Source organism: Mesoplodon mirus (genome assembly GCF_964341445.2).
Source record: "Mesoplodon mirus genome assembly, chromosome: 15".
NCBI lineage: Eukaryota > Metazoa > Chordata > Mammalia > Artiodactyla > Ziphiidae > Mesoplodon > Mesoplodon mirus.
Window position 1 is genome coordinate 78670641 of NC_138991.1, and position 105940 is coordinate 78776580.

At 39.8% G+C, this 105940-nt stretch overlaps 1 protein-coding gene across 1 annotated transcript; it reads right to left on the reverse strand.

Annotated features, from left to right (window-relative positions):
• Window positions 1–6481: 6481 nt before the first annotated feature.
• SEL1L2 (SEL1L2 adaptor subunit of SYVN1 ubiquitin ligase) lies at window positions 6482–99741 on the reverse strand (the record flags this gene model as incomplete). The annotated part of the gene is made up of 20 exons (XM_082644550.1): window positions 6482–6601; window positions 6742–6870; window positions 14469–14641; window positions 18772–18846; window positions 18964–19129; window positions 20276–20424; window positions 25230–25317; window positions 25882–25944; window positions 29759–29836; window positions 30712–30780; window positions 34016–34072; window positions 34709–34863; window positions 36058–36139; window positions 36225–36284; window positions 36700–36753; window positions 46349–46511; window positions 50971–51073; window positions 76371–76539; window positions 81649–81704; window positions 99684–99741. 20 exons carry the CDS (start codon window positions 99739–99741, stop codon window positions 6482–6484), a joined length of 2067 nt encoding a protein of 688 aa, XP_082500676.1.
• Window positions 99742–105940: the final 6199 nt, after the last annotated feature.

A 105940-nucleotide genomic window follows, 5' to 3' on the forward strand; every position in this document is an offset into this window, starting at 1 on the left:
GGCAAGTCCATAATGAAACCAGGGAACGTGAGAAGGAAGGCTCTGACCTTGAGAGTTCAGTGAGGTAACAGCGGCTGTGGTTTTCTCAGTCAGTCCCTCCTGCCTCAGCTGTTGAGTTGCTGACAGCTTGTTATCAGAATGGACTGTTGATGCTGCGTGCTTGTTACAGGCTCTCAGGTGAGCACAATGCTGTGGAAATGGTTAAGGGTTTTTAAAAGCCAGAGTCGATCCTGTCTTGGTCCTGCAGGCCATGGCCAAAACCAGGCAAAGATAAACTGCCTGCACTTTCAAGTCCGGGTGTAATCCAGCCGGTTCCCAGACTCCTTGTACAAGAGTCGCGTGCGTGTGCTCAGGACAGCCAGTGCTAGTTGTGTCAGAGCCAGCCCTGCAGAAGAACCATCAGGGGCAGCTCCAGGTCCCAGTGGTAGGAGCCTGGGCTGAGACTGGGAGTAGGAGCTGGCGGGGAGGAGAATCCCAAGGGAGGACTTGCCAGCCCTTGCCAAAAACCCAGAAGTAGAGGGACGGGCAGGGACTGGGGGTCGGGGGGTCTGGGTTTAGTCCTGGCCCTACTGGTTCCTGACACGTGGGCCGGCACAATCTCTCTGACCTCAGGATTTTCATCTGTAAAATGGCAGGTTTGGTACTCAATCTCAAAAGAGGCCACAGGCCTGCCTTCCAAGAAAGTTCCTGAGGGGCTTTTTCAAACGAAATGTTTTTCCACCCTCCTCCCATTGGTTGAGAGTCAAGGCCATCTGGAGCCCCTGTCACTGAGGGGAGCGTGAGACATCCCTCCTCCACGTTACGGTGGGAAATGGCTGTGAGCCATCAAGCAGGATGATTTCAGAAGCATTCAGCTCAACCCGAGGATCTGGGTCCCAAGACAGAAGTAACCAGGATTGCCCTCCCATCCTTGCAGTTTCTCAGTCTCCATGTTGACATCTGGGGACTTCTTTTCCCTTCAGTGTTAACTTTAGATTTCATCTGAAGCCCGCTAAGCTTCTCAACGAAAGCAGCTTCACTTACCCTGTACCAAGGTGCCGTGGGTTGGCCAAGCGCTCCTTTTAAAAGTGTGTACTATGCCCCTGCCAGGCAGTGTGCTGATCCTCTGATAAGCATTCTCAAGTCTCATTTCATCCGCACAGCTCCCTGTCAAGTAGATACTAGTTCTACTGTCCCCATCCTTCAGATGAAGAAACAAGTTCACAGAGGTTGTGACTTCTCCGAGGTCACATACATGGCAGAGCCAATATGTGACTTCAGTCTTGTATGCGACAAAGCACTTAATTTTATCACGCTGCCTTCTTTTGGAGGCTAGAGCCTTCTGTGTGAGAGACCACTCTTTTTTCTCCATGTCTCCACTCCCCCCATAAACATACATCCCAACCAGCATATTGGAACCAGGCAGGTGACCCCATCCTCTAACACACGCTCAGCCCTGTGCTGGGACCTGTCCCTGTGGAGCCGCCTGCCCTCCAAACTCTTCCAGGTCCCTCCCACTCTCAGCTCAGTCGGTTATCCAGCTCACCTTAACCTTGCCTTCTTGTCCCAGGCCATCCTGAACTTTTGTGAGTTCCATCTCCGCTAGCACTTTATACGATGTTTTCTGTCCACAAGTTCTGCCTTTCAGCTAAGTGTTCAACCCCTTGAGCAGTGCCACTGCTATAACCAGCGTTCTGTCAGCCACAGAGATGGCCCAGACGGACTCACTGCCAGGCAGACAACGGGGATCCCTGTGAGCACATCAAGCAGCGGGACGCTGGGAAGGCAGGCAGTGGGCACCGGACACATTCAGCTTCAAATTCCAGGGATCAGCCAGCCACTTGGTTGGGATTCCAGGCTAAGCTCTTATCCCAGTGGAATCTGGGTATCATGCACAGCAGGTGGACAGGGATAGCAGGGGGCAGGTGGACTGGAAACAGGGAAGGGCTTCATCCTGGAGAATAAGATTAGAACCGTGATGTGAGGTCACATCAAGGCCTACATCAGAGATGACTGGGCCTTATATTGTGGGATGATAGGTCTCCAATCCAGGCAAGATGTCCAGCTGTCATTAGATACCAGGGTGGCCCAGTAGCATGATCAGCATGACTTCTGAAATCAGACCTGCCTGTTGAATCCCCTTTCTACCACTAACCAGCTTACTTTGTATAAGTCACTCAACTGCTGACATGCGCCATTCCTAGATGCATTAGTACATTGCCCAGCAGAGTGTAAATGCCCTTTCCAAAGGCTTGGAAAGCCAAGCTCATAAGATAACTTACATGTCTGGTGCAGTAGTCCTCAGATTACAGAGTGCTGTTAATAGGAGCTACAGAAGAAGGTAGCGGTTAGAGCAGGGGGAAAGGAAGAGTTTCCGGAGCTAAATATGGTTGGAAAAGCTGGGTCAAACAAAATTAAATGGATATATCCTGTAAGACTTCTCAGAATCTTTAATGTGCTCATGTTGTTGTGACTCTCCCAGAGGAGTCTATATTTTATGGCATCTTCCAGACTTAATGACCCAATAAACCTTTTATCAAGGAGCACCCTGTAAGACTTTGAACATGTTTTGGGAAACATTAGCCTAGCACAATGCCTGGCATTGTGAAGGCTTGTTAAATAATTTGAACGGTTGCAGGAAAACTTAACATTCAGTTATCTTGCAAAAGTTGTTTATGAACTTTTTCAAGGCAATCCAGTGCAGTGGTTAAAAGCACGGACTCTGGACCTGGTCCTCCTGGCTGTGTGGCCTTGGACAAGTTACTTGACCCCAGCTTCCTCTTCTGAAAAAGAGGGAAGGTGATACAGTATCCTCCTGGGAAGGTAGTTGTAAAGCTCTAATGAGTTAATAATACATTCGGTTAGAACAGTGCCTGGCACATTATAAGCATGATATGTTAGCTATTATTTTCCTAGATAGAATGAATTTTAGAGAAGCTTTCAAGAACAAATTATTGACTGCCATTGTGATGCTAGCTTACCATTTGTCCTACGTAAAATCCCTCTTGCTCACACAAGAAGACTGACTAATAAACAGATGCCACTTAAAATCACTATCCCATTTTAAAAAAGAATAAGTCATAGGACCTCAGACAGCTGTTTTGCCTCTATGGCAAAATCCAAATCTCAAATATAAGAGATTTGCTCTAATATTCTATTAGGTGAAGATTGAATATTCTTTTTTTTTTTCCAGAGGCACTTTATCTTTACCTAGAAATTATTTTCTGATTAATAAAACACAAATTAAGATAACTCATTTCATACAAGCACACACCACAAAAAATGTTTCCATATCAAAACACAGGTACCAATGCTGGATGAAATTAATTAGGTGGCAGGATAAAAAGGAACAAAAGCTAAGAACTGAAATAATCTCACAGCCTAAAAAGTAATTCTATTCTTGCCACACATGGAAAGATTTTAAGGCGCTTTTCCGTTATAGATCTTAATGTTATACCTGAGAGGCTGGATTGGAATTATAATACTTTTGAGGTGTAAGACATCAGAGAAATCGTTCTTATTTTGCAGTTGAGGAATCTGAGTCCCACAGAGAGACTGATATGCCTGAGGTCATTAGCTGGTTCTGGAGGACAGGCCTGGAACATAGATGTTCCAGAGTCTTGTCCAGCGCCCTGCAGCAGGCCTGATGTCACTCATGCAACCCCATCAGAGCTAAGGCCCAGCCACTGCACCCACCCTGCAGGAGGTCCATTTGTGAACGTCCCTGGCACAGCTCTCCATCCAAGGGTCTTCGGTACTGAGTCTTTTGCAAAACCCAGAGTCACCCCCTTACACCGAATTTGTTTAGAGCACATTTCAGTGTTGCGGGTTACAGTAGACCTCGACCTGGGCTCTGTTGCCTGGCTCCCACCCCCAGAGATTCTGGTTTAATTTGGCATCGGGAGTTTTAAAAGGTATAGAGCCTGCTCCAGAGCATCAGTTTTTCTGAGGAGAGAAAACTGTGTGAATCACAGATAAACTCCATTTTAACCTCCCTTGCGTTGTAGTCAGGAACTCTGAAGGACCAGCTGCTGTGCTAGTTATAAAAACATGAGTCATTGTGCACTTCGTGACGAGCTTGTGTTGAGAAGAGGGTGGGTTGGACCAGGTTGGGTGTGAGGAAGGTGGGTGTGGGCAAGTTGGTCATCCAGTGCTAATTGAGCACCTACTATATCTGAGGCCCTGGATACCTAGAGATGAGAAGGCCTAGCCACCACTCCAAAAGGGCTCGCAGCTGGGCTGGCTGGAGACCACGGGGAAGCTGACACGGTGTATTTTCTTGCAACCAAAAGTACTCTGATTGAGACACTTAAGTGAAGGCGCTGTGCAAAATAGTGCACGGTGACCAGTGGTCGGTCACCGCAAAGCCGCCCAGGTGCGGGCAGGTGCACAGTCCATGCGCTGCAGTGGTGGGAGCTGCTACTGTGGAGGCTCTGGAGCAGAGGCCCAGAAGCAGACGTTTGGATGATTCAAACACCCTAAACCAACCACTCGCGCTCTCAAAGCCTGTGGCTCACATTTACTTGGAACAACGAGCTGGAACAGGAAATTGATGAGCTCACGCTGCCCTTGCTCCTGTATTTCACGCAGTGTCTACTCTACACAGCAAGCCGCAGAGTCTCTCTTTCCACCCCGCCTGCAGCTATTTTCACAAGCTTTACCTCCTAGGAGCTCATCTTTCACCCAGTCTTGGAACCGGGGCTCACCTTCCATGCTCCCCTCTTTGCACTTATCCCGTCTCTGATGGGCTCACATTCCAGACACATGAGAGAGATAACTGCACGGCCCTCCTGTCCGTTAGGCTCTGAACTGAGGTTTGGATGCCTGCTCCTTCCTTTCACATTTGTGAATGGGGCTTTTATCATTCCTTTGGGACTGGAACTCTCTAGTAAGTTAGGGATTGTGTCAGGAAATTGTAAACACTCAGACCTCAGACAAGCCTGGATAGGCAACAGCCAGGTAAATGACTGTGGCTAGTATGTGTGTGTACAATGTTTACAAAGCACTTGTGAAGTCAGGCTAATTGAAATTGTAAAAATCTCCAGTCAGGTAGGAATTAATCCTATGTTATGGAGGAAAAACAGGTTTGGATAAATTATGCCCAAAGTCGTAGAGCTACTAAGGGACCTCAAACCCAGGCTTGGTTCCAAATCCATTTCCCTCTCCTTTCTGATCATGGTTGACATTTTTTCTTTTTTTTTTTTTTGGCTGTGCTGCGAGGCTTATGGGATTTTAGTTCCCCCGACCAGGGATGGAACCTGGGCCCTCAGCAGTGAGAGCTCAGAGTCCTAACCCCTGGACTGCCAGGGAATTCCCATGATCGACATTATTAATTAACTCTTTTCCTGTCCCTAGTTTGGGTGTCCAAGTAGGCGAGCACAATCTTTTCCTACATAAACACCCAGCGTTTTGGCTGGAGAACTAACTGCAGGGCACTGAAACCACAGTGAGTGTTATCAGCTCAGCTGTCCACACACTCCAACAAACTTGCCATGAGCTTCTAGAGAATATGACAAGTTACCATTTATCGAGTTTATTCCAGATGCCGGACCCTGTGATAATTCCTTTACATACGTTATCCCATTCATTCTCATACCAGCTCTCTAAGATCTTGAAGATCTTCCCACTTTGCAGATCAGGAAACTGAGGCTCAGTGAGGGTGAGATCCAAGACTGGCCCTTCACATAAGTCATGGACCTCCTGCACTCTTCTCTCCCTGCACTGTCCCCAGCACTGGGCCACAGCCCTGCTTCACCTGTCAGAGGAGACAAAGAACCGGGCCCTTTAGCCTCTGTCCTAGGAGACTGGTAACTTCTCCCTTTATGGATACTCCAAAGGGGATTCCACAGGGGTCCAGTGAGGAATGGAAGAGAGGGGTGCAAGCTGGAGAGACCCCAAATGGTGCCGTTCACTGCACAGCTGCTAAGGGAGCTTTGATAGAAGGCCCCCGGCTGAGGAGGCTGAATCAGTCCCCCTGGCACAGCAATGCCATGAGGAATTTTGGCTCATTGGAGATAGAATGTGGTTCACCAGATCATTCCCATAAGACAAAGCATCTGTTTGTAATTTTTGCCTTTATCACATTCTGAGGGATCTGTGTTCTTGCCCTCCCCAAACTCCCCCTCTCCCGACTTCAGTATGTCTGTAGGAGCCAAGAAACCCATTTGTCCTCTCTAAAGGGGACTGGCTGTCACAACCACATGAAAATGGGTGGTCTTTATCCCTAACTCAGGACTAGATCCCCATGATGAGAAGTTTGTAAGGAAATCTTAGGTGATCAGTCTCCAGCAATCCCCTCTTCCCCAAGTGGTCACCTCAACAAAGCAGGAGATCTGAAATGGTTTCTCAGAGGATGAGTCCCAACCTTTGTCCATTTTCCATCACAGGCCTATATGGGAAATCAGCAGCAGACTCCTGAGTCTGACGGGGAAATTTTTTATTTAGTGAAGATGACTTGAAGTGAACTGGTACCCGTGAGCAGGTTTTTTCTGTGGTCCAGATCCTACAGGTAGCGATTTCTAAGCAAGAAGATCAGCACGGCAACAATTAGGCCAATCACAAATAAATCCCAGTGTGGTCCAAGGGTATTGTCCAATTTCATCCATTTCCATCTCATGGTAAACTGCTGGCAAGAGACATTCTGTCAAAAATAAATCCAAGCCTCCCACTTCATTTAGAACCATCATCTGCCTCCATCCCATCTCCCAAGAGTTGCTCACTGGAGTTTTCAGAGATTTTGGGACCTATCTGAGACAAACTTACATTAAAAAACAGGATATCTCGAAACAAATGCACAGTTTCCAGTTTCATGAGGGCAAAGAACACAGGTATGTGAGCGTCCGGACTTGTTTCAGCAGCCATATCATATAATCTCCTGGCCAAGCGGACGTCCTGGAAAGAGAAGAACGGCCCATACTCATTAGGTACAGATTCTTTGGGAGAAATTAAATGGAATCCATATGAAATACAGTAACTTATCTTTGGTAGGCCGAACGCTCTTCCCCCATGGCCCGCACAAGATGCTCATGCCCTAATCCTTGGAACCTGTTAATATGTTATGTTACAATAGCAAAGCGAATTTTGCAAATGTGATTAAGGTTACAGACCTTAAGATAGGAAGATTGTCCTGGATGACCTGGTGGACTCAGTGTAATCACATGAGCCGTTAAACACTGAGTTTTCTCAGAGAGCAGAAGAGAAAGGCAGAGAGAAGTGGCAGAGGAGAAGTCAGAGATTCTAGCCATGGGAAGGACTCAATTTGCCCTTGTGGAGGGGCCACGTGGACAGGAGAAGGAATGTGGACAGCCAGCAAGGAAATGGGGCCCTCAGTCCTACAAGCGCAAGAAACTGAATTTGGCCAACAACCTGAATAAGCTTGGAAGCAGATTTTTCCCCAGAGCCCTCAGTAAGGAACACAGCCTTTATTTCAGCCTGTGAGACCCTACAGAGAGGACCCGGTCAAACTCATCTAGATTTCTCACCTACAGAAACCGTGAGATAAATGTGTGTGGTTTTAAGGCACTGAATTTGTGGTCATTTGTTACAGCAGCCATAGAGAACCAACACAGACCCCAAAAAGCTTTCTTGGATATCTCTGGACCAGACCTTAAGTATAATTCCAATTAAAAGGGCAGGAGAACAGACACCAACAGTACATCTCCCCAAACAAATGGCAACACAGATAGTGGCAAGCATTTAAAATCCCTGCTTTTCTTCCTAGTACTTATCATACCTGAAGTTATGGGATTTGTTTATTCATTGTCTGTCTCCAGGTCCCTGAAGACAAGGGCTTGCACTGCCTGTTCACCCCTGAATTCGCAGTGCTTAATGAAGTGCCAAGCACATGGCAAGTCTTTGATAATACTTATCAAATGAGTGAATAAATGAGGAATGAGCAAATAAACTATTTTGGTTCTCAGGCTGGAAGTTGATTCCATAAATGACGTACTATATTTTTAGGAACTTGTTTTTCCCCATTAAATTATGCCATGGTAGATCAAAAATCTTTCATTTTCACCTACTTATGGCTTGTTTTTGTTTGCTTTACATTTGCTTTGTTTTCCCAAACCGAGAAACGAAAAGGCTAAGTAGAATTGCATTTAAAGGTTGAAGCGCCCTAGGCCAGTGCCAGAATTATACTTTGCTTGGGTGCCTGTGGATTATTTTCAAAAGAAGGGGAAGAAGAGGGATTTTTCACAAATTGTGCTCATCCAGTATCTCTCTGTCTCTCCTCTCCATCTCCCAGACCCCCGTTACACAGGGTTCAAGAGTTGTGAATCCTTGAGGCCTCTGCTAAACCCATTTCTTGGGTGGTGTCCTCTCAGCTATGTTTTGCTTGTCATTTCTTAAATTTTTCCAAAGCTTCGTGGACTGGTAAATTTATTTGTTTGAGAAAGAGGAATAATGCTTGCTTAAAATAATTAAAATTCAGGAGACTGTTCCAAACAAATCTTCCTGGCAACAGAGAAAATGGATGTTATAAAAACTCTAAATTGTGTCTCTAATTCCAACAAATTCAGAGGGTGTTCACTTGAAAGCACCCTACAGATCACAACAGCGGTGTTACCTCCACACGTGACAGGCATGTTAACTTGGAGGGGACGTTCAAGGAGAGGCAACCTTTGTCAATATCTCATTCCTTCCTTCTTATTTGAGGCAGGCAAGAGTTATTAATTTATTTCTTGAGGCACAAACATCACAATTCAGTTGCTTAGCTTATAATAAAAAAGAGCAGAGAAGTACCATTGAAAGTGGGATGAGCTGGCTCCCGGCCAAGGTGGCCTCATGATTCGCAATGGGGGTGGGGTGCGATGGGAAAGTCTTTCTTTAAAATTCGCAGAGAAAGAAAATCCTGAACCGTTCTGCCTAATTAGGGCAACCCATATAAAAGAAATTTTATTACTAGACTCTAGAAAAGACTGCTTGTTCTTTGATCCTATTTAGTAAAAAAAAATCCAAACCATTCACACAAAGAAAATTCCCTGTGATAAATTGTGCTTTGATGATGGCTAGGGTCCATTATTTAAGTCCATTGCACATCCAGTCCACTTACTTTAACTTTTCTGTGGTACGTTTGAGTTTATTTTGCTTTAAATTCAGTGATTTAGGAGATTATATAAACCGATCTACAGACTTCTTAAGTGTTTCTAACTCTAATGTCAGGTGTGCCAAAGTACTGCCCTATGCGCACATGTTCAAAAGCTGCTTATAACTCAAAGATACAGAATTCTCCAGCAATAAAGGATCTGGTTTATGAAAATTGTTCAATTCCGTGACTCAGGAGTTTTCCAGCCCCGAATCTTTTGGTGTCATCAAAAATGTCTTATACTGGGACAGAGGTAGTTTTTTGAATAATTCATTCTTGTTTTCTTATTATAAATATGTTAATTAGAGGAAACTTTGAAAATACAGAGGTGAACAAATAAGGAAAAAACACCCACAATCTCACTGTACGGAGGTAACTACTGATATTTCATACACATCCTTCCAGCATTCCAGTGTTTTTGTATATATTTTTGTATATATTCATATATATATACTTTTTTTTTTTTTTTTTGCGGTACGCGGACCTCTTGTTGTGGCCTCTCCCGTTGAGGAGCACAGGCTCCGGATGCGCAGGCTCAGTAGTTGTGGCTCACGGGCCTAGTTGCTCCGCGGCATGTGGGATCTTCCCAGACCAGGGCTCAAACCCATGTCCCCTGCATTAGCAGGCAGATTCTCAACCACTGCGCCACCAGGGAAGCCCTATACATATACTTTTAATTTAGGAATTTTTCATTCTGTATGATACTTTGTCTTCTGTTTTCTTAAGTTAACAATATATTTCAAAAAATATACCATGTCCTAAGATATTCCTTTAGTCTATAATATTTTTATTTTTAATGGTTGTACAGTATTTCATAATAATGGCTAATACTTATTAACTATTTACTGTGTGACATTCACCACTGTCATTTATTTAAACCCTGTTACAATTCTATAGGGCAGATGATATTATTAACTTCATTTTAAAGATGAAGAAACTGAGGCGCTGAGAGGTTAAGTCACTTATCTAAATTCATATGACTTGTAAGTGGCAGAGCTGAGATTCAAATCCAGAGAGTCTGCTTCTAGCCTGCTCACTTAGTCACTAGGCCATAAAATACATAATGGAGTAGTATACCACCACACAATAGTTTATATAACATGTTCTCTATTTTGGAGTATTTTGGTTGTTTGTAGGGTTTTTTTCTAATAAATAAAGGTATACACACACAAATTTTTTTGCACATTTCTGATTATTTCATTAGATAATAGACATGTATTTCAAGAAAGGTTATGACCATTTCTAAGAGATGTATATTTTGTCCTGTCATATTTCCGAGGGGGCCATTTTAATGTCAAACTTTAGTTTGGCCTTTCCAGAAAATAATTCTATTCTGGTGTTTAAAGCTTCAGCTCTAACACTCCATAGGAGGTCAGACTAGACAAATGAAAAAAATAAAAATGTTTCGTGCCATAATTACTTTTATTTTTGACAGATCTATGTATAATTTATTCAGTAGATGTGGTTTTGTTTTCCCTGCAGGATCCAAAAAATGTGTTATTTAGTAGGTCTACCTATATATACTGAAACTCACTTCCAAGGATAATTTCCTCTCACCTTTTTTCTTAATTTAGATAGATTTTCTAGTCAGTATCTTAAAACATACCTGCTTTCTTCCATTTTAAAAACAAAACAAAGAAAAAAATGAAAAAATAAAAAGAGCATCATGTGTCTTATACTCTATGTTACAAAAACATTTTAGAACAGAATCTGACAGTACTGATTCCTCTGCCTGAATGGTTTCCTCTTTAACAAGTTTATAGTATTTCACTTGTGTGTACATGCATGCACGCCATTTTGGGCTTTCACTTTAGCTATGGACGTGTCTCTTCCACAGTAGACTATGAATGCTTTGAAGGGTGTCTTGTTCTCGTATCCTTCTTGACACAATGCTTCTTGACACAAAACAAGGACTTGATAAATATTTGAGTAAATAAATGAATGAAGAAAAGCAAGGCACGTTACCATGGTAGTTTAGAAGCAGATGTCTTTTAAATCTAGGGCTTCACTGAAGGGTTCATAGAGGTGATGATATTGGAGCTATTATTTGAAAAATGGATTGGTCTTCAATGGGCAAAAATGTGGGAGAAAATCATTCCAGCAAATGGGGTGATGTGACCTAAGGTCAGGAGGGTGCAGTTCAAGGTCTTGCGGGGAAAGGAAAAGCAGCCTAGAAGATATATAGGGAAATAGTGGCATATCAAGCCATTATTGTCAAGGTGGATTAGGTCAGGGAGGGTTTGAATGCCAGGGTAAGAAGTCTGGACTTCATTAAGCAATAGAAAGTCAGTAAGATTCTTTTATTTTTGTGTTTGTTGGCTTGTATTTGTGTGCGTGTGTGTGTGCAACTTTTGGGAGGAGTGTGGTGGAGGGGTAGCAGTACTAGAGTTAGACTTTATCAATAATAACCCAGTGGGGCTTTGTTAGCTGTATTATGTGTTAACTAAAGTAATGCTAACATCTGCAACCAATAAACCCCCAAATTGCAATGGTTTAACACATTCAACAGTCGAGTGTGGATGTTCCTGGTTGGTGGTAAATCTTTGGTGGACAGAGCTTTCTCTGGCCACACAGTTCAAGGAAGAACCCTAGAATGGGAGACTCCTGAGAATCCTTTACAACAAGTAGAAATTCTGGCCTGAACCGGGATAAAGACAGAAGGAATGGGCAGGAGAGGATGGGCAACAGGTTTTTTCATGGTTATTAAATTTTTGAAGGACTTCTGAATCACGTATAAATTGAGAAGGAGTTTCATAACAAATTGTGAGCCGAATGCTTATATTTCTAAATTAGTTCAGGTCATCTCTCAGCTTCTCCCTAGGTATTATTTTGTGTTCCCAAAACAATGGTGCAGTCCGTCCTGGTCCACAGTTAAGTCAAGTGAGCTTAACTCAAGGGCGGAAATTGGGGAATGAGATGTTTCTCAGTGAAGCTATTAGGATAATCCACCTACATCACCCTAGTCCCAAATCCTTTCCTAAAGACGGATGAGAAAAATAATGACCCATATTTTTACACTGATTTACCAAGAGTCTATTTATACCTTACTTCTTTTTTCCAGGGGGCTTACATTCAGAGTTTACCAAAACTTTTTTTGATTCTCAGAGAAATCCTGGTAATGATGTTAGACTCATCTTTCCCACTGGTTTGCATGAGGTTTAACTAATAAAGAGGATTGTGAAGAGCCTTGCTGAAGACATGCATAATTACTCGATGTCTTGGGTGCTATGAAAGCCTGTTCTCCTAACTGCTTTGCTTTCATTAACCATAAGTGGAACAAGCTTTGGACTTTTAATTATCAGCATATTCATTTTAAGAATTAGAAGAGGTGATATCTCCTCATTAATTTGACTACGAGATAGCAAGATTAATAAACTTGGCCCCTGGGTACTTGGCAATTATTTTACTAATTGCTAAACAAAAGAAATTAATAAAGACAAAGAGCAACGGCCCCTCATTAACTAAATCTAAAATTCCCATGTCCAGGTCTGAGGTTAAGCACAGCCTCTTTTTTTTTTCTATATGTAGAGACTTTCTGTAGGAAAAAATTTATCTGTGACGGAGAGACTGATCAAAATGAACTACCCACGATTTAACAAGAACCCTGACCGAAAAGAACAAAAATGTGGCTAGAGAGAAACTTCAAAGGTTTTTCTACATGTATGAAATATATGTCTCGACAACTGCTTTTTGACATTGTGAAGAAAGTGCCTAGGAGAGAGCCAGCAGTGACTCGAAGGAGGAAAACTGAACCCCCAACACAGCGGGCTGTGTAGTTGGCCCTGTGTCCTGAGAGGACAGCTCTCCCCGCCCCAGGGAGTCCCTGCTAAATGGCCTCACTGTGAGGACAATGGGGCTGTTAAGTCCTTCTCAATTCATATGGGGGCAGGAGAGCTAATCTGAATTTAACCCATGGGGTGGGGTCACTTTTATCCTATACAGACAATGCTCCTCTCACCAATATTGTTATGTTTTACATGGGGAATGATGAACAAAAGCTTTAATCCTCTTGAAGCCTTACTTAGCAATCACTCACATTCTCTTCTGATCTAAAAAAGTCATTCCACACACTGTTTCACTACAAAGCCCTTTCACAAAGGCTTATTCATTTTATCCTCAAAGCCTGGGGCAGGGCTTGTATCACTGTTCCGTTTTACAGATGTGGATGACAATTGGAGGGGAAGGGAGTGTGGCTTAATAACATCCAAAGGATCATCCAATCTAGCTATTCGATCCAGTCCTGCCCGCCCCAATGTTATAAAACAGGAAGCTTGCACCTGCTAGAAATGGGGAAAACAGACTGCATTTGGATTTGACATTCTTTCTACTGCTTAGGGTTCTGGGGATGATGAAAAGTGATCAGGCAAGAGGCAGGCACAGGAGAGCACCCGAAGGCAGGGGTCTCTACCGCTGGATTGTCGGCACCTGAATTAGTTCTTGCAGCCGTGTGCACATGAGCAGTTGTCAGCTAGGAAATTCCCTACCAATAATTCCCAGTTACTCTCACAACTGGAAGGAAAAAGAAAGCATAGAAAATTCAGTAGTGCCGGGCCCACTCCTTCCACCAGTAATGTGGGGTCAGCCAGATCTGGGTTCGAATGATGGCTCCACCACCGATGAGCCCTGCAAACTCGGCCCTATGACTTAACCTGCACTGTGATTTCCTGATGCAAACAATGAGGACAATGATAGGATGCGTCTCATTGAGTGGTTATGTGACTTAAAGGACATGGTATACATAACACACCAACACCCGGCTATCGTAATCACCTTTCTCACCCTGTCAGACCCTAATGCCATCTTCTGCCTTAATTACACTGACTATCTGAAGGATCTACCCGTTATCACCTTGTAGTGTTAGCCCTCTTAATGAATACGCCTCATCTCCTCAAGTCAGGTGTAGTCTTTGAAGGATGGAGATCTATTTTCTTGGGCCTCTCTAGAGCACTTGGCATTGTGTCATGTACACAGTGGGTGTTTCAAAAGACGTTTCTGGATTAATGCCACCTCTGTATCCAGCTCTGGTCTCATTCTCACTTTCTCCTTATTACCGAGAGCTTGTGAGTCAATGGAAATTTTAATGGAAAAAGGCCTGTGGGTGGAAGGCAGTGAGGGCAGGGCCTACTAGTGTTGCTGGAAAAAGCGTGAATTTACTATGAATCAAACTGGCCAAGACTATATTTACTCTCCTCGTTAGTTCCATCCTTGGGCGTCATGGAGAAAATAAATTCTACCTCATAGGGTTATATCAGGATACATAATATGTGTTGGCATGTGGGAGGGACTCAGCAAATATTAAGTCTTTTTCTCTACATTGATGACGTCAATGAAGTGTAAAAACATTATAAATGTTCCTTCCTGTACAGCTGCCGTTACTAGGCTGGATTATTACCAGCACAATTACCTTTGCCATACCTAAACCATGTTCATACATATAAGCCAGGTTGAACATGGCTTGTGCGCTGTGGTATTTGTTGGCTGCGATGCTGTAATGCGTGGCTGCTGTTTGATAGTCTTTCTTAGTCCCGTAGCCATAGTAATGGTAATCTCCAATTTTCACTCTAGCGAATGCATTGCCTGATAGAAATATTAGAATGAGAAGGAAAATAATAACTCAAATGATCCATGTGTAGTTCCTAGTAAATCATTAATATCAGCCTAATGATAATCTATATAAAAAAAGAAAAAAACACTCAGAATCCCAGAATCAGAATTAGATATGATTTATGGATATAACACACAATGCTAGCTGTCTTTATTGTAGGATAACTCCCACAGTATAGTACAAATGTTCTTAAAGAGTAAAAAATGATCAGTTTTACCTTTTAGATTCATTTTTTGAAGGTAGGTCAATTCTTGGGAAACTGGCTCCCACCCTTCCTTTTCTTAGCCTTCACTCCTGAAGCTCTGCTCTCCTGCATCACCAGTTTCTGCCCCTGTTCTAGTCCCATGAGTCATCCAAACACACTTTGGTATCTTCTATGAACAAAACCAAACCTTTATCCCATTTCTTTATCCCATGGCATCTCCTTGTAACTACTCCCCATTTCTCTGTTCACGTCACACTCAGCCTTTTCAAAAGGGTGTTCTACGCTCACTGTCTCCAAAGCTTCTCCTCCCACATACTCTTCAACCCACCCCACTCTGGCTTCTGCTCCCTCCTCCAAGAAACTGCTATTTTTCAGGTGGTCGATAACCTCCACGCAGCCAGATCCCCGGTCACTTCCTGTCCTCATCTCACTGGACCACTAATCAGCACTGGAATCACTGGCGTTGTCTGCCCAAGCCCTTTCTTCTCTTGACTTCCCTCCTGCCTCAAAGGCCTGTCCTTTTCAAACTCTTGCCTGACTCCCCCTCTACCCAGCTTCTAAATGTTGGAATATCAAGGGCTCGTTACTGACTCCGTTTTCCCCAACTCCTCTCCCTTCTTTTCTCTCCTCACCTCCCTTACCCTCCTCTCTCCTCCACTCTGCTCTATCTCAACTCTCTTTCCAGGTGATCTCATCTAGTTCCATGGCTCTATGTTTCCTATTTCTGAACTTGTATCTATATTCCATCTCTCTTTAAGCCCCAGATTCTTACAACTGCCTTCTTGACTTCTCTGCCTGGATCTCAGACTTAAAACATCCACTAGAGATTCTTAACTCCCTGCTACCCCGTCCCCCAAAGTCATCAGTTCCTTTCCTCTATCAGTGCCAGCACCACCATTTTTCAGGCCGTAAATCTAGAGGAATTATTCCCAGTTCTTTCCCCTCACTTTCATTATCAAATCCATCAGCAAATCCTGTTGGTTCTGCCTCTAAAACACACCTGTTTCTCTCCAGCTCCTCCACCATCTAGTCTAAGCCTGGAATTCTACAGCAGCCTCCAAAATGTGCTTTTAGCTACACTTTTCGATCTGTTCTCCACACAAGAGCCAAGATGATCTTTTTCAAATGTAAAATCAAATCACATTATTCCCTGTGTTAAAACCCCCAAGAGCTTCACTTTGCACTTGGAATAACATCCACATTCCTTACCTGACCTACAAGTTGTGCCTTATCTGTCTTCTGCCTCCCTGGCTGGGCTTACCACATGTCACTTTCTCGGGATGCTCTAGCCTTCTTAATATTCCTTCAGCACACCGAGCTCATTCTTGCCTCGGCATCCCTGCAGTAAGATTCTTCAAGCCCCTCTGCCTGGCATGTTTGCAGTTCCTCTGACTCATCATTCTGGTCTCACTGCAAACGTCGCTTCCCTTCTAGAGCCTTCTCTGACAACTTGTCAGACTACATCTCAATAGTTATCCATCCCATCTCCATGTTTTATTTCCTCACAGCATGTATCACTCTTATCTTATTTGTTTACTAGTTTATTTTCTCTCTCTCTTTCATGAGAGAGAATTTTGAAGCTCTTGATCACTGATATAGTACCAGGATGGAATGGTACTTGATGAATAATTATGGAATGAATGGATAGACAGGGCAGGAAACTTTTTAGAAAATGCTTTCCCCAGATGTTAAGTATTTTAAAATCTTAGTTTCCAACAAACATGAAAATATTCAGGAGTAGAAAAAAATTCACGTGATTTTTTAAGATATGAGACTTCAGTCTTTTGAAGGTCACTTAGGGATGACCTCTAAGGGAATCTTTGGAGCCCATGTTTCCACTCACTAGGGCTATGTTGATTGAAAAGATGAGGGAATGCTCATGTAGGACATCCACTTCAGCTGTGGCCAACCCCGCTGGCACAGTCTAGGCTTACTTGGAAAAAGGGAAAGTACCCTGTGTGGTATGGTCTGATGTGTATCATTAAGGGCTATAGGACTCCTTCCAAGTTTTTCTTCCCATTTGGCCTAATGCAAAGCCTAAAATTTTTTGGAATTGATTCCTTTGGGTTCTGAAGTTCTTTTAATCTTCTGGAACCCTATACTAAAATGTAATACCATGAGCCGTCTTTAGTTTTCTTGGAGTAGAAGTAACGTTGTAAACTTCTTAAGCTGCCAAAGATATTAGTTGTCAGGGTTTGCTTCTCAGGTGCTTCAAAATGTACAGGTAGCTTGGGGTAAGACCTCATAGAAATGATGTCCAGGAGAGGGGCTCAGAGGGGCCTGGAGAGGCAAGAGACCCCTCGAGCTCTAAAGAGAAACCCACTCCATCTCTAATTTTGCCCAAAGCTATCTTCCTTTGACCCCAAGATTCCTTCTGCACCATAGCCACAAAAGAACAGGACTCTGCATTTTCAAGCTTTGCAAGCAGTAAGCAGGACCCCTGAGGTCTCTAAGAATGAAAGTTTGTGAACAAGCAGATTCTCCAGAGGATTCAGCTCCACCCTAATTAGGGGACTGACGGTGGGGGGGAGTGCATGTGGCAATCCTGACAGGCTCCTAGGGGGTCACCAGACAGTGGGAGGGATTTCCCCTTCAATTTCAGAGTCACAGGCTGGTAGCTGAGTCCTTATGGTTCAGCACCCTCCTCACACTCCTGGAAGAAACATCACCAATGACTGATTGGAAACCTAACTTCCATTACTAGATTTCCTAAGCTCAAGACAGCCATTCAGCAGCCACATCTTTGGAGACAATCATGCCTGACCTCTCTGGTGACACACAATTATTTTTAGTGGTCCGACATTTTTATATTGGTGAATTCTGTTTAATATTAATGTCCTCTCATTTTCAATGTCCCTTTTCCTTGATGCAATTTCCACAGCATTTTCTGGCTTGGAATAAACCTGTATTTGTTACAATTCAGATGATTTGCCATAGCTGAGGGGTTGCTGGTGTTGTTTCCTTACTCCAAACATTTTAGAAAACAGAGACTTTTCTTTTTTTAGGGAATTTCTCACTAAAATCACACAGATGGCTTGCTGCTGCAGTACCGGCTCAGCTGGACCTGAGAAGGCACCACTGTGACTTTTTCTTCTGCCTCATATTAGCATCAGCTGAGAATTGTTTTTATCCCATTCAATTCTTATAGAAAAGGGATGATTCGGCCTTAGCCTGAGATGATTTTAAGAAGCTTAATTGGAAGTAAAATTGCCCTCTTACCATAAGAGAGCACCTCACATATCCAAATGCCAATAGTGACAGCTTTGCAGAATCTCTCTGCTATTAGTAATATATTTTAGGGAAAGAATGAAATGAGACATAGTGATGCAAATGCCACCTGCCACTGCTTTCCCACCAGCGCTCCCTACGGCGGGGGGAGGATCTTGCTAATTAATTCTTCTTTTTTTCCCCTGATGCTACCATCCTAATGGTTATAATAAAGATGTGAAGCTTGTGGTAATCCTCAATGTGATATTCTAAAAGAAAAATCAAACAAGTCTTAGAGCCATAAGTAATTTAACCTATATAAACTCATTGAAACATAGGTCATATCTCTGATAAGTTCAGAAAAACTCAGCAAATGAGTGACTGAAGCCAGAACAAGAAAACTGATTTCTTGAGTAAAACTGCCATGTTTCAAACAACCATTCTGGTGTCATGGAGACAGAGCCATAGAAAAATTCCTATGGTTTGCTAAACTGGAGACCTTGAGAATAACAAAAGAAGTTCCTGGAAATGACCTCTAACCAAAGACTGACCCTAATATCAGTTTGAAATACCAGCTCCTAGATATTCTGCACCTTTCTGCTTATGTGCCCAAGAACTCAGCTGGAGAAAATCAGATGAATAATAGTGGACAGGGGCCAAGTAGTGCTCATTTTTATCTAAGTTCTGTACCTTGAGTGGCAGCTCGATTCCATAGGAGAAGTGCCATTGGATACATCTTCTCTTTTTCAAGGATTTTAGCTTTTTCTAAAAAAAAAAAAAAAAAGGAGACATTCCATTAGGAAGGCTTAAAATACCCCTACAGTAAAGTCCTATATGCATATGTATGATTGGGGAATTGCAGAGAATTTTAACTTATCTTACTAGATTCCAAAATGAATGCTGAATTGCTTTGAGCTACTTCATAGCCCATTTCTGCAAGTAGTGCATATTGAACAAGAGAAGAATCTATATCACCATTCTTATAGGCAAAGTATGCTGTCAGGAGTTTCTCAGCCCAGTGGCCTAGTTCACAGACACCTTTATAAAGCTGTATATACAAAGAGAAATCAAGCAGACTAGTTAGCCAATACACTTCATTCCAGGTAAACGATAAATAACCTCAGTCTTCAGTTCCTGATGGCTGGTCAGGCAAGGATTTTAGGTCTAAAGCCTAGCTTTTGAAAATTATTTAGGGTGAGGTCTTAATACCTTTCATAGGCACAAAGATTACAGGTGTGTGTATTTTTTTGTCTTGAGCTTACACTTCTTGATGCTTGTTTTAAATATGTGTAAATGAGCTTTTCTGACTTCGGGGCTATTTGGCAGGACAACAGAATGTATCGACTTCTGTTTTCTAATAAAAGGGATTTTCTGGACGCTGCTGCCCTGCGAGGGTGCGTTATAAGGCTGCAGCTGATGTGGAGAAGAGAGAATGAAGGGAAGACAGTGCCTGAGGGTGTAGGTGACATAACCGTGAGGGAGGTGTGCAGAGCTCTGTGGGGACAACTGGCAACTTAGTTGAATAGCCCTTATGTAACCAAAAGAGGTTAACCATACATAATTCATTAGGAATTGGCAAAGGAGCAAATCTAAAGATAGATTATTAGCTGGCAGGTTTTGAAACGAATTTCAGAGGGGCCAGGTTGCAACATGAAGGTATTTATATTGGCGCAGGGGAAGTGTTTAATAAATCAATGAAGGACATTAAGGTCCTAAAAGCATTCTTTTGAAAACTGCATCACTATCCCAGGCTGAAAGAATTCACTTTCTCAGTTGTCTTCCAAATCATCAGAAAAACCTAAGGACCTGGCTTTCTGGGAAGAAGTGGGCTACATTTTCTAGGCTAAATCAAGCCTTTCATGTCCCAAGTCACAACTCCCCATCCTACTAGAAGTGCCAAATTGCCCTGGAGATTTGATTGAAAGCTGAAACAGAGCTCCATAACTGAATTCTGAGGCGAGCTCTGAACCTGATGAAAAGCCAGATGCAAGACAGGAGGGATCATTTCTCTTCCTCCCTTTCCCAGTCTGAGTTACATCATTGCTTTTCCTCCCTGGCAAATGTCAGTATTCACATTGTCAGCTGGAAGAAACAAGATAATATATATAAAATCAAAGACACCAACAATCTAAGGACAGTATCACCTCCTCTCTGTGATAAATGAAAAGTGCTTTAGAAATAGCCCATGATTTACCTCCACAGCGGTTCTGCATGATCTTAACACTCCTGTTCCTGTGGCGTACATCTTGGCCAGGTAATAAATGGCAAGGGGCTGCCCACTCTGAGATGCCAAGTAAAAATATTTGAAGGCAAGTTTATAATCCTTCCATACTCCAGAGCCAGCTGAAAATGGAAATTATTTTGAGCCACCCCTTATTTACATTATTTTTTACATTATAATCTATGGATGTAATGCTCATAGTGATTCCTGATATTTTAAATAGGATGAGAAAAGCCAACCAAAAGTCAAGCTACTCTAGATCTACTATTTGGGGGAAAAAAAGTTGAGTTAGATTGTAAGTAAGAATATGGAAATGTATGTTCTTGACCCATTCAGAAAACTGAAGGAGATGGACTGTTTAGTCTCATGAAAACATCTCCTCAATATGGTATAACTGCAATTAATGAAAAGGAGACCAAGTGGTAGTCTCTGAGGACCAGAAGGCCCTCCATGATGTGTGTCACCATCCCGGTCATCCTTCCACACCAGAAGACCAGTATAGCTCCTCCCAGCCATAACTATGGAGTTTGGAGCCAGTAAATCCCAGCTCCAGGAGGCCCAGCTCAGACTCAGCTCATTGCTTGGAGCAAGGAGAGACATTTGGAGCTAGGATGGAGAATCAGCTACTCCCAGCAGCTGGGATTGTTGTCCTGGCTCTCCCATTATTCCTTCTGTGACCTGGGCACCCATAGGCACTTCATTTGCAAAAGGAAGGGCTTTCACTAAGTAGTTCTGAAACTGCCTTCCAGCTCTAACATTTCTTAGCCTTTAGAAGCAGTGCCATGTTGCTGCTAAGAGCAAAGGCTCTGGAGGCAGGTCACTTGGGTTTGAGTCCCAGCTCTACCAAGTGTGTGATCTTGTGTAAGATGTTTGACCTTGATATGGCTCAGTTTGCTCATCTAGAAATGGTGGGCTACCCCCAGATGTGTTGAGAGGACTAAATGAGTAAATACATGTAAAGACTTAAACATTAGCCATAACTATTACTCTTATTCTAGATGCTTGAGGAATCTGATAGACCCTGGGCCTGGGACTTGGAATAAACTAGAGGCTATCTTAGGCAACCTCCCAAGACCATAGAGAACAGGCTATCCACCTGGGCTATTGTGGAAAATGCCAGCTGACCTCTTGGCCAGACCCGTCTTCTTTTTTTTTAGGTACGCGGGCCCCTCACTGTTGTGGCCTGTCCTGTTGCGGAGCACAGGCTCCGGACGCACAGGCTCAGCGGCCATGGCTCACGGGCCCAGCCGCTCCGCGGCATGTAGGATCTTCCCGGACCAGGGCACGAACCCGTGTCCCCTGCATCAGCAGGCGGACTCTCAACCACTGTGCCACCAGGGAAGCCCCAGACCTGTCTTCTTTTTTTTTTTTTTTTTTCCGTACGCGGGCCTCTCACTGTTGTGGCCTCTCCCGTTGTGGAGCACAGGCTCCGGATGCGCAGGCTCAGCGGCCATGGCTCACGGGCCCAGCCGCTCCGCGGCATATGGGATCCTCCCAGACCGGGGCACGAACCCGTATCCCCTGCATCGGCAGGCGGACTCTCAACCACTGCGCCACCAGGGAGGCCCTGGACCTGTCTTCTTGATGAGGCAGTCTGCTGCTGCCCTTGCTCCACCTGACAGGAAGGACTCAGCAGGGTTACTCAGGTGTGCTCAGATCTCCTGACACGTGTCTTGGCCACTCTCTCTCTCTCAGTCCCCACAAAGATTATCACAAACCTTCATGGCTTTCTGAGACCACCTACCCCAACCCCTCTACCTTCGCTCTCAGAAGATGACTTTGTACCTCTGAGCTCATGGAGGGAACCCTCACATTATCTTTCCTCACTTGCCTCTCTCCCCAGATTTACAACTGCACCATCTATTCCACCCTCTCTCCAGTCTTTGAGGGTGAGAAATCCCTCCTCTTCATCAAAGCTAATGAGACCTCCACCTACCTGGACCTGATCAGATACTTTCAGATTTGCCACTGGTCAGATTAGATCAGAACTGCCACCTAAATATTCCCAGAGCCTCTTCATCAGTTATCTCATCCCCCCCATGACACATTAACCACCTCCACTGGCTGGCTCTCTTTTTTCTGCCAAAAATTATACTCAGGTCTCTCACCATCTTAAAAACAACTCCCTCTTGATTCTTGGTCCCCCTCATGCTACTATCGCCCTTCTCTCCTCCATTTAAAGGCACATTACTTCCAAGAATATTTTTACCCATCTACTTCCTCACCTTCCATTTACACCTCAACCCACTGTATCTGGCTTCCATCCCAACCAGTTCAATGACCTCACAAAATCCTCCTTATTGACAAATCCCACAGATACTTGGCCCTTTCTTAGTTTTTTTTCTTTTTTTTTTGAAAAGTGAGAACTAGGCCTTTCACTGAATTTCAAAGGGGTGCTCATTCATTTACTCTTTCTTGAAAGTTCTATCCCTTGTCCTACTTAAGGTCACCTCCTCCTCACCCCATTCCTCTGACCATGCTTTTTTTTTTATTTAAAATTTTATTATAATATTATTCAAACATATAAACCTAAACTTAGAAATAAGTAGTTCACACTTGCAGGCCTTATTCAACAATAAATATTTAAAAATCAAAATGGACACACAAATCAAATAAAAACATAGTATAAGTTAACAGCATTTGTTTAACATGACAGATAATGTTGTTTGTGACAATAAATCACTGATGTTGAATTTAATATTAATATGATGAGGCTTCATGTCAGCCTCCATAATTTTCAGCATTTTGGCTTCACTATTTCCAATGCAAAAAAAGGTTTACTCGCATAAATATGCTGTACAAAATGAAATGTAAAACTCCAAGGATTTGTTTGATAGCTCAGGTTAGTCTCATAATTTATCAAAATTCTTCCAGCAAGAAATTCTTACACGCCAATTTTAATTAATTGCTAAAGATTAGCACTAAGGTTAGTATTTTTAGGGAATTAAAATCTGCATTAAATGGGAATTTAATCCATTTATTTCTGGGAGTGGAAACGATTTCTTTATACTTATGATAATGTTTCCTGCTAAACTGGTATTCTGGAAGAAAAGTTAAATATTATTTTCGAAACTAAGTATTCAATCAACAACAAGCATTTATTGAGCAGATTTCTCAAACCACTATGTGCCCTGTGAACACAGATCTCTCATTACATTTTTATATTTGAACTGCCAGAAACCTCTCTTGCTGTGGGATGCCATGGAATTATTTGGCTTTCACAATGGCAGGCATTAAGGCAAGCTTGAACACTAAAATGGAGTAGCAATACTCAGTGTTAGGACAATCACCAGATGATGAAGAATGTGTTCACGTTGTTTGTTAAAGATCATCATTCAGTGTAAATCCACATGTAAAATTCTGGTTTGAAATTCATGGTTTTTTAGCAATTTTTAGCTCAATGCTTAGAACTGCTCAGCAAATAATAACTATTTTATTATTGTTGTTGCTATTTATTTATTTAAAATATTGGTTGGCAACATAGACCAAAGTAAAGGGACTGGTATCAGAGCAAGCATTCTGAGTCTCTTTTTCAATCTCATGCTGACTAGCCAACTCATCATGGATATCTCTGTATTTGAGGTTCCTATCCATTAATGAGGTTGAAACCTTCTAGAATTGTTGAGAAGATCGCATGAGTTTAAAATGTAATTCAACTGATGTATATTATGCAAAAGCCCCAAGGTAAGTCATATGGCATCATATGCCAGTACTCTGAAAATCAAATAATGCTGTATACACCTTAGATATTCCTTTAATAGACATGAGCCAATTTGGAGAAAATAAATTTCTCAAAAATAAAAGAAAACCCACTAGGAATAGAGCATCGAATCATTGCCCCTGGACAACTTTTTGGTTATTTTAAGACCAAACTATTGTGATTTTTCTCAAAGCTTTCTAAAGCTGAGAAAATATTCAGAGAAGGGATTCTTTACCTGGAATTCATGGATAGGCTTCAGGGAATGTAAGTTTTTGAAATGTATCCAACATTTTTTTGGGTGTGTGTGTGTGTGTACACATGTCCTTACACACATATCTGAAGGGGAAGGTTTATATTTCATCAGATTCACAAAGGTATGTATAAGAAGCAAAATGTATATGAACCACTGTTTTGGAATAAGACTCTTAACCCTTAGTACCACTTGAGAATTAACACTTCACTTTGATCTGAAACTCGGATGTTTTTATGGAATCATATTTCTGGGAATAGTGCTACAGTATTAGTCCTAGCCATAATTGTGATGCAAAGTATTAGTCAATTTAATAAGGATAGTTACATTTTTTTATCTTGATCAAAGATAAATGAGGACTATAGATTAAACAATGGCATATATTGCAACCATTGAGCTGATGCCATTGGACTGTGTTATTTGATTTGGAATTATAGTATTATCTGGCCCAAAATAAGGAGCACCACCTATCTTGGACCAGATAATACTATAATTCCAAATCAAATGGCCATGTTTTTTCAGTCTTCTTGTGACCACTCTTTCTCTGCCCATCTTTTCAACATGGCACCAAGGATCACCAGATTTCTCGCCATGGCCCACTCTCCTTCCCCTCACACTCTGTCTCCTTTCCCTCTGCAACCTCAGTTACTCTTACTAATGCCTGTAGGTTGATGTCTCCCCAAATCTTTCTCTCCAAGTTTTACCTTTCTTGTGAGTTTCATACTTGTTTCTGGGTTGTGCACTGGGTGTCACAAGGCACTTCAAACCTAAAATTTTCAAAGGTGAGGTTTCTGGTTGCACCTCATTGCCTCCTTCCCCAAATGTCCTTTTCCTCCTGTCTTCTTCAAATTCCTCCTCAACTTGCTGCCTGAATGTTCTCTCTAAACCACTTACACCAACCCTTTGATTTATCTTAAAAAAGGAGCAGACTTTGCATTTATCATTCTAAGTAAAGCAGCCATATGTGTATCACTTACAGTAGTACATGAAGCCTAACTGAAACTGTGCGTTTGGCCATCCCTTCTCTGCAGCTTTCTGGAAGTATTTAAGTGCTTCTGCATAATTCTGCAAGATAATTACACTTTGTTACTCAAAGGTACATGCATAACGCCATGGCAACAATTGCCTTCCACATTTTTTAAGAGCATAGTTAGTGCCCTATGTGGTTTAGGTTAATTAAAGTAGTATCAGAAGTATTATACATTTTATTTCATTATTATATTAGATTCCATTAAGAGATAATTATCTTATTTTCATCGTAAATTATGTCTTTTCCTACATTGACAGTAGGTTTTGTTAGATATTGGGGGAAGGTCACTCAAAAGACAGAAGTTAAAGTAAGAAGATAAATTTCTCTATGAAAAAAATCCTCACGGCTTAGAGGATTTCTAAGGTTACTTAGAATCTATGATTCTAAGATATAATTAGGGTTGTTATTCTTGTCACAAGCTTGTTCTGTGTCTCTTTGGCAAATATTTCACTGAATTATTTTATTCTCTATTACCAGATATGATACCTTGGTAAACCACGTAATAGAGACTAATTCCTTTAGATTAATCAGTGATCATGAATTTCACCCTAATAAATTGCTAGAAATGTTGAAAAAGATAAGAAAATTATTTAACTTACCACAGGAACTCCTTTCCCGTAAAAGTAAAGAAGACCGAGCCCATGAAGACCAATGGCATTGCTCTGGAACAAGTTTAAGAATCCAAGTAAAGTCCCAGAAGAATTCACCATACGGAAAAGTATTGTAAAATCATTCACAATATTTGAAATGCAGCCGGTAGGAGATGAACTAAGGCAGGTGAATCAGGCAGTTGGTGTTATTCTGACCCTCTCTAGCTTCTCCTTTCACACTTTCATAACCCACCTCTGACTAGAAAAGAGGGAGATGAAAGTCAAATCTTTCCTCCAATCTTTCATTCAGCATTTATTTAGTGCTTGTTTTGTGTGTGACTCCGTAACAGGCATTGGGCAGAGGTAGGAGGTGAAAGTCAAAAGATCAATAAATCATGATCCCTGCCTTATAGGCTCCTGGGCTCTGAGCCACTAGGTAGGACCCCTTAATCATGTCAAATGTGGTAAGTCCTATAGTAGAAACAGATAAAGAGTGTTGTGGGCACCTAGAAGAGGGAGGCTAGGTGACAGTGGGTGAGACTAGGGACTGAGCAGATTGAGTTGTCGGAGGTGTTGACGTTTGAGCTGGGTCTTAAAGGATGTGTAGGAGTTTTTCAGAAGGGAGAAGTCTATCTAGACACTTGTTACCTACTTTGGTCAAAGGAGGTTGACATAAATGGCCAAATAACATTTGGAGACTCTATGAATTTCAATCTAGCTCTTATGGATGGTAAAACACTGTTACTGCTTGTAAGGTTTATAGTATTTCCTCAGGGACTTAAGTTCTGATAGAAAACTCTCCAAATTTCTTTTTACCACTTAAATGTATTTATTTGTAATTAGTTTTAATAATTTAATAATTTAAATGTAATTATTGCTGATGCAGCCAGAATATTCCTCGGTGATACAGGAATAGCACATAACTAGAGAAGGCATAATTCAACAACTATTTCAAGACTCCAAACTTTGAGCCTATGCATGTCAAAGGGCCAGCTATTGTTAGAATTCTTGAGGACGGTCCATCTGTATTTAAAACAGCTGGTATATGTCTACTATCCTCTTCCCTCTTCTCCCCTGACTACATCTACCTGTGGTTCCAGGAGTTTTAGGATAGACTGCCCTGGGGATAATAAGGCCTGGTGTGATCCATGTGGTAAAGTCTAGTGAGTCTGTCTCCTTTTAACTATCTTCATTTAGATGTTGAGAAAAAAATGGGAGGGAAGGGAAATGAGAGGAAGGAAAGAGGAAGGGAGAAGGAAGAGAAAGGTTAGAACACTAGGGACAAATTTCTTTCTTTCTCTAAGAGAATCCTTGGGAAACCAGGGGCTCATTGGATGACTCACCAACTGTTTAAGGCCCAGAGTATCTGTTTAGAATGTTCAGCTCAGGAGTGGCCAACTCAGATACCTCCAGAGTCATGCAAGTAATGTAAGAAGTACATTAAGCCCAGTGATGGGGGAGTGGTGGAGACTGAGGCAAACCAGAGAGCACCTGCCCTGTCCAAAGGCAGCAGCACTTCCCCGGCTCTCTGCTGCAGCCAGCTGTCATCACGTGGAAAGGCCGCCTCATGTGGACAGTTCTTCTCATTTTCCAAGAAAAGCTGGACATCCAGATTTTGATATGAAATTTCCTAATTTTTAAAACTTTTTCTGAGCCAAACAAAATATATGTGCAGGCAAATCACGTCCCCCCCACCCCATACATAACTTCTGCCTTAGGGCTCAATGCTCTTGCTCAGGTTAACTGACATGAACTTAGGGACCAGAAGGTCATATTTGGCAAATATTTGATGAACCCCTACAAGGCATTAAGACCGCTGGCCTCCTCTAGGTGAAGAGACTTGGCCTTCAGACAGTAGGAGGAGAGAAGGCACGGTGTAGAAGCAGTAAAGTGTCTAGCAGTACACAGAGTGAACACAGGGCAAGTTCAGAAGAGGGAAAAGATGTGTGCCAAGGGAGTAGGGGGGGGCTTTGTGGAGGGAGAGAGGATTGAGCTCTGCTCTGGGGGATGGGTATTCAGAATGGGGGATTCTGGGAAGGGGGGAATGACAGAAGTGTGAAGATGGGGATGGGCCTGATGTGTTCAGAGGTGTGAGAGAGGAAACCAGAAGAATATGGTCCAACTTGGGCCCAACATCACACAGGACAACTGTTCATGTTTCTGAGTAAGACACAAGAAGTCATAGAGTCTATAGCTTTGCATCCTGGTACTGATATGACTTAAAAACAAATTTAAAAAGCAACAGTTTAAATAAAAGTTGTAAAAGAAGAGTATGGGTGTGCAAGAGTGAGAGGCAGAAGCTCTTTACTTTGATAGTGACCCCAAGTGAGAAATCTAATAAACTGTCCAGGAGATGGTAAAGGATTACATGGCTATGTCCACCTGATGCCATTCATAATAATGACCTTAATTTAGATTTCCTCCATAAAGGAAGGTAGCTCAGGTTTAGAACACGAGTAGGTCAGATCACTACTGGTTACACAGCCCTTGAATAGCTTGGGGGAGCTGGGTTAATTTACACACTCAGCTCCCTGGCATTATTCCTTTGCGCTGACAAATCAGCATTATTTGCCCAGTTACGTGAGATCTTCCTCTGTTACATTATCCCACCTCTTTTTCAGTCTGCTCTCCTTGTCATCCTAATCTAATGGTACTCTGGATGACTGTCTTGCTGAGCAACAATTTCATATAAATTACATGGGAGAGGAGCCGAATACCAGCCTTCTCAGTAATTTAAACCACAATAGCAGCAGCTCCGAGGTGCTAGTCATTTATAAATAGGCTCCTGAAGCAGCGTGTGGGCTTCTAAAAACCGAGAACAGTTGAAAATATTCTCCATTTGAGTACATCTCTACTGCCTGTGTTGCTGTAAGACAGTGGAAGACAACAAAATGCTTCCTACTGTGCAGGATTAGAAAGTTTATCAAGGCTGTTCTCCAGCGTTAGGTTGGTGAGTGTTGCCATGAGGACGTTCTTTATGCACTACAGGGGTTTAGGGGAGTCTGCTAAATTTCACCTGACAGATACCAGCCTCACTGATTTAGGAACCAAGGCAAGAACTTCAGTGGCAGGGGCCACACTACACAATTTCTATATTTCCTCACAGATCCAATCCATTCTGCCTCGGATATGCTTTGAACTTCATTCTACGTTACTGGCCCCAGACTTCGAAAGATAATAGCTGACACACAACACTTACTATGTGCCAGGCACTGCTTTAGGTACTTTACAATATGAGGCATATGACTGTTAACTCATTAAACCCTGACAACAACAATATGAGGCAAATTTTCCTATGTTCTCATTTTATAGATAGGAAAATTGAGGCACAGAGAGGTTAAGTAACTTGTCCATGGTCACACAGCTAGTAAGTTGAAGGACTGGCATTCAAACCAGGGATTCTGTCTCCAGCGCCACCCTCTCAATCATATTGTCCTGGCTGCCCGACAACCTTCTGCCTGAGCCAGAGCCTTTGGGTAAGATCAAAGGAGAAAAAACTGGGCATTTCTTGGTTGTCTTTGTACTCAACTTACTGCAGCTACTGACTGAGTTTTCCCCTCCTCGGTCCTCATTTTTGTTTCCTGTTTCCTGAGCTAGATGGCCTCATCTACTGCATGGGGGAGGGGAGAGCTGAGCTTCTGTCTGGCCTCCAGCTAGGACAGCACAAGGCACTGCCATTTTCCATTTACCAAGAAGGCGAGACGTGTCTCTGCCTACTCCCACCCCATATTTTATTGTCAACGATATTTTTCTTCCCCGGAACCCTAAACTCCTCCCAGGCCCATTAGTCTGGCATGGGGTTTTGGACTTAATTCTTCAGCACCAGTCTGCATGTAATGAAAGGCAAGTGTTTTAATATGTTTACAGAAATGGGCTGAATACATACCTTATTAGCTGCCATAGAAAAGTATTTGAAAGCGGTAGCATTATTTTGTGGTGCTGCAACATTCCCTTCTAAATACATCTACAAAAAAATAAAATAAAATAAATGAAAAGATGTAAAAACTAAGGAATTTGAGGGTGATGAAAATCTTTGAGAACTACATAGAGGTGATGGTTGCACAACATGGTGAATGTAGTAAAGGCCACTGAAGTGTACACTTTAAAATGGTTAATTTTGTGTTATTTGAATTTCACCTCAATTTTTATAAACGGAAAAACTAAGGATACAATCTATTACATACATTCTGGAGTGCCCTTGACCAAGGGCAAAAAAAAAAAAGGATCCTATCTGTGTTTTTTCATGCTTCCTTGCATCTAAATTTACTGTATGTAGACCTCTGGAAGCAGGGCACTTGTCCCCATGGTTACTGATGCAGACTGGCTGCAGGGAGCCAAGGACAGCACACAGGGGTGTTAGTAGTCTTTGAAGGAGAGAAGAAGATGCCTCTCCAGAGGGACACTCCACAACAGCTCCTCCCATCAGTCAGGGAGGAGCTGGGTTTCGGTCAGTATGGAGCTGGTTCTCATTCCAGGGATGGAGGAAGGAGGTACCTCGATGGGTGGAGGCCTGTCCCAATCTTTGATGTACAACTAGCCCAGGTCTCCTGTTACCCACCAAGGGCTCAACAGAGGGGCTCTGAGCTACATTCAGCCAGGAGCCCTGGACTACATTCACTTTCAAGGTGGCTTTTGGTGCCCTGGATAAAGACCACTACTGTACGGGGCTTCTTCCCAAACTGTCACCTCAAGAATGCTACTCTCAGTTTGTAGCCAAATGCCCCGCTTAGCTGCTTCCATGAAAGAGGTGTGCAGCCCTGTCACCCTACACTGGGTTCAATTAGCTGGTACTATGAGGCTTTAAGAAATGAAAAATATTGGTCAAGATGAAGCTTGTACCTTTCCTATAAATGCCATGGCATTTGCACTCCCAGCTTTTGCTGCCTTTAAGAAGTAGTATAATGCTTTCTGGAGAGAAAAGGAACAACATTATTGACAGTAGTGAACATATCATACAAAATAGCTTTTGAACTAAATTTTATTTCATTCAACATGCATTAAAAACTATCTATGAAATGCCCACTTTGTTTAAAGCACTACTCCAAGTGCTATTTCAATCACAAACCTGAAGATTGGGAGATAAATACATATATTTCATATATATAATTTTAGAACATTAGGGCTTGTTTCTCACATTTGGAAAGGCATGATAGGCATGTGGCTTTGTGGAGGACAGATAAATCCCAGCTGCTGAACTAAATACTCCATTATTTTTAAAAAGTACACTTGTATGTTGTCAGTATGTACTTATTGCATAAGACAGTTTGTGTAATTGGCAGAATTGGATATACAGCATCCTAATGTTTATGAGGCAGAGGGAGTAAGACTAGACACAGCTGGCTGCCTGCTGAGCCCAGGTCTTTCTGCAGAGGTGAACTTCAGGCCAATTCTTTCTAAATCAAACTGAAGGGGGCCAGCAAAACCTCTGATTCTCTCTGGATCATAACGTTAAATGAAATGCTCAGTCTAGAACGCATGGGAGCTGACCTGTCTCTTGCTGCCTCATTCCTTAGGCCTCATCCTGACCTTCCATCAGTTCTCCTCAGAGGCCACATGGAGAAATAAAAGAAATAAGCCCCAGGAATGAGAAATGAAGACACTCTCCGAAGTGTCTTATTAGGACACAACTCTTCTCTCTTTAAAAAGCCTTGGGCTTCCCTGGTGGCGCAGTGGTTGAGAGTCCGCCTGCCAATGCAGGGGACACGGGTTCATGCCCCAGTCCGGGAGGATCCCATATGCCGCAGAGCGGCTGGGCCTGTGAGCCATAGCTGCTGAGCCTGCGCATCCGGAGCCTGTGCTCCGCAACGGGAGAGGCCACAACAGTGAGGGGCCCGCGTACCGCAAAAAAAATAAATAAATTGTAGAACCTTTGACTGTCATGTGAAAAGCTTGGGCCAACTGGCTGGAGGATGAGAGCATGAAGAGAGACCCAGTCATCTTAGCTGTCACAGATGAGGCCATCATAACTGGACCAGCCCTGGCCAAAACTCTAGCTAACTATACATGTGTGAGTAAGCCCAGGCAAGATTAGCTGAGCCTGGACCAGACCAGAAGAATTACTCAGCTGAGCCCAGCCACAACTACTGACCTGCCAAAATCATGAATTAAATAAATGGTTGTTGTTTTAAGCCACCTAACTTTGGGAATGGGGTTTATGATGGCAGCCTAAGCTAACTGATATATAAGCCAATCAGTCTTGATACCTTGACTGGAGTCCTCCATGCAAGTTCAGATTTATTAGGCTGGGGAAAGCAGGAAGGACCAGCTTGTGCTTGCCCAACTACTGGGATGGTTCTGGAATTAAACCAGCCTTTTTAGATGTCTGGATGGGAAGATTGGGGCCCAACATACCATCAGAGAATTTGGAGAAACCTGAGTGATTATATCATTCCTTCTTCTTGCTTTACAAATGAGGAAACTCGATTTCAATGGCTGCGTTTTTTTAATTTGTGTTTTGTTTTTGCCCAGGTCAAGAGTAAGCAGAGTTTAATGAAAAGAGCACAGGCTTTGAATGTGGAAATCCTGAGTTCAAATTTTACTTCTTAACAATCTTACTACCAAGCTGTGAGATTTGAAACAATTTACTTCATCTCTCCAGCCTCAGCTTCTCATCAGTAAAACAGAGATAATGAATGTGAATGAGCCCACAGTAGAGCCTGACTGGGCTCCTGGGTGATACCCAACTGCCTAGCTGTTGCCACTACAGCACCAGACTCTTCTATTGCCAGCCTTGGGATTGCATCTCATTCTCACCTAGAGGCAGCTACAGCTCCCATCTGGTGTCATGGTGGCTAGAGCTGACTGGAAGTATTGGGTTGGCCATAAAATTCATTCGGGTTTTTCCATACCATCATACAGAAAAAACCCGAATGAACTTTTTGGCCAGCCCAATGCTTAGCTTTGTGGGATCTTATGTACTCTGCAAAGCTTAGTGGGCATTCCGTATAGGCATGGTTTGGGCACCTTCACAATCAAATTTTGTCTTTATGGAAAATGGAGAATTCTTCTCAGTTATGCATCTTATAGTTAACAGGAGAAACTCATTGCAGGCTTAAATCTGATGTTGGAATCATGTGAATCCAGAACTTCTCATCTAAGAAGCTAAAACCTTAGTTATTGCGAAGATTTTAAAAAATCTGAAGACCTTCAGTTGAGCTGTCTTGGGATGCATATGCTTATTTCAATTGTTACCTATTTTATCACATTTTATAAAATTAACTTTGACATTTACCTAATGAGTATAGTACCTCATATAAAACACAAACTATGGTACCAAAGGTACATTCATAAAATAAAATATAAAGTGAAACAGAAAGTAATAACAGATCAGTCTTTTATGTAACTGCCATACAAAGTAGTTATTTCTATTGCTTAGCCATTGGGACTATGTTGAAATAGAGTGTGTGTTCCTTTGAGACAGTGAGCACATGGCTTGTATAAAATGACAAGGGCTGCAAAATCATCTTTTAAAAGAATCCCAGTTAGTTCCCCAGATCTGTGGGGATCTAGGGCCTTGAAACCACAATCAGGATTACGACAAGATCTCATCCAACGTCTTTGGCATCTTACTGAGGAGGATCCCGTGTAGGTCAAGTTTATTTGCTTTTTTCTCCACCATAAATGTGAATTGTTAATTAATCTTTTAACCTCACTGGGATCAGGTAAGATTAAGCAAAGTGATTGAAAGGAGATTTGCAAATGTATAAAGATGATTAATAATATACCTAATTATATTGGAAGCAGTCTGTCCTCTAATCTAGCCAAGTGGGGTTGAGGCGTTAACTCCCAGGTAGACTTTCCACAGCTGGCCTTTGGGAATGGGTGTATCCTCCTCACCTAACCCCAGTTCAACAGTGAGTGTGGGTGGGAAGAGAGACGGTTCAGTGGGACCATGGAAACTCCCCAGCCCCAGCTACTCCTTCACAGGCCTCTACCCCTTCGTACTTGGAGGCAGGTAGGAAAAGTGCTTTCTCTAGTGAAATTTGTTCTTCCTCAAAAACTGGGAAGCAGATCTGACCAAGGAAGCATCAGCGGGCTTTCCCTAGCAACTCTTCCACCCACCCTCTCACCTTTCATGGCGCTGCCAACCTCTCTCACCATTATCCTTCCCACCCCACATGACTGAAGCTTGAGATTGACTTACATAGTAATCCTGATCTAGACCTTTCCTCCCAGTTAGATGTAACTGTCCAAGAGATACCTAGAAATGAGGAGTTTTGACAATTATTTTAGCAGTAATATTCATTTCAATAAAGAAATGATGATTTTAATACAGTATATTGATCCAGTTTGCTACAATTGGCATGTCTTAAAAAAGAAGCAGGAAACCATTCCCAATTCTGTGTTTTATTGGGTAAATGGTTGATGTTGGTCATATGGCTTCCGCAAGGCCAGAAAGCTGGCCTGGTGATGTAGAGCAACACCCGGGCATGCAAACCTAGTGGCCTTAACTCTTGGTTCTCAAAGGTCACACAAATGCTGTCCTATTTCCATTCCCATTTCCAAAGACAGGGTATATCTGGATCATGGTAAGAATTCATTCATATTAAAACCAACATTGGATGGTACTTTTTTTCTATAATTACAATCTAGTTCTTTTTTGTAATAATTTTTTTAGGAGTAACTGCAAAAAACAATGCCATTACTATTGCAACTGGCTCTCCCATAGGCTATAAGGAACTGAAAGATACAGACACAAAAGGAGTAGAACAAAGAGGGGGTTCTCTTCCCTTTCCCATTCAGGATGGGGCATTGTTAACCCTTCTAGGACTCAGAGAGAATTAAGCCCTTTGTAATTTGCATGTTCTAAAAATTCAAGCTCATCTGTATACATTACTTGTATCTGAACATCTCCTCTTTCGGCCAAAAATTTATAGTATTGGTATATGTCCCAGTCCAAAATCTCACTGTTAGAACTCAGATTTTCAGGACTTTCCGCTAGTCTCACTTTTTCCACTGGAACACCTTCACTTTTTTCCAATTTGTCAGCAACTGTGAATAGAAACAAGCCAGAGAGTAGCCAGAATACACAGACTGTAAGAGACAACAGTCAGCTTACAGAAAAAACTATTAGGCCTATTCTCTTTAAATTGTGCAGAGATCTGGTCTACTAACAGAAAAGAAATACCCTTAGGAGATAGAAAGTTGCTAATTTTGCTTATTTGGTTCTCAGAAAAGTACAAGACACTACTTATTTTTTGCAGCCTATACAAATATTGTATCAATATATGTAAGACCCTAGCCAAGCAGGCTCAGGAAAGAAGACAGATTTCAGAAGAAGGCAACCAACTCCTTCTATCACTCACTTTTACTGGGTATATTGAAACTACAAAACAAGAGTAAGAACCGTTTCTTAATTATTTCCTATGGATAGTCTGAAAATAAATTTTAAATATGGTTGAGTAAACCTAACAAAATACACAATTTGAAATATATCTGATAATTCCAGTTTCATTAGGCATACAAAAACATCTTGATATATATAACATCTTTAATTCAAAAGTAATTTTTTTTCTTTCTTTTCTCAGATCCTAATAATGTCAAAGATGTAAATTCAGATGTTATTCTGATCATAGAAATTAACCATGGACTTTACCCTATTCACTTCTTGGAAGACTTTTATTTAAAACTCTATTATGTAGTATGGTTCAGTGATGTTGCATGAGGAAATATTACATACAACTTTGAAAATGATTCTAGGAATATATATTAACCTCATGCTCTGTGTTTTGTAGACAAAGGATAGGGTAATAGAATAATGGTTACTTGAATTGTTCTCAAGTGCAACAATAGAGATTGCCAAGGTATGTACCTTACATCCATTTCTTCAGGAATTTTTAACAAGTCATCCCATATTCTAAATGTTAGAATTACAGAAACTGCTTAATATTTATTCATGTTATATTTAAATTCTCAGTTTAAGGAAAGAAGATCGCAAGATCAAGTAAAATAGAATTGTTTAGCGACATGAGCTAACAAAAATAAAAGATGAGTACAATCATTTAAAACTTTTGGAAAAGTAACTATTAAGAAATCAGAAACTACATTGTATTAAAAGAATTGTATTATAACCGATGTTAAAGCAGTCTTTAAATACTTTCATAAATATTTCAACTAGTATTGATTTGTTTTTTTAATTGCTTGGCAAGTCTCTTTATCTTAAAATAAATTATGTGGATTACTCACTGTAATCTGCCACTTTCTTGTAATGACTTAGAGCAACTTCGCAATTCTGTAGAACACTGATTCCTGACAAATATCTGTACCCCTAAAACACATATAAATTCTTAATATTTTGACAATGCTATATTTATAACACACCTATTTGGGCCCAAGAATATTTAATTACAAACCAATATCATCTGGGATATCATGCTTCCTCCAGCGCTTCCAAGAGTGTAATATATCAGTGCCTAAAGTTTAAAAAAAGGTTATTCGACATTTAAATTTGAAACTCAAACCCAATCATTGCCTTTTTATTCCTAACCTTGAACTACTCCAAAATAAATTACAAATTTCATTCTCTTCCTCTGTAAAGATGGCTGCCATTCACTGGGGGCTTATTGAGCTCTAGAGTCTGTGAAAAGGGGATTGTACATGATATTTCATTTAAACATCACAAAACCCTTATGAAGTAGATATTATCTGAAACTTGATAATATGGAACATTAAGAAACAGATGGCATTAGGACCCTAAACTTCTCTAACTATTGAGCTGTGCTCTTAACCACCACACTAGAGTGAGCCCTTCAATTAAAGAGTAGACCCTCTATTCAGTGTCCCTTTAAAAAGTCATTTTTGTTCCAGAAAAAAATAGAATGACCTTACCTTAGCTTGATTGTATTCCATTCCTATTCCACAAGAAGACAAAAATCCTAATGCCTAAAGCCCAAAAGAAAAAGAAAAACTCAACAAATCCATTTATTTTACAGCTATTCTTACCTACATTAGTAAGGGGTATTTTAAATGTCTGCTCTATAATAATAAGGCTGTGTAAAAAATTAACCGGAAACTTGGTGGCATAAAATGACCATTTATTATGCTAAGGGTTCAGTGGGTCAGAAATTTGGCCAAGGTAGAGTGGGGATGGCTTTTCTCTGGTCCATGATATGGGAGCCTTAGTTGGAAGACTCAAAGGCTAGGGATGCAATAATCTGAATGCTGGTTCATTCACATGTCTGGCAGTTGATTCTAGCTGTTTGTTGAGACCTTTGCAGAGACTAATGGCCAGAACAGCAACATGTGGCCTCTCCTGTTGTATGAGCTTCCTCACAGCATGGTAGCTGGGTTCCAGGAGTGAGCATCCTGAGAGAGAGGGAGCCAGGCCGAGCTGTATCCTTTTTATGACTTAGCCTTCAAAGTGATGTAGCAATACTTACAGTAAACGTTATTGTTTGAAGCCTACCTGCATACAAGGAAATGGAAAATAGACTCTACTTTTTGATGATGTTGATTAGGGGTCTGAAATAGCATGTGGACTGGAAATATTACTGTGGCCATTTTGGGGGGGAAATGCCATACTGCTCAACAAAAGCCAGAAGAGTATGGAAATATTCCACTTCCTCTTAGTTATTAATCTTCAAGTCTAACACCTATTCCATCTGTGTATTCTTTTTAGTACAGAATATGTCAAATATGAAAAAGTAAATAAAGTAATATAAAAAACCCATGATCCATCACCCAATCATTATCCATTGTCAGTTTGCCCAATCTGGCTTCATTGATATCCACACTGATTTTCTCTGGCCATCCAGTTTATTTTGAAGTAAATCTTGGACAATATATATTTCATCTGTAAATATTTCAGTATGTGCCTCTGAAAGAAAGAACCTTTAAAAAAACAAAATCATAGGGCTTCCCTGGTGGCGCAGTGGCTGAGAGTCCACCTGCTGATGCAGGGGACACGGGTTCGTGCCCTGGTCCGGGAGGATCCCACATGCCACAGAGCGGCTGGGCCTGTGAGCCATGGCCATTGAGCCTGCGCGTCCGGAGCCTGTGCTCCGCAACCAGAGAGGCCACAACAGTGAGAGGCCCGCGTACCGCAAAAAAAAAAAAAAAAAAAAAAAAAAAAGTCATATCATTATTCACTAAAAACATTAATATAAATTTGTTAATATCATTAGTCAGTATCTATATCTACCCAACTGCCTTATAAATGTTCTTTATTTTTCTTTTAACTTTTTCTTTTCTTTTTTTAACAATTTATTTGAATTGGGATCCAGATATGGCCAATACATTGCAACTGAGTGGGAAGTCTCAAGTCTTTTTTAATATCTAAGTTTCTTATCCATCTCTTTTCTCCTTGTAATTTTTTGTTATTGTTGAAAAAACCAGTCACTCCTCCTATAGAGTTATACTTAGTCTGGATTTTGTTGATCACAATACTGTATTTTCTACAGGCTGGCAGTCAGATTTAGAGGCTTGATCAAACTTAGGTGTAATGTGTTTGGCAAGACTGTCTCATAGGAAGTGTTATGTATTTCCATCAGGAGGTATATAGTTTCTTGTCTCTGCTTTGTGATGTTAGCAGCCAGTAGTGACGACTGTGTAGGTCCGTTGACTTATTAGGGGTGGCAAAAAGATACCAATCTAATTCTGTCATTCCTTCCTCATTTATTAGCTGGAATAATTTTATAAAGAAAAACTTTCCTTGGTCTCCTATATTCTGAGATATAGTTTGCGAAGAATAGTCAATAAATGTTTGAACCTGTCTGTTTATCAGTTTTCAAAATAATGAGAGTTGGTTCTTTAACATCCTCCAAAGTGATTAAAGAGTGTTGTTTCGGGCTTCCCTGGTGGTGCAGTGGTTGAGAATCTGCCTGCCAATGCAGGGGACACGGGTTCGAGCCCTGGTCCGGGAGGATCCCACATGCCACGGAGCAACTAGGCCTGTGAGCCACAACTACTGAGCCTGCGCGTCTGGAGCCTGTGCTCCGCAACAAGAGAGGCCGCGATAGTGAGAGGCCCGCGCACCGTGATGAAGAGTGGCCCCCGCTTGCTGCAACTGGAGAAAGCCCTCGCACAGAAACCAAGACCCAACACAGCCAAAAATAAATATAAAAAAAAATTTAAAAAAGAGTGTTGTTTCTAAGTATCATTATGAACTAATGGATTTAAGTACATCTGAGGTATTTCAGTCCATTGTGGTCATTATTCATCTTCGTGCTCAATTGTTCCATCTTTAGTAATTTGTGCTTGTTCGAGCTGCCGGACCAGGGATTGAACCCGGGCCACCGCAGTGAAAGTGCCGAGTCTTAATCACTGCACCACCAGGGAATTCTTATCCTAGTATTTTCTGACAGCATCCTTGCCATCAAGTAGGATAAGATGTTTCAACATCATCTTGTACATTTCTTGCCCCACACCTGGAATTTGACATTTTCCAAAGATTCTTCTTTCTTTTCAGTGGGAGAGGACTTCTGTTGTTAAGCATAATTCCTTTTGGGGGGGAGAGTTAATATCTAAATTTAACTTTTTATATATTTGTTATCAAATTAAGAGATGCATATGTATTAAAAATTAAAATTCCAATACTTCTGAGGGCTTAAAATACAAATATCAATGCCCTGCTCCTTTCTAGGCTACTCCCCATTTGTCTCCTCAGAGATAACCACTTTTACTTATTTTAGCTGTTTTCTTCTGATAATTACCACCATTAGGACTCCTGATAAGTTGCTACTACTTGCTGTTAATTTATATATTTTGCACATTAGCTATAGATTTGCTAGATGATAGATGATGATTTAGGTCATCTACATCACTTTAGTTTTTCTCCTTCCTCCTCTTCTCAATAGAGTCATAACACTATTTTTTGTCAGAACATAATTGTAATAGTCTGTTTTGGTGTTCCTAATATTTTCAAGCTGCTACTCATTTGTAGCTTTATTATTCCTATCACCATTTTTACAAGTTCATTCTACACTCTTATGCAAATCATGGGTAATATGCCTTTCTTTCTATGCTTCAAATTAAAAACAATTTGGTATTAGCCATTCAGCTTAATAGCTGATGGAATATTTGAAGAGCACAGGGTCATAGGCAGCGTCCTGAGGCAGATTATCAGACTTACTTTCACCTTGGCATCAACCTATTAGTCTATACTTTTTATTTACCATTATCAAAGCCCACGTTTCTATTTTTTCATCTAGCTCATGAGAACATGATGCAAGACTTTGTTAAATGTCAAAAATCAAGTCTAAAATCAAATGTCTAAAATCAAATGTCTAAAATCAAGATACAACAAGGTCTGATAATTCCATCAAAAGAGAAAATGAATAATTTCTTAAACTTTTTATTAAAATTTCAAGGATAAAGAATAATCTTACTTTTTAAACTAGGGAATTGACTGCAGAGTTCAGTTCTTAAAAGCATAATAGCTCTAACATGTGGTTTATAATTTGTAATCTACTTAATCCATAAACTAAAAAAAATAATCTAAGATTCTGCCAATTCCTCTTTAGTCTCAAAGGCTCCCTTTTCAGGAAAGTTGATCATGAAGGCTGTTATTACAAATGGAAAACATCTGGAATCCTGGTACTCCTCTAACCCTTGTAGTTATATTTTATTTTATTTATTTATTTTTTTGCTGTACGCGGGCCTCTCACTGCTGTGGCCTCTCCCGTTGCGGAGCACAGGCTCCGGACACACAGGCTCCGCGGCCATGGCTCGCGGGCACAGCCGCTCCGCGGCACGTGGGATCCTCCGGGACCGGGGCACGAACCCGTGTCCCCTGCATCGGCAGGCGGACTCTCAACCACTGCGCCACCAGGGAAGCCCATAGTAGTTATATTTTAAATGGCTAAATTGGCTCCTTGTAAAAATATCTTTAGCCAATATTATTGGCTAAATAATTTATTTTTCTTGCAACTCTTAGCAATTTTTTTTTTTTTTTTTGAGGTACGCGGGCCTCTCACTGTTGTGGTCTCTCTCGTTGTGGAGCACAGGCTCCGGACGCGCAGGCTCAATGGCCATGGCTCACAGGCCCAGCCGCTCCATGGCATGTGGGATCTTCCCGGACCAGGGCACGAACCCGTGTCCCCTGCATCGGCAGGCGGACTCTCAACTACTGCGCCACCAGGGAAGCCCGAGCTTGTATTATAAGATGCTTTCACCAACAGTGTATCATTTTGTGCAGAGCCTACCATACTTTTTGGCCTGATCCTCTTGGAGAAAATTGTGAGGTCGTGAAGTTGTGTAGTGGATTGTGTGGGAGTTAATTTCCATTCTGTGATTGGGATGGAGAGCTTTCTCTGTATAAAGCTCATTCTATAAAGGGCTAAAACCATGATTTTCCCAGCCTCAAATAATCAACTCAAAGAGAATGCTTCCTCTCTCTTTAGCAGAAAAATAACAATGGATGATCTTGAATTAATTATCTGGAGGGCTTAACTTTTTTTCTCCCCACTGCTTAAAGCGTGGCAGGCACTAGAGGAGGACAAATGATGTTATGGGCTGTCATGTAGTAAATTTGCCAATTATAGTCAGGGCTGTCCTGTTTCTTTACACTTAGGCATTGTTACCTAACAACTTTACAGTAGTCAGTTTTTGGTCTTTGGTCTTTTCTGAGATAAGGCTGAGGTGAAATGAAATGGATTATAGAATGATTAAATCTTTTTTAATTAATTAATTTTATTTTTGGCTGTGTTGGGTCTTTGTTGCTGCACGCGGGCTTTTCTGTAGTTGAGGTGAGCGGGGGCTACTCTTTGTTGCGGTGCGTGGGCTTCTCATTGCGGTGGCTTCTCTTGTTGCGGAGCATGGGCTCTAGGTGCGCGGGCTTCAGTAGTTGTGGCACGTGGGCTCAGTAGTTGTGGCTCGCAGGCTCTAGAGCTCAGGCTCAGTAGTTGTGGTGCATGGGCTTAGTTGTTTCGCGGCACGTGAGATCTTCCTGGACCAGGGCTTGAACCCGTGTCCCCTGCATTGGCAGGTGGATTCATAACCACTGTGCCACCAGGGAAACCCTAGAATGATTCAATCTTAATCCAGAAAAAAATGCTGTGAGTTGAAGAGAAGCTACACTATAGTGATGACATCAATGATACTTTCAGTGGTTTTAAAAGGTCAAGCTCTGCAAATTAGATTTGTTTATAAGACTCTGAACTCAACCGTTGTGCTGTGTTGTAGTCACTGGGATTTGAATGGAAAGAGTTAAGTGTAGAGGATATTTTAGTATATTTCAAAGCAAATTACTCAGGTTCCATAATAACAACTTAAAAATTAAGTGTTCCTCCTTTTTCTCTTTATATAAGGAATTATTAAAAGAGAAAAAAGGTTAAGCATTTAATTATTATAATTGTTGTACGGGGCTTGAAAGCATCTGTGGTCATTACTTTGAGCTCAAATTGCATGCCAAACAGAAGTGTGAATCAACCCTGATGGAAAACTCAGATCCTTTTTGCACCCTTAATACAAAAAGATGATTAACATCAAAAAGAAATGCTCTACACAGGTAATCCTAGAATTATCAAAGTGAGTATTTGATACTAAAAATGATTTTTTTTTCAGTAGTAGCACAGTGCTAATAATCATTGTGGTGATTAAGTTAATTTTAAGGTGATACAATGTGAATGATCCATTTCTTTTTTTTAATTTTTTAATTTTATTTTATTTATTCTTTTATACAGCAGGTTCTTATTAGTTATCCATTTATGATCCATTTCTTGATTCTCAAAGCAAATACGGTTTAAACCCTACCTCCTTGTTTGGCAAATTAACAGACAAATTTTCTATTGAAACAGTTCATCAGTATCAAGAAAAGAATGAGTCTTTCTAAATCTGAATCTCTGCTACCTTAAATGAGGATCAGAGAAATAAAAAATACATAATTTATCTACCTCCAGCTGGTATACTACAATATCTTATGACATCCTCTAAAATATGGCTTATTTTTGTTTGCTCTTTCTTCAGTTTTCACCATTTTCATGAATACTACACCATTAGTGAATAGTTTTCATTATTTGGAAGGTACAGATTCTTTGCAAATCAATTCAATGGAGTCTGTTCACAATCTTATTTGCTTTTATTGCCCTTATTGGGATTTCTTTTAGTTTATTTGGAGTTTTTGTGAGATGAACCATTCAAGGTGCATGAAAAGAAATAAGTATGCCTCTTTCCCTCTATCCAGCTTTCCTTTTATACATAGCCTGAAACTGCATTTCTTCCCCCACCCCCTCAATGCCTGCATGAATCTGAGATCATATCTTTTTTGTTTTCTTTGTTAAATCAGGTCTCTACTAGCCCTCTGGCACTCCAGGCTTCTCCCATCTATATAACATTTCACTATTTCCGATTGTTCTTCTCCTTTTCCCCCAGAGATAGGTGTCTTCATTCTCACTTTCTCTCTATCTTTATGTCTATCTCTCTCCCTCTCTTTCATTATCATTCTCCGTATACATTTCAGCTTCTTCAGCCACATTTCTGTTGCTACGTTGTCCTCGCAGTTCCCAGCAATATTTCCTACCAGTGCGGCTGGATTCCTGTATCAGGCTGGCACAAACAGCCTGAGAAGAAAGGTGGTCACCTGGCCAGTCCTGTTAAAGAGCTGTGATCAATATGGCACGTGGCCAGCCTTGTCGCAGCAACCAGCCATCGAACAAAGCATTGTTTGTACCACGGAATATCTTTAATTGTTCTTTGTACAAGGAGATAAATCAACTGCAAGAGGACTTGCTATCAGAAACAGATTTTCCTATAGTGATGACAGGGATGATAGTTAATTTCAGAATAGAATCCAGCTGTAGCACTGGAACAGGGTCCTGTAAGCTCCCTGCCCATCCAGATAACACTTTGGCTGCAAGATCACGGGGAGCTGAAGGGAGGAGGGGGAAGTCCAAGTGAAGAATATGGGTGTTCAGGTTGTCAGGAAGAGCATAAGAGGAGCTTGGGGCAGAGACTTTTTCCAACCACTGTTGTAGCATTTCAATATACAGTGTGGCTGAATTTTGCATATCAGGTCAATGTCAGCCTTTCAGGTGATAAGTCTGTCCTCACCCGCATTTTGTCCTCTTGTCCTCCTGAGACCAAACACACATAAATAGACAGGAGGTCTGGGACCATGCGATAGAACTATTCTAACTAGAGTATGTGGAGTGTAACTCTGATTTCAGCTTTAAAATCCATATGTTTTATGTACCAATTATGTTAATTTGGAATTTTTTTTTCTGAGAGTAGTACTTTGACCCTTGCATCAAATACTTTATTCAAATATAGACAAATCCTTCATGTTGCCTGTATCCAATATTCTAGACTGGGAGCAAATGTTGCTTCTTCCTTGAAGCCTTCCCTACCTGCCTCAGGCAAAACCAGTCAGACCCTTTTCTGTGCCTAAAGCACTTTATACACACCTTAACTCTAGGCCACCTAAATTATGCTGAAATTATTTGTTTATATTTCAGATTGGCCCATGAGGACTTTGGCCTATTAATCTTTTTCTCCCCATCAACAGGATTATGTGTGGTACATAGTAAGTGTCCAAGAAACAACTGTTGACTTAATTAATTAATTAATATACCCACTAACAAATAAAGCACATATTCAGTAGTTTAGAAAGGAATTAGGTGACATTATTTGTTGTGGTGGTCATGATGGTAACATTTGGTCTGTTTTGGAACTTTATATTTTTGATTAACCAAATATGGGATATATTCACAGGGAAAGATATCTGTGATATATTATTGAGTAAAGAGCAGATTAGGAAACAGCAATTAAAGTATGTCTCATTTTTGTAAAAATTTTTCTACATACTTATAGGAAAAATTCTAGAAGAATAATAGTAAGAGTAATAATTGCATTTATACCTTTTATGATGAATGATTATAAAGTTCCAGGTATGGAATTAAGTGCCTTCACACATTATTTTAATCCTGACAACTCCATTAATTCATTCATCATGAATTAATTCAGCATTCAGCTAATATTTTTTTGTCCCAGGCACTGCACTAAATTTTTAGAGACATACCAGTGAACCAGAGAGACATAGAACCTGGTGTTTTATCATTATCCTAACTCTACAGGTGAAAATTAGAGAGGTTACCCCACCCATTAGAGTTCCTCTCGTCCAACTTCTGGTTCAAATAAATATGCAGACTCACAAGACTCCCACAGGCTATACATGCCACCAGTTTCTTCAGGTAGATGTAGCACAGGAATCACAGTTTGCCAGCAGGGCAGCATCAGGCCTCCTTTCTGTGGGAGTCCTTGCAGCAGGTCACATAGTCCTCCAGCAGCCCTCATCTTTGGTCCCTCAGATGACTCAGACACAAGGGGATGAGATCCACATTGGGTGGTGCAACAGGCACCCTGACATAAAAGCCTCATATTCCCCCTGTAACAACTCCATAGGCATAGTGTCCAGGATCCCGGTAAGAATCATCACCACCATCAGGTATTATAGTTCATGACAGTTTCTCCCAGTCCAAAGGTAGTTTACCAAGTAGAGGTCATTTCAACAATAAGCAATACTACCTAGAAACATAGTTAACATTTCACTCCTATCACACTACCAGGGAAACAGAAGTAGAGAGTGAACCAAAGGTCAAATTCTCATGCAGATGAAGGGGAAAGGGTTTTGTTAAGTAGTTATCCAATAAGCAAGTGGTAGAGTGCATTTGAACTTAGATCTGCCTGCCTCCAAAGCTTAGCTTGTACACTTTACTGGATGGAAACAAAAATGATCTATGGGAAACGCTTTTAGACAACTTTTAGTGTCTTCCTCATAATTTCTGAATTCCCCGGTTTTTCTTGTAATCAGCATAAATTTCTTTTGTGATCAGAAAGAAATGTTTTCATAGAGAAGACCAGCAACATGAAAACGTACTTTTGCTATAGCATTAAGTGAAAGCAGCCAGAAACAAAATGATACATCATAATCATAATACATGTGATTATGATGATGTTTTTAAAAAGAAAGGAAGAAGCCAAACAGAAATACAAAGCAGTCCTAACAGTAGTTGAGTCAGGATGGTTGGCTTGTGAAGGGCTTTTTTTTTTTTTTTTTTCTGTTTTCCAGATTTTCTATGAAATGCTTATGTTATTCTTAGAATAAAATGAAATACACATATTAAAATAGAAAAGGAAATATATATAGCTTATAAAATACTTGAAGTGTAAAAACCAGGCATCCTAAGGTAGGAGATTTAGTTCCATATTTCTTTGCATAGGTGAATATATTTTATATAAAAGTTAACTATGTTAGGGGTTCAGAGTTCTCACATTATTTCAAAACACACACATGGACATGGATGGTGGGAAGGTGGATTAGAGAGCAGCTCTGTTCCATTCCTGAAAGTCACTCAAGAGCTAGAAGAATTTGCCCCAGGCTCCTGCTCGTTCCTGCCCTGATGGAACATTACACTCAATGCACTACAGTAACTTTCCTAGGCCTGGGCTCATGCGGTAGAGGCTCAGCTCCTCTCACATGTTATTTGCCTATAATTATTTCAGGATGTAGCTATTTAAAGTTTAATTTTCTTGCAAAACTCACGTTTTGGGCTTTATATGATCCTTCTTTAGCCAAGGACTCGTATAATTGGATAGCTGCTGTTATGTTTTGCATGCCAAAATTTCCAAATAGCAAAGCATCAGCCATTTTCTCCATAGCTTTCAAGTTTCCCATGTCAGATGCTTTAGCAAAGAGTTTGTAGGCTCTGTTTGAAGAATATGGAGTTAGAAGTGTGATTATCAAAAATGAAAATTGCTGCTCCCTCCTTCTTACTGCTTCTCTCTAACAAGTAGGACCTGGTTGATGTTGCTACTAACAATACAGTTTGGCTAAAGTCCATTACATTTCTAGACCAGTAGATTTTTTTCAGCCCTAGGTCAATCTAAGATTATAATTTCAAATATATCTGACAAATAATGAAGCTGCTGAAAAGTAGAAATATTTAGGCTATATCATGCTTCAAGCTTATAGACCAAGTAAAGTGAAAAATTGGGGCACTTGTCTTAAAATAGTGAACTCTCCCATGGCAACTCCCATTAATTATGAGTATTTGATTTATAAAATGAACTGTGAGATACATAACAATATAATCAAAATCAATTAAAAATAATCAAAACTGGAATGTCATCTTGGAAGTTACTATCATGAGAACAGTTCCTTTATATTCCAAAATAAATTTCTAAAACAGAACATATTATTCAGCACAGCAAAGACAGACTGTGTGGGAAAACAATAACCAAACAAAACCTTAATGGTTTTTAGGGCTCTAGAGTCTGAATGCCTGGGTTCAAATCCTGGCTCTACCACTAATTTAGTTTGAGAGCTTCGGGCAAGTTACTTAACTTCTCTGTGCCTCTCTCATCTATGGAATGGGGATAATAAGAGCACTTACTTCATAGTGTTGCTGGGAAGATTCAATGAGATAATCCATGTGAAGTGCCTGGCATACTGCCTGATACAGAGTAAGCACTCAATAAATCTAGCTATTATTTTTACTAGGACTGTTGCATAGATTCTAAAGTTTTATAGCATGGTACTTTTTCTCCTATAATTAGTGGGTAAATCACATAAAGTTTAGTGATTACCAATATAGATGCCAGAGGATTGACTCACAGTGCATTTCATGAGTCCTTGTCAGAAGTCACCCGGACCTGATCTGTGTAGCAAGTAATGATGGAGAGACTTGCAAGGTCAAAACTTGTGTTGGAGACAGAGAGTGCTTTGGGGATTTATTTATTTATTTATTTATTTATTTATTTATTTAATTAATTTTTTGCGGTACGCGGGCCTCGCACTGTTGTGGCCTCTCCCGTTGCGGAGCACAGGCTCCAGACATGCAGGCTCAGCGGCCACGGCTCACGGGCCCAGCCGCTCCGCGGCATGTGGGATCTTCCCAGACCGGGGCACGAACCCGTGTCCCCTGCATCGGCAGGCGGACTCTTAATCACTGCGCCACCAGGGAAGCCCTGGGGATTTATTTTTACTCTTATAACTTCCTTTTTGGTAGCAGTAAGATCAGTCAAGCCTGTGACCTTGACTCAAATACAGGAACAAACACACAAATCTTCCACAGCTTCCAATTCAGAAGGATCAGGAGACTCAGCTTTATATACCCCTACCCATGCTGATGCTAGAATAAGCTGCTCTTGGTCAAAAGCTGGAGCAGAACAGAATGGGCCAAAAAGGCCAGGATGAGTGACATCCAGGTACGCATTAGGGTCCTGGATGGCAAACAGAGAGTAGACCCCAGTGGGACAAAAAGAAGCCAGGAGATCAAGCAAGAAATTAGCCATGGTCAAAGCAAGCAGAGGTTCTGGGGACCAGAAAGCAAATAATAAAATAGAAGGTCTCAAAGGTCAATGAATTCAAATGTCTGGCATCAAGGGATGGGCATGGCAACAGGATACAGACTCCTGGGAGCTCTTCTGTTGCATGGTTTGCTGCTGCAACCACATAGTCTGCTGGGACTAGAAGGGCACCGACATGGTCCAGGGCAGAGAAACCTGAGATGGGTTACAGGGGCCAGCAGTATATCCAGTCGCTGGTCCCAGGGGGCAGCAAAAGTTTGCAAAACCAACCCCTCTAGGTGTCTTTGATTCTGAGGGAGGGGTGGGTACTTAGGTCCCCTGTCAGGAAAGTCCAAGGTGATATATGGAATACCAGAAGCAGGGCCAAGGGCAGGAGAAAGGTGTTGGTAAAGTTTGTGGGATTAAGATCTGGACTGCAATCACCAAGAGTGAAAAAGTAGGAGAAACTGGGCTGCAGGGGCAGATCTCCAAATGAAAGTTCAGTTAGGTATCTGGATTGTCTCTAAAGGATCTGGTATTGGATGCTTGGTTGGGTGCTGGGGAAGGAGGAGGCTAAATGCATCTCTAGGACACATCAGAAACTTGGTGTGGGGCAGCAGCTTATCTTCACAGCTTCTTCACTGATGGGGAGTAATTCTTTTTTATTTTTTTTTATTTTTTTTGCTGTACGCGGGCCTCTCACTGTTGTGGCCTCTCCCGTTGCAGAGCACAGGCTCCGGACGCACAGGCTCAGCGGCCATGGCTCACGGGCCCAGCCGCTCCGCGGCATATGGGATCCTCCCAGACCGGGGCACGAACCCGTATCCCCTGCATCGGCAGGCGGACTCTCAACCACTGCGCCACCAGGGAGGCCCTGGGGAGTAATTCTTAATGACAGTTAACCTGGGATGTCATAGAGGTTTCTTGACTCCTTCAGACAAGTTTGTGTTTCCCTGACATATGCTTGCTTAACATCTGTACTTCTAACAGCACTGACTTGTTCAACAATTTTCCTTTCCTATATATGAAGAGACTGAATAAATGAATTAGACCAAGATGTGGGTGTGGATGAGCCAAAAATTCTACTAGCCCCTCTAACTTATGCTACACTCATCTGAGAAGCAGTGAAGCAAGGAGGGGGTAGGGTAGAAGATGAATAGGAGGGATATGATTCCTCTTTGGTCTGACCAGAATCTTAAAGATGGCTATATTAGATGTAACTGGCTTAAGTGGAGAGCAGACCATCCTGAAAACTGAAGGAATTTCACCCATCTTGCCCACAAACTCCTAGGGTCTTTTGTTATGAACATATTTGGTTTCAGGTCTCCACTGCTACACAGGCTGAAGGGTCAGGAGACTCAGATTCATGTACCCTCTCATGTATCTATGCTGCTACAGAAATAAGCTGTTCTTCTCAGATTCTTGGGCAAGGACTGGAGCAGGATAGACTGGGAAAGAATAACCTGAGATTGAATGACACCAGGTAGGCATGAAGGTTCCTGCACTGCTGGATGGTCCTGCACTTTTGCCCTATAAAGAGCTTCTAATTTAACTTTCCCTAGAGAGAGGACCAAATCCCTTACTTCCTTCTTCTTGTCACTTTGGAAAAATCAGAATCTTTTTGACCTTCCATTTCCTCCTCCATAATTTGGGGATAATAATTTATGTCTTACAGTATCATTGTGAGCAATGAGTAATATCCCACACATAAATGCCTACAACATTAACACAAAGAAGGACCTTGAAAAATGGACGTTGTGACGTTTTTATAACCAGGTTCACACTTGAGTGTCCCACCCCTACCCTCATCCTCTACACTCTTAGGCTCTTCTCAAAGGCTTTGAGTTTTCAGAAAGAATTCATGGACTCTGCGGCTGCCTGCCTCGGGCTGGTTACTACAGCTCTGGGATGCTTCCCGTGGGGCTGGTATGCCTAATTTGTGTGAAAACAAAAGAAGTCTCCTTGTCGGGGGTTCAGAGTCCATTCTTTCTGTTATGGTTCAAGACACACTTGCCTTCTCTTCCACACCTTCCACTTACCATTTAGAGGACTAGAGATAAAAATAACAAACACTTGTCTCCTTATTACTAAGGACATTGTTCTAAGAGCTTGATTGCATTATCCAGGGCACGAAGCAGTTGAGTAACTTGCTCAGGATCACACAAGTAATGGCAGAGCCAGAGTGTGATCCCAAGGTTTTAACTAGAGACTTGATAGGACCTCAAGTTGTGCCCCTCTCCTGGGGGGAGAAGATATTTCTGCCTCCCATTTAGACAAAGTAGGCAAGTGAAAAGAGAAACAATGGACATGGTGTGAGACCATGTGGCCACGGCTTGGTCACCTCCCAGCTGTGCATTTGTGATCACCTCACTTTTAACATCCTTGAATCTCTGTTCTCAACTTTTTAAAGGGGGAAAAATGAAACTCTTCTTAACTCATAAGTCTGTTCTGGGGATAAAATGGTGTCACATGCACGAAAGTGCTCTGAAAACCATAAAGTGATGTACAAATGCTGTTAGGCAGAATAAAGCATTCTAAAACAATAACTTCTCTAATTCAAATAATACATGTTTTATTTCATTTGAATCAATTAAAGCCAAAACAGAATATTTTTGCCTGAATGCTCAGATTAGTGCCTTCATTCTGTCTTTCATTTAATGTGTAGGGACTGCAATTTCACACATAGTCCTTCCATTTGTAGGCTGGATAATTTGTAGGATTCTTTAAACACCATTTGATCCTTTTAAAAACAAAAGCTTACAGGCAAATATGCTTACTTGTTATACCAATAAGCTTTTAATGACAAATTAGATTTTGGATTGCTCCTTTTTCTCAACATGGAAATTGAACTTGGCTAAAGTAGCTGGATGGACTTACTCTGCTTTTTGTTTTCGGCTTTTAGACTGCTGGAGGATCCTGATGCCCATCTTAAAAAGCTGGTCTCCTTCATCTGTGAAAATATTCTTTGTTTGCTTTTTTACTGTATATGGAACAACAAGGACAAATAACATTATTTTTGTGTTTATATTTTAAAAATAATGTGCTGGAATATTAGTTTGGGGTTCTCTCTCATTTTCTAACCTCTGCATTTCAAGATCACCTCACCTTTGGTCAGATGGTAGAAGCTGCCTACAAAAGTACTCTCTTCCTCTATTTTGTGAAGGGTCTTGGAGGGTAGAGGAGACAGACAGATGTTTCTGATGGTAGGAGGGAGAGAGGTGTTCCCGGTCTGGGAAGAGGGTACAAAATCCTACAAGCAGAAGACAGGAAGCAAGGCCTCTAAGGGAAGGGGTTGCCTGGTGTATTCTACAGGCTGGATCTTAGACACCAGGCTCTCAGCTCTCAGATCCCTTGTCTGAACCTTAAGATTTCATGAGCAATGGGCATCTCCAAGATGACCATTGTGTACCTAGGATTGGAGGAGAGAATCTCCCTGAAAATTTTGCTCTACCCAAGGCTCCCTCCTCCTCCCCAGAACCTTTCTCAGACTTTTCTAGCCTGAGAACTGTTGAGGATGAGCATCAGGAATAAGGGGGCAGAGTACGTGTGCCAAGACACACTTTGGACCTTGGAGAAGACACACAGAGAGAGTATCAATAATAATTTGCCTTGTGGGATGGAGACTCAGAGTACATTTTATAGTATTTAAGGAAAGTAAAGAAACAGGAATTTACCTGCTACAATAATAATATTTTAAAACATTTATATAACAATTCACAATTTTCAAAACATATCACCAGTTTACAGATGGGGAAAGCTGGTTAGAAGGAGAGTCTGCTTTAGAGACCCCACCCCAACACACACACACACACACACCCCTCCATAGTATCACAGTGCCTCTTGAAGTCAATTATGACATTCACTGAAACCTCTGATTAGGTGAACCACATCTGAAGTCATTTTATTTTATTTTTCTTTTTAAGTTTTTTAACACCTTTATTGGAGTATAATTGCTTTACAATGGTTTGTTAGTTTCTGCTTCATAACAAAGTGAATCAGCTATATATATACATATGTCCCCATATCTCCTCCCTCTTGTGGCTCCTTCCCACCCTCCCTATCCCACCCCTCTAGGTGGTCACAAAGCACCAAGCTAATCTCCCTGTGCTATGTGGCTGCTTCCCACTAGCTATCTATTTTACATTTGGTAGTATATATAAGTCCATGCCAGTCTCTCACTTTCGTCCCAGCTTACCCTTCCCCCTCCCTGTGTCCTCAAGTCCATTCTCTACGTCTGTGTCTTTATTCCTGTCCTGCCCCTAGGTTCTTCAGAACCTTTTTTTTTTTTTGGATTCCATATATATGTGTTAGCATACAATATTTGATTTTCTCTTTCTGACTTACTTCACTCTGTACGACAGACTCTAGGTCCATCCACCTCCCTATAAATAACTCAATTTCATTTCTTTTTATGGCTGAGTAATATTCCATTGTATATATGTGCCACATCTTTATCCATTCATCTGTTGATGGACACTTAGGTTGCTTCCATGTCCTGGCTATTGTAAATAGAGCTGCAGTGAACATTGTGGTACATGACTCTTTTTGAATTATGGTTTTCTCAGGGTATATGCCCAGTAGTGGGATTGCTGGGTCATATGGTAGTTCTATTTTTAGTTTTTTAAGGAACCTCCATACTGTTCTCCATAGTGGCTGTATCAATTTACATTCCCACCAATAGTGCAAGAGTGTTCCCTTTTCTCCACACCCTCTCCAGCATTTATTGTTTCTAGATTTTTTGATGATGGCCATTCTGTCTGGTGTGAGGTGATACCTCATTGTAGTTTTGATTTGCATTTCTCTAATGATTAGTGATGTTGAGCATTCTTTCATGTGTTTGTCGGCAATCTGTATATCTTTGGAGAAATGTCTATTTAGCTCTTCTGCACATTTTTGGATTGGGGTTGTTTGTTTTTTTGATATTGAGTTGCATAAGCTGCTTGTAAATTTTGGAGGTTAATCCTTTGTCAGTTGCTTCATTTGCAAATATTTTCTCCCATTCTGAGGGTTGTCTTTTTGTCTTGTTTATGGTTTCCTTTGCTGTGCAAAAGCTTTGAAGTTTCATTAGGTCCCATTTGTTTATTTTTGCTTTTATTTCCATTTCTCTAGGAAGTGGGTCAAAAAGGATCTTGCTGTGATGTATGTCATAGAGTGTTCTGTCTATGTTTTCCTCTATGAGTTTTATCGTGTCTGGCCTTACATTTAGGTCTTTAATCCATTTTGAGTTTATTTTTGTGTATGGTGCTAAGGAGTGTTCTAATTTCATTCTTTTATAGGTACCTGTCCAGTTTTCCCAGCACCACTTATTGAACAGGCTGCCTTGTCTCCATTGTATATTCTTGCCTCTTTTATCAAAAATAAGGTGACCATATGTGCGTGCGTTTATCTCTGGGCTTTCTATCCTGTTCCTTTGATCTATATTTCTATTTTTGTGCCAGTACCATACTGTCTGGCACCGTAGCTTTGTAGTATAGTCTGAAGTCCAGGAGCCTGATTCCTCCAGCTCCATTTTTCTTTCTGAAGATTGCTGAAGTCATTTTAAAGGAGAGGCATTCTGGGATTTGATGCCTCATTAACAAGACAACAAAGAACTTTTAAAGTGCTTCTTGTTTTTCTTCTTCCTGACATCAGAGTTGTCTACTTTCTTTTGTAAATTAAAAAAAAAAACCCTGGGGGCTTCCCTGGGGGCGCAGTGGTTGAGAGTCCGCCTGCCGATGCAGGGGACACGGGTTCGTGCCCCGGTCCAGGAAGATCCCACATGCCGCGGAGTGGCTAGGCCTGTGAGCCATGGCCGCTGAGCCTGTGTGTGGGGAGCCTGTGCTCCGCAACGGGAGAGGCCACAGCAGTGAGAGGTCCGCGTACTGCAAAAAAACAAAACAAAACAAAACAAAAAAACCCAAACACAAAAAACTTAAAAGCCAGTTTACAATTATTTTGAATGCTTCAAGTTATCCAATCAATTTAGTAACACCAGACAAGTTTTGTGTCTAATTTCTGCTTTGGGTTGTACATTACCTATACTTATGATTAAAGAGGAAAAATAATGGGAAAAATCTACTCATCTGTGTTTGGAATAGCAATTGCTCTTATTAACATGCTTTCAAAGAGTGAGAATAAATTTTGAAAGGTTGACTCTGCATCCATATACATATGAGAAATGATTTTACCACTACAGATTTCTAACCATGGCTTTTACCTTTACGTGTAATTTTCTTTTTGCTTTTCCAAATGTATTAAAATACAAGTTTTCTTTAACACAAGAGGGCTCAATTATCAGAAAAAGTTATCTTGACAACACTTTGATTTTCTTTTTATGGTTTAATGATTTCCAAATTTGGGGAAAATTACAGTCAGGAAATGATTCGTGCATTTGAGGAGACCATTCTGAAGTTGATGCAAAGAACCTTCATGACTCTGGAGTCCTTTGAACGGCCAACTGTTTTGTACTGGTAGGGGATCTAAGGTGACTAGCTAGAAGTGGTGTGGATGAGCATCAGGAATAAAAGGGCGAATAGGTGTGCCAGAGAAGTATTTAAGGCAGCAGTAATTGTGGAAAGTGCTCCAACTAGATGAATTTGTATTTCAGTGTTTGTCAGACATATAATTTGTAGAGAGGTCTAGACACTTTATTACTTCTGCAGTCTTATTATCATTACTCCCTATCTAACTTGGGGACTGTTATGGGCTGAATTGTGTCCTTCAAAATTCATATATTGAAGTCCCAACCCCCAGTACCTCAGAATGTAGCCTTATTTGGAGATGAGGTCTTTAAAGTAGTGATTAAATGAGGCCATTAGGGTGGGGCCCTAATCCAATACGACAGGTGTCCTTATAAGCAAAAGAAACACCAGGAGCATGTGGGCACAGAAAAAAGATCATGTAAGGACACATTGAGAAGGTGACCCTTTGTAAGCCAAGGAAAGAAGCCTTAGAATGAAACCAACCCTGAAACACCTTGATCATGGACTTCCAGCCTCCAGAACTGCGAGAAAATAAATTTCTGCTGTGTAAGCCACCTTGCCTATGGTATTTTGTTTTGGCAGCCATAGCAAACTAATACTGATGCCAACTCCAGATCACAAGGAAAACAAGCTGTCCCTTCTCCCTGTGAGAAAGGATGCACCCAAACTCAGTTTCTGATCAGATCAGTGGCTACCTTCTAAAAGCAAGAGGGACTGAAATTTCCTATGGCCCCCCAAGGTCTCCAGGTGCTGGACATCTGACTTTCCCAGGCAGCTGGATGCCCAAGTAGCTCACCTCTGACAAGGTCACTTTCTCATGATTGTACTCAAAGTACAGTGTAGTAGATAGACCTTGCATGTGTCCAGAAATACCTGGACCCAGATTACCTTTCTGTGAGATGGTGCGAGAAATGGGAATCTATGCCTTCTCCTGCTCATACTTCAGTTGTAAAATTCTCTAATCAAGTCTATTTCTTAATTCCTGTCACTTGTCATTGTGGAATTCATACAGAATCCTCTTGTTCATAATGACTAGAAGCAAATCTTTAGAACAAAAGTGGCCCACTTGCCTGTTTCAGATATTAATGAGAAGAAGGAAAGCTGGAGACAACTTGTTCTCTGTCATTCATACGTTTACTCGTTCATTTAATAGGTATGAACTGATACCATGTGTTAGACACGATGCTAGATATTGTGCCTTAGCCTGGTGGAGACAAACATGTTTACCAAAAATTACAAGGCCATGTGGTAGGCACTACATAAGAAGGCACTGTGGGAGTGAAGGAGGCTTCTTTGTTTGTAAGCAACAGAAACCCAATCTGATTGACTTAAGCCAAAGGAACTTATTAGGAGGTTCATAGACTCAATGGGGTTGATCAGGAGTCAAAGTATCTCTGGAAGCAGAGGCAGACATTGCTACTGGGATGGACTAGAATCCAATCCTGTTGAGGAAGACTCCATGATGAATCTGATGGGTCTAGCAGGGAAAACAAGGCTTCTCATTACCTTCCTATAAAAATGTATCCATTGGGGAAGACCTAATTCCTCAGAGGAAATTGGGGTGGTGAGAGGGGTAAAATGGATGATGGGAAGCCCACAAACAGCAAATGCCCACCCACTTCATGCCCCTTACTCTGGCTTTGTGAAATAAAGAAATCTTCACAGATGAAATGGCACTTTAGATAGTTCTTAAAACGTAGGTAGGAATTTGTCAGGCCAAGAAGATGAAACTGGTGTTCCATTTGGAGGAAACAGTCTATGCAAATGAACTGGGGTGGGGGCAGTGTATCTTGAAGAATGAGAGCTTGAGTGTCACGGCTGGTCATTGCAGTCAAAGCTGGCTACGGAAGTAAGTGATACTAAGGAGAGTGGACAGAGGGGTGAAGAAGGAGAGGGAGGAGGGAACTGAGGTCATTGTGAAGGTGAAGGCAGGTTTGGTAGGAGAAAGAGAGAGAATAGAAGTGGCAGGAAGATGGCACTGATCAGAGACAATTGTTTCGGAGTTTGAATAGAGACGAAGTTGATTGGAGTCAAGGAGGTCCAGCAAGTAAAGCAAGGTCTTTCAACATATATATTTAACCCTCCAAGTGCTGGTGGCCTATAGCCATTGGCTGATTGATGTAGGAGTAAAAAAGCCCAGCCCCCTTGCCTATGTGAAGGGGGCAATCCTCCAGGGCAATTTGTCCTTCAAAGCCCTAAACTTCTGAAACTCTATCTTTGCTCAGCTCCTTCCCTTGCCCTAGTCTGCATTCCTCACTTTCTTGTATGTTTCACCAGAAAATCTAGAACTTTAGCACTTAAATTTAAGTATATAAATACCATCTAAATTATCTAGAAAAATAAAAGGAAAAAGAATAATAAATTCATTATTTTGAATCTCAAATTATAGTTACATTGTGAACCACATAAAGGATCACTGAGAGTTAAAAGAATGTCTTGACATTGAGAGTTAAAGGAGATGAATGTCTTTTAGTCTGACTAAAAGTCAGGTGCTTTCACCATTAAAATGATGCAAAAACATAAAATGGGAAAATCTTTGCCCTGCAGAAAATCTTGCCTCCACAGACACTGCATCTATCTAATTTTAATTGTCTTTAATATAAACCAACTTCAGTTTCTGATTTTCTGAATAATGCATCAGAAGAGCTCTTCACATTTGCCCTTAATGTCTGCTAGAAAGATACAATCTAAGATAGGAGGGAGAATAACGATCCATTTCTAAAAATAACATTCCATCCAAGAAAGAATGACTCAGCAGAGTTTAGTCAGATAGAGATGTGATCAATTCAAATACACTTGAATAGAACACAGATATTCACAACAGTCAAGTTTATTCATTCTGTCCCCAGATTATTGTCCTCAGATATCAATACCTCCAGTGGTATTTCTTAGAAATGGTAGACAAATTATCAGTAGAAAAAAAATTTTTTTCTCTTTAAGTATCTATTAAGCAAAGCTTGAAATAAGAGGGATTCTGACAGATATAATTCACAATCTAAAACTCTTAATTTAGCAGAAAGAAATATGGGTTATAAAACAAGTGAAGAATCAAAAATAATATATATCTATATAGTTATAAATAGGAGCTAATATTTATAAAGCACTTGGGTCCCAGGTAATTTTCTCACTGACTGTAAAAGGAAGGTGCTATATCATTCCCATTTTACAGATGAGGTGATGTAGGCACAGAGAGGTTAAGTAACCTACCCAAGGTCATATAGCTGGTACCCAGTAGACAAGGATTCAAATCTAGGCAGTCTGACTCCAGAGTCTGTGCTCATATTACTTCTTAGAGCTACACAATATGCAGACTCATGTGTTAAATGCAAAGTTACTATCAAATGATGAAAACTAGGTCCTAAATATATTTTAAAAATAAATTTATTGTAATTTGTTATAAATATTTTAAAGTTGTTTATTTATAGTAATACTTCATTTATCTGACATTAAACATGAAATATTTTAAACATATAAAAAAATCCAGAAAATGAAACACACTATAACCTTCCCCCCTCACACACACAGTTTAACAGATGGTGACATTTTGCCTTGTTTGTTTTAGGTATCAACTCTAAGGAAACAGAATGTCCAGAAACACCCAAGCCTCCTCCCAGCATCCTTTCTCCTTGTTTCCTTTTCAGAGGGGTTATTGTCCTGAAGTTGCTATGTAGCTATTTTACTACATATATATACCCAATATTATTTCTATACTTTATATAAATAGCATCATATTGTATATACTTTTGCAACTAGGTTTTTCACTTTTTTTTTTTTTTTTTTTTTTGCGGTACGCGGGCCTCTCACTGTTGTGGCCTCTCCCGTTGCAGAGCACAGGCTCCGGACGCACAGGCTCAGCGGCCATGGCTCACGGGCCTAGCTGCTCTGTGGCATGTGGGATCTTCCCGGACCGCGGCACAAACTCGTGTCCCCTGCATTGGCAGGTGGACTCTCAACCACTGCGCCACCAGGGAAGCTCTGTTGGAAGATTTTTAATCACAGTTTCAATTTCATTACTTGTGATTGGTCTGTTCATATTTTCTATTTCTTCCTGGTTAAGTCTTGGAAGGTTATACCTTTCTAAGAATTTCTCCATTTCTTCCAGGTTGTCCATTTTATTGGCACAGAGTTGCTTGTAGTAGTCTCTTATAATCCTTTGTATTTCTGCAGTGTCTGTTGTGATTTATCCTTTTTCATTTCTAATTTTATTGATTTGCATCCTCTGCCTTTTTTTCTTGATGGGTCTGGCTAAGGGTTTATCAGTTTTGTTTATCTTCTCAAAGAACCAGTTTTAGTTTTATTGATCTTTGCTATTGTTTTCATTTTTATTTCATTTATTTCTGCTCTGATCTTTATGATTTCTTTCCTTCTACTGACTTTGGGTTTTCTTTGTTCTTCTTTCTCTAGTTGTTTTTTTTTTTTTAAATTAATTAATTAATTAATTTATTTATTTATTTATGGCTGTGTTGGGTCTTCGTTTCTGTGTGAGGGCTTTCTCTAGTTGCGGCAAGTGGGGGCAACTCTTCATCGCGGTGTGCGGGCCTCTCACTATCGCGGCCTCTCTTGTTGCGGAGCACAGGCTCCAGACGCGCAGGCTCAGTAGTTGTGGCTCACGGGCTTAGTTGCTCCACGGCATGTGGAATCTTCCCAGACCAGGGCTCGAACCCGTGTCCCCTGCTTTGGCAGGCAGATTCTCAACCACTGCGCCACCAGGGAAGCCCTCTCTAGTTGTTTTAATTGTAGGGTTAGATTGTTTATTTTAGATTTTTCTTTTTTCTTGAGGTGAGACTTAATTGCTATAAACTTCCCTCTTAGAACTGCTTTTGCTGCATCCCATAGGTTTTCGGTCACTGTGTTTTCATTGTCATTTGTTTCTATGTATTTTTAAAATTTCTTCTTTGATTTCTTCAGTGATCTCTTGGTTATTTAGTAGGGCGCTGTTTACCCTCCATGTGTTTGTGTTTTTTTTACAGTTTTTTCCTGTAATTGATTTCCAATCTCATAGCATTGTGGTCAGAAAAGATGCTTGATACGATTTCAATTTTCTTAAGTTTTCTGAGGCTTGATTTGTGACCCAAGATGTGATCAATCCTGGAGAATGTTCCGTGAGCACTTGAGAAGAAAATGTATTCTGCCACTTCTGGGTGGAATATTCTATAAATATCAATTAAATGTATGTGGTCTATTGTGTCATTTAAAGCTTGTGCTTCCTTATTAATTTTCTGTTTGGATGATCTCTTCATTGGTATAAGTGGGGTGTTAAAGCCCCCTACTATTATTGTGTTACTGTTGATTTCTCCTTTCATGGTTGTTAGCATTTGCCTTATGTATTGAGGTGCTCCTATGTTGGGTGCATAAACATTTATAATTGTTATATCTTCTTCTTGGATTGATCCTTTGATCATTATATAGTGTCCCTCCTTATTTCTTGTAACAGTCTTTATTTTAAAATCTATTTTATCTGATACGAGTATTGCTACTCCAGCTTTCTTTTGATTTCCATTTGCATGGAATATCTTTTTCCATCCCTTCACTTTCAGTGTGTATGTGTCTATAGGTCTGAAGTGGGCCTCTTGTAGACAGCATATAAGGGTCTTGGTTTTGTATCCATTCAGCCAGTCTGTGTCTTTTGGTTGGGGCATTTAATCCATTTACATTCAAGGTTATTATCAATATGTATGTTCCTATTACCATTTTCTTAATTGTTTTGGGTTTGTTTCTGTGGGTGTGTTTCTTCTCTTGTGTTTCCAGCCTAGAGAAGTTCCTTTAGGATTTGTTGTAAAGCTGGTTTGGTGGTGCTAAATTCTCTTAGGCTTTGCTTGTCTGAAAAGCTTTTGATTTCTCCATTGAATCTGAATGAGATCCTCTGGGTAATCTTGGTTGTAGGTTTTTCTCTTTCATCACTGCAAGTATATCCTGCCAACTCCCTTCTGGCCTGCAGAGTTTCTGCTGAAAAGTCAGCTGGTAACATTAGGGGGATTCCTTTGTATATTATTTTTTTGTTTTTCCCTTTCTGCTTTTAATATTTTTTCTTTGAATTTAATTTTTGTTAGTTTGATGAATATGTGTCTTGGTGTGTTTCTCCTAGGGTTTATCTTGTATGGGATTCTCTGTGCTTCCTGAACTTGGGTGACTATTTCCTTTCCCATGTTAGGGAAGTTTTCCACTATAATCTCTTCAAATATTTTCTCAGACACTTTCTTTTTCTCTTCTTCTTCTGGGACCCCTATAAGTCGAATGTTGGTGTGTTTAGGGCTGTCCCAGAGGTCTCTGAGATTGTCTTCCATTCTATGTATTCTTTTTTCTTTATTCTGCTCCTCGGCAGTTATTTCCACCATTTTGTCTTCCAGCTCACTTAATTCGTTCTTCTGCCTCAGTTATTCTGTTACTGATTCCTTCTAGTGTATTTTTCATTTCAGTTATTGTGTTGTTCACCTCTGTTTGTTTTTTCTTTAGTTCTTCTAGATCTTTGTTAAACATTTCTTGTATTTTCTCAATCCATGTCTCCATTCTATTTCCGAGATTCTGGATCATCTTTACTATCATTACTCTGAATTCTTTTTCAGATAGATTGCCTATTTCCTCTTCATTTATTTGGTCACATAGGTTTTTACATTTCTCCTTCATCTATGACATATTTTTTTGCCGTCTCATTTTTTTTTTCCTTTTTTTATGAGTGGAATTTTGTTCCTGTCTTGCTGGTTGTTTGGCCTGAGGCCTCCAACCCTGGAGTTTCTAGGCTGTTGGGTAGAGCTGCGTTTTGGTGCTGAGATGAGGACCTCTGTGAGACCTCACTCTGACAAATATTCCCCTGGAGTCTGAGGTTCTCTGTTAGTCCAGTGGTTCGGACTGAGAGCACCCACTGCAGGAGCTTCTGCATGACCCCTGGCTTGTGAACCAAGCCGGTTCACTTGGGGGTTCCTCCCGTCTCCTTGGGCATCAGGGTCTCCCACCAGCAGCCGTCAGGCACCCTAGTTGTGGGGAGACACTAACTCCACGTCTTCCCACACTGCCATCTTGACTCCACCTCCCCAACAAGGCTTTTAATGTAGGAATTGTGGGATTGTTTCCCCAAAGTTATTTTGTATTGCTTCTGTCAGGTTTCCAGATTTATCGTCTTATTGGTGGAAAGAAATTTGTGTATGTGAACATATTGGTTTGAAAGTGTTCACACACACACAAAAATCAGGTGGCATAAATTCAAATTCAAATCTGTATAAGGTGCAGGGATATTGTGTAGGTTATTTTCCAGGAACATGTTTTTCCCTGTGAGAGTCTAAGTGGAGGAAAAGCTTCCTTGATATTTACATATAATGGTGGGTGGTTTGTTGTTTTTTTCTAATCTCCCCTTTCACTGTATGCACAGCTCTATGACACTCTTAGTTTTATTCATAACCCTTCATCTCAATTCCCTTGTCAAAGATCTTTATGTCTTTTTTATTTTCCCAGCCTGGGATTTAAAATCCAAGGCTCATCCATTACCAGCTCTGATCACAGCTTGCCAAAACATCAACTCACATGCTTATTTTTCATTATTTCTAGCACCTGGGGATTTCAGTTTCTTGTGAGCCCAGGTCTTCATTTAAAAGAAGTGTTTTGGCATATATTAGGTGTCATTTTTAGGTATTTGTAAGCAGTAGGATTTTCATATTGGATTAAACCACTGTTTTGCTAGAATAGGAGACCTTTAGTGATTTTCTTTTATAATAAATTCATTCACAAAAAAAACTTGTGTTGATTTAAAGAAAAACTTTAAGTAATAGGAAAGATATTAAATGGTACACAGATTGGGTTCCCTGATAAGCAGACTTTAAGAGTTTGGAGTATTTATTAAGAAGTGTCCTTGGGACTTCCCTGGTGGTGCAGTGGTTAAGAATCCGCCTGCCAATGCAGGGCACATGGGTTTGAGCCCTGGTCCGGGAAGATCCCACATGCTGCGGAGCAACTAAGCTCATGTGCCACAACTACTGAGCCTCTGCTCCAGAGCATGCAAGCCACAACTACTGAGCCTGCATGACACAACTACTGAAGCCCAATGTGCCTAGAGCCTGTGCTGTGCAACAAAGACAACCACCATAACGAGAACCCCCCGCACAGCAATGAAGAGTAGCCCACGCTCACTGCAACGAGAGAAATCCCAGGCGTAGTAACGAAGACCCAGTGCAGACATAAATAAAATAAGTAAGTAAGTAAGTAAATAAATAAATAAATAAAAAGAAAGAAGTGCCCTTGGGAACCACACCTGGTGAAGAAGTTGGATTAGGCAGAAAGAGAAGCTGACGCAACCTGCAACAGAGAAGAACAAACCTGACTCCATATCAGATCTATTCCTTTAATTCTAACCCTTGTGTTCTGTCGCCTGTGCTCAGCCATGCTGGTTCTGCTCCTTTTGAAAAAGAATGTCGCTAATAGCCTGAAATATACATGATAGCCCATTCTCAAGATTCTGACCTTTGAAGGTATAACACTTTTCCATTCATATAGAGATAAAAAGTTGCAGAACAGAAAATAATAATTGTCTTCTTGGTGGTATATAGGAACATTGTGACCAGACCTACTTGGACAGCTGCAAGAACAAAGGATTCCTGCACCAAAAAGTTTGCAAGAATGAGCCATACCTCCTTCAATCTTAGTATAAAAGAAGCCTGAATTCTAACTCAGGTAAGATGGTTCTTTGGGACAGTAGTCCACCATATTCTCAGTCTGCTGTTTTTCTGAATAAAGTCTCTATTCCTTGCCCCAGCAACTAACTTGTCTCTTGATTTATTGGCCTGTCATGTGGCAAGCAGTACAAGCTTGGACTCAGTAACAAGCCCAGTGAAACCCTTTCCTGACTCCAGAGGGTACTCTGGAGCTAACATGTCTCTTCTAACTCATCCCAAGTTAGACTAACATTGTCAGGCCTTTATGTTCCCGAATTGATTAGTCATTGGAAGTTGGCTCTCCCAGGAAGGAGGCATAACTTTGGGCTATGCAGTTGTCTGCACCTGAGACAGTCTCTAAAGGGACTGACTGCTGAAAGCTGTCTGTGAACTTCACTTCCAGCAACTGGGCAACAAGTCCCTCATTGAAGAGAGGATCTGAATGGCACTTCCCAGTGTCCTCCACATACATTCCACAGTTAATAAAGTGGAATACAAAAGATAACCTTAGCCTAGCTGGACACAGACCCTAGAAGTGAGAAAAAAGAATGCCAACCCTGGCTTAAAGCAGGATTCTAAGACACTCCCCTCCAAGCAAGAACACAGGAGCTGTATGGTCTAATCACCAAAATTAATGATGATTAATTCCAAGAAATGCCAGGAAGGATCTGGTCAGGAAGGACAAAGAAACTAGTGTTCCAGTTGCCTGCAGGAATAGGCTCCACTATTCCCACTGCATGATTAATTATTGATTTGTCTTGTTAACAATTTAATAAAGATAATTACTCTATTAGACTCAATTCTGACTCAGAAAGAATTAGTTATTGAAGTTCTAGTGATAAGATACCCTGAGAGAAAATGAGCATGCCGTTAAAAAAATGTAATGGGATATGAAAGCATTGTGTTCAACTATAAAACACCATTCAAACATACTCTAAAAATGTAAGGGTTTATTATTTTTATGTAGCACCTATATTGTAGTATATTGTAGATAATGCTGAACTTGGAGTCAGAAGATCTGAGTTTACATCCTAGCTCTATATAGGAAGAATTCAACTCAATTTAATTCAGCAAATATTTATTCATATTAAGTATGTGACAGACACAATGCCAGGCACAGATCTTGCCTTGAATTAAAGGGAAAACAAATGCTATTGGTTATATTTGACAACAACTAGGTAAAGGAAAAAGTGATAGAGATCTGAAAATTGGTAGATAGTTCTCCTATTTTCAAGATGTAGAAAAATATATTCATATTCTAGAAACAGCTTGATGCCAATCTCCTTAATTTCTCTTTCATTTTTTGAACAAATTTTTATACACAGTTTGTGAGCCTTGAGTTAAGGAGATATTATCACTAAGAATCAGGAAGTTTTTTTGAGAATGTTAGGTTCAATCTAATTTTTCTTTTCTGAAGGACTAACAAGCCTGGGGAGTAGCATTTATATAAAACACCTATATCCCATTTTTTATGATATCCTGTACACAAAATGTTGAAATGGGAACTGAATGAGAATGGGATTTAGCAAGGTTTTTAGCCAGCTCTATAACCATGTATAACCCATATTTCTGGTTCATTTCATAGTTTGTAAATCTTCCAAGGAAGGTTACTTCTCCATGGCTTCCTCTACTTTCTTAACTACTGATTCCATAGGTACTGTTCCTGACACTAGGTTTCTGTGTGGGGTTGAAGGTGGGGGATCAGGAAGGCATGTCTTCTACCTTCTATCTACCAATGCTTATTAAGGCATCTTCCCAAACAAGGGTAGTGCACTCTGTACAAGGCATTCTGATAATTAAAATTTTATTTTTTCAATCTCATCCCATGTAGATTTTTATCTGTTATCACTGGGTAAATATAATATTAGAGATTTATGGTGGATTATTGTGGGCTCTAGGCTCTAAACGTGGTCCTGTCTGGTTAATGTCTGTAACAAGAATTTGGGTAAAAGATTGGAGGGCATGCTTGTCAAAAATTTGAATGACAGAAAACTAGGAGAGTTTGATTGATATAATTGATAGGTTGAAATCGTCCCAAATGAACACAATGAAACAAATAGACATAAATGTAAAAGATTTCACTTACATTCAAAAATTTAGTGAACACATAAGGATTAGGAGATATCTGGCTGTGATGGTCAACTTTATGTATCTATTTGGCGAGTACAGTCTCCAGTTACTAAGTCCTACATGAAACTGGTTTTTGCTGTGAGGGTATTTAGCAGGCACCTTTAAGTAAGCGAGATTATCCTAAATAATCTGGGTTGGCCTGATTCAAACAGTTGAGAGGCCTTAAGAATGGAACTGAGGTTTCCCTGAAGAAGAAAAAAGTCCACCTGTAAACAGCAGCTTCAGCTCCTGCCCGAGACTTCCAGTCTGCCTTGTCGATAAACTACCCTGTGGGTTCCAGACTTGCCCAGCCAGCTCCCATAATCGCATAAGCCAATACCTTAATATAAATCCTTTAATATATATCTCCTACTGGTTCTTTTTTTCTGGTTGAAACCTGATTGATACACTGGCTTAGTACCTTTAGGTGCGAAAAGATTTCAGTTTGCTCTAAGTTTGTTACACGTCATCGCTATGAGTGGGGGCCAGAAACAACTAACAGGATCTTAGAAACAATATGCACAAGCCATGGTATCCAGTGAAGGGGAGCAACAGCTCCATTGCTGGAGTCCATACCCATAGCAGGATTCTTCTCTCCACCTCCAGCTGCCTAAGATCACTAGGGGGAAGGGATTTTGGTGTAATGGAAGCTAACTTTATAAGAAAGAGATATATTCAATAATGTCACAGGCTGCCCTGTATGATATAGTGAGCTTAGTCACAGGTATTTAAGTAGGAGCTGGTGTTGTCTGACAGGAATATCTGATGACATACTAGACTAGATGACCTCTAATGTTCCCTAATTCTAAGGTTCTGTAATTTTACTTTTAATAACTATGCTTCTAATGCATGCCACTAAATGTCCCCATCCTTTTAGTTCATGCCATTTAATTTCCTTTGTCTGGAAAACCTGGTGGTTCGTTGTCTTCTGATTGCTTTTCTAGAGCCATTCCATCCTGCTCTATGCCCATATGGGCTTCTTCAAAGGACTCCCTTGCCTTCCAGCTTCTGGTTAGGTTTGGCTGAGAGGGACCAGCTGGAAGTACAAAGGGTAGGAAGAGAATGAGGTATGAGTATTTATTCTCCAGCTCCCCAAGTCTGGGTTGCTGCAGCCTGGCTTAGTCCCTTGACCTCACGTCATAGTTCTGTCAGAGGGTCCTCTCCACATACCTCTTGCTTTCTTCCTCAGCACCCAGTAGCCACTACTGCCCCGAGACCCTGCAGACCTAGGGGTGGTAATGCCACTGTGGTTACTATCCTGGGTTTCTCCACACCCTGTCTGCACTTTTAGAAATAGCCCTTGACTAAATTTTACTTATATAAATTTAATTTTTTATTTAAAAAAGTATTTATTGTATATATGTGCCACATCTTCTTTATCCATTCATCTGTCAATGGACATTTAGGTTGGTTCCATGTCCTGGCTATTGTAAATAGAGCTGCAGTGAACATTGTGGTACATGTCTCTTTTTGAATTATGGTTTTCTCAGGGTATATGCCCGGTAGTGGGATTGCTGGGTCATATGGTAGTTCTATTTTTAGTTTTTTAAGGAACCTCCATACTGTTTTCCATAAAGAGGTAGACATAGAAAATGGACTTGAGGACATGGGGTGGGAGGGCAAAGCTGGGGTGAAGTGAGTAGCATTGACATATAAACACTACAGAATGTAAAATAGTTGGCTGGTGGGAAGCAGCAGCATAGCACAGGGAGATCGGCTCATTGCTTTGCAGTGACCTAGAGGGGTGGGATAGGGACTAGGGGAGGGAGGCTCAAGACGGAGGGAATATGGGGACATGTATATGCATATGGCTGATTCACTTTGTTGTGCAACAGAAACTAACAGTACTGAGAAGCAATTATACTCCAATAAAGATCTATAAAAATAAATAAATAAATATATCACTTCTCAAAAGTAAATTTATTTATTTATTTGGTTGTGTCCAGTCTTAGTTGTGGCAGGCAGGCTCCTTAGTTGCAGCTCACCAGCTCCTTAGTTGTGGCATGTGAACTCTTAGTTGTGGCATGTATGTGGGATTTAGTTCCCGGACCAGGGATCGAACCCGGGTCCCCTGCATTGGGAGAGTGGAGTCTTAACCACTGCACCATCAGGAAAGTCCCCATATGACTCAAATTAAATGTGTCATTTGTTTCCTGTCAAAAATCCTACCTAGTACTTCAAGTAACACACATGTCAACATTTTTATGTCCTATATAGAGCCAACTCTTCAAATGAGCAGTTAATCAGTCTTTTGGAGTAAATGTGGGAAAAATACTCTTAAAATATTAAGATTAAAAAAATTAAAAAAACTTTGTCGAAGCAAGACTCTCATAAAGACCAAGGACAGACTAGGTCAGTAAGAGTCCTTCCAGCTCCAAAACTAACCTCTCTCTCCTCTGGAATCCCTTGGTTCTCAATTTCTATCTATTGCTCTTATTAGTAGTGATCACTCTTCTATGTTTACTTCTGGCAGAAGGAAACATTTTCTAATTTGTGTAAATCTTGATGAATGGATGTTATGACTATTATAAGACAGGGGTTCTCAAATGTCCTTGAAACATTTAGGTAGGCATCAATGAATGCATGTATGCTCCCTAGAGATGTGGAGGACAGGAATATATTTCTTTAAAGTCTTAGGTTTGATAATTCAAAGTGTGAGTTTTGAAATCTACTGCATACATTATACTGTTAGTTCTAAAATGAAAATGTTTTCAATTATTTATCATTATTTTTTCCCCATAAATTTATTTATTTATGGCTGTGTTGGATTCTTGTTGCTGGGCACGGGCTTTCTCTAATTGTGGCAAGCAGGGACTACTCTTAGTTGTGGTGTGCGGGCTTCTCATCATGGTGGCTTGTCTTTGTTGTGGAGCACGGGCTCTAGGTGCGCGGGCTTCAGTAGTTGTGGCTCATGGGCTCTAGAGTGTAGGCTCAGTAGTTGTGGTGCATGCACTTAGTTGCTCCGTGGCATGTGGGATCTTCCTGGACCAGGGCTCGAACCCGTGTCCCCTGCATTGGCAGGTGGATTCCTAACCACTGTGCCACCAGGGTAGTCCCTACCATTATTTATTTCCCTTAAAATCTTCAAGTAAATTTGGTGCTCAGGAAATTGAGCATCTTTACCATACAGTTCAATATTTGCCCTAAGCCATTTTGAGAAGGGATTAAAATTTCTTAATATTGTCAGCATACTTTTGTGAGATGCATATGGTATAGTGGCTAAGAGCTAGAGGACTTTGACACCAGACCATCTAAGACCAGACCATCTAAGTTCAAATCCTAGTTTCCCTACTAAATATTGGTTTTATAACGCTAAGCAAATTATTTCTCTGTGTTGCAAGTTTCACACCTTACAAAGTGGAAATGATATAACCTATCTTAAGTGAACATTAAAAAATATGGGGGGGCCTCCCTGGTGGCGCAGTGGTTGAGAGTCCGCCTGCCGATGCAGGGGATACGGGTTCGTGCCCCGGTCTGGGAGGATCCCATATGCCGCGGAGCGGCTGGGCCCGTGAGCCATGGCCGCTGAGCCTGTGCGTCCGGAGCCTGTGCTCCGCAACGGGAGAGGCCACAACAGTGAGAGGCCCGCGTACAGCAAAAAAAAAAAAAAAAAAAAAAAAAAAAAAAAAAAAAATATGGGGGATGCTCAATTAGAGTTAGCTTATTATCTATTATTATTAGGTATAATATAACCAGTTCCATATAAGGGAAAGGGACCTCATTTGAAGGGTGACATTAGTTACACTTTTAAACAGCAGAAGCTCTCTTAAACAACCTCTACCTACCTTATTTGCCAAATTAATCAATGATTTTCATGTCTTCTATCCGAATTACTGACCGATGTCCACAGCATATTGAACTAGTTTGTGGCCAGTGGGATTCTCTTTAGTACAGGTGTTACTTCTGTTCCCACCCTTTGCATACTTACAAAAGATCAGGAGTGCTTGATCCCAAAACTATTTGTATCAATTGTGCTGTTATTATAATTACAGAATTTAACCAAACAATATGTAAACTTACTAAAATAAGTACAAAACGAAAATGTTGTTTCTATGTAAAGTGATTGAAATATTATGAAAAAACATGATAAGGAGAGCCACTAAAAGTTATCAAATTTAACTGTAGGCAAAGTATTTATAAATGACTGGGGGAAAAGTCTGCAAATATCTGGAAGGATTTTGCCCATACTTGTTCCATAAATGTTTTTAGCTCCTTTTTTTCGTTAAAAAACTGAGATGGGAAATCATAGATGATACAGTATGAGTGTGGTTTATACTAGAAATGCCAATCAGTAGACCAATGCTAAATAAAAGGCAGCCCATGTTTCTACGCCAAAAAATGGTCAAATGTACGTTTCAACATATATGATTTAGATTTAAAAGAACTTTAAGATATGCACATATTTTATAATGCCATTAAAAACTGATATTCTTAATTTATCTCTGCCAAAGAAGATTCCCTCTCCTAAAGAAGATGTTAAATTATAGAAACTCATACATATCTGTTAGAAAAGAGAAAGTTTTCATGTATCAGACTTAAATGTTGAAAATGAGTCTTAAGTTTTATAATTGAGCACCAGTTAACTCCTGCACACAGAATCTATGGAGACATTGTTTATATTTTCTTTTTTTTAAATACATCTTTATTGGAGTACAATTGCTTTACAATCGTGTGTTAGTTTCTGCTGTATCACACTGCATCAGCTATATGTGTACATATATCCTCATATACCCTCCTTCTTGCGTCTTCCTCTCACCCTCCATGTCCCACCCCTCTAGGTGGACAAAAAGCACCGAGCTGATCTCCCTGTGGTATGTGGCTGCTTGCCACTAGCTATCTATTTTACATTTGGTAGTGTATATATGTTCATGCCACTCTCTCACTTTCTCCCAGCTTACCCTTCCCCCTCCCCGTGTCCTCAGGTTCATTCTCTACATCTGCATCTTCATTCCTGTCCTGCTCCTAGGTTCCACAGAACTTTTTTTTTATACATTCCATATATGTGTGTTAGCATACAGTATTTGTTTTTCTCTTTCTATGGTATTTGTTATCCCATTCCAGATATTTCTCTTCACTCTGTATAACCGACTCTAGGTCCATCCACCTCACTACAAATAACTCAATTTCATTTCTTTTTATGGCTGAGTAATATTCCATTGTATATATATGCCACATCTTTATCCATTCATCTGTAGATGGACACTTAGGTTGCTTCCATGTCCTGGCTATTGTAAATAGTGCTGCAATGAACATTGCGGTACATGACTCTTTTTTTTTTGTGGGTTTTTTTTTTTTTTGAGTTACACGGGCCTCTCACTGCTGTGGCCTCTCCCGTTGCGGAGCACACGCTCCGGACGCGCAGGCTCAGCAGCCATGGCTCGCGGGCCCAGCCGCTCCGCAGCATGTGGGATCTTCCCGGACCGGGGCACGAACCCGTGTCCCCTGCATCGGCAGGCGGACTCTCAACCTCTGCGCCACCAGGGAAGCCCCATGACTCTTTTTGAATTATGGTTTTCTCAGGGTATATGCTCAGTGGTGGAATTGCTGGGTCATATGGGAGTTCTATTTTTAGTTTTTTAAGGAACCTCCATACTGTTCTCCATAGTGGCTGCATCAGTTTACATTCCCACCAACAGTGCAAGAGGGTTCCCTTTTCTCTACGCCCTCTCCAGCATTTATTATTTGTAGACTTTTTGATGATGGCCATTCCAACCGGTGTGAGGTGATACCTCACTGTAGGTTTGATTTGCATTTCTCTAATTATTAGTGATGTTGAGCATCCTTTCACGTGTTTGTTGGCAATCTGTATATCTTCTTTGGAGAAATGTCTATTTAGGTCTTCTGCCCATTTTTGCATTGGATTGTTTGTTGTTTTGATATTGAGCTGCATGAGCTCCTTGTATATTTTGGAGATTAATCCTTTGTCTGTTTCTTCATTTACAAATATTTTCTCCCATTCTGAGGGCTGTTTTTTGGTCTTGTTTATGGTTTCCTTTGCTGTGCAAAAGCTTTGAAGTTTCATTAGGTCCCATTTGTTTATTTTAGTTTTTATTTCCCTTTCTCTATGAGGTGGGTCAAAAATGATCTTGCTGTGATTTATGTCACAGAGTGTTCTGCCTATGTTTTCCCCTAAGAGTTTTATAGTGTCTGCCCTTACATTTAGGTCTTTAATCCATTTTGAGCTTATTTTTGTGTATGGTGTTACGGAGTGTTCTAATTTCATTCTTTTACATGTAGCTGTCTAGGTTTCCCAGCACCACTTACTGAAGAGGCTGTCTTTCCTCCATTGTATATTCTTGCCTCCTTTATCAAACATAAGGTGACCATAGGTGCGTGGGTTTATCTCTGGGCTTTCTATCCTGTTCCATTGATCTATATTTCTGTTTTTGTGCCAGTACTATACTGTCTTATTACTGTAGCTTTGTAGTATAGTCTGAAGTCTGGGAGCCTGATTCCTCCAGCTCCGTTTTTCTTTCTCAAGATTGCTTTGGCTATTCAGGGCCTTTTGTGTTTCCATACAAATTGTGAAATTTTTTGTTCTATTTCTGTGAAAAATACCATGGTAGTTTGATAGGGATTGCATTGAATCTGTAGATTGCTTTGGGTAGTAGAGTCATTTTCACAATGTTGATTATTCCAATCCAAGAACATGGTATATCTCTCAATCTGTTTGTATCATCTTTAATTTCTCTCATCAGTGTCATAGTTTTCTGCACACAGGTCTTTTGTCTCCTTAGGTAGGTTTATTCCTAGGTATTTTATTCTTTTTGTTGCAATGGTAAATGGGAGTGTTTCCTTAATTTCTCTCTCTGATTTTCCATCATTAGTGTATAGGAATGCAAGAGATTTCTGTTCATTAATTTTGTATCGTGCTACTTTACCATATTCATTGATTAGCTCTAGTACTTCTCTGGTAGCATCTTTAGGATTCTCTATGTATAGTATCATGTCATCTGCAAACAGTGACAGCTTTACTTCTCCTTTTCCGATTTGGATTCCTTTTATTTTTTTTTTCTTCTCTGATTGCTATGGCTAAAATTTCCAAAACTATGTTGAATAATAGTAGTGAGAGTGGACAACCTTGTCTTATTTCCTGATCTTAGTGGAAATGGTTCCAGTTTTTCACCACTGAGAACGATGTTGGCTGTGGGTTTGTCATATATGGCCTTCATTATGTTGAGGTAAGTTCCCTCTATGCCTACTTTCTGGAGGGTTTTTTATCATAAATGGGTGTTGAATTTTGTCAAAAGCTTTTTATGTATCTATTGAGATGATCATATGGTTTTTCTCCTTCAATATGTTAATATGGTTTATCACATTGATTTGCATATATTGAAGAAACCTTGTATTCCTGGGATAAACCCCACTTGATCATGGTGTATGATCCTTGTAATGTGCTGCTGGATTCTGTTTGCTAGTATTTTTTATGAATTTTGCATCTATGTTCATCAGTGATATTGGCCTGTAGTTTTCTCTTTTGGTGACTTCTTTGTCTGGTTTTGGTATCAGCATGATGGTGGCCTTGTAGAATCAGTTTGGGAGTGTTCCTACCTCTGCTATATTTTGGAAGAGTTTGAGAAGTATAGGTGTTAGCTCTTCCCTGAATGTCTGATACTATTTGCCTGTGAAGCCACCTGGTCCTGGGCTTTTTTTGTTCGAAGACTTTTAGTCACAGTTTTAGTGTCAATGCTTATGATTGGTCTGTTTATATTTTCTATTTTTTCCTGTTTCAGTCTTGGAAGGTTGTGCTTTTCTAAGAATTTGTCTATTTCTTCCAGGTTGTCCATTTTGTTGGCATATAGTTGCTTGTAGTAATCTCTCAGGATCGTGTGTATTTCTGCAGTGTGAGCTGTTACTTCTCCTTTTTCATTTATAATTCTATTGATCTGAGTCTTTTCCCTTTTTTTCTTCATGAGTATGGTTAACGGTTTATCAATTTTGCTTATCTTCTCAAAGACCCAGCTTTTAATTTTAATGATTTTTGTTATCACTTCCTTCATTTCTTTTTCATATTTTTCTGATCTGATCTCCCTATTTCTTTCCTTCTGCTAACTTTGGGGGGTTTTTTGTTCTTCTTTCTCTAATCACTTCAGGCGTAAGGTTAGGTTGTTTATTTGAGATTTTTCTTGTTTCTTGAGGTAGGATTGTATTGCTACAAACTTCCCTCTTAGAACTGCTTCTGCTGCATCCCATATGTTCTGGGTAGTCATGTTTTCATTGTCATTTGTTTCTAGGTATTTTTTGATTTCCTCTTTGATTTCTTCAGTGATCTCTTGGTTATTTTGTAGTGTATCGCTTGGCCTTCATGTGTTTTGTGTTTTTTACAGTTTTTTTCCTGTAATTGTTATCTCGTCTTATAGTGTTGTTGTTGGAAAAGATCTTCAGTACGATTTCAATTTTCTTAAATTTACCAAGGCTTGATTTGTGACCCAAGATATAATCCATCCTGGAGAATGTTCCATGAGCACTTAGGAAGAAAGTGTATTCTGTTGTTTTTGGATGGAATGTCCTATAAATATCAATTAAGTCCATCTTGTTTAATGTGTCATTTAAAGCTTGTGTGTCCTTATTTATTTTCATTTTGGATGATCTGTCCATTGTTGAAAGTGGGGTGTTAAAGTCCCCTATTATGATTGTGTTACTGTCGATTTCCCCTTTTATGGCTGTTAGCATTTGCCTTATGTATTGAGGTGCTCCTATGTTGGGTGCATAAATATTTACAATTGTTATATCTTCTTCTTGGATCGATCCCTTGATCATTATGTAGTGTCCTTCTTTGTCTCTTGTAATAGTCTTTATTTTAAAGTCTATTTTTTTCTGATATGAGAATTGCTACTCCAGCTTTCTTTTGATTTCCATTTGCATGGAATATCTTTTTCCATCCCCTCACTTTCAGTCTGTATGTGTTCCTAGGTCTGAAGTAGGTCTCTTGTAGGCAACATATTTATGGGTCTTGTTTTTGTATCCATTCAGCCAGTCTATGTCTTTTGGTTGGAGCATTTAATCCATTTACAGTTAAGGTAATTATCGATATGTATGTTCCTATTACCATTTTTTAAATTGTTTTGGGTTTGTTATTGTAGGTCTTTTCCTTCTCTTGTGTTTCCTGCCTAGAGGAGTTCCTTTAGGCTTTGTTGTAAAGCTGGTTTGGTGGTGCTGAATCTCTTAGCTTTTGCTTGTCTGTAAAGGTTTTAGTTTCTCTGTTGAATCTGAATGAGATCCTTGCTGGGTAGAGTAATCTTGGTTGTAGGTTTTTCCCTTTCATCACTTTAAATATGTCCTGCCATTCCCTTCTGGCTTGCAGAGTTTCTGCTGAAAGATCAGCTGTTAACCTTATGGGGTTTCCCTTGTATGTTATTTGTGGCTTTTCCCTTGCTGCTTTTAATGATTTTGCTTTGTATTTAATTTTTAATAGTTTGATTCATATGTGTCTTGGCATGTTTCTCCTGGATTTATCCTGTATGGGACTCTCTGTGCTTCCTGGACTTGATTAACTATTTCCTTTCCCATATTAGGGGAGTTTTCACCTATAATCTCTTCAAATATTTTCTCAGTCCCTTTCTTTTTCTCTTCTTCTTCTGGGACCCATATAATTCGAATGTTGGTGCATTTAATGTTGTCCCAGAGGTCTCTCAGACTGTCCTCAATTCTCTTCATTCTTTTTTCTTCATTCTGCTCTGCAGTAGTTATTTCCAGTTTTTAATCTTCCAGGTCACTTATCTGTTCTTCTGCCTCAGTTATTCTGCTATTGATTCCTTTTTGAGAATTTTTAATTTCATTTATTGTGTTGTTCATCATTGTTTGTTTGCTCTTTAGTTCTACTATGTCCTTGTTAAACGTTTCTTATAGTTTCTCCATTCTATTTCCAAGATTTTGGATCATCTTTAGTATCATTACTCTGAATTGTTTTTCAGGTAGACTGCCTATTTCCTCTTTGTTTGGTCTGGTGGGTTTTTGCCTTGCTCCTTCATTTGTTGTGAATTTCTCTGTCTTCTCATTTTGCTTAACTTACTGTGTTTGGGGCCTCCTTTTCATAGGCTGCAGGTTTGTAGTTTCTGTTGTTTTTGGTGTCTGCCCCCAGTGGGTAAGGTTGGTTCAGTGTGGTATGTAGGCTTCCTGGTAGAGGTGACTGGTGCCTGTATTCTGATGGATGAGGCTGGATCTTGTCTTCTGGTGGGTAGGAACACATCCGGTGGTGTGTTTTGGGGTATCTGTGAACTTATTATGAGTTTAGGCAGCCTCTCTGCTAATGGGTGGGGTTGTGCTCCTGTCTTGCTAGTTGTTTGGCATGGGGTGTCCAGCAGTGGAGCTTGCTGGTCATTGAGTGGAGCTGGGTCCTAGCATTGAGATGGAGATCTCTGGGAGAGCTCTCGCTGATCGATATTTCTAGCGGCCGGGAGGTCTCTGGTGGACCAATGTCCTGAACTAAGCTCTCCCACCTCAGAGGCTCAGGTCTGACACCTGGCCAAGTACCATGACCCTGTCAGCCACACGGCTGGGTCATATTGGAGAAGATGACCTGAAGCCAGGAGAAAGCTACATGGGAGACCTGTCAGAAGGCTTGTTTGATGAAATCAGGCAAAGGATGGTGACATTCTGTACCCAGGCTCTACTCGCAAAGGGGAAAGTGTGCCTCGGGAAGGTGAGCACGCGCTTTCACTGTTTATATTTTCTAGACTCTTCCTGCATCCACAGAAATCTATCAACTAATCAGTTATGTCTTTACTAGAGACAGTTTTAGATTGCTAGACCAGAAAAAAAAGACCACTATATTAACTTCGATTTTCTTTAAAGTATGAGGGTTTCTATTAGCAGAGTATCTGAAATGTTTTATTTACATAATTATGGAGGTTTTTTTATTCATGAGTCTTAATTATCAACCTTGCTTATTATCATCGGTACAAATTCTAAATTAAGTCAGTGGACAAAAACTGACAAAATATGAGGCTTTTTTGTGTATAACTCTTTATGACTATATCCTAAGACTTTTTGGAATGTAGCTACAAAATTTGATTTTAGAGTACATGAAGCCATTTTAAATTTACCTGTGAGATGGCATTCTACTTACAATGATTTTTACTTCTTTTCCACAGATGTTTATTTCGAATTCCTCTTATTCTTAATTTATGCTGATTCTTCTTTTTTTCTAAGAGATTTTCTTTTTTATTGATCACATTAATTGATTTTTTTTGTTCCAATATATTTGATAAATATTGTTTGATTTCACTCACTGATACCTACAAAGAAAAAGATTTTTGCTCATTTTTTTCATGTGTAGCTTTTTAAAATGAAACAAGTGACTCTTTAAAAACCAGCTTTACTGAGATATAATTCATATGCTATAATTATAAATGCATAATTGTACGTTTAAAGTGTACAATTCAACGACTTGTAGAATAGTCACAGGTATGTGCAATCAGTACCACAATTTTAGAACATTTTTATCACTTCAAGAAGAAACCATGAGACCTTTAGCTATTACCCTCCCTCTTCTCTCATTCCCTCTACTCCCAGCCCCATGCAATCACTAATCTATGTTCTACATCTCTACACATTCCCCTATTCTGGATTTGCATATGAATGAAATCATATAGTGTATGAATTTTCGTGACTGACTTCTTTCACTTAGCATAATGTTTTCAAGTTTGATCCATGTGGTAGCATGTATCAGCTCTTTATTCATTTATATGGCCAAATATTATTCTTTATATGGGTATACTACATTTTGCTTATCCATTTGCCTGCTGATGGACATTTGGACTGTTTTTACCTTTTGGCTATATGAATAATGCTGCTATAAACATTCATATACAAGTTTCTGTATGGATAAATGAGGACTTTAAACGTGATTCTTCTTATTGTAGGGTTGCCAGGTTCAGCAACAGAAAATACAGTGTGCCCAGTTAAATCTGAATTTCACATAAGCAATGAATTTTAAAAAAGTATAAGTATGTGACAAAGATTGTATGTTAACAAATGGACTCATAGTGTATGATGGCTCAGTGGCTGCTCTGCAATAATCAGGTGTTCAAGTCAGTGGCAGCTCTGCTCTGTGCTTTCATTCAGGGACCTGGGCAGATAAAGGCTGTGCCAGCTTCAACATGTGAATTCCAAGGTTTCCCAGAGTATTGATATATAGCAGACAGAAAGGGAAAGAGCACAGAAGATCTTGTGCAGAAAGCGTTTTCTGTTTGTTCATTTTGTTTTGTTTTTTGCTTTGTTTCATTTGGTTTGTTTTGCTCAATTTTCTTTTATAGGCCAGACCTAGAAGTGGCATACAGTGCTTTCAGTCACTTTCCATTGGCTGAAGCTGTCACATGGCCCCACCCAACTGCAAGGGGAGTTGGGAAATATAATCTATCTGGGTATCAGGAAGAAGAGAACATGGACTTCGATGGGCCTCCAGCATTCTTTGGTAAAATGGGATTACCATATATTATTGCTATTAAAAGAAATTGAATTTTTCAATTCAAACACAGCGAACAGCTAAGTTGAGGAGACAGTAAAGCTTGGCAAATGCCTCTGATTATCTGGTGTTTCTATATCCTCCTTCTACAGAGGCTGTTTCCTGATTTTGATTCCTTTCTCATCTAGTAGGAGTGGGCAGAACAATAGCCAGCTGGAGCTAGTATCAGGGAGCCCTGGCAGACAGAGAGCCTTCCTCTAACTCTTAAAAGCATCTGAATATTATATAACTCAATAACAAGTATTTATTGAGTGTCGACCTCAGACCCTGTTCTAAGAGCTGGGGAGGTAGACACGAACAAAAATATTCCTTGTCCTCATGAAGCTGATGTTCTGGTGGGGAAGATAAGAGTCAACTGATAAAAGGAGGTTTAAAAGGACAAGAGTAAGCGGATGGAACTGATCGAAGTTGGTGTTATTTGATACGGATGGTAAGGGACAAGTTCTCTGATAGCATTTGAGTAGACCCGCTAGGAACTGAACACATAGTGGCAAATAAGAAAGAAGAATTTTCTGATCTTATGGAGTTTTCATTCGTCTGTGAGAAGACAGACAATAACCAGTAAACAAGTTAGTATCATGTATCAATACATGCTATGAAAAGACTAAAACAAGGAGATGTAAAAAAGAGTGATACACAGGGTAAAGAGGGATTGGTGTATAGGTAATTTAGATTGGATGCCCAAGAAGCCTCATTGAAGTGGTGACTTTGTAGCCAAGAATTTAATGACAGGAAAGTAGTCCTGCCTAGATATGGGGCAGAGCATTCCAGGCAGAGGGAATAGCAAGTACCAGTGCTCTAAAGTGGAGACAAACGTGTATGTTCTAGGAATGGAAATAAGGCCCCAGTGATTGAAAGAGTGTGAGCTAAGGGGAGAATTACAAAAGAGAAAGACAGAGAGAAGTAGGGATCCTATCATGTAGGGACATGGTAAGGAGTTGACATTTTATTCAAACAACAAGAGGAAGACTGGAGGGTTTTAAGTGACAGGCTCTCATTTACATTTTAGAAAGAAGGAATATTATGGCTGACATGTGAAGAGAGGATTGCACAGGATTAAGGATGGGAACAAAAAGTACAGTTCAGAGACTATTGTAGTCAACCAGGTGAGGGATGATGGGACTCAGATGAGTGTAGAAGCAATAGAAATAAATTACACGGGCAGATTTAGTATATGTTTTGGAAGTAGTACAGATAGGGACTGTATATAGGCTTATCTCCAAGGACAAAGCTGAAGATAACTTTTTGTTTTTTGGCTTGACAAGCTGAGTTGATGGAGATTCCAGTTACAGGGATGAAGAAGAATGGGGAGCAGGGAGGAGTTGTGGAGGAAGGAATCATTCTCACACCACCACACACATACATGTGGTAATGTCTCCAAATTGTGTGACTATATACATGGAAAACAAAAATTTTTGGTTTTTTGTCTAAGTGGGGGTAAGTGTGAATCATGTTTGCTATGGAATGGGAAGTGAGCATCATTCCCTGCAAATGGGAGATAGCTGAGAAGTTAAAGAAGAACTGGAAGGTAAGGATTCTTTGACTGTCAGACTTACTTTCCCTAGGGCTCAATAATCAAGGGTGTATCTTGCTTTCCTTAACTATCTGTGTCCCCTTTTTCCCCATCTCACATGCCCCAAAACAGTCACTGTTCCTTGGCACTGTGTAAGGTCCTAAATTCTGCTGAAAAACCTCTTTGGGAAAAGAGCACATGAAAAGTAAGAGCTTATTGAAAGCATCAGTGAGGACGAGAGCAGTGGCAAACCCAGACGAGCTCAGCACTTCCTCATTAAGTGGCCCCTGTTTGGGGGATGAGTGAGGTGCTACAGAGCTGTGACAGAGAGAGCAAAATAAGCGCTAGCAGCCCAGCCACATAAGGTCTTGAGGTAGGAGGACTTGGTCCAGCCTGTAGCCTTATGGAAGTTGGCATGACTTTTCCCGTGGAAGGAAAAAAAGGCAAATTCTCTCAGCTCCACTTAAGGTCTACAGAATCAAAAACTCTGGGGGTGAAGCCCAGCAATCTGTGTTTTAACAAGTCCTCCAGCTGATTCTGATGCATATGAAAGTTTGGGAACCCCTGCCCTAGGTCGTAGTGAAGAAGGTAGACAGCAAATTAAAATGGAATTAAAGTACACAAATAAAATATAATAAAATTTCTATCACTCATCAGACAGTGAAGATATTTACACACATAACAAAGACACATTGAAGCTGATTGTCTGGATTATGGTTTTTAACAAGGAATTTAAGTTGCAACAGATTACTCGAGCTTTCTAGGTCTTAAATAAATGTGTATATATATATATTTGGGAAAAAAAGGACTGGCACTTTTAAATTAGAAAATCTCACTGGTTTAGTAGTTTTTCTCCTTTAAAGTAAGATTTTACTTATGAGATGCTTAAATTGAAGCAAATGTATTTTTGGTAATGATCTTATTATTTTTCATTTTTCCTAGACTATATTCAGTTAAGGATATAAAATAATCTTGAAAACTTTTTCCTAACATGCTTAAGTTTTTTTTAAAATAAAGCAAATATGGCAATAGCCACTTGTAAATTAAAAGAATAGCTACCTCTTACATAGAAGAAATAACTCATTCATCAGTAAAAATATTTCTTTCTCTTGGCAAAGACAATGCTAATTATTTTATATGTTATTGGGTAGGCACTGCAAATCATAAGATAACAAGGAAAGCAAGATGACCTGATGAAGCAGATGTCCTTCAGTCTCTACCTGCTCAGGGGCAAACTGAGCTTTATGCCAAGGTCACTTCTATTTCTGCAGATAACAATCCCACTGCTAATTATGGGATGTGGTAGTTACGGGGAAAAAGCTAAATTTGCAGGGGTTTAGAAAATGCTGCAATGTAGAGAGTTTTTAATTTATATAAACATTTTTTCAAAGTTTACTTCTTTAATCTGGATTTAAGATTTATTCATTAATTCAATTAACATTTATTGAGGGCCTGCTATGTGCCAGGCAGTGTTCTAGTTATTGGGGTAATAGCAGTGAACAACAGAGACAAAAACCCCTGCTCTCATAGAGTTTATATTCTAGTGGAGGGAGAGTGACAACAAACATAACAAAATATGGTATGTTACATAATGGTAATTGTGAGAGGAAAAATACAGCAAGGAAGGGAGATAGAAGTGTTGTGATAGCGATTTTAGAGTGATTACAACTTTATAGAATGTCTAGGGGAGGACCCTCCAAAAAAGATGACATTTGAGCAAAGACTTGAAGGAGGCGAGGGAAGGGAGCCATGTGGATATCTGGGCTCAAGGATGTTACAGGCAGAAAGAACAGAAAGGTGGGCACGCATCTGGGGTTTCTGAGGAACAGCACAGAGCCCAGTGTGTCTAGAATGGTGTGTGTAAGGGAGGTGATGTCAGAGAAAAAGCAGTGGGGCCAGACCACAGAGTCTGTTAGGCAAGACATCGGCATGAGATGGTTGCAAGGAAATGACTTAACATTTACAGGATTATGCTGGTTGCTGGGTTGAGAATAGACTGAAAATGTTAAATTCTTTGAAGATGTCAGAAGACATCCTGAGGTTAATAAAGTTTAATAAGCATCTGTGACTCTATAAGCCAGACTGGTCTCTGCCCTTTTTGTCTTAGTATTTAGGACCTCAGACAGGCCATGGTGTATAGAAAGGCTCAGGCCTGATGACATTCTTATCTTCTCACAGTGGAATGAACAAATATTGGTTGAATGAATGAACAAAAAATATTGATTGAGAATGAAAAAAAAGGAACAGAAACAATAGTCAATAATTAGTTGTTTAAGAAAATCTGAGCATGCTGAGTAAACACTACTAACAGTGCCTATAGCTTACATTTTGTATTGGAAAAATATAATGATTTAGCAAAATATTTACCTGTGTGGTGACATTTCTTTCTTTTTGCTTTTTATTATGATTTTCTGCTTCGATAGCTGCAACATACAAACATTTTTATAAAATATGAAAACATTTTCTTTTTAAAATTTCACTACAGTTTCTTGTTAAAAAACTTTGGGGATAACTTAGAATTCTAAGAATCATAATTTAAAATAATATACAGTTTAAAGTTACTAATAGTGTGTTACAAAGTAATTCCTTTACTGATAATTTTTAAAGATGTAACTTGACACCAGACATAATCTAAATACTTTAATCAAGCGTCATGAAATTGAGATAACATGAAAGAGTTCTACAAATAATGGAGCTAATTATAACAATTGAAAACTTTCTGAGCTAGAATTTAATTAAAAAGTATCTAGGTAAATAAAAGTCATCTATTAATAGAGAATATTAAAACAGAAGAGAGAATACAGTCTTTTAAATTTTTATAGACTCATCCATATGGCAGAGAGATACTAAAAATTAATATAGTTGAATGGTATAAATATCTGAGAAATGTAGAGTAGTATAATTATATCAGGCTTTGAAATTTAAGCAAATAATTTTCACAAGCAATTTTTAATGAATCTTTTTATGAAGAATAGACTATATATACCATATAGAATACATATGTAGTCATTGATATATTTCATTTTTGCACAGTACTTGAAATTTATTAACTTACATATTTAGAAAAATAAGAATTTGAAAACCTGATATAAAGGGGTGATACCTCATGACACGTCAATTACTTTATTAGTATTGCTCAGTTTCAATTACTGAAAGATTATTTGATGCACAGCAAAAATGACCCCACATATTTCCTGAAGTAAAAAAATGCATGTATGTGATACATTCACATTTTACAGACTGAAGAACTTGACTGAAGACAAATATAGGGTAGTCAAAATTTTATATTTCCAATAGTCATGGGCTTGTACTTTAAGAGCAGGTTGTGAATTTTCTAATGTTATCTCTGATATTTTATTTATTAATTTGATATGTTTTATTCTTTCTCTCACTAATGAACTTTAGCACTTCGCCTCACAATTCTGTTTACTTCATAAGCCAGTCCTTAAAGAAACTGATCCTAGGTTGTTTGATATTTAGTCTTCTGTCAAATTAGAGAAACAGTTGGCAAATTCTAAACAAAAATCCAATAACTACATGGTGACAAATGCATTAATATAAAGCACATGAAAAATTTAACGATTATACATATTTCATACAATTATGTACATTAGGATTGCTCTTTAGCTTCAGGATGTAAAATAAATTTTACCAGAATAAAAATGTTTACTACGAATGAAACTTTCTTTATCCCAAGTTTGCAAAGTGATCATTTTGGGGCCATGTATACTCAGTATCAGAGGCAACATAGCATCATGGCCCACCATGGTCACACAGGACTGTGATCAAGTCCTAATTTTATACCTACTTCATTAATTTGTTACGCTAATCAAATGAAATAATCCATGTAAAGTATTTAGCACAGTACTTAATACATGTTCAGTATGTTTAATAAATGTTAGCTACATATATAATAAAAATAATAATATTATTATTATTGTTATATGAAGCCTACTTCTTTAAAGGACTTAAGATGCCTTCAAGATAATAGTACATGTAAATTTGTATTTTAAAAGGACTATGGTAAATAAAGCATTATTAAAGACTTAATACTCTATTAGAATTTATTAATGCTTTGCCTATAATATGACTTCTTTCTGAATTAAGGTATTTTCTTCAAAACAAATTACTTAGTCTAATTATATTTGTGTATTGGAAATCAGACAGTGTGACTGATATTACAGTCACAGTAAACGTCTACTAATTTAAAAATTCCATTATCACAACTAGAAAAAGTAAACTAGAAAAAGCAATGTGATTTGGTATATCCCCATTATTATATTCTCCAAAGTACAGAGAATAAAATTAGAGTTAGTATGCACAGAATGTACAGACACAGAATAAGAAGTAGAAAGTGTCATGTGTATTAGAATAAGAGAAGAAAATTATGGATATTAAATGGAATAAATTGTATTGTACACTGGACCAGAAAATCAAACTGTCAGTGATCAAATACTAACATGAAAATTACAGGGCTAAAAGCAGCTATCAAAGGTAGAATAAATGCAGATAAAAGAATTAGTGAAATGGCAGGAGGTGCAATAATCTAACTGAAGGGACAAACTATTTAATAGCTTAAAACATAAAAATAAGATAAAGGTCATTATTTACAGCAGAAGATGCACAATAAAAAAAAACCTCCTTTGAAACTCATTTTAAAAATGTGTTTCTTTCCTAAATATCAGGCTTCTAGGTTTTCACCTAGAGAAAACAAACTTTTGATTGGCTACTGGGGAAACCATTCTGCTTCAAATAGTACCTTGCACAATGCTTTCTAGTAGGTTTTTACATCAATTGAGAAACACTGGTGATTGTTGGAGACCTGTCCCACTGTTTCATCACTTCCCTCTATGTGAATATTGATATTGCCACAAATTTCAGCACTCCCTGAGAAAAACACAATCCACTGGGTGGAAGAATATATTAGACCTACTTATGTGTGATTTAAAAAACCTCCTTTATAATTTCTACTCTTGGGGTGTCTTTTATAATATACTAGATCAGTAGTATATCATCCAAATAAATAAATAAATAAATATACATACAACAGAATATACCATCAAAAAGTTTTGATATGGAGTCAGCTTTGGAAGGGGACTAAAGTTTTATTCAGCTCTAGAATTGTAGCTCTAGCTCTTATTTATTTATTTATTTATTTTTAAAAATTTTATTGGGGTATAGTTGATTTACAACATTGTGTTAGTTTCAGGTGTAGAGCAAAGTGAATTTGTTATACATATACATGTATCCACTCTTTTTTAGACTCTTTTCCCATATAGGCCATTACAGAGTACTGAGTAGAGTTCCCTGTGTTATACAGTAGGTCCTTATTAGTTATCTATTTTACATATAGTAGTGTGTGTATGTCAATCCCAATCTCCCAATTTATCCTTCCTCACCCTTCTCCCCTGGTAACCATAAGTTTATTTTCTACATCTGTAATCTAAGCTATAATTTATTATATGCCAGTTGCTTCGCATAATTTAGCTCCGGTCTCCTTAACAACCCAGCACAGAAGCTGGGTTGTTAAGGAGTAAGCACAGAATATTTGTATTTCTATTTTACTGATGAGGAAACAGACATCAAATGAGCATAAGTAACTTGTCCAAGGTCACATGGCAGAGTGGGATTCAAATGCAGGTCTGACTCCAGAGCTACCCCTCTTTCTACTCCACTGTCTCTCCAAACTTCACCAAAGGATTCACAATAGACTGAATGGCAAGCTTCTACAATGACATGCAGTCCATTGTCTTTATAAAAAATTGATTTATGCACAAAATTTTACAGGATATGTCTATTTGCATAATGTGAAACACACCATTTTATGTACACAAGAGCTTTAATTTATTATCCCCCATTGAGAAAGAAGAATTTTGAAATAGTAAAGAAGAAACTAGCACTACAGCTCATTGCCTCCAAAAGAATTATCCATATGCCTTTTGGGGGCATGGAGTGAACCCCAACAGCTTTATAGAAAACCCACAAAATTTTTAAAAGAGTTGTGTTGAAAAAACATTACTAGCTTAGAGTAAAAGAGATTGAGATAGTTCAAAATAAGAAGAGGCTTCTGGGCCTCTATCTTTCAATGAGTAGGAAGAAGGATGAGAAGGCTTCTCACCTACAAACACAGGTCATTTCTTATGCAAAAGGAAGGACAACCAAGAGGACAGAGCCAGGAGCTGAGAGGTTGTTGCCCAGAACCCAGGAGAACAAAAGATTAGGAATATACTCCAATCAAGCAACACTGCCTACTCCTGGAGTATAGAAACCTGACAACACGCACCTGGCTGGATTTCCAAATTGTCATGGACCAGTGGCTGTTGTACATTTCCCCCTTCCCCTTTTTTGAACATCAGTGTCTACTGCAGTGTGGTTTTTCTACCTCTCCAGTGTACATTGGGTACCTGAGGTAATGGGAGGGTAACTTGCCTTTTTAGTTCATAGGTGTCTGAATCTAAAAACTGCACCCAAGGAGCCTGATTGACATATTGACCTGATGCAGATTATGAGATCATGGATTTTGAGCCTGATGCTATAATTGGATGAGATTTGGACAATTTTGGAAGGGGGAGAATCCCATGAGAGAGACGTGAATCATTGAGGTCTAAGGTTAGACTGCTGTAGATTGTCACAACAACAGTCCCCAGTGAATCACCGTTACCCACGTTGATACCCCTTTACAATGTGACTTTGCCCAATCCTCCCATCAAGAGATGGAGATTATTTTCCCTACTCTTTGAATGGGTTGTCCTTGTGACTTGCTTTGGCCAAAAGAAATGTGGCAGATGACATTGTTTAACTTCCAAGGGTAGTGCTTGGACCTTTAAGCCTCTTTTACCCTCTTGGAAAAATGCCTTGAGATTATCATGCCAGGAGTAATAGATCATATGGAGAGAGAGACCCCGCTGACCACCAGCTGAGTGAAGCTGCATGAGTGATCCCAGGTGAGACCAGCAGAAAAATCACCTAGTCAACCCCAAAGAGAATTATGACAAATAATAAAACATTGTTTCAAACCTCTAAGTTTGGGATGTTTGTTATGCAGCAACTGATAACTGAAATAAGCCTGTTTCTTCAGCCTACGAGGACTCCTTGGATAGAATTCTCAATTCTCAGAAGCCACATTAGACCAATAAATGATGCCAAAATAAATCGTATATAATATATTCATAGCATTGAGAAAACGATTAGAAAAAAATAATATCCCCCAATATTGCCTTGATCACAGTTCTTTTCAGATCCACTTTCTCATGAAAGGCTTGATATACATTAACTCCTGGCTTTACCATGAATTCCCCCAATGTTGCTCACCTCCTTTCCTTCCAGGACATGGTTTATCTTCCTTTAAATGAACATTGGGACACCAGTTAATGTGACTGTTCTTTTACTGACTGAAGTTATAAAAAAAACACTTCTGTATTTTATGGGGGATCTGCCTGGGGAGTTAAAGCCAAATAAAATCTGATTCTTTGTTCACACAACACTGACAAATGAAACTAAACAGAAGTATTTTATTGATTCTCCTGTCCTAGTTCTCTAAAATGGTGCTTTATGCCTCACTTAGATCTTCACCTGATTCATTTGGTATAAAAATATTAACCATTGGTTCCTTTCCAAACTTTCTTTTAGATTCTGTGTAGTACACTGGTTTCTGTAACTTTACACTATCCTGGATATCATTCTTCCTTTCAAACCCCTATTCTAGAGTTCCTCTTTGGTTTTATATCCACTAATGACTGTGTATTTCTTAATGCTCAGTCCTCACCTTTTCTCTCTGGCATGATCTAAGAGCTGAGTGGGGTCAGCAAAGACTTTGAAGTGGACAGATGGTGAGTGCAGGAGGTCAGGAGCTAGGAAACAATAAGGTACTGATTCTGGGACAGGCGGCCACTTAAGAAGTAAAACCCTGGGAATCAAACTGTGATGGCTGGAAAGTAGGAAAACACAGGTAACAGGAGAATCCAGAGAAGGAATCCAGGCTGGCAGAGGTGAGACAAGTGATGAGAGACAATCTGGCAACAAGGACAGTTCCAAAACCTAGGACTAAAATCATGGGAGCAGGCCAGGGTGGGAACAGAAGTGTAGATGAATGAGAAATGAGTAAACAAGTGTGGAAATGTAGGAGTTAGAAGAGTGAGGGCTGGTACCTACAAAGGTCCAGAGAAAATTCTGCCAAAGGGATTTTTGTCGGGGTGAGTATTTGGTTCCCTGTGGAAAGCACAGCATAAATCAGACCCTCATCATTTCGTGCCTGCATTCTTATAACAGCTTCCTAATGGATTTAATCATGATTATTCTAATTTTAATCTAACTTACATCTGCCCTCAGAATAATTTTCCCCAAGTACTGTTTCCAGCAAGGCATACATCTGCTTAGAAACCCACAAGTCTTATTGTACAAAGACTAACTTCCTATTTTGGCTTCCAGTTTCCTCCATAATCAGGTTTAACTTCACATTCAAAACTATTTTTCAAATCCTGTTTGAAACCTCTCTGTTCTATTTTCCTGATCTGTCTATTCTTCTGCCAATACTCCAATTAATGCAAATTTATAACTGCGTATTTTACAATCTGGTTGGGCAAGAACCTCTCTGTGCAGATACACACACACACACACACACACAAAACACACCCTCATCGTTCCTCTTTTAAAAACTTATCTTGGGAATTCTAGCATAATTTCTTTTCTAGATAAATTCTAGAATAAGTTTGCCAGATTCATTTAAAAATGTGTTGATCTTTTCACTGGAATTGCTTTGGATTTACATGTTAATTTACAAAGACCTGCCATATTTACAATATTGAGATCCATTCAGGTTTATAGCCTTAATTTATTTCGATTTTTCTCTTTAATGGTCTTCAGAAAAATTTCATTTTTATTACTCATGTATGTCTTGTTTCACTTTAATTAAATTGATTCCTAGCTATTTTATAATTTCTGTCACTATTGTGAAAGGAATTTTTTTAATGAATTTGTGATTGTTATATTTTTAAAAATTAAAATGGACATTTATTTAGAGTAATCATAAGTCTTAAAGATTTCTTTGCTTACCATTGATTTTTGGTGTTCCTCCTGAATTTGTGTTTTATTTTGCTGCAGCATATCTTCAAGTCAATATTTCAGCTAAAATTTGTGGATGGTAAATTTTCTGAATCCACTCTTGTCTGTAAATATCTTATTTGGCCATTACACTTGTCTGATAGTTTGTCAGATTATAAAATTCTAGATTCAAAATAATTTTACCTCAATACTAAGAAAATAATTTCTCCAGTATCTTTTTGTACCCAATGTTGCTAATGAATTTGAAGTCAACATGGTGCTTTTTTTCCTTATAAATAATGTATTTTTTCCCTTTAGAAGCCTTTAGGATTTTCTGATTATCCATGAAGTATTAAGATTTTGCCATTATTTTCTAGGAGTGGGTCTTTTCTCAGTCTTCTTGCTTGGCACTCAGTGGCACTTAATCTAAAAATCTGAGTCGTTTTTCAGATCTGGGGAATTTTATTTGATTTCTTTATTTCTTTTTCTAAGTGCTTCAATTTTCTCTTTCTGGAAATCCTATTATGTGGATTTGTAACTTTTGGGTGGCTCCTCCAAGGCCTTTAACCTTTATTTTATACATGTCATCTCTCTGTCCATTTGCATTGTGATCTAAGAGAATTTCACAGTTTGATCTTTGAGCCTCCAGGTTGTTCTTCAATTTTGCTATTTACCCTTGAGGCTTTTTTTTTTTTTTTAACCATTATTTATTTCATTTCCAAAACAGCTCATCTTTTAGACCTGCTCTTGTTTCAAGGATACAGTAACCTCTCTAAATACATCTTATGACAATCATTTTATGTTTTAGTCTCCAACCATTTGTTCTACTTGTTCTATTTCCTCAGGTGTTATCAGGATGTGTGTGTGTGTGTGTGTGTGTGTGTACGCTGATGCTTTTCTCTCATGGTGTTAGTTTTTCTCAAATGTTTGGTGATTCTTGATTGTATTCATGTTGGACTTGGATTTTCCCTCTTAACCTGTCTGTGAATGCTATAACAATTACCTCAGCTTGCCACTAGTAACGGAGTGTTGTAGGATATGCTATCAGGATGTGACAGGAGCTAGTCTTCTGGAATACAGGCTGCTTGAGTATCACTAGCCATTTGCAGCTGTATCCTACATCTCTGGCCCAAATGCCCACCCCAAAATGCCCCCGATTCATGGTGCTTTGTCTCCTTGTGTGCTTAGTTATTTTTATTATGTACTGAAAACCTTATCTGAGTGGGTTCTTTGAGACCTACAATGAAGTTGCCTTCCTGTGGGGAGAACATGAGTTTGCTTTTGCCAAGTGCCTAGGGCACTACGGTACAGGACCATATTAGATCTAGTTCTAGGCTTAGGATACCTGGGATTACCAAAGCTGTAAATCGACAGGAGGGCTGGCCTGAGACCATAACTTCTCAGACATGTAATTTTTCCTTTTCCTTTTCTCCCTGCTCTGCTAAGTGTCAAGTTGTCTGCAGATCCCTGGACTTTGGAAGGGGTGTATTTACTTCTGGTCTGCCCTTATCCTATGAGTATAGCACTTTATGGACTTTGGTTAATGTTGAAAAAGTTTCTTATTAGATGCCTCACCTTTAACAGGTCTTGAGGACTACAGTTCCGTCCTTCTTGCTTTGCGAGGCCACTAAAACCAAAGCCCAAGTTTATCTGGTTCAGGGCAAAAGCTGTTTTGATATTCAGGTACAGGGCTGGGACCAGGGTAAGGCAAGTCCAGGCCCTGCTCAGGTGCTCTGTGTTTACTTCTCTGCATTCCAGCAATTCCATAGATTTTTTTGTTGGTAGTCCTTTACTAACTTCTCAACTCTTTGATAAATTTAAGACTTTTGTATATTTTTGTGTCATATGTTTTCAGTGGGAAGGTTGGTCCAAATAACCTAGTCACCTAGCCTTTTGTTACCAGAAATCAAAGTGCTGACTTTCCCTTTGTATCTGGTGGTAGTGCCATGTAGTGATGAGGGGAGTAGGGGTCAGAACTGCTAGGCTGCTCCTAATGTTGTTTTCAACCAACAACCCTTTCTTTTTGCCCTGGGGCTCCTTCCCTTTTTCCTGAACCCACTTGTACGTTTTTTTCTAGCCATATTCTCTTTTGTACATTTTTGGGCAAAAGTTTCTTCTTTCAATCCATTTCTATCTCTTGTCTTTTAGGTGTTCCTAATTCCTTTTTCATCAAAGGCACTTGTTTTTCAGAGCTGATGAGTTGGTTTTTTTTTTTGTTTTTAACTCTTCTATGAGGGAAGCTGCAGGGTATACATTACAGTACTTTTTCCAATCTGGGAATATTTCTTCAATCCCATGTAACCTTGGCTCCAAGTCTGTGGGGCAGGCTTAAAGAAGACTTAAAAGAAACCAGTTTTTCTTGCCTACCATATCTCATTGGCAATAAACTATATAAATAAAATTAGATGGCTACTGTAAAAAAAATTGCAGATGGCAGTAAAATTACAAAGTCAACAAAAAACTGAGAAAATGCCACTGTTGGAGTTTATATAATCATCACACTGCCGAAACAACTGGTTGAAAAGTAAATAATGCAAATCAATCACCTAGCTGTTTGTTCTATACAGAAACAAACATATGTATACTACATTTTAAAACATTTAGAAGATTGATTGCATTTTTATTTCTCATCTGGCTGTTTGGTAGTATGTAGAAATAGCCTGAGGCAAGTAAATATGATAATAAGGCAAATACTCTCAGAAGTCTACTTTGAAGAATACAGACTTAGCATAGCAAACAGGTGATAGGGAGTAAAAACCAAAAAACAAAACTTGGTTCCTATTAGAGGATTCAGGTTTTACTAAACTCTGTATTTCAGAGTTTTGAAAATGTGTAAATTTAGAATAATAAAAATACTTACATGACTTACTCCACAGGTTTTGGGAATGTATTTTACAAATTTCAAAGTATTACACAGATGTTAGTTATTCTATTTTACAAGTGTTAACTGAGCATCTATTATGTGCCAAGTTCTGCAAGGTGCTATAGGAAATACTAAAGGTAAGTAAAACACAATCTCTGCATTCAGGTAGTTGACAATATAGTGAGAAGGGTTAAAAACTAACTCAGTTGGGAAACTGTGATGCATAAGAAAGTAAAGGCACAATGTGCTATGAGAAAGGGCTTGGGAAAGCTGTTTTTGGAGGAGTAGAACTTGAAAGGGACTTTAAAAGATTAGTAGGATGTTATGCTGTGGATCTATGGTGGTGATGGGGAAGAAGATGGAATGACAGTCCATTCTTGCAGACCGTCCGTCTGTAGAACAGACTGAGAAAGATGTGGAAGTGAGAGAGGTATACTGAGTAGCTCATAGTTTGAATTGATTGAAATAAAGGAAGTTCGGATCTAACTGCATAGGATTTTGACTGTTGGACAAGATGTTGGAACTTTATTCTGTATAAAGTAGGTGCTTGAAACAGGGAAAATCATGATCAAATCTGGGGTTTAGGAATATTATTTCCCGCAGTACTGTATTATGAATAAGAGAGGGGAAAGTTAGAAGTGCAGTAATATAAATAAAAAATACAAAAATAAGACTATAAATTGAGATGGTGAAAATGTATAGATGGGAGAAGCACTGTGGAACTGACAGGATTTGGTGATGGAATAAAGGAATGAATAATCATAAAGGATTAGGAGATTGTGGCTCCAGAACTGGCCTTGCAAAATAACCCTTGGGAATTAATTTCACCACTCTGGGCACCACTCCTATCATCTGTAAAAACATTGAATTAGATGATAATTAGTGCATTATTAACTGTATGATCATATAATTTGGAGGTTTTACACTTGAGAACCAAGGGAGCTGGGAGGGATGTTGATGTCATTAAGAAGAGAAGAAACACAGGAGAGGAACTTTTTCTTTTTTTTTGGCTGCGCTCTGGGGAATGCAGGATCTTAGTTCCCCGGCTAGGGATCGAACCTGTGCCCCCTGCAGTGGAAGCCCGGAGTCTTAACCACTGGACCGCCAGGGAAGTCCGAGAGGAACTAACTCTGAGAAGAAATGTTGAATTTAAGATGTTCGCAGACCATACATTGTTCATGTCCATCATGCAGCTGATACATAGGCCTGGAGATTCAGAGGAAGGTCTAGGGTGTAAATACACAGGTAAATGAAGCTGTGGGGCTTGGGAGAGAGCACCAGAAGCATAGAATATGAAGAGCAAGAGAGCTAAGCACTGAACTTTGGGCATAGCATTTAAAGGGAGGGTTGAGGAAAACAAGCCAGTGAAAGAGCCTAAGAAGAGTCTACACAGGTAGAGGGGAAAGCATATAGTGTCAAATGCTGCTGAGAGGTTAAGTAGTAAGAACAGTAAGAGCCACTGGATTGGTAATCATTGGCTATTGGTGTTCTTTAAGAAAGCAGTCTCAATAGATGGGGAGTAGATCTTAGAATCAGTTAGGAGCAAGTAGAGGGCTATTACTGGCAGAAAGAATTCTTGGGGTAGTTATGTGATAAGAGAGATATGTGAGTCTTTTCATAGAGAAAATGGAGTAGAAGTGGATTATGAGTCTCTGCATGGAGAAAATGGAGTAGAATTGGGAAGAGTGATTTCTGGTATGACAAAAGGACATGGCAGAAGAGGTTAGTTCCTCAAAGCTGACTGAGCAACCAGAAATAAAGCTGATGCAAGGGCATTCATGGGTTCAGCAGGGGCGTCTATTCTCCCAGAGATCTCCAGGTTGAGGGCTGCCCTCTCCCCACTGACTGCTGTCCTACTGGATGATTCCAAAGAGTAACAGTAATTGGTTAATATAGAAACCTTTCAGGTGAATCTAGGATATGAATACAAGGAAAAGCTTTACATATTTCGGGACAATTCACAAAGGAGAAATGAGCTTCCTTACTGATCCCTAACATAACACAGAAATCAAACTTCTCTCTAGTAGTCAATGGTCCCACCATGACACACCTGCTCCCTCCTGCTTCTCTGCAAGGAAAGATGCTCCAGGTACTGGCAATTTATTCTTTCCCTGTTTAGAGGCATAATATAAAGAACTGAGGGACTTCCCTGGTGGTGCAGTGGTTAAGAATCTGCCTGCCAATGCAGGGGACATGGGTTTGATCCCTGGTCCGGGAAGATCCCACATGCTGCAGAGCAACAAAGCCCGTGCACCACAACTATTGAGCCTATGCTCTAGAACCCGTGTGCCACAACTACTGAAGCCTGTGCGGTTAGAGCCCATGTTCTGCAACAAGAGAAGCCACCGCGATGAGAAGCCCATGCACCACAATGAAGAGTAGCCCCTGCTTGCCGCAACTAGAGAAAGCCCCCGCGCAACAATGAAGACCCAATGCAGCCAAAAAATAAATAAATAAAATTAACTGAAAAAAAAAGAACTACTCTATTAAAAAAACAAACAAAACTGAAAGGAAGCAAAGGTAATTTAAAATTCTTGGATTTCAAAAGTTATTCAAAATAGAACTGGTAATGGAAATACATTTCTGAAGCGGTAAGACATTGCCTGCTTGTACTGCTTAGGCCCAGAATCAACTGCAACACATCTAGGACTTGGCCTTTATGTGGCTTCTCTCTGGACCCTCCAGGAATATAGATGTGATTGCTAGGCAATTGTTTTCTGACCACCGATTAGTGTGAGATAGATGAGCTACTTGCCTTTTTCAACTGAGGAAGAGGGTTGCTGGGTGGGTGACTATCAGTTGTTATGAACTTTCTATTTAGTTTGTATTTTAATTTTACTTTATTTTATTTTTTTCTAATTGCAGAATTTGTATGACAGTGAGAAATTACTCCTGAAAAGAGACACAGGATAGAGAAACCTTGAATCCTGGACAATCTAGAGCTGGAACTTCTGGCAATGTCTTTTTTCTGCCTCAGTTACATACCTTATACTACCTTAAATCAGCAGCTGGATGGATAGGGTGGATACAGAAAAAACATGCTATTAGTTTTATTTCCATTTTGTAAGCTACATTTTGGGATAGATTGCTCATTCTTTCCATAAGCATCAACTACTTTTTTCCTGAGGATTTACTAAAAGGGAAAAATGTTGGTAACTATTTTAGAACTTTCCCAAGGTGAATGCAGAGTCAGGGAAAATCACATAGTTATGGCATCATCCCTCTTTCAATATTTTTACAGAGGTGAAATCAAAGTATATTGAGCATCAAACAAAAAATGCATAAAAAGGCAATATGCAAGCTTGCAAGGTACATGTGAGTGAAAAAGGACAGACCTGTTTTGCCTTGAGAAGTAGGGGTAGAGAAGTAGGAAGAGAAAAAATAGTGGGGTTAAGGGCTGATTTTATGTATGAACCTTAGATGTGTTAGTACTAGCTTGTAAAGCAAATGTCTTCTCCCCAACTAACTACTTCCTTGGGTCCCTGTACACCTGCAATCAGTAAATGATCTGTTGAAAACGCATCTGACCCTGGCAGCATGTCCTAATCCAGGAAGAGCTCTGTACTCATCATTACTGTCTCTACTTTCTCTCCTCCTGTTCACTCCCACCAACTGAAATCAAATTTTGTCCCTGCTTCTCTGATAAAACTGTCTTGGCAATGTGGATTCTCCAGCTATTAAATTCAGTGCTCACTTGTTGGCTCTTACCTCTTTTCCCTACTCTCTCCGGCATTTGGCACTATTGGCTGTTGCCATCTTCATGGTACGCTCTCACTCTGGACTCTTATGACACTATTCTCTTTAGTCTTGTTTTCCAACTACTCCTCAGTCCCCACTGCTGTTGCTATAGTTTAAGTCCTCATTGTTCCTTGTTTGGGCCATTCAGTAGTCTGCTACTGTTTACATTGTCACCAGAGTTGTACAGCTAGAATCCATCCACCTCCCAACTGCCAAAGTCATTTTTAAAAAGCATAATTCTATTCATGTTCTTCAATGAGTAAACCCTTAAATGACTCCCCATTGGTCACAGGATCAAGCCCAAACTTCAAAGCCTATCACACAGTCTTCGCCTACCTCTCCCCCCATCAATTGCTGTGTTCCATCTTATATCCCAAACCATAGCAAACTGACATACTTATTTATAGACCATGCTCTTTTATTCCTCTGTGTCTTTGTTCCCTTTACCTGGTCTGAAATGTTCTCGTTCTCTTTTGCCTGCCTAGTGAACACTCACTAATCTTTCAAGATTCAGTTTATGTCCTTTCTTTTACGAAGCCCTCTGACTGCTCCGCACACTAGTAGAATTGGCTTCCCCGATTTGTGCCCTACAGTATCTTATAAATACCTCTATTTTAATATCTACAACACTTTACAATTTATTCCCCGTTTACTTGTTTTTTTGTTCTAGACTCTAAGCTACTCAAGGATAAGGACTGTGTCTTAGATATTCTTCCCATACTCCTGGCACATAACTTTATAAATATTTTTTTTCTCCCTATAAGTCAATGGCTTTTAGGATATTCAGAGATTTGTGCAACCATCACCTTAATTTTAGAACATTTTCATTACCCCAAAGTAATCCCTTAGCCATAATCTCCTCAAATCCCCTACACCTCCCAGCTCTAGGTAACTAGCAAACTACTTTCTGTCTCTGTGGACTTGCCTATGCTGGACACTTCATCTCTATGAAATCACACAATATGTGGCCTTTTATGTCTAGTTTCTTTTGCTTAGCATAATATTTTCAATGATCATCCATATTGTACCTCATTTATTTTTTTGCTGAATAATATTCCATTGCATGGATATAACAAAGTTTATTTATTATTCATCAGCTGGTGAACATTAGTTTTTTCCCACTTTTTGGCTACTATGAATAATGCTGCCATTTGTGTACAAGTTTTTGCATGGGAATGTTTTCAGTTCCCTTGGATATATACCTAGGGTGTAATTTCTGGATCATATGGCAATTCTATGTTTAATCTTTTGAGGAACTTCAGTGCTGCTTTCCAAAGCACTGTACCATTTAAAAAATTGAGGTGAAGTTCATAACATATAAGTAACCATTTTAAAGTGTACAATTAAGTGACTGTTAGTGCATTCACAACCACCATCTCGTTTTAGTTTCAGAATTTTTTCTTGGGTCTTCCTTGGTGACGCAGTGGTTAAGAATCCCCCAGCCAATGCAGGGGAACATGAGTTGGATCCCTGGTCCGGGAAGATCCCACATGCCGTGGAACAACTACTGCAAGCCACAACTATTGAGCCCAAGTACCACAACTACTGAAGCCCATGCGAACCTAGAACCCATGCTCTGCAACAAGAGAAGCCATTGCAATGAGAAGCCCATGCACGGCAACGAAGAGTAGCCTTCACTCACCACAACTAGAGAAAGCCCGCACGCAGCAATGAAGACCCAACGCAGCCAAAAAAAATAAATAAAAAACAAACAAAAAAACCCTTTTTCTTTAACCCAGAAATTCACTCTATATTCATTAAATAACTCCCCATTATCTCTTCCCCCATTCACTGGGAACCACTAATCTGTTTTCTGTCTCTATGGATTTGCCATATATATTTCACATATATTTCATATAATAAAAATCATATAATATGTAGCCTTTTGTATCTGGCTTCTTTCACATATTGTAACATTTTTGAGGTTTATCCAACTTGTAGTATGTTCCAGTACTTCATTCCTTTTCATGGTTGAATTCCATAGTATGTATACACCACAATTTGTTTATCGATTCATCCATTATTTAGGTTGTTTCCACCTTTTAAATATAATAAATAATGTTTTTATAAACATTTTGTATACAAATTTTCAGTGTGGACATATGCTTTCATTTCTCTTGGGTGTGTTCCTAGTGGTGGAATTGATGGGTCATATGGTAATTCTAAATTTAACTTTTTGAGGAACTGCCAAACTGTTTTCCACAGTGGCAGTACCATTTTACATTCCCACTAGCAATGTGTGAACGTTCCTATTTCTCTGCATTATTGTCAAATCTTGTTATTTTCCTTTTTTGTTTTTTATTATAGGCATCCTAATAGATAATATGTAATATATCATTGTGGTTTTGATTTGCATTTTCTTAATGACCAATGATGTTGAATGTCTTTTCATGCATTTGATGGTCATTTGTATATCTCCTATGGAAGAGCATCTATGCAATTCCTTTGCCCATTTAAAAATTGGGTTTTTGGTCATTTTTTTCATGAGTTCTAAGAGTTATTAATGTATCCTGAATACTAAACCTTTATTGAATGTATGATTTGCAAACATTTTCTCCCATTCTGTGGGTTTTCTTTTCAGTTTCTTGATGATGTTCTTTGAAGCATAGAAGTGCTTAATCTTGATGACATCCAGTTTGGTTTTTTTTTTTTTTTTCTGTACGTGGGCCTCTCACTGCTGTGGCCTCTCCCGCTGCGCAGCACAGGCTCCGGATGCGCAGGCTCAGCGGCCATGGCTCACGAGCCCAGCCGCTCCGTGGCACGTGGGACCCTCCCGAACCGGGGCACGAACCTGTGTCCCCTGCACCGGCAGGCGGACTCCCAACCACTGCGCTACCAGGGAAGCCCCAGTTTGTTTGTTTTTTTTTGCTTGTGCTTTTGGTGGCATATCTAAGAAATCATTGCCTAATCTAGGATCACAAAGATTTGTCTATGTTTTCTTCTAAGAGTTTTAAAGATTTAGCTATTATATTTAGGTCTTTGACACATTTTGAATTAGTTTCTATATACAGCATCTGGTAGGTGTCCAACTAGTATGAGATAGGTGGCTTTCCAGATGCCCTCACCATATGTTGAAGAATTATTATTCCCCTTTCCCATTAACTCAATATTTTGGCATCCTTGCCAAAAATCTATTGACAATAAATGTGAGGATTTATTTCTGAACTTTCAATGACATTTTATTGATCTATATGTCTATCCTCATGCCAGTACCACACTGTCTTGATTACTGTAGTTCTGTAGTAAGTTTTGAAATTGAGAAGTGTGAGTCCTCTAACTTTATTCTTTTTTTTAAAGAAGAACATTCATTTCCATATTAATTTTCAGATTGTTTTATTAATTTCTACAAAGAAGTAAGCTGGGATTTTGACAAGGATTATATTGAATCTGTAGATCAAATTGGAGAGTATTACCATCTTAACAATATTAAATTTTCCAATCCATGAACATGGGAAGTATTTTCATTTATTGAAGTTTTCTTTAATTTCTTTCAACAATTTTTGCAGTTTCAGAGTATAAGCTCTGCACTTTTTTGTTAAATTTATTTCTAAGCACTTTATCTATTTCGATGCTATTGTAAATGAAATTGTTGATTTCATTTTTGGTTTGTTTACTGTGATGGTATAGAAATAGAATCAATTTTTGTCTGTTAGTATTTTATCCTGCAACCCTGCTGAACTCATTCATCAGTTCTAATAGTTTTTTAGTGGATACCTTAGGATTTTCTGTGTATAAGATCATGTCTTTGGTAAATACACATAGGTTTACTTCTCCCTTCCCAATCTTTATTTCTTTTTCTTATCTAATTGCCTTGGCTAGAACCTCCAGTACAATGTTGAATAGGAATGGCAAGAGTAGACATCCTTGTCTTGTTCCTGATCTTAGATGGACCATATGGGGAAAGCATTCAGTCTTTCACCATTAAATATATTAGGTGCCAGTTTTTTGAGGATGCCCTTTATTACATTAACAAGTTCCCTTCTATTCCTAGTTTGTTGAGTGTTTTTATACAAAAGGGAAGTTGACTTGTCAAGTGCTCTTCCTGCATCAATTGAGATGACCATGTGGTCTTTGTCATTTGTTCTATTGATGTGGTGCATTACATTAACTAACTTTCAGATGTTATACCAACCTTGCATTCCTGGGTTAAATGCAAATACATATTCCTTAAATTGAAATCATGATGAGCAAATTATCTGAGGATTGGGTAAAAATTAACTCATTAAATGGCCAGAGAAACAAGACTGGAAAATAATTTCCATATTAAGATAGTAATTAGTTAGGAATCATGGAAAGTTTGAAAGTAGAATTGCTATTGTGGAAAGATTATAAGAGACTATAAGAATATAAATGAAAGCACTTTACCACTCTTTGAGTTCTATACTTTTCATTTAAAGTTCTAGAACTAGATCTTCATGATATTCTAGATTTAACAAAACTTAACCTGTCTCAAATATCCCTACTCTATAAAAGTTACTGTAAGCCTTTTCTCATAGATTTGCTCAATCTCCCACATCCCACTCCTTCTCTCTCTCTCTCTCTCTCTCTCTCTCTCTCACACACACACACACACACACATCCTTCCCACGTATTGTCCTAAATGAGAGTATCATTATTATTTATCCTAATTGAATATTTTAAAGTAGTTATCCAAAAGTAGTGTTAATTAGGAATATTGTGAAGTTACATATGATTTTCTAATCAGCTTCCACCCTTAGCGCTAAAACCCCTCACAGAGAACCACAAGGACAGAAAAACTTACGTTTAATTGTGATCCCAAGAATTATCAATATCTCTATTAGCAGGGACAAGGGCTTCATTTTCTCCTCAGCAGCTCCTTCTTACTGTAACGCAGGTAGAACTAGGCGGCTGGCCCACAAGCTTCCTCTTTTTAGGTCTGTAGGTGTCAGGACTTGGTTGCTAAGCAACAATTTCTTTACTCTTGGGCCAATGAGCTGCCAGGAAGTTCCTTTCAACAGGGAATGAAGGCAGCTGATGGACAGAGCAGGCTGTGGGGAAGGAACCATATCTAGTTAGTTATTTCTCCCGTGAGAGATAAGTGGTAGGCTTGAAATAGGTAGGAGTTGCTCTCTGAATTCTGTTCAGAGTTGCTGTACGCGGGCCTCTCACTGTTGTGGTCTCTCCCGTTGCGGAGCAGAGGCTCTGGACGCGCAGGCTCAGCGGCCATGGCTCACGGGCCCAGCCACTCCACGGCATGTGGGATCTTCCTGGACCGGGGCACGAACCCGTGTCCCCTGCATCGGCAGGCAGACTCTCAACCACTGCACCACCAGGGAAGCCCTGGAAATTCTTATTTTTATGGTACCTCCAGAGATGCAAGCTGCAATTATGTGAAAACACAATTAACTAATCTGACATCATCCTTTAATCTAAGATCTCAAGGCTATGGTGGACAGGAAACATATGGACCAAGTCTGCTTTGGTCCCCATCTTGGTGAAAATGTTTATACTCTGTTCAGGTAAGGAACTGCTGACATTTTACTAGGACCATGACAAACAAATCCCAGTCATCAATTAGATTTTAGAAAGAGAAAAACAAATACCATATGCTAACACATATATATGGAATCTAAAAAAAAAATGGTTCTGATAAACCTAGGGGCAGGACAGGAATAAAGATGCAGGCATAGAGAATGGACTTGAGGACAAGGGGAGGGGGAAGGGTAGGCTGGGACAAAGTGAGAGCATAGCATTGACATATATACACTACCAAGTGTAAAAGAGATAGCTAGTGGGAAGCAGCCGCATAGCACAGGGAGATCAGCTCCGTGCTTTGTGACCACCTAGAGGGGTGGGATAGGGAGGGTGGGAGGGAGATGCAAGAGGGAGGGGATATGGGGATATATGCATACATATAGCTGATTCACTTTGTTATACAAGGGAAATTAACACAACATTGTAAAGCAATTATACTCCAATAAAGATGTTAAAAAAAGGGTGTTTCATTAAACTTTCATTAAAAGGTGTTTAGAAATGCCTTCTTTACTCTCTTAAAATATATGGGCATTTTATGAATGAATACCCTTAAGGCTAGGACCAGAAATCAAAATGAATATTAGGTAAAGTATCGCATTATTAACAATACCCAAAGAATGGAGCTAGTAGAGAAATCATACCTAAAATATATCCAACTTTTACAGTGTGTTCAGGTAATTACTTCAGAAACAGATGTATTTATTGCCTTGAATTTTTAGGTTTACTCCCTGTATTCTCATTGCTGTTGTGACAAATTACTACAAATTTAGTGGGTTAAAAATAACAGAAAAACCCCCAGAAATGCATTGTCTTACAGTTCTGGAGGTCAGAAGTCCAAAAGGATTCTTACAGGACTGAAATTAAGAGCAGATCTAATTGGTTTTGGGGGCTCCAGGGGAGAATCCATTCCTTGACTAGAATCATCCAGCTTTTAGTGGCTGCCCACATTTCTCAATTTGTGGCTACATCACTCTAATCTGTGCACAATCATCATTTGCCTTCTCCCCTTCTGTGGTTTAATCTCCTTCTGTCTCCCTCTTAGGACACCTGCGATTACATTTAGGCACCACCAAAATACAAGATAATCTCCTGATCTCAAGATCCTCAGTCATATTGGCAAAGTTCCTTTTGCCAAATAAAGTAACATTCATAGGTTCTAGAGATTAGGTCCTGGAGATCTTTGGGACCGTTATTCAGTCTACCAGTGTCCCTAATATCTTTTCCTCTCACCAAGAGACTTCAAAATAGAACCGTCCCAACTTCTGTACTTTAAAAAAGTATCTAAATAAAATTTATTTAAACTCTTAATATCATCCATTAAACATTCTCCAAACAACCTTTTTTTTCCAGCCCCCATTTGGATCCAGAATTATCAGCATCTTCCAGCAGATGATTTTCCTTCCTATTTTCACGGAAACTGAGGCCATTTGACCTATCTTGCCTCGACTTCCTTTGTTTTTATTAAAAAAAAGTTTTGAATCTCTATCTGTTCTTTTTTTCCTAATTCATCCCAAAAGATGAAATGCACTTCCTATATTCTAAATCCAAACTTCTCTCACTTTTGATTCTATCCACATTTACTTTCTCTGGTACTTCACTCTATCTAACATTTGTTCTTTTCTCTTCTATCTTTTTCTCTCTCTCTTTCTCTTTTTGTTTCAATCTTTTTGTACCAATCTTCTTCTTAATTTAAAAACTCTTCATTCCACCTCTCCTAGAAAAATTTTCCCTTGACCCTCGTATCCTTGCTACTGCTATCTTTTCTACTTATCCCTTAGCCTCTAAACATCTTGAAAGAATACTCCTTCATCACTGCTTCTGGCTTGTTGCCTCTCACTTATTCTTCAACTACATGTTTTTATTTTCACTAATTTACATAGACTATAAATCCAATGATCTTTTCTCAGTTCTTATCCTACTTGATCTCTGTGAGACATCTGACATTTCTGACCATAAACATCTCCTTGAAAACATATTATTGGTTTCTCTGAAAATTGAATTGCAGTTACTTTTTTACACTTTTGAACACAACTTCTCATTCTTCTTCTACCACTCGCTGCCTCATTCATTTACATGTTGAAAATCTGCTATATGCTAAAGATGAATGGTAATACTCTTTGAGGTGTTCATTAATTTTATTTGTTAGTTCCTCTCTTGGTCTTCACATTAAATTAGGGGCTCCCATTTTGGTGTCATGTGCTCTTCCTTAGTTTTGCCAGCATTTCTCTACAGATGCTCACTTAACTTTCATTTATTCAATAAATTTTTATTATGTGCCAAGCATTGTGCATTTTCTGTGGATGGTGAGCAACAAGATATATTTCCTGTCCTCAGAGAGTTTGTAAGTCTAGAGTGAATATTAATAAAATAATCACAAAAATAAATGTATAATTAAAAACTATAAAAAGTTCTTTATAGGAAAATGAATGAGTATTGAGGACACAGAAGAGGAAGCTGTACGTAGAGGTCAGGTGGGATCAGAATCAGGAAGGGCTTTGCCAGGGAGCGAATTTTGCCAGCTAAACTCTGAAGAATGAGGATGTGTTAACTAAGCAAAACATGTCCTAGGTATAGTGATAAACATGTGAAAAGGCCATGTGGTGAGAATAAGACATGTTCAAGGAACTGAAAAGCTCTAAGGGCTGCTATGGTTGGCATCAGAGATGGGTGGTAGGGGTGGAGCATGGTATAAGGTAAAGCAGAATTGGTAGGTGATGGTCACTCCTAAATGATTCAGTTTTTATAAGACTGTGTTAGTCATCTTGGGCTGCCATAACAAAATACCGCACACTGGGCGGCTTAAACAACAGAAGTTAGTTTTCTCACAGTTCTGGATGCTGGAAGTCCATGATCAGGGTACAGCATGGTCTGCTTCTTGTGAAGGCTCTCTTCCTGGTTTGCAGATGGCTGCCTTCTCACTGGGTCTTTACATGATGGGGGACAGTGGAGTTAGAATGGGGGAGTCAGAGGGAAGGGGAGAGACAGTGTGAACTCTTCTCCTTTTTATAAGGCCACAGTCCTACTGGATTAGGGCCCCACCCTTATGACCTCAGTTAACCATAATTACCTCCTAAAGACCCTATATCTAGATATAAGCACATTGTGGGCTATATGAATTTTGGGGGAACTCAGTTCAAACCATGGTAAAGTCCACCACAAAGTCACTGAATGATTTACAACAGTAAAATGACCTGATCACATGTGACAAGATAACTCTAGATTCAGGGCAGAGGGGTAAGAAAACTTTCCTGTAGTTAATAAATTTGGGAGTCATTGATGTAACTCAGGATTTTCCAACCTCAGCAGTATTGACATTCTTTATTGCAGGGGACTGTGCTGTGCATCATAAGCTGCTTAGCAGAATCCTTGGTTTACATTCACTCAATGCCAGTAGCATTTTTCCCTCAGGTGTGACAACCAAAAATGTCTCCAGACATTGCCAATGTCCCCAAGGGAGGCAGAATTGCCCCTGGTTGAGAATTATAGCTATAACTGAAGTCATGAATATGGATGAAATTATTCAAATAATGAACTCCAAAATGTAATGGCTGAAAAGGAAGATGGGCCAACGAAGAAGGCTATAAAGGAATGACCAGACAGGAGGAAACTCAAAAGGCTGACGAAATTAAAGGAAAAGAATGCTGTCAGGAGGAATAAGAGGTTAATACTATTAAATGCTGCTGAGAGACCTTGTAAGAGAAAGATTGAAAAATGTCCATTAAATATCACATGAAGGCCATTGATTACCTTAGTAACAGCCGTTTCAGTTTATTTATAGGATAGAACCCAGATTAGAGTGGACTGAAGAGCAGAAAGTGGGATACAAGAAAACTGACACAACATTTTGGAAAGGAGGAAGTTACTCTGGAAAGTAACTTCCCTTAGCAGTAGGAGTGTGGGATCACAGGAGGCATTTGTATTTATTTTTATTTTATTTATTTTAACATGCGAGAAACCTGAGAAAGTTTAAAAGTTGATGGATGGTCCCAGTTCTTTGAGTCAACATGAGATAAAGGATAATCAGTAGTGCAGTGCTTCTAAGAAAGCACAGGTGGCGGACTTCCCTGGCAGTGCAGTGGTTAAGAATCCGCCTGCCAATGCAGGGGACACAGGTTTGAGCCCTGGTCCGGGAAGATCCCACATGCCGCAAGCCCATGCACCACAACTACTGAGCCTGCGCTCTAGAGCCCGCGAGCCACAACTACTGAACCCATGTGGCATAACTACTGAAGCCCGCACGCCTAGCGCCTGTGCTCTGCAACAAGAGAAGCCACCGCAATGAGAAGCTTGCGCACCGCAACGAAGAGTAGCCCCTGCTCGCCACAACTAGAGAAAGCCCAAGCACAGCAACAAAGACCCAACGCAGCCAAAAATAATAAATAAATAAATAAACTTATTAAAAAAAAGAACGCACAGGTGGAAGGACTGGCTCTGGGTGGGGGTGGAAACAGCTTATCTGTTGTAACAGAAGAGAAGGTGCCCAGTATAATGCGCTTTCCTGCACACGTTGCATTTTGCATTTCTAACTAAGGACTCAATATCTCTCACGTGAAATCTGAAACTGCTCCTGTATTGCCAAATATTATTAATATTGCTATTTTACTCAACTATACTGTGAAACCCTAGATTTTTTCTCTTTCTTATTCTCTTCCCCAAATCTATTTCATTACCAATTTTTATTGATTCTACCTTGGTAATGTGCCTTAGAGTCCTGCTTTTATTTCCACTGCCAACAAATGAGTGCATATTTTCATTATTAGCTCAAATGTCACTTCCTTCTTGAAGCTTTCCCTATTTCTCTCAAACAAGTTTTTATGTACTTCACAGCATTAAAAGAAAAACAGAAGCAGAAACAATGTCAAAATTAACAAAATTATCTTACTTAATCATCCTCATGAGAGTGTCCTGTAACTCAAAACATTTCATTCTTTACAATTCTTAAGGGCCTCCCCTTTCTTCCTTTTTTTCCTCTTATTATTAAAAACGTGTTCCAAGTAATTATTTGCTCTTACACACCTGGCTTAAGTACAACACATATAACACAGCATCCCAATTGTCAAATAAATGTGGATTCACCACATCCACCAAATCAGCCTTGTCTGATATTTAGAAACACCATAAATTTGGGGATGGGGTTACCAAACTTCCTCTAAATTCTAGGTCACCCTACTCCTGTGGTGGACTCGAACGGAACCGGGTTTTCAGATTACCTGCAGACTAGCGTTGCCCAGATTCAAGCGGGCCCTTTAGACTAGCGCCTTGACTGAAGCAATTGGTGGGGGAATAAAACCGATAAGATGACGGGCTCTGGTTAACACCTACTTGAACTTGCTTTGATGTGACTTCTTTCCGTTTCCAGTATAAGGTTCTGGTTGCCCACTACTTCCCGGTTCTTAAACCCTTGAGTTTACTTTTGTTCTTTCCAGACTTCACCGGAGTCGAGTAAAATACGTAATTTTTACTACAAGGTCAAGGAGCTGATTGTATATGGTCTGGAACCATTTCCTAATCCTTTCACTTCTT